Raw genomic sequence first — 143,486 nt, 5'->3', positions numbered from 1 at the left:
CTCTGAAGTGGTGGATGAGTGTAGCTATCATTGCAAGAGGTGAGGAGCACATCCAGACAAATGTAGAGGTTGCCAAAGAGGCTGTTGAGAGCTTGCACAAGCTGAGGCTGGGAGGGAGGTTTCTTCAGTCAGAGGGTATGATCTAGGAGTGACATTGCCACTAGGCTTTGCCATGAGAATCAGAAAAACTGTCTTCTTCATTGTCTGCTGTCCAAGTCAGTCTACTCCTGAATGCATAAAGATAGGCTAAGTGTTGGAATTTGCCCCCATCACGAGTTACTGGCTAACAGCCCCAGTTGGGAAGGAGCAGCTAGCGCCAAGCTTCTGGTGGTGGGTTGGGCTGTAAAAAACAAACTGTCTTCAGCACTCAGTCTGCTCCACGTGCTTGGCTTGTTTTCTCCAGGTGCTTTGCCCAATATGTCTGAAAAGCGTAGACGCACTGACAGAGTCTCGGGCCGGATGGTGCATTTGTTTTTGCGCATCTCCAGAAATGAGAAGCAAAGAGAAGAATGATGCTGAAATGCCTCTTCCAGCCCCTGACAAATAAGTTTACAACTCTTCTTCGCTTCGATCAGTGTGAAATTCTTGGGCAACAAGCTGGTTCCTGCCTCCACTGAAGCCTGGGAGCTCCTGGTCATTTGATCATTGCTGGGTTTGTCAGCAGCAAGATGTCCTAAGCCCCCAGGTGCTGAACTACCTGCAACTCCCCAAACAATTTTCCCTGGTCTGCCAGAAATTCTGCCATACTAAGAACATCATTCAAGCAAGTTAGATCAGACCCCACGCCTCCCTCAGCCACCCTCCCCTCTGTGTTAGCTTCCCAGTGACACTCCAGAGGTCTCTTGGAAAGGACCACCTGATGCTTTTGGACAAAGGAGGAAAAAAAAAAACCTCAGCAATGAGGGCAAAGCCACTCTTCCTCTCCTCCTGCCTTACTTCTTCCCCCTCCTTGCCCCCATCGTGCTGTCTCAGATTTTTTTGGCACACTAGCAATTTCTGTCAGCTTTGGGCAAAGGCAGGCAGCTCTTTCGCAGCCGGAGTGCTGGGGATGTCAGAGACCCTGCTTTCCCCCCTTTTTTCTCACCGGTGCTTGGAGCCAGCCTCTCAGATCGACTGGCGGATGACATGCCTGGCTGGGCTGAGGCACTCGGATCGACGCTTCCCCAGGGTGCTGCTCCTGATGGAGTTTGCAGCAGGAGCTAAAAGCTGCATACAGATAACTCTTCCTTCCCCCTGCTTCCTTCCTCCTTCCTTCCTTTCAGCAATTCAAAGAGAAGAGGGTGAAGAAAATGGCACTTGGATTAAATAAACGAACAACGAGCACACGGGGCTTTTAGCTGTAAGTGAGCCAAGTGTCCCGTAACATTAAATAAATGCAAGATTAACCTTCAAGGCTTCCACACTAAATTATTTATCTTGAGAGGCAAAGAGGTCAGGATTGAAACAAAGGGTAAATATTTGACGAATGCACAGTGTGTGCTGGCTGCACGGCTGTTTGCCGACTGTGCCGGCGCTGCCGGTGCTTCCCTCCGGTGCGGACAGCCACAGGCTGGCCGTGCTGTTCCCCCAGCCTGTCAGCACCCCAGGATTTGGCTTCAAGGGCAGCAGAGGGGATGAAGATAACCCTCATGCTATCAGCTGTGGCATCCAGCCCGGCAAAGGTTGTGAGGTTGGGGGAGAGCCCCAGCGAGCTGACAGCAGATGATAAGTTGTTGTGATTCCACCGAGCGTCCCATGTTCCACAATTAGCGGTTTCATCTGCCTTCTATACCAGAGTATTATTAACTGCATGATTTACATACAACCATTTCTGTAGCTACTGTAGGCAGGGAATTACCTGATAACAAAATACCCTGCTGTTCATGCTAAGTGACAAACTCAGAAATATTAGTCTGTTTAATCAAAGCACTAACAACAACGGACAGAAGAAAATATTTTGCCATTCCCTAGCTGATCTCCCCCATTAAGATCCTCAAGCATTCTTCTGTCAAATACATGCCAATTATTTTCCTTTCGTTAAAAAAATATAAAATGTAGCCACTACGTGGGAAGCACACAGCATCTGTTTAACAGGGAATAGCAACTTTACAGTGCATTTTAACGTGAGAAATGCAAAAGACAGCTACGGCCAGGATTGATGTAATTAGTCAGGATGTACAACACCTGAAATTACCATCTCTGTACTTTCCAGAAGTGCCAGGCTTCAGAAGGAGAAATAGGCAGGATCTCAGTGTTAACTCACCCTCTGCTAACACACTTTTTCCCTAGAACGAGCATCACCAACTCAGCAAACAATAACTTTGCTAGCAGCGCCCACTTCCTCACTTATGTGCCTGGCCCAGCATGGTATGGATACAAACCAGCGCAGGCTCAAAGGACCTTGCAAGCTCATGGCATGCTGTGGCAGCACCCAGTAGCTGCAGGAGGTTTGGTGTTAAATGCAAAAAATTGTGGGGGAAAAAAAACAAGTGCCAGGCTACCAAATCAAAACCTTTCAGGTATTTGCCAGTATGAAAAAAATATCACAGCACTGTATTCAGAGCATGTTCGGGAGAGAGGAAGGCTAGGGTGTCCTCTGCCCTGGGCTGGTACTCAGCAGGGCACACAAAACTCCTTGGGTATCTGTGTGGCCTATCCTGTTTGCATACAATGCATTAAACCCTGTGAGGTGTAAGGTCAGGAAGGGATTTTCTCTGACTGAAAGGAATCACTGGAGTTGGCTCTCGCACTCCTTCACAGTGAGGTATGTGCATTGGACTGTCAGCTCATCTGCTTATTTCCACGTTGCAAATCCCTGCTATTTCAGAGATCAAAGACCCTGGCACTGCACTTGATCTCTCAGTGTCTCTGAGGAGTACTTGAGCTGGTGTGGCTTAGCCTTTAGCATGGGGTGCAGGTGTGCCGCAGAGCCCTCGCCAGCAAACACCCTGCACGGTCCCTCCCATTCCTCTCCCCCTTGCACCCAAGCCTCCCCCACAACTCACAGCCTGAAGAGCCGCTTCCCAAAAAAACCTCAGTCACTCCCAGCACACCCATAAGCCACCAAGACACAGCCAGGAGCGGTGCAGATAGATCACCTCCAGGACAGAGCATCAGGGGAGCTGGAAATGAAACACCCAAAGAGATGGGCCCCCTGCCCCTCCTGCTGCTGCGCCTTCACTAATCAGCTGATGAAGGCTTTGCCTCTGCTGCCAAAGAGCCTGTGTTTTAGTGTAGGATAAGTGAGGTGAGTAAGCTGTGAAACCCAAGTGGCACTGAGATATGTTGCTTTCTACCAATTAGGAGCACAACTATAGGTAAAGAAGCCATAGCAACAAAAACTTGACCTGCTCCACCCCAGAGACATAGCTGGAGCCTATTCGAGCTTTAATGTAGTCTCTTAACGCCTACTGATGTTAATGGTTCCTGCATAATAAGGGGGATTACAGATCTATTACAGATCTGTCACCTCTTAAGGAATATGCCATTAATCATGATCGTTTATTTGCAAATTGGTTTATAATTTTGAAAATCTTTTGCAAATTACCTTAAATGGGGGGAGAGGGGGGCAAAAGACTTTTAAAGCAGACTTCCACTGTTATTTCCTTCCTCAGCTAATGCCCCATTTTGAGCCAAATCACTGCTTGTGTATGTCTGTGTACTTACATGGGTATGGGAATAAACTGGATGAGCACAACCAGACACGTGTGAGTGGCAGCAGTTAGCAGAGATCGCATAGGACACAGACGCACCAGACAGTCCATGTGGGCAAAAATGCCTGTTTGCAGACTGCTTTTTACCTGGGCAGCTTTTCCAGGTGAAGACCAATCAAGTCCTTGCGTGTGTGCCTGCCCACCAGGCACACTGCTACGTGTGGATGCCCATCAGCATACATCCCCATGTGCATTTCCCTGGCCTTTTACCAAGCCAGCTGGCACAAGGTGTGTGGAGGTTGAGCCCAAGATTCACACCCTCCTCACCACCTGCCCTTCCTGCAAGCTCTGCTCAGCCATGCAAAACCTTGGTGTTACACCCCCGCACCAGGGCCAGCAGCTAGTCAGCTCCAAGCAGCCAACAGCCAAGGCTGCCATAGCTGCTGGGAGAGCCCTGCGGGACAGAGCACTCCACAAGAACAGACACAGACCCTTCCCCCCATCCCACAGGTCAACTCATGGTTGGGGCAGCGCAGATAAAACCCTTACCCATCCACCCCCCATCTCACCCCCAGCTACCCCAAGGCTCTGCCCTTCTTTCTGGCTTTCCCTTAAACTCATCCTGAAATCCCCTTACCCACCAGAGACTCCCCTCCATTCTCCTTGTCTCCAGCCTTCTGCATCCATCCTGCTCCCCACCCCCACAGATTAAGTAGACTTTGCCTGGATTACAGCTGCCAATCAAGTTCAAGTGCATTTTTAATAGTTTAATTTGTGGCACAAGGTTTCAAATAAAATCATCAAGTGCAGTCGATTAAACTCATTAAGTCCTTACGGACTCGTCTGTGTACTGCACCGTTATCAGATTCGGAGACATGAGAATTAATTAGGCCGCTGTTATCCTTTGTCTGGATTAGTGTGCCAGGCCCAGCGGCCGGGTGCTTTCCTGTGAAAACACGAGGTCCATAATCTCTTTACGAGCACAACTGGGGAGACAGAGGCCTAAGAGATTTCTTCAACATCCCTCAAAGATCAAACAACAAGAAATGCACTATTCTTTGATTTATTTTTCCCTCCCATTTTCTTTCTCTCTCTCTCTTTTTTTTTTCCCTTTTTCCCTAAGTGCAGTTTATGACCAAAGGCATTTCAGCAGGCAGAGGACAAGAGAGTAGAAATGGGTTGCTGGTACCAGGGCTAGAAACACACTTTACATTAACCTTCCCTACCAGGACACACCAGGGCTCTCCTGAGAGGGTGTTCTGCTCCACCCTCCCATGCGTGCCAAACCACCCGTATTCATGTCCACTGGGGCTATTTCCTCACTGCTCACATTTGGGTAGAGAGACTAAGGGTACCCTCTCTAGCCCTCCAGATCCAGAGTAATGTGAAATCACAGCTGATGCACAACACAACTCACCAGGACACCCTAGATACCGTCAGATCTGCAGCACATGCAACCTTTTCTTTCAGTGTGCCAGTTACCTACCTCTAGGAACAGCGACTCTTCCATGGAGCAACCACAGCTGAGGGTCTGCTGCTTGGAGAGGCAGATGTGCAGGTGGGAAGGACAGTACAAGACATTGGACTGCCAGGACTCTATAGTCCTAAAGATGAGGATGTATAGACATAAGTACCCATGTGGATACTCCAATCTATACTGAAGGATATGATAAGCAGATCACAGAATCACAAAATCACAAGGTTGAAAAAGACCTTTAAGATCATTGAGTTCAACCATTCCCATCCTATGCTAACCCATATCCCTAAGTACCTCATCTACCCATCTTTTAAACACATCCAGGGATGGTGACTCAACCCCCTCCCTGGGCAGCCTCTTCCAGGCCCTGATAACACTTTCAGTGAAATTTTTTTTCATAACGCCTAACCTGAACCTGCTCTGGTGCAGTTTTTTGCCACTTCCCCTTGTCCCATCTCCTGTCACTTGACTGAAGAGACCATCGCCCACCTCTCTACACCCTCCTGTCAGGTAACTGTAGGTGGTGATAAGGTCTCCCCTCAGCCTCCTCTTCTCCAAGCTAAACAACCCCAGCTCCCTCAGCCGTTCCTCATATGATTTGCCCTCCAGTCCCTTACACCATCCTTGTTGCCCTTCTCTGGACACACTCAAGGACCTCAATGTCCTTCTTATAATGAGGAGCTCAGAACTTGGAGATAAACAGGAATATATGGAGGTGCCCTGCAGCTGACTGTACTCCTGCTTGCAGTATTCTGGCCCCTACACATGGAACAGGATCTCACTACACAAATACCAACACTAAACAAGCTTCCCTAAGAAACTTGCCACCCACACTGATCTACAGAGCAAAAATACATGTTACACATTCAACAGGGCTTTTAACAAGCACCAGCACACCAAGCACTCTTTAATAAGTACTCATAACACCAATATACAAAACCCTGTACCTGTACCATGCAATATGAAGTACAATACAACTGTCTATAGCTGAACAACTGGACCTCTGAAGCCCAAAGGAGACTTACGAATTCCCTTGTAAGCCCAGCAAAGTCCACCCACAGATATGGGTAAGTGATGTATATGCATATATAGATCCCAGAGGAGAATTTTTTTTTAAGTACCACAGGCAGGTAAGCACATCTGACTTTCTAATGCCATGAGGACCTTCATCGAGATCGGGGATCTGAAAATCTCTCCCCTCATATCAAGGCTGCCCCTCATTTATCAAAGGTAGGCAGGAGATGAGAGGTCCACGGCAAGCGAGGACAAGCAGGTGGCCATGTGCAACAGCCAAGGGCTACTGTCTCAGTCAGACCTTTGGTAGTGAAATTGGTTGGTCCTTGACAAAGCTGTTATTTCACAGAGCAATGTGGCTGCAGAAGGGCCTTAAAAAGGCATATTGCCAAAGAGAGCTTTATCCAAGAGGCTTTTCTGGTGGACACAAATCCTTTCCGATGGGCCAGCTGCCGGCAAACACACTGCAACAAATTTATGAGAACATAACCATGCTGTAAAGAGATGAACTTAAGGGACAAAGAAACGTAATCCATATTAAGGCTGGCAAGGGCTTTGCGCCTGCTAACAGTCCTGCTGAATTGCATTTGAGGGGAGCTGAACTACAGCAATTTCTAAACTAAATCACTTGGGCCTTCCAGTACTTTCACCAGTTTATTACAGAAATTTACTCACAAGGGTCAGTGACCCCTCCGTCAATGACTCCCCCAGGTGACTTCTTGAGCTGCGTTAAGCTACGAGCATTCGCTCTCATTCCCTCTGATCTTCCCTTTTTCTCGTCCTCCTCTTCCCCTTTCATTCGCCTCTTCACTGAATCCCTTCTTTTTCTCTCTCTGTTGTCAAATCACCGGAGTAGGGCTCGATGTGAAAAGACAGCGTTGGAAGAACAGTAAGGGATGTAGATGTGAAGGAGCAACAGAGAGGCAAAAGGGCCGAGAAGGGAAGCAGAGAAGCCAGGGGAACGTGATGGAGGTGAAAGGGAGGTGTGAAGAGCTGCAGAGATGGCAGTAAGGCAGCTGCACTTTTGGGAAAGATGAGTTTCATACCTGCTTCTCTGTAGAGATAATGTGCAGACAAGCTGCAGCCTCTGAGAAGCCTCTGCAGGCAGCCTCCAGAATCATTTTAGCTAATAAAGTGGGGAGGAAACCATGAAACCTGCAGAGTGTATGTGGATGAAGAGGCATCATGGTTTGGTACAGAGGAGGACTAAGGGACAGAGCGGTGTGGTATGGGCAAGAGGGGCAAAGCAGAAGGTCTGATGGCATTGCATGAGAAAAAGAATGAGGGTGTCTTGTTATTGGAAGGGAGTATGCCCCCTCCAAAGGTGGTCATCCAAGTGTGTCAGGTGAATTCTGCTGTCCTTTCCAAAAAGGGGATGTAGGAAATTACGCATTTCCTGAGCCCAAAACATCTGCACTTACACAACAGAAACCTTGTCCCACCATAGTCGAACTGATGCAACATCAGAGTCCTGCTCTGGTATTGAGCATGTCCTCCAGGCCTGGCATGAGCCTAACCCTCATCATTTCCCCATCAGAAGAGTAAGCAGAAGAAGTTTTTCAGGAAATAATCAGCCCACATACCCTGGAATACCAACTGCTGCAAGCTTAGTGATGCCCCTGTCCACAGCAGGCTTTCTGCCACGGCCCCAACCCTGCCAACTCCCTTCTGCTTCTGCCCAGACACCTCTCTGATGCAGCCTTCAGCATTTCATGTGGCCAACAGAGTTTTCCACAAATTATTAATCCCAAGTGACAACATACAGAGTGGGCAGGCATCCATTCTCCCTTCCCAGCTCCATAAGGTTCTTTCACCATCTCCTCACTTTTTTCTTTCTTCTCCCTGCACCATGCATAAGGAATTGATGAATGTCTCTTTAAGACCTTGTGTCTGCTGCCTTGCAGCACACCCTTGTAAATCAGATAAATATCTCAAGGATCCTTATCCTGGGAAAATTGAGATAATTGTGCTAAATTGAAGAGCCTTTTCCCCCCCACCACCTCTCTTCTTCCCTTTTCAGCTGGAGTCTCTCATAGTAACAGGTGTGCTGACTGCTAATTCCTGCACAGGAATTGCCCCTCTCTGAAGGGATAGCTCTCCATAGCTTATTCCAGGCTAGGTCCTGGAATGTAGTTTTAACCAAGATATGTCAGTCAGGAACCTTTTCATAGCCTTTGTCCAGCTCCCTCTTGGAAAAGTTGACCCTTGCTGGTGCACCTCTGACACTTACCTGCTCAGAGCAGTGTGAATGATGGGCTGTGTCCATAAGGGGTAACACAGGGCTGGATCCACCATTCTCCTTCCACCATGGACCACTGCCTGCCAGGCAAAAGGAAAACAGAAACAAAGAAATACAATGGAAGAATGAAGATGAATAGGATTCAGGTAAAAGATGATGAAAGATTAAGAATCAGAAGGAAAACTAACATGGTAGTCCAGCCAAGTCAAGAAGACTCCCACCAGCAAAGAGCAGCACCAGCTACATCGAGTTAATAACCCTCCCTTCCACTGCAGTGGCAAAAGCCACCAGGAGAACTGGGGACAGGGCGGCAGGTGAGGAGATCACGGGGCAAGCCGTGACCCTGCTGGTTTCCTCCCAAGCAAAGAAAACTTTACAAACCAGAAGCCTACAGGATTTTGCTTCTGGTGCTCTACAGCCGAACACACAAGCAAATTGGGACTGTCAGAGGGACGGAAGGTGAGTGATGGTGCAATCCAAAGGGGATGATTACTTCTCTAAGAGATTTCCAAGCAGCACCTGGGGTCACCAGGGGAGCCAGCAAAGAGGATTTTTAGGTAACTTTGTGTAAGGCAGAGAGCATAAACACAGAAGGTGCTCAGAGAGCAAGGATGACTCCACACTCAGAAAACTAGGGAGGCGGCAAGCAGCGGATGGGTGACAGGATGGTGCTGAGTATGGCCCTCATAACAACAGGCCTCCTCCAAGTGCAGATTAGACCTTCAAACCCAGCCAGCTGATCTAAAGCGTGCATTGGCTGGGAGAAAGCCGAGCAGACTGGCTCCAAGCCCCAAAAGATAATCACTGAGCTTGGGCGAACAGTCTCGAGGCTGCAGGTGGGTTGAGAGAGAGGAGGACAACAGCTGTTTCTACTTCACCCAGGTCTCCTGTGCCAGGCCACCCTTCCCTTGTCCCCAGCAGAGCCACAGCACTCTGCAGATTCATCAGAGCCCATTCTTCTGAAAATGTTCTCATACACACCAATAATAACCTGAGAGCCCAGACAGGGCTGAAATAAGATGAATGTGGTGGTTGAACAAAGCGGTTCAGGGCTGTGGCTCCAGCCTAAGCTTTGCCAGCACGTGTCTACCCATTCCAGGTTTGGGGAAGAAAGAAACAAATTTCAAGAAGGTGGGAAACAGCTTCTCTGACAGTTCACTGATAAAGAGTGGATGGAAAGAAGTTTCATGAATCAACTCCCTCTTTCCAGTTGCTGCCCCAATTTTCTCACCTTCCCCTGCCAAATCACCAGAAACAGCCTCTGCAGGGTACCATGTCCTATACCCATGACACAAGCACTACAAGGTGACTCCTCTGCTTGCTCCATGTCATCCACATAGACCCAACTTGAGCTTAAAAGTAGCCTCATCAATGCAGAAAAGAGGGGTTGGCTCTCCGTGGCTCCCCTCAACCCTTTCCATAGCTCTGCAAAGAGGCTGAAGACATCTTTCTGTGCTTATGGAACAGGATGACACCTGCCCAGCCTGTGAGCCACCGAGTCACTCCTGGCATCAGCAGACTCCACACAATGTCTCCACGCCTCTCAGGAAGAATAGGCTTGACGGTGTTTTGACTCCCTTCTCAGAGACTCCCACACAGCACTTTACAATCCAACTTTGCTCTCAAATACACATCCCGGGCTGCATCCCAGAGATGTGTGTCAGGCACGAAGCGCTGTCAGTCAGCCCCAGTCACAACACATCAGGGTTTAGGAGAAGTCTGACTGATCGGGGCGAGGGGGGAGGGAGTGCAGGAGAGAAGAAAAGGCTGAACAGCAAAGAAAGAACGAGAGGAGAAAGACAAATCAAGCGGGAAAATGGCAGGGACTATTCCACACAGCAAGGATGTTTTTCATCTATGATACCGCAGTGATGTCAGGCACTGAAACGGACAAAGGTGTTCAGATACAGAGTCACAGGGAGGAGAGTGGATGAAGCTCCTGGGAAGGCTCCTGGTCTGGAAACCAGTGTCTCTCATCCGTGTGGCGTTGGGCAGCAGGGACTGAAACTCGCTGCCACATCAGCAGCATGGCAATTCATGTCAAGTGGGCTGTAGGGACAGAGCCACCAGATAAGTGTACGCCTGGCTAAATGCCGCTTCAGGCTTGGCTCCAATATCTGCAGCCTCAGCCAAGAACGGCCAAAGGGCCACGGCAGTGGCACTGTCTCTCTCATCCCATGGAGGGGTTCACAGGGCACAGGGAAGGGTCACTGCAGGAATGACTTGGAGCAGTTCTCCTGCCACCATCCAGGTGTTCTCCTGTGTAGGAAGATACCTGCAATCTGAATTGTCAAGAAAGGCAAAGCTGGACAAAATAGGAACAACTGAGAAGGCAACAAAAGCTGTGCTCACTTGAAGACAAAGGTGAGGAAATCTAGGCAGGTGTTCAGAGGAGAGGTCTGCCTATGGGAGGAAGGGCACTGCAGTGGAGAAAGAGGAGGTCCCTTCCTATCCTGGGAGATGAAGGACAGGAAGAGAAGACCCCAAACACTGCATAAAATTTCAAGATTAGACAAGTGTGCTCATATTATGAGTTTCAGTCTCTTCCACCATGCGTGAATTGAATAAATATTCATTGGGTTGAACAGAAAGAAAGGATGGAGGTGAGGACAGATGACTCCATAGCTTAATTTATATAGGTATTCACTGGAACTGGCACAGGAACCCATATCTTCTCCACTCCCAGGTGAGCACTTGAGCAGCTAGGCTAGAAGTCCTGCTTCTTTTTATCTTTTTTATTCCCTCAATACACCTCAGGGTTTAAATAATATTTAATTATTCCTGATAAAGTGGAAAAGTTCAAATGTCAGTGGACTCTTCTGCCATCTTGAAACCAGAATCCCCTGGTAACCAGGAATGTCTTTCCAGGTGGATTTGAGTCTCTTGGAGAGGGAGAAAATATTAGAGGGAAGAGGACTCTAGCCACTATACTATTCTGTAAGGAGACAATGTTTTTTGGTCTATGCCAACCCTGATTTCTGAGCGATACCCAGAAAATGCCTCACAGATCCGGTTTAACTGGCGAGAGAGACATGCCCAGAGTAACCTGAGCATAAGAGGAGCACTGATCAGTTCAGCACTCTGAAAACTGAGCAGAAGCAGATCCTCAGGGAGGATAGGGAACACAGAAATATGGCAGCTGTATTGACAGACAGATGAACAGGGGCTCTGAGGTTCCAAACTAGACCCCTAAAATTGCTGTAAATTTGGGGTACACCATACCTCTGTCAAATGGGCTTGTTTCTCCATGAATCTATGAGAGGGAACAACAGACTTGTGCTCACCTACATCATGAAAAAGATTCAAGGGAAGGAACTGCGTGAGAAACCTGCTGCCGAGCCAAACCATTCCCACATGAAGCCCAGTGAGTTGTATCAATCTCTTGTCTCCAAGGAAGAACCACTGCCTAACCAGCTCAGACAGGAGATGTAGGGGTACAACCCATGAACAATTCCAAATTTTTCACTGCTGAGGGACAATCTCCTTGTGTGAGGACTGTCGGCAGGTCTGGCTTCCTGGGCTGTGTTTAGCCAGCTCACATAGGGTTGAATTGGATTTGTTCTTTTAGCTGCATGACAGACAAGGGAAATGAAGTGGGTGGTGTATACTCTGACTTCAAGAGGCATTTGCTAATCTCTGAGGAGGAATCTTATTAGACAAATGGAAGAGGTCATTAGGGGTAGGTACAGGAAGCTCTAGAAATTACACGTAGACTAGAAAATTGACTGGAAGAAATGGGACTCTGTGCAAAGTGGCTCATGGGGAAAGGTGACTCCATCCCTCCCACTTCCTTTTATTCACCATCTTCACAATCACTGGTGGTTTTCCTCTGGCAACCTGACCTCGGGCCCTTGGCTGAGTGCTACAGCCAGTCCCTTCTTGCATCTGCCACATGGCAGATGGAAGAGATAGCAGTAAAGCAAAGAACATGGAAGGAAATCCAGATGGGGAAGCAAAGAGAGCAGTGTGAGACCAAAATCCTTTAAACCTTGGGATCCTGTGCTCCATCACCTACCTTCACTGGGAAAGTGAGCTCCAGTCAGACCACTAGACCCCATAGCCAGGGTGAGGAGCTAGCAGTCTTGCCAGTCACTTTTTTATCAACAAAGGAAGAAATAATTATAGAAAGGAGGGTACAATGAGCCTTTCCTTTCACTGGCTCGTCTGCATCATAAGCGACTTTTAGAAAGCACTGCAAAACATCTCTGCAAACCCAAGAGGAGACCAAGGAGAGGGAAAGACTCTAGGCACCCCACCACTCCCCCCAGCCTGCCCTCAACCTGTAAAGACATCAGTCCGACAGCACATGCTTGCAAACCCCGGCCCAGCTCTGGCTGGGTTAATGTGACAATCCATTTCTGACAGCGTGTCAATACAAAGCAATTTAGGAGTGCATGAAAAATCGACCCGAGGTAACAGGCAATTTCTCCGCTCTGCTGGTTAGACGGAAGTAGGGACCAATGAGGCCAGTGTCTCTGAGCACGTTCACCTCGGCAGCGCCCGGCCTGCCAGCGCACGCTGTCGCGTTAGGAGCTCTCACCGGAGAGGACGATGGAGCAAGGTAGGAGCAAGGCACTGGCTATGGGGCACAGTCTCAGGATGGGGACAGAGGAGAGCTGAAGGTAGCGTCCCATTCTTTCTTCCTGTAAAGATTTTGTTAATTGGGAGGCATCTGAATATGTAAAAACTAACTGGCTGAAACAGAGTAGACAGACAAACATACACATGATTGTAAGGCAGCACCTTGACCTCGGGTCCATACGACCTGCCCTATGGGCAGGGCACTGCTGGCTGAGCCGCTCCAGGCTGGAGAGGTACAAGCAGCTGGTCCAGATCACCCATAAACCTGATGACAAAAACTCATCTCTTCCTAAGACAAATCCAGAGCATGCCTGTGTTGGACCTGAGGCACTACCCAACACATGCTGCTGCCCTTATACCATGGACACAAGGAGCACATTTCACACTGGTGTATCTCCCCAGAGGGACTAAGAGAGGCCACAGGAATTAAGAGGGAGAGGCAGAGGATGCTGAGGCTGAGAAAGTTGAAGGTGTTGGCATAGCTGAAGGCTGGTCTGCCCTCCTTCCCTCTCTGTCACCAGCGAATATTGCAGGGAGGGCAATTGCTTGCCTCTTGCCCCCATGGTGACCACCAGCAGCCATCTCAGAGCACTGCCTCTGCCATGCTGTGAAAGCACATTGGCTCAAACACCAAGGCTGGCATAGAAAAACGGAGGGTGAACACAGTCCAAGCAAATCTGTTTGCAAATGCAGAGAGCAGCAGCAGCGTTCTGGCAGTGCTCATCCTGCATGATGGGCTAAGGGACACTCCCACCGCACTAAAAGCATCACAGTCTGTCATTATTAAAAGCAGAAAACACAACGCACTGAGCCTTTGCTGCTGAGTCCAGGCATTTGCTCCCTCACAACCCTGGGATGTTTCAATCTGAAGAGTTGGTTCAGACCCCTCACTCACCCAGAGAGGCCAGAAAGTGCCCCCTCCATTGAGAGAGTCAGGAGAGATTACACTCACTACCTGTTTTTTAGCTCAGACAGCTCTGAACTGGGCTGAACTTCCCACCATTGCTGTGCACCATATACCACACACGGCAGCTCCTGAGGCTGCTAAGCAAGGAAGTGCAGAAGTCAAACAAAAAGGAAGAATGGATAGAAAGAGAAAATATGATGTTGCTGTGACTCCACCAGAACAACACACTGGGTTAAGCCTTCCCTTGGACACATTTTTATCCAGGACATCGTGGGATACAGCTAGGGAGGCAGCGTTTGGGGTTGGGTTCTTTTTGTGCGGTTGCATTAAGAGTAAGGTTCCCATTTTATTTTGATTTAATAAGCTGGTTAATGCGTGTTAACAAAATTAAAAGTCATTATTAAAGGCAGATGTACTGGTGTATGAATAGCTAAGCATCAGCTTTGCCTTTAGATCATCCTCAGCTTCAGCGTATGCTTCTAATAACCAGCTGTCACTTACCACCGATGTGGTAACTCTCTTATTAAATCCTAAATGGGCATATGGAGGTTACATTTAAAGCAGTACTCCCCCCACCCCCCCTGCTTCCATCCTTTCCCACACACAACTGAGCCAACTCACGAATTTTCTGCAACATTTTTTCCCTTCATTAATGGGATGCATGTTGAGATCAGAAAGGCCAAATGATGACCTGTCTTTTTGTTTTTACATCCCTTTGGAAAAATCCATATGACTCTCTGTGTGTCAAAAGAGTCATAATACATCCCAGATGCCTCAGTGCTAATTGCACTTTTTCTCCTAGAAGCTGCTAAGCTCCCCTGAGAAGCCCTTCAACCACAAGCCCTGTTTGTCCAGCACTGCCACGTTCCTGAACAGCTTTGCAGTAACAGGCTGGCGAGCTCAGCTCTTGAACGAGCCACCACCAGCAACCCAGCACGAACACCTCCTTAGTCACAAGCTGCATATGCAGAGGATGCCGGAAATGGGGGCACCATGGGGCTTGCGAGAAGCAAAATCTGTTTCTGTGATGGGAGCAGGGGTGAAGGGTTAAGTGAGAAAAATCAATCTCGTTTGCAAGGTTCCAGTAAGGGCTACAGTAAAAATTCTACCAAATGCAAATGGTGCTTAAAACCAGGAAAATGCTTCCACCTTTCATTGCTTTTCACATCTTTTGCTTTTTCACAGAGCAGAATGCAATTAGCAACTCCAGAGACAATCCCTGTACCTCCCAGCATTGTGGCTCATCCAGGAGCAGAGGGGACAGAGCAGACTTACTTTCCCTGCCAGGTCACCCTGGCCAGGACAGACTGAAGATGCATTGGCCAAAAAGGAACAGCAAGAAGGGCCAGTTCTGCTGTGTCCTACATGGGATCTGGCATTACGAGTCTTCTCACGCAGATTGCTTCCCGCTGGTCCCATCCTTTCTTGACACAGATCTTTATGTCCTTAATAGCATCTGAATAGTTAGTGTGGTTGGGTGGGGGAGACAGGAGGGCAGGAAAGGAGGAGGCAGGGAGGGGAGAAATGCTGGCAGACAGCTGGAGAGCCCTCATGCTGCAATGTATTAACATTGCGTTAGCGTGGGTGGTTCCCTGAAGACTTGGGGGCGATGATGCTATCGGGTCCATTCCTTGTTCCCTGTGGTGACTTAGAACGTGAAATATGGAGAACAGGAAACAGGGCCCCATGCTCCACAACCAGGTGCTCATGGTGCAGAGAACCCTCCTCACCTACCGCAGAATGGTGGGATTTCCATCGCTTTCCTGAAAGCTGCTGTGCAAGGTGCCTCAGATGCCTGGGATGCTCCTGCAACTCCAGGTCGGTGCTGTGCTCTTTCAAGAGACACACTGTGCCCCCCCTAAGAGATCAGCTGGAGTGGCGGGATGAGCAGGGAGTTACTACCTCTCACGTGCGCCATTTGAAGGTAACCCCTTCCCACCCATACCTCTACAAGATGCTCCCTGACAGCTGCCTCTGTGCTTTTGCTGCCTCTGTCCAGGTATCGGTGCCATGCACTGGGCAGAAGATAATGCCAGCAGCCACCCACCGTGCTGGAAAGCCCTTGATCCTTCTTCTGCAGGAAGGAGCTGGCTCTCTTCTTTGACTCCATTTTTTCCATCATTAGCAGACAGAGCCAGGATTTGTTCCATGCCAGGTAAAAGCTTCTGTGAACATGCTGCTATCAGGTCTGAAAGAAACAGAAACAGACCCTTTCTTGCACCCCATGGAGATAAACAGCTGGACTGCCTGCCCCGGGCTATGGTCACTGCTGCCCTGGGAGCGGAGGAGAGCATCAGGGGATGCTCACTCTCCTCCAGGCACTGCTATCAGCCACAAGCACAGTGTACTTGTGGTTTAAACTTTCCCATCCTTAAGTGTGAAGTTCCGGTACCCTGTGCTATCAATCATCCGCAGAAATATTAAGCTGCTGGAGAGTTGATGCTGTCACGTGCTATGTTCATTCATTTGAGGATCAAGTGTCTCAGCAAAAGCAGGAGCAGACTCCAAACACAGAGCCTCCTCCATCCCTGATCTCATTATGGCCCTGTCACATGCACAAACCCCTTTTCCCTCCAGGTCTCTCTTCCCACAGCACTGACCACAGCTCATAAATTAATAAGTGCATGTATTTTTAAAATCAGGTTTGTGGTGAGGGAGACGTTGAAGATGAAGTGGAGGGGAGCGGGGACAGAAAACAAAACCAACACATACAAGCAGTTCAAACACTGCAAAATGTTTAACAACGTGTAAGTCCTTCAAAGCCACAACCCCCTGGGTCCCTATCCTCTGGCCGGATTCACTAACAGGTTTACAGCCGATGCCAGTGTGAAAGGCGGTGGTGCATGAGGACCCAGAATCCTCTGTTCTGCCTCCAATTATGTGCCAAGTTAAAACCCAGGGAAAAAAATAAAACAAAACCAAACCCAGAACCTAATCCACAGTCATTCTTTAATCTTGAGCAGCTTATTAAAACCAAGAGGACAAGATAATCCACCCAGGCTGGCAAGTTGGAGGCTGCTCATTCCTTCTCAAGAAGAAATCAGCTCATGTTTTCTTCTGAGGGTCCCAAGAGGCTCAGAGACCAGAAGACACTGACAATATGCTACAGAAAGGGGGGGATATAAAAAGAAGGTAATTATGGAAAAGGTTCAGAGGAAAGCATTTTTTTGCACAGCTGCTGAGGGTAAGCAGGAGCTGTACACACAGCAGGAGCTGCTGGCTCCCTGCCTCTGGTCATCAGACAGTGTAGGAGAGGCAGGGCTGGGACCGTTGGTGGGATGAGCAGCTCCAGTGATTCAGCCTCAATAGCTTGAGGCTACAACGGCTGAGGAAGAGAAAAAGACTCTGGGTTGCAAGCTACACAGCAGAAGAGATCTGGGCTGGACCAGTCACACAGAGGGAAAGAGCTGGGCAAGGTGGACCGTTACGCAGGGGACTTGCTCAGCATTTATGTTCACATCTGTTGCACATTGAAAGTCATCCTTAGGCAAAGGATGGAGATGGATCAGAGGGACTGACATACCCAGTGGGACAGCATGACTGGGTTTGGTGTGGAACAGCACAATGGTACATGACATGACCCCAGGTGCTTGAGGAACCAGGAGGAACACTAAACCTGTTGGACCAAAGGTGGCAATGGCTCTGCATTCCTCTGTAAAGGTGGGAAAGAGGATGTGGTGAGGCAGCAATGCCTTCACTAATGCAATGGATGAAGAAATATGACAGGATTGAAGATCATTTGGGGCCACCACAACTTGGACAGAAGAAATAAAAGTACTGTTAGGAATAAAAACTCTGTTAAGAGTGCTGAAAGTCCTCCCTGGAGCTGGAAGTGGAAAATAAGTCAGAGTGATTTACTTAAAAACCCTGCCTTAAATTTCTTTTAAAGAACAGACAGATAAACAACCACAAAGTGCTGCCTATAGGTTCCTGGTTTCTAAAGGGCAAACAGCTTTGGATGTAAGAGATTCAAATGTCTTTGAACCAAAGGCAAAACTCTGTGGAAACTGCTCCCCAAACATGGAAAAATATTGAAGGAGGACCTCCTAACTTGCTGGAATGAGTAGAGTAATAGGGATGACAGGAATAAGAAAAAAAGCATAGAAAGGGAAATGATTAAGCAGCAAAGACAGCAGTTTTTTAGGGGCTGGATAATAGAAGGGGTATGAGAAATGCCAGAAGTTAGACTGAGTTAGACAAAGAGCAAAACATTCTCTGGCCACAGGAACACAAAGATAATAAAGACAGAAAAAGCAGTTCTGTGATGTAGGACAGGGGAGGAAAGTTCATAAAATATCCAGGTGAGGTCCCAAGATTAAATGAATTCTTCTCAGCAGCTCTGGACAGAAACAAGAATTATAAACATATGAACTTATCTGCATGACCAGTGTGGAAAACATACTTACCAGAGCTGAGATGGAAGTGAAAATCTTCTTGGGATCATATCATGGGGCCACGTAGCTTCTGGCCCAAATTCCTGGAGGAATTACCCCAAGACATAGCAGGACTGGGAGCAGGGGCTTTGATAAATCCACCAGTAAGAAGGTGGAGAACATAAAATACAACACCTGTAAGTAAGAAGGATGAAAAAGCCACCTGAGCAGCTCCCAACCCAGTGTGCAAGGGAAGCAGCAAAGACTGGGAGGGCTGTGAAATGTGGGAGATGCCAGACCATCCCATCTGGGATTTGTTTCATTTTGGTGTAAATTACTGGTCTTCTAGGTAAAGAAAAACATGCATTGTCATGAATCGTTGGATGCAATGCCATGAGGGGAACTCATTTGTTACAGTACAGAGGATGAGGCTTAGCCCAGCCAGTGCAGAGGCAGGCTGGGATTCTGCACTGGCTGAAGGAGGGGCAGCTGTGGGCTGGGAGGGAAAGGAGGTCACAGCTGCAGGCAGGTTGGCAGTGAAGTTCTTCACAGAGTGGTCTTGCAACTTGCCCTGGTCAACAATTTTCCTAATGAGCTTGTCTTAATGAAACAAGCCGATGAGGAACAGGAGAAAAGCCAGGGAAGATGATGAGGGTATCACACTGGAAGTGCAGTTGGAAGATGGCTTGATCCCTAAAAAAAAAGACAAACAACAAACCAAACCAAACCAACTGTGTGATTTTCAAGAATTTCTACTGCAAATGGGGAATTCTTAAGTTGAAAATGACTGAAGAGGAAAAGACCCTGCTTGTAGGAGGCAATTACAGCCAGAGTAGTGCTCTATAGCCACAAAGCAAGCAAATTTGATCCTCAGGTGTATGCAGGGAAGGGTTTCCAGCAGAGGAGAGCATCACCTGATTCACAAGATAAACTAGTAATCCACTCTCAAGAGCAGCAATAGCTGCAATGAAAGGCTGCCGGGGTAGACAGTGGATAGGAGATGGTCCAAGAAGAGGGGGCACATGATTTTTGGCTTGCTTGGCTGAAAAAGATGTGATTGCTCTCTCCATCCCAACTGTAGTTATTAAATAAGGGAAAAAGCAATGGAAGCAGAAGGATGACACGGGTACTGAAAATACATCAACTGGCTAGAAACACATCTAAGCTCAAAGCTGCCTTGCCAGAGCAGGGACCCAGCTAAGGCAGAATTGGAGGGGAAAAGACCAAAAAGGGGGGTAGGGAGAGAAAGATTTTTCAGATAGTGCCTGCTAAGAGTATGAAAGGGATTTTATGAGGTGGTTCCCAGCTGGGAATTTGGCCAAGGTACTGGGGTTAACACACCCACTGCTCTGAAAAGTACCAAGGGATTTTCAGCAGCCAGAAATTGCCAAGACCTGGGTTTTAAATCTCCACTGCCGAAATGCAACTATTTATTCAGAGCAGTTCCACTTGAGCAACTATGTGAAATGCTGCTCTGAGACTCTCAAAAGTCTCCCGGGGAGCAGGCAAAAAAATACATATATTCTGTCTGGAGCTGATTCTCTTTCCACACTTCTCTCCCTCTCATCCCTCTTCACCACTAACAGGATTTGCATTGGAGCAGTCCAACCCTCAGAGCCATGCAGCTCCCAGCCCTGCTCCCTGAGCTTGTCACACCACAGAGGCATCACCTTTGGACTTTCAAGCATGAGTAATGGGGTCCCAGGCAGCCAGGGGGGACTTTGGCCACACAACACACACCTCTGCCCCTCCCGGCAAGCAGGCAAAGAGTTCAGGCAGTGTGGGGTATTGTACAGTTTAGACATGTCCAAGAAATACCAGCTAGGAGCAGATGCTTTCAGAGCCACTTAAGACTCTCTTAATAACATAAGTTTACCTGGAATGAAAGAAAACTGAGCCATCTCCATCCTAAGCCAAATGAGAACACCAGGTGATTCCCAAGGAGCAAAGAGCTCATCTTGACATGCACCATGTCAGTAGGCACACAGTATGGGGACCAACCCCTGTTTGGAGATCCAGTTATCCCAATGCCTGGGTGCAGTTTTATGAACTGTGTTTTCTTATCCTGCAAAAAGACACTGCTCAGCTGGAGCTTTCCATTCGGGGAGGGGGTGAGGGTGGGTTTTTTGGTTATTTTTTTTATCCCTGCTCCTTTTTTTTACTCCATATTATTCATGCCATTTGCTCAGTGACACCAGTGAAAGCCTCCACACCGAAGCCTCAACCAAGGGGAGTTGCAAGTCCTGCCCTGCCAGCAGCAAGCAGCATCTACAGCATGGCATGCAAATGCCAAAGTACCGTGAAAGACCAAACCCGAGCAGACTTAATCCTCCTCCAGCTGCTCAGTTCCTCATCACTCATCTCTCACTGCTCAGTCTGGCAGCAGGGATGAACTGAGAGGGACACCTGGGTGCTGGGAGTGGGGCAGGAGGCAGAACTGTGCTCTGCAGTTGGCAGCGTAGCTCTTCCATCTGCAGGCATTCGTGTGCCACTGGACAGAGAGGTGGATAGGAGCAGCTGGAGCAGCTGATACACAGAGGTTTCTACCTGCACACTTCCACTTTGAGCCCTTAACTCAGCATGGGAGCAGGCAGGGCAGACCCCCATGCTGTTACTCCAAAGTCTGCCAGCAAGGTGAGGCACAGTTGGCACTTATCCTCCCTGCCCCTTGTCCAAAGAAGACACCTTTCCACCTTCCTCACCTTTGGCAGGGTCACAGGAGCCTGAACCCCAACAGGGAAGGGCAAAGAAATCCACACGGGATGCTGGTAGAACCACGCCCAGTGACACTGCATCCCAACCCTCCCCTCACACAAACCACAACTGCCTGTGTTGTGCTGCAATGCCACACGCTGCCTGCATCCCGAGCTGCCCCCAGCCTCCTGCAGACCCCGTGAGGGAGGGGACAGGAGAGGATCAGGCTGCCTGGTCCCTGCCCTCACTGGGCATCTGGTAGACCCCAGGGGCTCTCACCCTCCTTGCTGCCCACCACACACACGCCCCCTCCCCTGCCCTTCTCTGTTTGTTGCGTGAAGGGTGCATTTGACCTCAATCTGTCTGCTCAGATTAGAGTCCGGAGCTGTTCCCCTCTGCCGAGCACGGAGCCCCATCAGTGCTGCGAGGCCGCATCTGCCACGGCGGGTTATCTGAGAGGGGGCTCAGCAAGGGCTGCTGCTGTCGCAGGGCAGCAGGGGACGCAGAGGTGAGAAGGGGCCGCGTTGGCTGCACGGCGCTGGAGAGCCGTCACTCCTGGCTGCGAGGGGGACAGGCACCGTCCTGTGAAGCTTGTCCCAGAGGTGGAGGCCAAACAGAAAGGGTGAAGAGGTAAAGGAGGTGTGGGGTCTTCTCATTATGGCTGAGTGGAGATGGCTGCCTGGACTGAGCTCCCGCTGCAGGAAGGTGGGTCCTTTGGTTTTGCAGAAGGGTTTCTTCACACTACTCCAGAGACAGCTAGAAATAAAAACACATAGAAGGTAGGTATAAGGATATAAAGTATAAGCACATAAGTATATAAAATGCAGCACGGCCCATTCTTTGACCCAAGGCAAGTGATACAGCACAGTTCAAAATAGCTCCCAGTTCCCAAAATCAGAGTGTCCTCCCTCAAAGTGCTCTCTGGGAGCTGTATCTGGTCCATGACACCCCCCAAAACATGCCTGGCCAGAGGATGAGCTCCTCAGCCTTCACCACACCTCATTCCATGCCACCAGCACCTTCTGCTTAGTCTGGAGCCTGGCATCACAGCAGAGATGAACCCAGAGAAAGGACCAGAGCTGGGGGGGAAGGTGCCCATCAGACAGACACATTTGCGAAAGGAGCCGAATAGCTGGTGTGGGAAGGAGCAGAAGGATGACAACTCCTGTGACACCCCTCACATGCACAAAGCCCAGCAAACTGGTCAGGCGGGGAGGGCAGCAAGCCCTGGAGGCCTGCTGGTTGAGGATGACAGGCCAAGTCTGACAGCTCTGCGTGCTGTCACCATCTATTGCCTTGTGCTCCCTGAAGGACAATGGGGCGAATGCAATGCCCAGAGCCCGGATGAGCAGACTACCAGACACCCTGGCACAGTCAAGAACTGTCCCCAGCTGCATGCACCTCACCAAGTCAAGCCTGTCTCCTCTGCTTCTTCTAGAAACACCAGCAGAGATATTTCCTCTCAGTGAGAGGACAGGCTTGCTGGCAGCACCCAGCACACCACGGCCATCCCTGACTGCACCAAAACCTCAGCCCAGGAGACACCATCAGATCCAGCATCACAATGGATGATGCTCTGGGGACATGACAGGGTGATGTTCTGGGTGAAAATCACAGCCCAATAGTACCATGTGTTCTGCACCACAACAGCTTGTTAACACAGTGCCCAGTGCTGGGAATAAACAGCGATATTCAACCCTTGACTAAGCCCATAACTGATGCCTATGGGGTTTGTGGTGTGGGTGGGATTCCATTTACTCTGCAGATGGCCATCAGCTGAGAAACACAAATTTAGCTCTGAAATGCCTCAAAATCTCAGGTGCTCAGGTCAGACATTTCTAGTCCAGTCCTCCCTGAGAGGAAGGAGAAGTATCAGTGCTGTGCAGAAGCAGCACTGCTAAGTCCCAGCTGGTCTATCCATGGGCAGAAAGCCCAAGTCTTTGCCCCATCCAGCGCCAAGGATGTATTACAACTTGCAAGCTGTTGGTAAGACGCACATCTCTTGCAGGAGCTGCATTTCAGCACTTCTCCATCATTTTCTCTTGCTCCATGCCTCACCCAGTTCAGAGTCACTGCCCCTCAGACACGTGACCAAGAGTCTCTAGGTGGAAACCCAAGAGGCAGTCCCAGCCAGGCTGGAGACTCAGCAGGGCTAGAATTCACATTCCACTCACTTCCTGCTCACCTCCAAGGGGAGAAGCCACCACCTGCTCTGGAGTTACAGCTCTGCAGGCAGAAAACCCAGTGCAATCACAGAGTGACACGTGTCACCCTGAGACTGCACAGCTCCGCTCCTGTCCAGCCTGTCTGGTCTGTCCCCGTGGCCACTGAGGTTCAGCCAGCAGCTGCAGTGCATGGTGACACGATGGGGAAATGACAGAGGCCTGGCTGCAGCTCTGTGCTGGAGGACAGCCTTGCCATGACACCCCAGGGCACCAGCAGTGAGGAGAGTGGCATGTCCCTCCAGCCGCCCTGACGGCTGGCCTAGCTGTGCTCTCATTCCTCTGCTCCTCCAACACTTCCCAGCCCACAATCCCACAAACCAAAAGCCTCCCCTTATTTCAGTCCAGTGACACAGAAAAATAGCCGTCAGGATGGGGGGAAGGGGTCAGACGCCAGCGTGGAGAAATCCTCTGAGTCAGACACACACACAAACCCAAATCACTGCTTCTCATGGATGTCACAATAAGTAGCACAAACTGTAGCTGCAGGAAAACAAATCCAATAGGCACCAATTAAATGCATGACTTGACTGCCTGTGCCACGGCAGCCAGTGGTGGCTTGCTGGTGGCAGCAGAGTACCACCAGTCATTGCTGACACTGCCGAGGCGCTGCCTGTCTCAGGGGATGCCAAGGACGGTCAGTCTCTGCCTCACGTGCCTGCCTACCAGCTAGCTCATCACCAAGCACTCCATAAAGCCACTCATATCCTGCCTTAGATGAGGAGATTGTCATAAACCCAAATCTTCCTGGAGCGTTAACAGTGGGTGGACCCATGGGAAAAAAATCTGCCTGAAATCTGAGCTAGCATGGGTGGGGGCATGTTTGCTATTGCTAAGCAGGGTGCTACAGCCAGGGCCAGCAGGTGCTGCCCCATCTCTTGACATCATGGAGAACAGGATGCCAGAGATGTGTGCGGCAGCTGCTGTGTAGCAACATGAGACAGGCAAGAGAAAACCCACAGCCCATCCCTGAGCTCCAGGTTTGCCTTCCTCACCTATCTCCAGTGATACTGGACCTGTTTCAGACACCCTGAAAGGAGATGCTGAAGAGTTGCCCTAGCACCATGCTGCACCAGGACACCCAACCACAGCATCCCCAGCAGCAAACACTTTCTGAAAGCATCCCCCTTGGTGCTGGCAGCCAGGTATCACACCACAGCTACCCGGGGCATGTGCATCTCTCTACCGCAGGCACTCTTTCTGGGCCTGGGTATTGCCCATAGCCATGGTGTCTGCCCCCTGCGCTGCAGCTGGCACCCCTGGATGCACTCACCACATCGCAGCCACATCTGCCAGGAACACACATCCTCCTCTTTCAGCTGCAGCCGCTAGAGGGTAACCCAGCCCTCCGAGTCACCGCTGCGATGCGGCGGCAGCAGGTACCCGCCTGAACCCCAGCAACTCATTACCCGGTGCCTTTTAGCAGCCACTGCCTAAACCAGCGCCCCAGCTCCCCACGGCTATTCAGAGAGCCCTTCTGGCTACCACCGAGCTCCCAAAATCTTGAGAAGGCACCCCAATTCGATGCCGGGGGGGCAGTTGTGCTCCTGTTTCTTCCCAGCTGGATGATGCCACTCCTCCAAGCTGATTAAGAACAGTGCAAAATAATAACACTAATAATGAAATAACTTTTTTTTTTCTCTTTTTAAACCCACCATAACCCTGAAATCTTCATTAATTATGAATTTCGCATGGCAACCGTTACTAAGAGAGTCTCCTCTGAAACTGATGTTCAAAGAACTTTACATCAAATCTTCAAACAGCTGAGAAGGTTCAAGCTACAAAGTCGAAACATCTGTTGCTTTCCATGCATTTTTCAATGGGGAGATCAGAGAGGAGGAAAAAAGTGTACAAAATAATCCTGGTTCTGCTTTATTATTTAAATACAATGACGGTCTATGATATACACTCTGCACAGAGAGAGAGAAAGCAAAAATGAAGGCAGAGTGTTATACAGTTCTACCTACCAGAGCCAAAAATATAATGTGCTTCCATTTGCTTTAAATTTAGCCCTTCTGGGAAATGCTGTATTAACAGCCCTGGGGAGGTGAAGTCTAAAACAAGAAAAGAAGGGGGACTTTTCCAGCAGAAACAATGAGCTGACAGTCTCATCCCTCCTCCGACTGCCACAGAAAGCCTGGCTATGGTGGGAAAGTTTGGAGGCACAGCTGTGAGGTGCACCTCCCAGCTACATCTAACATCACAGCCACATCCCCTCATCACAGTCAGCGGGGAAGGAGCAGAAAAGGTGCCTCTGTGCCTGTGGGAAGGAACAAGCAGAGAGGGATGTCTCTTAAAAACTGCTTTCAAAACACACTTTTTGCACTCAGCTTTTTGCCCCTAAGGGCAGACAGAAGTCTGGAGACCAGTGCCTCTTCACACTCCACCAGTTCCACCAAGTGAGGTCTTTGCTAGATCTGGCTGTGACATTTTTCAAACTTTTCATTTGAAAAAAAAGAAGAAAAAAAAATAGCATCTTTTTACTCAAAACAGTATCTTTCAAGCAGTAAGTAATAACAAACATTCCCAACATTTTCCAAGGCTCCATTAAATACTTGGTGTTGTACAGGATCAATATTGCTTTTCAGTGTAACACTGGCATATATTTATGACAGGGTGATGTTTCAGCAGTGAAACATCTGACAATGCTTGGTGTAACCACCTTAACCCAACACACAGCACAGCAGCTTCCAGCCCAGGTACTCGCAGAGATGTGGCCCAGAGGTTTGCAAGGTCCCTGCACTTGTGGTGTTCCAACTGCTTTCCCTGGGGCCTCGAGCATTGCTGCACCATAATACCAGTACCTGTTGGGAACGTTGCCAGCAGACTGGCCCTTCTTTAAATGGGAAAACTGACTTGGGCTTTCAAAGCCCGTACTTTGGGGGACTGCTGCCCCTCTGTTGCCAGTGTATGTTGGAAGAAACCTGGCCTGCCACAGGTAGATTCATCTGATGCCAGAAACTAAGACCAATTAGCAAACTTCAGATGAAGAGCTGGATATCAAAGACATCTGTAACACGAGACTGGGAATGGCTTCTTGGGTCACTGTAGCAAGCCCCTGCTATCACAGGCACCACGATGTATTATCCCTTAATAAACATAAAGCTCAACGCTTTGGTTCAAATCCCCCAAAAAGGGGATGGAGTGGGTGTGAGGGAGACCAACAGGCTCACAAAAGCTCGGCAAACCTGAGACTCATTACTGAGCTCCCCTTCCTACCTCGAACCCATCCTCAAGCATCAAAACTTTCCTGAAGGCACAGCTTGTTGCTTCTGCTACCTGGGCAAAGGTGAGAGTTCCCCCCCACCCCCCACGCCTCACCCCTGCCAGGGGGAAGGTGTCAGACTCCTTCAAAGAGGCCTTTTCTGCCCGCAGACGGTGCTTTCAGCCCCAATTAATTTGGAGGCAGCTGAGAAATTCTGCTGCCGCTGGCTGAGCGCAGGCAGGGATGAATTACCAAATCTGCTCCTGAAGGGATGTGAAACGCCCTCATCGCGGTCACGCTGAACTCCTGGCCATCCTCTCGCTTTCAGCGTCATTTGTAATTTCAATTTGGGCCCCAACAGTTCAACCGCCCTTGGGGCTTGGTTGGGTCAGAAAGATCAGAACTGGAGGAGAACAAGGAATTAACTCGGGAGCTTCCCAGCTCCCATCCCACCCAGACCCTCCGGGGTCCCCAGGCAGCCCTGACCCTGCAGACACATCAGACATCACTGGCTCCTGCCCTGCAACCAGCTGGCAGCGGCCTGGAGCACAGGCTGGAGCCAGTGCAGCGTGTCGCTCCTCCTCAGGCAGTGCGTTTCAATTACCACAGCGCCGGCTTCCAAGTGGATTTATCAAACTGGGCCTATAAAGCAAATTGAATAATCTCGTGCTTCAGACCTATAAAATATAAGTATTATACTTGAAAGTACTTTAACAAAGTAATAAAGATGGAGAGTGAGGGAAAGGAGTGAGGAGAGCAACCAGCTCCTTGTCAATGTGCTGTGACCGAACCGAAGCAACACCCGGCTCTGAGGTATCTCTCTGTCGTGGGAGCCAGTGGGGTGCATCCGGCTGTGGGACTGCACGATCTGGATGGAAAGATGATAGACCTTAAGATATAAGGGTGTTTGGTCACTCATTTTGCCCAAGATTGCACCCCTCTATGCTGAACTTCCACATCACTCCAAAAATAGGACCTTGTGCAAGGGTTGGAGTAACTTTGACGAATGGGACCAGTAGAAAAGGGATTAAAATGCCACAAGGAAAATTTAGACGGGTCCAACATGAGGTCTTTCATGATACTAAGTAATTTCAGAATTAGGTACCAGGCTTTGATACATGCCAACAACCCTGGCCCTTCTGCTGCAACCTGTTCTGCAGAGTTGTAAAGCTCCTGGGTTTAACCCCGTCCTTGACTGTAACAGTAACCCTCACCTCAGGCAGACTCTTCCCATAAGCCCTGACATTAAAATTGGAGACAGGTTCTTCCCCACAATGGCATGTTATCCTTCACCCTGTCACCATAAGACCCCACAGTCAGAGGGACCTCCCAAATCCTGGACACTGTAACACCATCATACTGAGATTAGCTGGGGACATTTGTTCTCTCTAGCACAGAAAGACATTCTCACCACCCTGGTACCAGTTCATTCAGTATCCAATAGTAGGAACAGCACTCCAGGTTTTGCTTTCCTGAAGCCCAGTTCGCTCCCTTCTGTCTATGAGATCCTTGTGAATCATGCCAGCACTGAAAACAAACCACATATGAAAGAGACAATGCCAAGAGCAACCATCAGCTGTTATAGACCCAGACAGGCAAACTACAGAAAGGGGTTAACTCCTCAGCTCTGCCTCCATCCCACCTCTACAAGGTCTACCTTACGTGACCCAAGAGCATTAATCCAAGAAATGGAGCCACAAGTCTTCCTTCTCTGTCTCTTCCCAAACACAAACACACTGGAGCCCACATCTCCACAGCATGCTCATGTACACATAGAGAATCACAGAATCACAGGGGTTGGAAGGGACCTCCAGAGATCATTGAGTCCAACCCCCCCGCCAAAGCAGGGTCCCTAGGACAAGTTGCACAGGTCGCCATCCAGACGGGGCTTGAATATCTCCAGAGAAAGAGATTCCACACACCCCTGGGCAGCCTGTCCCAGGGCTCTGTCACCGTCACTGTGAAAAAGTTCTTCCACATATTGGTGTGGAACTTCCTGTGCTCCAGCTTAAAGCCATCACCCCTTGTCCTGTCCCCACAGACCACTGAGAAGAGGCTGGCCATTTCCCTCTGTGTCCCACACTTCAGATATTTATAAACATGAATCAGATCCCCTCTCAGTCTTCTTTTCTCAAGGCTGAGCAGCCCCAGCTCATTCAGCCTTTATTGAACCTGAACTGACCATAAGAGCAGAGTCAAGCCCAGGCACACACAGCCACTGGGCTCTAGCAACCCCTTTCCCCTGGCAAAACAACCACTGAGGACCACAGTTCCACCCAGGTGGGACACTGACCAACCTTCCACATCATAGCACCTGGTGCTTTCCCTACAAAACTAGCACGCAGAGCTGCAAGGCGCAATGGAGCAGAGTGGTAAAATCATCCAGCCAGCTCTTCAGAAAATTAAAAATAATTATCCAGCCATTGAGTTTACCCCTGTCATTTCCCATCACAGTGAAACTCCTTCTGGCCGCCCGCTCGAGCTCACGTAGTCGTCAGACCCTTGCTTGTTATTTACTCTCCTCTCTGCTTTTCTTCTGCCCCAGTGACCCCACTGTTCACACATCCCTGCTCTGCCTTTAACCCGGTTTCGGTTTAGGGTCTGATTAACTCTTGACGCTGAAGGTTTTCACCATCAAAAGGCTTTGTTGCCATGGTAACTCTTGGGGGGGTGGATTATTCAAACCAACATGCCTTGTGTGGGGTCAGCAGGATGGAGGAGCCTCCAGGGATGCCCCCTGAGTGCGGTGTCTCCTCTCTGCCACCAATCACTGCAGATGAACACCAAAATCCTGCTGCCCTCTTTAACTCTCCCCACATTAGCACCAGCTCACGCAATTCTTCCCCCCACCCCCAGCTTTTTTTTTTCTTGTGCCATGTGTCACTAATTTTACTCATTTTCTGAGTTTGTCTAGAATAGTAAAAGATTTGATTAGAGCATTCCCGGTTTTAATTGTAATTAGGACAGTCATTGTACGAGCTATAAAAGGAAATTGGGCTACCGCTGAGTGGAAGAGCCCCTGAGAGAATAGGAGCTGCTAAGGGAGAATTTCGTTCATAAAAAAGGAAGAAAAAAAAAACCCAAACCCAACAGTTTGGGGAAGAAATAAAACTCCAGCTCAGGATAGTGTGACAGCCAAAGTGGCCCTGGCATCTGGGCTCATAACAAAAGTGTGTTTCCTAGGGATTTTAGCATGGGTCGCAAGCAGTTTCTTCCCTGCTGCAACCTTCTGCATGACCTTGGGTAAAGCAGCTCTTCTCTCGTGCCTTGGTTTCCCCCAATGGGACTGATCTGGGTGGCCCATGAGCTGATGACTCATTTTACAACGTGTGTTGTGATACCTTGTAGTACGGAAGAGGTGAGAATTGAAATAACCTGCCCAGTCCCCACCACTTACCAGGAGCCACCTTGCTGGTGACACCATGGCTGCTGAGGGAGTGTCCCTGCAGCTGGGGGACAGCGAGATGCCCCTGGGCATCAACCAGGTCCCAGGAGACTGGATTACTGGGATTTGCTTTTTTCCCCACAGGGAGAGGAGAAGGCTGTCTCAGGCCTATCACAGTGGTATTAATACTGGGAAGGACACCTAGGAATAGGATGTGCAAAGTCACACTAGTCACCACCTTAAAAACTCCCGAGGAGTGGGGCTCCCCTGTCACACCGAGGTCTGCTGGCCTGGGGTGACCTTGTTGGCCCCCCGTGCCAGGCATGTGGAGGTGACCCACCAAGTCACCAGGGACCAGAGGGGCAGACAAGATGCCTACAGCAGTGGTTTTTGACCGACTTCACCGCATGGAAAAATTACTCTTGACAGTGACATCCGAGATTCCCAGCCCCAGACACCAGCCCAGCCACTGCACACCACCAGCAGCCCCTCCCAAAGGGGAAACCTCTGAAAAGGGGGCAGCCAGCAGTGCCCAGACCCATGTCACCCCCCCACCACCCCATGGCTCTGCAGGGGGGCAGCTCACGTCTCTGGAGATGTCAGTCTGATGCATAAAATTCAAGATAAATCAATTTCCCCCTTCCCCCTGCTCTAATTCCACCAGGGCCCACGGTCCTTTTCCTGAAGCAATAATTTGCCTCAGCTTAAAGAAAAAAAACACCCCCCCCACCACCACCAAGACAACAGCAAAGCTCTGACTGCTCACAGCACATTAATGTGTATCAGCCGTCGCCTGCCACCTCCTAATGATCCCACCTCCGATCCCAGCCCAAAACTGTGGGCTTTTTACCACCACATTTAAAACAAAGAACAAACATAAACCAGCCACCTCCCAGCGTGGCCGCGATTTTCATTAGTCCTGGTGGGAGAGGAAGGGGGTGTTACTGTGCTCGGCCCTCGCTGCCTTCACAATTTATGGATTTTTTTTTCTTTTTTTCCCCTCTTCCCAGCAGCTCAGAAGAAACTTAATCATCACCTCTGAGTGGGAAGAAACCCCCCGTTGTATCCTCCAGCCTGTGGGGCCACGTGATGCTGCCCTGGCCTTTCCCATGCGATGCCTGAACCCAGCACATGGCCTGATGCTCCCAGCCACGTTAATGCTCTCACTGGATTTTCATTAATGTTACATATATAGTTATGTTTTACGTCTGCATTATGTATATCTAAAGACCTTGTGTGTGTAAATGTATATATATATATATATGCTAATCTGCATCTGGCCAAGGAACATCGTGGACACATTGAAGATGGAGCCAAAAGTCTCTCTCCTGAGGTTATTTGCTGTTCAGAACATATATCCCAGAGATGTGGCAGGTCCCTTTCCTGCAGGGTTATGGAGCTTGAGGGGCAGCAACATACCCGGGACAAACCAATTAAGCTGCCTGCTCCCTTCATTTGCAGGTGCCTGGGGTGGGTCAGTAGCACGGGGGAAGGACCAGGGCTGCCCAGAGCAATGCTGTTTTAGGGGAGGGTGGAGCAGCCTGCTGCTCTCTGCACATCAGTGGACAGATCCAGTGGTTGTCACAGGTCACTACCACATTGTCACAGAACTGTGGGGGTTGGAAGGGACCTCCAGAGCTCATCGAGTCCATCCCCCCTGCCAAAGCAGGTTCCCTAGGACAAATTGCACATGTAGGCATCCAGATGGGTCTTGACTATCTCCAGAGAAGGAGACTCCACAACCCCCTGGGCAGCCTGTCCCAGGGCTCTGTCACCCTTACTTTGAAAGTAAGGGAATTACAGAGGGTCATCAGCTGGAAGAGGCATCATGCTCTCACCCCAGCTGCTCAGACCCTGCAGCAGGGGACAGGGGGCAAGGGAGATTTTTCTCCAAACCTTTTGGCTAAGCCAGAAGGAGTGGATGAGTCTAATGTCATCTTTAGTGACTCAGCTGCCGGAGGCTCAGCCTCCCAGGCTCCAAGCACATCAGTGGTGACACCAGAAGAAAACAAGGACCAGGAGAACATCAGTGGCAGGTAAATCAGATGTTAACCCCCCCCAAGTTGAACCCTCTTACCTTTCTGGAGCGAAGCTTAGCAAAAGCAGGAGGAGCTTTACTGGCAGCCGACACTCACACAATGGGCACGTGGCTGTCCATGAGCATGTGCCTGAAGACATGAACATGACACATCCCCATGCTGCTACCACGAGTCCCAGCACCTGCTCTGCACACACCGTACCCCGAGGTGACACATGGCACCAAGCACACAGTGCTTTGTGCAGGGGCAGCAGTACCACCTGTGCGCCCTCGCTGCACGTGTGAGAGAAAGAAAGGATTGTAAGGAACACCCAAAGGCAGGAATCATCTCCACAGGGATGGAGAGGGCAAGGAGGTGCACAAGGAGAGTGCAAGACCACAGTGATGCTTCAGGGATAGAGTCATTGTGCAAGAAGCCCTGGATGACACCTTCAGACCCCACATGGGTGCCCTGGGACGTGCCACTCACCTGGAGCCTGAGCTTGAGCGAGACAACAGCATGGGGGCCTCCGAGACCCCCAGGATCAGGCAGGATGGAGGGAGGCACACAGGGAGCAGGCTGCCTTCACCAACGAGCCCTGTCCGGCTCCGGGCACGCTGTGGCTGCCACAGAATTGCTGGATTACCGCCGTCTCAGGCAGCAGTGGTGTATGTTATTGCTGGAAGGTTCACATTTTATCATTTAATCAAATAAAGTGCATTTGTGGATTACACAATCATTCTCAAGCCTTGATAATCTTTTTCTGCTTAGCTCTGCACTAGGACTGGGGCGGCAAACAAAGACATTTGTAGCTGTCGTTGGAGGCCCTGGCTTCCTGCCAGCAGCTCTTTACTCCTTGGGAAAACTGGTGTAATTTGTATTGAAGAACATCCCAGCGATCGTGAAATACGAGATATTTATTTATTTATTTGGCCAACCGGGAGGGTTTTAAGCTTTTGTTCCCCGGGAAAACAATAGAGCAACTCTGAAGAAAGAGGAACAAAACGTTAAAATGCTGCCTGCAAGGGGCTCAGGGTAAAGAACGAAGTCCTGCAAGGGGGTTTTTGGGGACAACAGCGTGTCCCTGATGGGTGTCAATGTCACCCCTTCCCTTCTCTGCACCCTGCCGCAGCAAGCAGATGTCCTCCAGCAAGAAACTTCAACCCACAAGCAGGAGAATATCCATGGTTGTTGTGCCCATGGAAGGCGGGGAAGCCCGGCAGCATCGAGCCCCCGAGGAGGGAACTCGACTGGGGGACAGCAACGCTTCTTGCACTGGCAGGGAACAGCTGTCGACTGGGGTGTGGGGTCCCCTCCAACACATCTAACGAGGGCATGCCACCACAGAAACCCAAACAATCTCTTTGGGGAGAGCCCCTCACCCCCATGCCTTGAAAAGACCCCAAAAGCAACAAGGGCCCCACTACACCTTAGACCGCACAGTTTGGGACGTACAATTTCAATATCTCCATATCCAGTAGAGCCCTCACCTGCCTGAGGCTCAGCTGCTACTGGCTCCCTGCCAGAACAGGGTTTGCAGCCACCAAATCCAGGGAGCTGAGGGTCTTTTTCCCATCCACCTCAGTTAAATCCTTCCAGAAACCTGAACAAAATTCAGTTCCAGTGCTGATTTTTCTTAAGTATTTGAAATGTTGGTGAAAAGAAAACTTTGGGTAGAAAAACAAAGATCAAATCACTCTTTGTTTTAAGAGCACTGGGCTAAGGTATCAAAAGTTTAGTACTTGCTGCTGATGCTGCCCTGGCTGGAGAGTAGGAAAACTGTGGGAGATAGCAGAAAAAAGATCCAATTTATACATACTAAATGCAGAGACAGGATGCATTTACAACGCAGAGCGCCCAACCAGCCCTGTCAGGCTCAAACCTTCAGGAAATTGGTCCCAGGAAGGAAAAATGCTAAGGAAAGAATGTTATTTAAAGGAAGGGGGGAAAATAAAACAAGCAGCTTTGTTTATGTGATTTTGGTCTGCCAGAGCCCTGGCCCCACACCCCAGGCACAGCCCCTGATTTTTCCCCTACCTGGGACTATCCCCCAGCATCACTGGGAAGGCCAGCACCAGGAGCGAGGAGGGTGACACAGTGGCCAGCAGCTGGCCTGGGCTTCCTCTCCCCATGCTTTGCCTAAGGATCTTACACACCCTATGATGCACTTTGGAGGCTCCCAGAGTTATGGGGTGATGTGATGCCTTCACAAAGCTTGAAGACCAGGAGCTGGAAAAGACGATGTCCAACAGCTTGCAGGGTCTGCAGAGACATGACTGCAGCATCACCCCAACAACACATACCTCTCCCCTTCCATCCCCAAGCACTTGTGCTGTCACCCCTTTATGTCCTCAAGGGAGGAAAGGCCAGGATGGCCCAGAGGCACAATCAAAGCTGTCCCAGTGCTGGCTGGCACCTTTTGACCCAGGGAAGCAGCAGGGCAAGTACTTACCTCTTCTCACCTTTCCTCTGTTTGCAGCATAAGGGATCCAGCTTCTCTGCATCTGATGAACAGCTCTGAGCGTTTTGAAATTCCGTGAGTGAAATCCAACAGTTCAGAACAATATAAGCTGCCCAGGAAAGCAGCTGACAGAGAAGCCCCCTCCACCCTACACATACCCTCCATCCGAATCCCCTTGCAAGCACCCAGAGCCACTCTGAGGCTGTCAACAGCCACAGCCCCAGGTCCTCGCCCCCAGACTCGCACCCAGGAGCCTTAGTGAGGCTGTGCCACACCGATTCCAACTTGCATCATGCCACCCCAGCAGTACCACAGCTTCAGCCCCAGGAACAGCCCTTCCCCACAGCCACCCGCCTCTCCCGCCTGCATCGCCCCCAAAAAGAGGCGAGACGCTGGCTTTAGCAAAAATGTTTAATCTCTCCTTGATGCGTGTGTTTATTTACAAGTACTAAATCTGAAGAACATTAAAATAGGAAATAGCAGGATATTTACACGATCAAAGGGCGTTTGACCAGCTGCGCTGGCCTGTTGCTTCAAGTCTGAAACAATCACAGAAAGGTAACTGGGACTCAGGATTTGGATTCGGATTTTTTTCCCCATGTAAATTTTTTTTTTTTAAATTATTTTTCTAAACTCTTAAAATTCTCTGCCTTTTGCCAGGTCTGTGTCAGGTTCCCCCTGTCTTCTTAAAGGACAGCTCATTGTGCGCTTCGGTGGGGATTGGGGGAGCCTGGGGGGAGCCTGCTGCCCATCCCCCTGCTCCCTGCCTTGAGGCTGGGGCCAGCCCCAGGGGTGCCACAGGGCTCCTGCTGGAGGGAGACACCAGGGCCAGGCATGGGGGACACTCCCAGGCTGGACTGTACTGTTTTTTGACCCCCAAACTGAAGAGAAAAGGCAATGCAAGCTAATGTGGGGGGCTGGGAGGGACCTGCTTGCTGCAGCAGTCAGGGAGCAGCCCGTGGGGTCCAGCTGCCTCCAGCTGTGGGGGGCAGTGGGAGCTCCCCAAAACGTGGACTAAGAGCAGGAGTGCTTCTCTGTCTAACCCCATTTTGGTGTCACCACCAAAGAGTCCCGTGAATGCCTCCCAGCCTCTCCCCACCCTTCCCTGCTCCTAGGCAGGGTTAGAGGGGGACTACCAGCCTGGCTCTGCCCCGCGCCAGGCTGGGGTGGGGAGGAAGGACAGGATGGGCTGCCTGGCACAATTAAGGACGCTGGGCATTACACAAAAGGCAAAGGTAGCACCAAGAAGTGCTGGAGGCTGCGGGCAGCACCACAATGCCTGCCCCACTGACTGCCACCCTCCCCGTTAAGAGGCAGCAAGATTAAGGGTCCCAGAGGGGTGGGGAGGTGCTGGGGGCATCCTTTGGTGGAGCAAATCACAGACACCCCAAAGATCCCCAGGAGGAAGCCAAAGGGAACCCATGCCCAGGAGCACACCACCAGCTCTCAGCATCATCATGGGGCAGGAGTCAGGCCACAGCACAAGAGGGACCCAGCGAGGAGAGCCCAGAGAGCACAGCCACACCACGGCACTGCCAGCCTGCCTGGCACGAGTCCCCCAGCAATCTCTGCTGCCAAAAATCCAACCCAGGCCCACCATGGCCAAGAAACTCACCTGTCCCTCCAACCCAGCCACGGGAGCACCCACAGCAACAGACTAACAACTGTGCAGCAGCGCTTCCAGCTCTCCTTCACCAATGAGGGAACTTTCAGGGGGATGCTTTCAGAAGCACATCTCCATCCTCTCCGACCAGCAATGGCGAGGGTCCCTCCACGCCCTCTCAATTCCACAAAACTAAGTGCTTGGCCTCCTTGATAGCAACAGAAGCTCCCCAAAATGCTCTTACCACCACAACAGGTAGGACCCGTGCCACTCACGGACAGACACTTCAAAGCAATCGCTCCCCTTTCGCCAGATGCAATGACCACCAACGCACGGCCACCATGCTCCAGGTGACTTCCGGCACCTCCACCAACGCTGCGCAGCCGGCAGCGGCGTGAGGAAGCAGCTTTGGACCAACCTTGCACCAAAGGGAGCCACGGGCACCCTCCGCCCCAGCACAGCAGCAGCGAGTTCTGCAAAGGACCCCCCTGAGGGAAACCCAGGGGGGTTGTGTCCCCCGGAGTGCCCAGGGAGACGCTGGCAGCCGATGACAACATGACAACGGCCCCGGCCCAGGGCAGGAGGGCACACAGCTGTCCTTTAAGGCTCTCAGAGTACCACATTTGAGATGTGAACCTCTGAAGTCTTTCTTTTTGCTTCGTTTTTTTTTTCCTCTTTTGGACGAGAAAGCGACAAATTAATTTCAAATTTAAAAAAGAAAAAGAAAAGAAAACCAAAGGAAGATAACAGGTCTGACCAAACTGCTAATGTTCAACACTTGCAGGGATTTTTTTTTTGTTTGTTTTACGATTTTTCTTTTTTTTCTTGTTTCTTAAAAAGATCAACTCAGACTAAAATCTAGCACAGTCATGCAACAGCCCACAGCTCTCAGAAATCCAGCGACAGCTCGGGGTTTGTAGGTTTGGGAAACAATTATTACTCCTTCTTCAAACACAGTTTTGCTGTTGTGGTTGGTTTGTTGGGTTTTTTTTGTTGTTGTTGTCATTTTTTTATTTTAATAAGCATTTTCTCCTTTCCCTCCTTATTAAAACAAAACAAAACCAAACAAAATTACAACATAATGAGAGATGTGCAGGCTTCAAACGATTGTTCTGCATGGTGAGAAAGGCTTGGAAATTTCTTCCAGACCATTTGGTAAGACTTTTTTTGTTTGTTTGTGTAGTTGTTTGTTTTGTTTTAACTGGCTGTGTAAATTCATTTTGTATTTATATCGGTTCGATTCTCCTTCAGTTAACTATACAGCACCCCACTGGGGCACGAGAATTAGATTGTAACCACATATATATATACACACTTTTATTATTTCTTTTTTTTTTTTTTAATTAAAAACTTCATTATTTCTCCCTCTCCCCACCTTAACTTGCAATTTAAGGGAACGGACAGAAACCAGAAATGGGCTTCTTCCCACTTGGATTTAGCCAGCCACCCGCTCCTGGGAGTTCAGCCCCGTCTGCCATGGCCTGGGCAGCAATGGGAGCTCTCAGAACAGAAAAGGGAAGGGTTTTGCTCAATTTTTGGTCACCTGCTGCCATTCGGGGTACCACTCAGCACCTTTTCATCTCTGGAAAGCACAAACCCAGAAGGATCTGACATTTCGCAGGGGGCAGCCAAAGGGAGAGACCCTGGGTTTCAGCAAAGCCCCTGGCAGGGAGGAGGTGGCAGAGGGGAGAGGGGGTGACAGCAAGGAGAGAAAGGGGGAGAAAGAAGAAAAGACAGAGAAAGCAAGGTCAACCTCAGGCAGAAAGTCCTGCACATGTTTGGGCTTCCCGGGGTGGGGGAGCAGGCGACAGTGATGCAGCCGAGCATCCTGGTCCCTCTGTGGGCTGGATGCCAAGCCCCAGGGTTTGCTGGGGGAGGTCCCAGACAGGAGGTGCTGAGGAGCTGCCTTCCCCATCCCCGGCGATTTGGTCCCTTCCCCTGCATCAGCACGAAAAAGTTGGGGGGTGGGGGAATAAAGAGGCTTCGTTAAGGCTGCCCCAGCATGAGAGGATCTGTAACAAACCCAGGCTGGCTCTCCACAAACCCTCACCACAACCCCAAGCCCCTGCATCGCCCCGAGCTCCCAGCACAGGCAGCGGTGCCCAGACCTCCCTGTGGCCACCAGACTGGGAAACCGAGATGGAGCTCACAAAACACCCACCATCCCTCAGCGATCCCCCAAGAAAAGGAAAACCCAACCTTGGGATCACCCTTCCTCCCTGATCGTGACCTCCAGAACCACCACTCCAGCAGCATTTCAATAAAAGCACCTATCCAGCTAACAAAACTCCCACCTTTTTTTTTTTCCGATTTTTTTTCTTTTTTTTCCGCACTAAACAACATTCAAATAAAACATGGCACAGGACGTATTGTAAGAAATACCAAAGCTCAGGGATTTCTCCCTTTCCAGCCCACCCCTACTGTCCCCCCCAACCCCAAATCTCCCCAGCATCAGTCCTTTAGCTTATTTTTTGAATCCGTTTTTTGTTAGTTTGTTGCAAAACCAAAAAAATTTAGGATCTGGTTTGGTGGTTTTGTTTTTCCCCTCCCATTTTTTGTTAGAATTTTTTCTTTCTTTAAATTAAAAACGTTGTTTGTCTCGTGTAAATTGTGCAAATATAGCAGTTAACACTAGTGGCAGAAGGCCAGAGAGAGAGACAAGGGGGAAGAGACAGAAAAAGAGAGGAGGAGGAGAAGAGGGGGTGGCCAGCTGGGGGGGAAGGAGGGGAGAGCAAGTCAAGTACAGTAAAAACAGGAGCCCACCCACCCCCCTCCACCAAAGTAACAACAACATCCAAATGCCGTCCAAGAAAGCCCCACGGTCCCGACCCTCCTTCCTCGTGGGCTCAGGGGCTGTGCCCAGGCAGGGGATGCCCAGCGGGTCCATGGGGCAGGCGATCCCCCTTCTCCTCCGCCCGGCATCGCCTCTCTGTAAGGTCGCTGCTGCGTCCCGGATGGATCAGGGCGGGGGGAGGGGGTTGTGTGTGTGTGTGTGTCGGGGGGTTTATTGACGTTGCTGCTGTCACTGGGATTTGTTTCGGGTTTTTGTTGGTTGTTCTGTGTCGCTCAAAGCGCGAGGTTTCCGTGTTCGTTTGTGGGAAGCGTGCGGAGGGCACAGCGGTTCCCGCGGGTCCGGCCGGCCCCAGCCCCAAAGTCTTCTTCTGCCCGTGGCTGCCGCTGGCCGGCCCTCCCTCCCTCCTGCCGCCTCCACTCGCTGCCCGGGGTGCTGGCACCGCGCCGCTGCCTTCTCAGCTGCTTAAGGCCATTGTGTCAATCGCCTGCTCCAGCTTACTCCTCAGTCGCTGCCGCCGGGCCTGCTCGTCCTTCTCCAATGCGGCTAAAATCTGGGGGAAAGAGAGAAGAGAGGGTGAGGAGATGTCCCCCTGCCCAAAACAGCTCCTCGCTGCCTACACAGAAGCACTGGTTCATTGATGGCACAAGGGCATGGGGACATGGCCCCACAGGAAGTGGCACAGGTTCATTGCCATCCCTAACAGGGCCAGGAAAGGTCAATGGAGGCGCGAGGGGGAGGACACTGCCCTAAGCACTGCCATCCCGCAGGCAAATTCTCTAGGGACCCCCCAAGGGGCTGCAGGAACACCAAGAACCTGCCTGATACTAGCAAGAAGTCAACCTCCACGTGGGGAAACAAAGAAAACACGTATCCATCATCAAATGGAGGACAAACCCCAAAACCAAGGCACCGCCACCTTCACACCATGTCCATGACTCTAACAGTGCTCCAATATCCTAGGGAGGCAGGGGCTGCATTTCAGAGACCATCCTCAAGCCATCAACTGGTTCCACCAACACAGCAAGACCAAACCCACTAGGCTTCGGCTGCCACCATTGGCAAAACCCTCCTCACCTCTCCCCAAGGTGGACAACTGGGGTGGATGAAAGGTAACACCAGATGGATGCAGTAGCAACCACTGGCACACTGGGAGCCCTCAGTCCTGTGCAAGGGGTGCACCCACAGACACCCAAGGCTGCCTTTCCTCCCTTGAAATCCCCTTTTTCCAAACAAGCTCTTGGCTGTGATGACAGGTCGCAGGGTGGAAGGAAGGTGCCCTGCCCTGGGCTAGGGAAGAACTGGCAGTGTTGGGAGAAAGACAACAGTCAGAGTGGGGAGAAGAGAGTAATGAAGCATATCCGAAGGGGCAGTTGCCCTCCCAGCAGCCAGGAGCCTCGTCTCACTAACATCGTGCCAGCAGAGCAGAAAAGCTGATTTAAAAAACCAACCCTGACAGAAATCTCGTCTCCTCGGGTGAGCTAGTTGAGAGAGCAAATTTTTTTGCAATTAAATATCAAGGCATCCGTCAAAGGGGACTTGATTAACCATTTCATTGGCCGCATAATTGGAAACAAACTGTTGTATAATTAATAGACTTACTAGGAGGCAGGCAAAGTCCATCAGGAGCCCTACAGGTAACTTCTTAATGGGGAATCAGCTCCCTTTGATTAAGAGCTGCTGCAGCGCCAGCGGGCTGCGGAGCGGCGCACAGGGCATGCTGTGCCGCATCCACCACGCCACCGCGCAGCAGCCTCCGGCCACCGCCAGCTCTGGTTCCGTGCCAGGCTTTTTGGGACAGGACCAGCCTGGTCTCTGTCTACTGGGGCAGTAAGAGATGCCAGATGGAGAATCACTTCCCAAAGGGAAAGGGGAAAGCTGCATCTCAATACCACTGTCAGCTCCTAAGGAGGGGAAAATTCACCAGCCAGAGGCTGCGTCCATCCGATTTATCCACCCCCTCCAGCAGCAATAACCCCGGGCTGCAGCTGGACTCACAAGAGCTGATAGATTCTGCCACAAAACCTGCTGCCAGGGACACTCCCCTGCCATCCATCTCCGCTGCCACCGTCGCCTGTCATGCTACACATGGGATAAAATGACTCTAACAACACTCACGCAGAAATCAAAACCCCACATGCCTGAAAGGTGGCGGAGCTGGAACCGACCGAGATTGGTCTGGGAAGAGGAACCTATTTCCCACTGCCTCCCCTTCTCCCAATAAAGCCAGCTATGCATTCTGAGATGCTGAGGTGTCGAAAGACTCACAACCTGCTCCTGCATTTATTTGCTCCTCTTTTATCCCAGCCTTAGGGAAACAAAGCAGCCAAAGGAAACCTGTGCCGAGCATCAAGACACCCAGGTTTGTCACCTGCTGTAAGGAGCCAGGACCACTGATTACCAAGATGCAAGTACCCAAATGAAAATTAATTATGATTTTCATTCACAGCCAATGACAGCATATTATTGCACTGAACAACAGGAAAAATTATTCTCTCCCATTTTGCATCAAAGAGGGTGCAATCGGGCTGCATATAATTGTGCTTAATGAATGAAAACAAACAAAGGGAACAGCTGCGATTTATTAATCCCATTACAAATAATAAAAGAAGTTCCTGAGAGCTGTGAACACACTTGTGATGCTCGGAGAGCGGGCAACAGCAAGACACTCAACAGATGTCAGGCTACTGTTAGTGGGCAAGAAGAGGACCTGTGCCCCCAAAAAGCAGCTCATTAATGACACGTGGTCCCCTCTTTGCTCTCACCCAGGGCTTGGAGGATTTGTTTCGGGCTTTGGGGACTTTTAGACTGGAGGAAGCAAGCACCTGATGATAGCTGAGGAATGATGGCTGCCCAGCAGATCTAGATCCTCCAGACTGCTCTTCTTTCACCCTCACAGTAGCACAGAGCTGTTGTGCAAACCATAAAACCCCAACCCCCTTCATGGCAAACTCATCACACAAGGCTATGGGGCCCTCCTGGATGTGCCATCACAGGTCATTTGGGGAGCTGCACAGAGGTCCCACCAGCATGGCCACCAGCTGCACAGCGATCACCACACAGTGCCTTCCCAAGCATTTGGGTTTCTTCCCATCCCTGTAGGCAAGCCAAGCCCCCCTCCTCATTCCTGCAAATCACCTAGCTCCACATGGATTTTAGCCACCACAGCCCCAGCGCTGACCACCTGGTCTGCTACAGGTCAGGTACAACCTGCCTGCCAGCTCCCTCAAAGAGGTGCTGGGAGATGCCTCTCAGGACTGTGAGGTACGATGGGGACCCTGTTTCCTCTCCCTGCAGGGTGAGAGACCTAGAGCTCTCCGAGCAAGGAGATGCTCCAGCACTCCGTCACCTAAATAAGCCACCGTTCAAACACAGTTGCCTGTCCCTTTTATTGGGACAATAAACCCTGTACTATAATGTTATATGTAGAGATCCATATTTTACTGTAGTTACATATTTTATTGCTTTAATAAAAGACGTGGGGTATGGGTTTGAAGGGTGCTTTACGAAGTCAATTTGTATCAATTTCAACAGAGGGTTTTTAACCATTCTTGGTGCTGTGCACAAAAAGCAAGCACTGAAGAGGCCACCACATCCTCTGGCATCCCCAGGGAGCAGAGCCAGGCACCGCCTGTATAATCACACAGCACTGGACAGGAGAGGCGGGGAGGGGAAGCTCACTAAGATAACACCTTGAACCCTGCAGCTCTGCAGAGCTTACATGCCAAACGAGGAGAAAAATTTTCTGCAGTGAGTAATAATTCCCACATTACTCACTGCAGAAAATACAGGAGACGAAGCACGGCCTACAGCAGCACCTGGCTCCACACCTCCCAATCCACTCCCTGCCTGCCAGCCCGAGCACAGACACAGATTACGTTGCCCTCCCAACATTTCACGGGGTGTTTTTCTACCGGAAGAAGCATGAGGACAGCAGAAATGAGGGGAAGGGGACACGGCTCACAGGAAGCTTGACTCCCCTTCGCTGCGCCTTACCTCATCCTTGTACTTGGTGATGTAGGAGTAGATCTCGTGCAACGCGCTCATACTGTTGAACTGACTGAGGTGTAGCCGTGATTGCTCCGCCAGGTACGCGCTCATGTCCTGGTCACTGATCGCTGGCATTTTAGCAATATCTGCATAATATCTGCAGGAGAGAAACAGAAGAGTGGGGCTGAAAGTGGGGCAAGACAGAAGGGGACGAGCCCCCGTGACGGCACCTGGAGAGGCAAGGTGAGGAGCAGCTTGCCTCCGAGCAGTGACATTCCATGATCACCCATTATAAGGCTGCTGCTCATCGAGTCATCTCTGAGCAGAGCAGGCAGCATCCTTAGCAACACGCTGCCAATAGAGCAGTCCTCAGCCCAGCCCAGCCGACCAAGCTGGGGAGCCAGAAGCCGCTGCTCTGAGGGATTTTCCACCTAAACCACATCTTTTTCACTCCTTCCCATCCCGCTGCCATGTTTTGCCATGAAATTGCATCCAGCAGAATCTTCCTTGCCTGCAGCAATCCCTAAGGCTTTGCTGCCGTTCTCCTAAGGTTGCCATGCTGCTGAAAGCCAAGCATGCCCTACTGCACTCACTTGGACACCTGGTGCATGAACACAAGTCAAGTTCACATCCAGCCTGTGCCGCGATACATGCTCAGATGGTTACCTCCTCCTCAGCGACAGGCATTTAACACAGCCAACAACTGCTGCTGGCCATGCTCAGAAGTTGCCACTCACCAAAAAGCTATAAGGAGCTTTTGTTTTCATTGAAAACCAGGTTGCTGGAGACACGTCTGTGAAATCAAAGGATCCTGGACAGCAGCAGAGGTAGGGTGATGTCTCAGACCATATGTCTGGGCCAAATGACTTAGTGCTCTCCTGCCTCCTTGTGCCTCTTGGATGGTTGCTACCGGCAAGATACTGCCTTACACTTCCTAGGACATCTTAAGATTTACAGTCCCATCCCATTGCTGCCTTGCTGATCTGCTCAGCAATTCAGGGAAACACAGATACAGCCTATGTGGTCCAGTATCGTTGTGGGAAAACAAATATCTCACAGGATAATCATCAAAACCCAGGGAGATCAACAGGAGTGTTACACCAAGCAGACACACCAGCAGACTTGCTGCTGAGGCCCTTTTGGAAACCAAGTGTCCACAGGCCCCTTATTAAAAAAAACTCCAACACACCACCCTAACCAGAGTAAAGGAGACCTGGCTGTTCCCACCACCTGGAAATACAGTGTCAGTGTCTCCCATGTTTACTTTACTCCTCATGATTCCTCAAACTACTCAGTGGAGTTTCTGGTACAGTGATTAGCATCATTAACATCATCAGCCAAACAGTGAGGTGGAACATTGCTGAAGCACTTGGATAGGAGCAGATGGCAGTAAGACCACTTGAGGAGATGAATATCAGGATCCATTTCATGCCACGGCACTGAACTCAGCTAGTGTTAAAATACTTGGGCAGTTTTTACAAGGAGGCTCATTCACACCCAGGAAGTGATGCCAGTGATTTCCTGGATGCTGCCAAGAGAGCAGTGGTCTGAGGTGAGGACCTCTGACTAAACCAGTCATTGAAAGATCTGTCACACTGCTAGAGAGATCCTCCCAGGGTGATGTCTCCTAAAGCTGACATTACTTCTACCTGTGCTGAGGAATATTGGGGACCAACCTTCTCAGTTCCAGCCAGCCTTGATTAGCAAAGAAAACCCACAGACATCCTCCTCCTGGCCACCCTTTAACCCCCTAGGTGAAGGTCTCTGTGGGGAGGGAGTTGTAGGAGATGAACACACAAGAGAGACCGGCTGCAAAAGAAAGTGTGTCTGCCACAAAATGTAACATGCAGCAGTTTCACATTCCAGGTTTCACATCATGACACAAAGTACAGCAGGAAACCATCATTTCTCAACATCAGAGTGCATGGCTCGTGTGGAGCAAGATCCCAGTCACACCGCTTCCAGAGGACACCTACCTGAGCCATGACCCTGGCAGCAGCCTCCCTGGGTTTCCCCAGGCTCCCTGCCTCCCAAGCCCTTTACTATGCTATTCCTGCCTCAAACTAGCAGGATGCCCTTTTATCAGCTGGTGCCTAAACCATGGCAGCAGATAGACCTGCTGTGGGGACTAGCAGCTCCACTCAGCCACCCCCACGCCACTCCCATCCTACCTCTGCAAAGCTTTGCAACAGTAACTGCACCAGAAGCCAGAAATGCTGATTACACCATAAATCCCCACCGCAGAGGAACAGTGGGACACGTAGTCACCCCCTGCATGGGGCAGCTCTGCCCCCTGCTCAGCTGCCTCTGGGACCGTACTGGCAGTAAGCGATGGCAGGAACATCTGTCACAGTGAGATCTCTCCCCAGGGACACAGCGTGTCTAGACCAATGTTTCACTCTGGAATGGCTTTTTTTACCCTTTTTTCTCTGGGCACATGCAGAGCTGAATATTTTTGTCACAGAGGTGACAAGGTCTGAGAAATTCACCTTATGAAGTTTGGGATTTTCCTATGGGACCCCACTCCAAAGCCCCCTCCAGCCCCCTGCACAGAACTTCCTCCTATTACAATGCAGCTCACCTCTTATCTCAGCCATCGTATTTCAGGGGCACCTTTTCTTCTGATCCAAGCCCTGTCTTCCTCGAGGGAAGGAGCTTGTCTTTGTACCTGCCTGCAAATCACCACGCATGCCAACGGCGCGACAAAAATAACCGCACAAGCAAGTATCCAAAGGATGATTTAAGCTACAAAGTCCCACACCTGCAAACTACAGAATAAGACACTTACTGTTGCCTGGACAGCTTTCATTTGGTTCATTCTGTATCTGGTCTAGATGTTGAAAAAGGGAAGGCTCAAAAAATAAACAATAATAATAAAAAGAGCAAGGTCTATAGCACATCTTCTCAGACCAAGAGGAAAGTTGCATCAGCAGCCTGAAATCTGCTGTTTTTTAATGCCTGATGGAGTCCCACTTTACAACACAGCAACGTTTTAACAGTAAGTCTATTTGGAGGGCTTTGGAGGACATTTCCTAGGTTTCTTTCCCAAAAGGATAAAGCTAAACACAGCATTATGCCTGAGCGCATCAATTTGCAATCAGTAGCATTCAAATCCTGAACCTTTAACACCGCATTAATTCAGCGGGACAGAAGGATGTCTCTCATCAGCTAACAATGAACGTGGAGGGTGTTGGAAGGAGTCAGGGGACCTGCTCCTCTCCCCACCCCTCAGCTCAGCGACAGCAGCCCAAGCTCTGCCTCGGAGCATGTGCTCTCATCAGGATCCCAGGCGAGATGTACAGCTGGATGAGAGATGGGGAATGGTAATTTTCAACCGTTTCCGCAAAACCTGCATATATTGTCATGGTACAAAAAAAGGCACTTCTTTAGTCCAGGGCTGACTTCTCACTGCTCTTCGAAAGTAAGCCAGGGAGGTGTTAGCAATTCCCTAGCACAGACCAAGTTTTTTATGACAGAAAACATCAGACAACCTAAAAATGGAGGTTGCTTTTAGCGCTTCTTAAGCAACTCTATCAAACAGTCACTGCAAACTCCTTCCAGCAGACAAGCATGAGAAAACATCATCTCCCATATGAGAGGATCACCTTCCACAAATATTAACACCATCTTTCTTCAGACAGCTGCCAAGAAGTCCTCCCAGTGACATGAGTCCCCACATCCACACACATCCAGGTGAAACAAACAGCTATTGCCAAGTCTACTCACCTTTCTACCCAGCTCTTGTAGTTGGGGATGTCCTTGGCGTACAGTAGTTTGTTGGAGGGAGAGTCTTTTCCTAGCTTGTGCTCAGAAGTTGAGCAGGAGTCCATGAATGTCTGAGCCACCACGGATAGGCAGGCATCAGTAATACTGTTCTTGTGAATGTCGAACACGAACTGGGGGTTCTTAATCACATTCACCCAAAAACGCAGAGGTAGACTGAGGGATGAAGGAAACAGGAGTCAGCACTGAACCAAGCCCTGCAGGGCAGCTGGCACACAAACCACCTCGGTCTGGGGACAAGGAGCTCCCCGTGACCCAGAATTGGGCAGGTTGCTTTTCCTAGCACCCCAGGGAAGCAAACATGGGGTAAACTGGCCGTTCCCCCCTGCCCACTCACACAGGGCCACAGCTCTCCATGGAGAAATTCCTCAGCAGTGTCAACATCTCCAAAGGCAAACCAAGGCAGCGCAGACCTGCGGCTCCTCCAAGGCTCTGCTCTTACCACAGTGCCCTTGCTGAACCCCAGACAAACCAGGCAGAGTTCCCTTCCCTCCCAATAATCCCTTTGCAGGCACCGTGTGGCATTTCACACATCTCCCGCCTTGGAGGAGGGAGTTAACTGGACTCCTCAAGGGACTCATTAGCACATTTAACACCAGAGGAGAATTTAGGCAGCCTCAGATGCTTGGAAATAAAGCTCTCAGCTGCAGAGGCAGCGGGTCTCCTGGCCAGCCACTGAATGGATGTTTGCTGCATACTGACACGCATGCCACCCTCCATAGCTCTATTCCCAATCCTGCTGCCCCTTCTCCTCTCCCAGGGGTATCTCAGGGCCTTTTCCCATCAAAAAGCCTCTCCGTCCGTCATCCCTCAGCACCGACACCCAGCAAATGCTTTTATCTTAGACAAAACACACTTTGTTCCCCAGGACTTTCCTAATGAGGGTACCGGGTGCATGTACATATTTCATTTGTGAAGGGAATGGCCTCGAGAAATTAGCTCCACACATCGAATTAGCGCCCAGAGATAAGCATGGGCATTAGTATGCAGGAGCCTGTGTGCCCAGCCCCTGCGGAGCGGGGCTTTTTTTTCCCTCCCTTGCCTTTCGCTCCTTCTTTTAATATAGAAAGCCGAGTTATAAATCAGTTCCAAGCACTTCCACGCTCTCACATCTCCATTTAAAAATGTTTCTTTTCCTGCCCTGCTAATTGCCAACAGTTACTGAACTATACAAAAGCAATTTGGCTGCCATTTAACAAATGCCAGACACGGGAACGTACGTACCCGTCTCCAGTAATGGCAAGATCAGAGAGATGAAATCAGTGAGGCAGCAGGAAATAAAAACGCTGAAGGGGGGTTGTGGAGCAGGAGCAACGCCTGCTCCAGCCCTGGCCCCAGCACAGCACTGACGGAGGTCTCAGCAGCCGCTCCGCCCCGCTTTTCAGGGAGCAATTAGCAGAGCCCACGGGCTGACTCTGCGGGAGAGGTTGGGGAGGATGCATACACGGCTTCACCCTGACTTTGTTAGGGCAAGCTCAGCTGAGTGACAGGGAGGAGCATGGAAACACCTTTAGGACAGTGGAGATGAGAACAGGGGCTGGCATCTCTGGAGGAGCCTGGAGGCTGGAGAAGTCCGAGCTGTCTTTGCCAGAGGTGAGATGGGAATAGAGCTGGGTCAGTCCCCGGGTGTCAGACCCCAGGCTGACTCCAGCCATAGGGGAGCATGGTTTGGGGATGGGAGGGCTAAGGGAGCATCGCATTCCTGGGATTTTTTCTGTTGCAGGAAGGCATGCAAGGGATCTACCCACCCCAGAAATGCAGATACAGGGACCTGGATCACTTCCAGGGATGTATTTCCACTCCTTGTGGGAGAGGTAGGAGTATCATTAGCTGTGCTACCATTAACGCCCCCCCATCCCTCTGCCCCTCTGCATTACCAGTTACTCTTCCAGGTGTGCCTGACATCATAATCATTGATCTGATGCTTATCAGCTTGTTCATCCAGGAAATCAAACATGTATTTGATTGCGAGGGGCAGCGCGCTCCCACGATGCGCTGTGCTGAAGATGGTCTCAAACAGGTCATCCACAAACTTCTGCAGGGTGCCCTGAAGAGCAGAAAGAGAGAAGGGATGCTCAGCAACAGCCAGGATCAGCAGAGAGATGAGCTTGTGACTAAAGGTCACCACAGTACAGTCTGTATAACTGCTGGTTCTCAGTGGGTTATACTGGGAAACAAACACTGCAGTGATGAGGGATCTCGTTTGCTGCATGACCTGGCATGCCGAAAACATGCTGATAAAAACAGCACAAAGAGCAGAAATCAAGCAGATGCACATCATATCATGGTCTTTATTTGGGTCCCATTAAGATACCCAAGACTTGATGACAAACACTGCTGAAGGAGCACTCGTCCCACAAGGCAGGGAGCCAAATCACAAGGGAGATGGCTTTGCCCAGCCTCTGCAATCCTGAGCCAGTATCTTCAGCATAACCCTCTGCTCCTCTCTAGGGACATCTCCCAGCACCCACTCTGCACTAGAGAAGGTTTTGTGTGTGCTGAGGGAAGGGGACCTGCTGCAATGCCAAATGCCCTGGGTAATTACCCTTCCCACATCACTGATTTTGCAGCTTTATCACAAACACCAAAGGGGATGAGTTGCCTCACACAGGACACCTCTGCTTCCAAGTCCAGAAGCTGCTCAAGGCTACAGGAAACAGTAAAAATCACTACCCTTCCCCACTCAGATTTAAAAAGCCAGGCAGCAGTTCTGCATCTCTGTGCCATACCTTGGTGGCTAACAGGCGGGTCAGGTAGATTTCGGAGACCATCTTGCTGCCCCGGTCACCCTCCCGCTGGTCCATGTGGTCGTGGTTTTTCACTAGGTGCCAGAGCTTGGTGCCACTCTCCAGGTCGGGCGTGATCATGGGGGTCCGTGAGCGCAGGCTGTCGGGGCTGCTGGCTGTCCGCAGCATGCTCTCTGCAAGCATGGAGCAGAGGGGGATGCTCTCACCCTGACCACCTCCACCTTTGTCACCAGCCCCTCCATCCCAGTCCCCTCTGCTGTAGCTTCAGGGCATGTCAGGGCCATGAAATGGGAGCTCTGGGATCCAGCCTCCAGAGTTACTGTGGATTGGGAGCTCCATTGGGACCATTCTCACCCCCTGCCAGACTACATGGAAGCCTGGCTGAGGTAGCAGTGCCAGGACCATCGTGTGAGAGTTTCTCAGAGGTTTGTCCTCCTCCCAGCACACAGATGCCAGGATCACAGATGCCTCCTGTGATGGTCTGAGCTGACCACATTATTCCCTTCCAAAGCAAGGCTGAGGCGTGCTTGCCGAAAGGGTCGCTGGAGCCTGAACTCTGCTCATTTAAGTGCAAAGAGGCTCTGTGCCTATTTTAATTGGATTTCAGGGGAATTAAAGGGAGGGGATCCCTCAGCAGCAGCCATCTGACATGCGTCTCTCTCTCTCTCCCGAGTCTGACATGTTGCAAAGAGAGATGGCTCTGAAGGCATCTGCTCTCTCTTTGAGACCAGAATAAACAGCACAGTGCAGGAGAGCGAGGGGCTTGGAGGACCGTGTTCACCTGAGCCACAGTTACAATCACATGCCCTGCGCCCCATTTGCAAGACCCACTCAGTGCTGCCCCCGCCCCGCCATCAGCACAGCGTGCTCCCCTGTGTGCTCACCGTATCTGCTGAGGGACTTGGTGAAGGTGGAGGAGTTGGAGATGTTGTAGGCAGAGTTCTGCTTGGGCACCAGGGCTACTGAGGAGCCATCCGTCACCTGCGGGCAGAGATGGCAAGAGCAGGCTGTGACACCAGAGTGGCACAGGAGGAACAGCACCACAGCAGGGAGAAACCAGCCCAGGAGGGACAAAGCTACACTGCATCCCACCCCAGAGCCATCCATCTCCAGAAAAGAACACCTATGGATCTACCCCTGCGACAGCTCAGGGGTCAGAACACACCAGAAACCTTGGTGTCAAAATGGCAAAGTAAGGACAGAGCAGGAAACAGCTTCTGAAAGTCCTGAAGATGCCCCATTTAGTGCTTCCTTAAGCAGAAGGACCATAAACACAAGGCACAAGCAGGGAAGTGGCTACAGGCCTCTTGGCCATGTCCCTGCACAAGCAGCACTGTCTGGAGAGCTGAGCCCAGACCCTGACCAAACTGACAGGGAGAAGGGATGCTTAGGCTCCCAGAAGCTGGTGACTGCTCAGTGCTCTCCTGTGAAGACAGCCTTACCTGGTAGTGGGCCAGGGTATTTAGCCTCTTCCAGTCATTGTCGATCTTTGTGGTGACATCTTCATCCTGCAGTATGATGCGGGCCATCCTGCCCTGCCGCCACTCTGTCCCCATGAGGGAAAAGGGTTCATGGTTAGTGGGGGACTTGGAGCACAAAGCCAAGGCAAGGGCAGGAGCACAGCCTGAGCATCAACAAGAGCCCTCTCACCGCCCCAGACCCAGTGATTATCAATATGGTGTCAGCTAAAAGCTGTTTCTAAGTATTCATGGGAAGTCAGCATCAATTTGACCTTGGCAACTGTTTCCTTTGCTCTTCTCCATCCTCCTGCCCCTCCTTTAAGAACGGGATCCTTAACACTGTTCTCAACTATTTCTGGCCTCCTTGTCCCTCAGCCACCTCATGCCTGCAACCCAGAGCACAAACAGAGCCAAGGAGGTTCTTCTACCCACCCTCCCTACTGGCAGGGGTCACACTCCCATGCCAGGGGTCCACACGCAGTCTGTCCCACCAGCACAAACACTTTGGTCCCATCAGGTCCCTTCTCCTGTAGGAGATGAAGATTTTCCTGCCTCAAACAGTTTTTTTGACACTTCTGGTCTTGGCCACATCCCTGCCCCCACAGGGAAGTGATTGATCTCTCTCTTACCCAGGTCCATGTCTCCAGCCTTGGGTCGCTGGGAATAGGGCACCCCCTTGTAGACAGCATCCAGCAGCTTCTCTTTCACCTGCGTGATGGTGTCGCAGTTGAGCACCTTGACAGGGATCTCTGGGGCGTTCTCATTCTCGGGGTTCACACAGTTGAGGGTCTGTGCAGCACAGGGGGCAGAAAGACTCAAGTGAGTGGTTATGACCCACTGGCTGCAAGGGCAGGTCCAAGGTCACCAGGCTACAGCTGTCTACAGGTCATGTCTTCTCACCTCCCAGGCCGCTGCAGAGATGCAGCCATGTGGGGATATCCCTGCTCCTCTTTTCTCCCCACTTCCCTCCCTCAACCCCCAAATCTCCAACTATTCCCAGAAAGGCAACACGGTGTCAGTGAAGGAATCCAGGACCAAGAGGCCAAGCCCAACTCACAAAAACCTGTCCAGCCTGAGTGATGCCTGTGCACACTCTTCTCCCCTTCTCAACCCCACCCCAGTGGAGATGTAGGTGGTGAAGAGCCTGGCTTATCATTCATCTGAACAAAGGAGATGGCTCATATGAGGAAGAGAAGTATCTCTCCACCTCCAGCCTTTAACTTTGATCTCCATCCAACGGGACTCCCTGGGTGCTCCTGGTAGCACATTCCCAACAGCAACTCTGTTGCAATGTCTGTCAGGGCATGGAGTTTGTGGAGAAAGGCAGAGAGGGGTATCCAGTTCATGGCTGGCTTTCTCAGCTCCACAGCAAGGGCAAAACTTGCCATACAAAGACCCTGAATTTGACCCTAGCTGAGATGGGTACCACACAGACAGGGTAAGAGGTGAACCAGGGGCACTGGAGAGGAACAGAAACCACTCTCTGCAGTGACTTGGGTGCCTCCAAGATCTTGGTAAATAGCTGGATCTGGCAGTCCTAGCAAGCACCAGTACTGGTGAGGCTCCTGCTTGCACTAACCAGCATTTTGTAGTCAATCTGCTGCCGGATAAGCTTGTCTTCACTGAGGGAGTAGCGAGCCTCTCCTGTGATGGCATCGATGGGTCCCTTCTCCATCTGCTGCTTGATGGCACAGTAGAGCATGAAGAGCGGTTCCCCAGCACACTCCTGCAGGAAAGGGGATGGAGGAGAGAGGGAGAGAGAGAGAGAGAGAGAGGGGTGAGAAGGTGCCCAGCACCACCTTTCAAGAACCAGCACCATGTCAGGAGCCTGCCGTGTCCCTGCAGCATTGAGCCCTTGCATAAGACAGCAAGGAAGGGAACACATGGCAAAATACATCCCTTGTCTCCAACCAAGCCTGATGGAGGTTGTTCCCTTGTTTATCAACCTCTAGGCTCTGCTTCCCCGTGTTTCTGGACACTCCCCGGTGAATTCTGCCAGCCAGATCCACTGATAAGGAACAGCAAGTCAGCACCTCACTGACAACCTTACCCCGAGTTGCCAGCTGATGGAGGGGACCAGGCAATGAGGTTTCCTACAGCTAAACCATTTGCCACCTATGTGACCCCAGTGCCAAACCCCTATAATCAGCATCTATCTCTCATGCGGGAAGAAGGGAGAGGGATATTGGACCAGACACTTCCCCCAAAGATGCTGGAAGTGGACATGTCTGTATCTCCCAGGGCCCAAACCTCTCACCTGAACTGTATCCCAGTGAGCCCTTCAAGGTACAAGCATTAGCCCTAAGGGATAAAGGACTAAGATGGGAGCAGAGAGGACAGGGGGAAGTCCCAGAAGATTTTACCCCACCAGCCCTCACCCGTCTCTCTCGGCCACCTCACAAATAAATTGTACTTTGGTGCAAAGTGTGGCTGCTCTCCCTGTCACCATATGCTGTTAGCATCTCGTTAGCATCTGCGGTAATTAAAGAGACAGCTGCTAACGAGCAGGAACAGGCATACATCATCCCCAGACCTTCCGACAACACGCCTGTCTTTGAAATTATGTTTCATTTGCAAACTTGGCTTCATTAAGTCAGCTTGGAAAAGTGAGAGACCCAAGGTGGGTGCTGTGCTATGCTGTGCATTACAGGCTGCTCAGCATGGAAGGAACACTGGGCTGGCCACAGCGGAGAGCTCCCCCCAGCCGCTCCCACAGCGCCCTGAGGCCACTCCTCAGGCCACAGAAGAAAGGACTTTGAGTTGCTTCTTTCAGTTGCTTGCAAAAATCTCCTTGAAAAAGCTTCTGAGCCTGCAGAAGTGGTGGGGATGGAGGATAGCTTGGACAAGGACTCCTGCTCACAGATTTCCCCTCTCTGGTGAGGCATGATTGCTTCCTCCCATTCTGCAGCTCTGGAGATCCCCTCTGAGAAAGGTGGGTCCCAGTCCTTCCCACCTCAGTGGCCAGCTTGCACTTTCCAGACATCATGATATCACCATCTCTGCTGCTCGGACACCAGTGAGATGACAGGGAACACGTCTTATTGGATGTGTGGATGAGACCTCATCCTACAGCCTCCCTGGAGGGATGGAGGCACCAGTGGTCCTGGTGAGGGGTACATCACTCCTCCAGCATCACACAGGCTTTCAGAGGTTCCTACGTGTCCTTCCAAACTGTCATGCACCCAAATCTCAAGTGAAACAGCCCTGTTTCCTGCATATCCTTCACATTCTGGCTTGAACTCCCCCGACAACGTGCCATCACAAATGTGAGTAGCTACCCTTAAAATCCAAAGCCTTGCTCCCAACCTCACTGTGCCCACTGGCTCTTGAAGACCTGGGCCAAGATGTTGTTGTGGGTCCCAACTCACCGAGCCAGGGCAGATGAGGATGGTTTAGGCATCCCCTGATAGACACCACCAAAACAGACAGTGATGGCAGAGACCAGCACCAGGCAGTTTCCCCGAGGTGACCTCCGCTGGGTGCAATATAGAAGGGGACCGATGAGACATGGTCAGGCAGCTGGGCAAGTTTATGGAGGACTGTCTGCCCCAAAACCAGAGATGTGCCCATTCTCTGCTAGCCCTGATAGTTTGCTCACTGCTGGGGGCCTGGATGAGGAGGGGCTGGGGGGTTTCACTGCATGCACCGTGGGCGCACCGTGGGCAGCTGAAAACATCCCCACGCGTCGCACATCCCCGCATGCCTGTGCTGGTACATGGGGAGCAGGCTGAGGTGAGGCAGCTACTGCTCAAACTGTCTTATTGACTAGCTCTAGCTCATCAGGCACCTAATATCATGCATTTTTCAGCACTTGTCTCGATTTATCCCCCTCCCTTTCCCCAGGGTGTCTCATTAAGAGCCTGATAAATGCTGCCACGGGGCCCATGAAAGCACCAGCCATCGCCAGCTCCCAACGCTGCTGGCCCTGGGCCGTGGGGGCTGTTCTTCCCCTGTCCCCATCCCTCACCCCATCCCATCACGGCTGCATGATGTGAGTGCCCAGCCCTGCTCGGGGCCGGTTTGCCGAGAGCGGATCTGGCAGCTGGGCACTCATCCGCCTGCCTCATTTACATGCACAATTACTGCAGTTTGGTGCAAGGCATATGTTTCCCTGCTGGCAAACTGTCTGCTGTGATACCTCTCCATCTACTCCACGGGTTTCTCCTGCTTTTGATGCCACCTGTGATCCTCACTGCTGGGAGACAGGCGGAAATGGCCCTGCAGGGCTCTTATGGATGGGCAGACCCAGGAGAAGCCATAAGCACGTTTTTCAAGCCTCTTCCAGTCTAACTCCAGTGGCTCAAGTGTGGGAGTTTCAGCCACTTCCCCAGGAAGATGATGCCCACTGTAACGAATCTCACAGGCAGCAGGTTTACCCAGGCCCTCTGTGTATGTTCTTCCTATAATGGTGCATCTAGATCAGCCTTCTCTCTCCTGCTGCTACCACACAGAGACTGGAGGCATTTTATCCCACCAAAGCCACCGCACAGCCAAGAACTTTATAAAAAAGCACTGCCCTTGTCCCATCTCCATGTCTCCCTCTCCTTCTCCTCCCTACCCCCAGACCTGCCCCATGCTGGTGATGTGCTTGGCAGCCTCTCCAAAGGAGGGCAGGGATGTACAAGGGCAGATGCAGGACAGCGATGGCACATGAACAGCTCCAAAGCAGCTTCTGAATGAGGCGAATGTGCCCCTGTGATCTGACCATGGTGCTCAGCCCAGACAGGGACAGGCCAAGGGTCCACAGATGAACACAACATCCTCAAATGCCCCTTTGAGGATTGAAGGCTCAGTGCTGCACTTTGCTCAGCCAAAGCACAACCTTGTCCACTTCAAGGAACCCTGAGGGAGCCTACCCACAAGGAGAGCTACTCCTGCCTTTCCCACCGACCCCACAGAGCCCGAACAGTTGTCTGCTGGTGTCCTACCTGATCCCACTGGGCACAGCTGCTGCAGGGGCAGAGGACAGCCCTGCCAAGCAAAGCTCCCAGCGTAAAGGGATGTTGAAAGGTTTGGTATCTCCCCCAAAAAAGCACAGCTTTCTGCCTCTCCCACCCCTGGAAACCAACCTCCGCCGCACGCTACAGCTAGATTTTTGCAGATACAGGCCATCCCTCGACGGAGGCAAAAAGCCAAGTGCATGTAAGTGATATTATAAATCACCTCTCGTTGACGATCACTTGAGTTCTGCACAGACTCCTGCTCGTTCTCATCTCTTGGCTGGAAATGGTTCAAACCCTCTTTATCTTAATGAGGGATGAAATCCCACAAAAACGGCTGTGTGCCACCCAGCTTCGCTGCACTGACACCAGGCAGGATCCCAAGAAACAGCTCTGCTGACTGACAAATCGGCAGCGAGACTGCAGACGCTACTCAGCCCATCGGTGTCATCCCAAAGGAGCAGCAGGACCAAGCTGGCTGTCCACAGGCTAGAGTTACAGCTGTATAGCCAGTGGTCCATGGGCTGCTGTGGCTCTAGCAGAGGTGGAGGCACCAATGCTGCTGAGATAAATGTTCCCGATGCAAGCTGGGTGAACTAGCAGTAAAATCAGCCCTTATGCTTTGGCATCCTCTTCTGCTACCCCGATGAAATTAGGAAAAAGAGGTGAATTCAAGCTAATGGGCTTGCCAGCACAGGAATAGGCATGAAGAGGTCCAACATCATCTGCAACCTCAAGCACATGCTGCAGAGAGAGCTGCATCTTTGGCTGTCAACAGGCCCCACCAGGGCACCTCTGGGTGGGGAAGCAGCAGCAGAACTGGAGATGCCTGGGGGAAATGATTACCCTACCAAGGAGCCTCAGTGTCAAGAGAGAGATGAAGAAAAAGTGATGGTGTTAAATGAAGGGTGTAGCACATCAACTGCAGCTCAAACAGGCGGAAATATCCCCTGAGCAGAGTCAAGCCTACAGAAGGACCAGCTCCCAGGATTTGTTCCTCCTGGGTTACACAAGCAGAGGCAAGGAGGGAGGGAAAAGGAACCACTCTGAAGGGATTCAAGACTCAGCTGCATTGCTTCAGATTCACCCTTTCTGCAGGCACCATTTTTATGAAGATCTCAAGCCCACTACGCATTAAGCAATCCCAGTCTGAATTTCATTTCTCAATCTCAGTTATTTCCCCAAAAGGAGACCCAGAATCACTAATCACATCTCAAAAACCCAGAATGGAAACAGCAGCTGAGAAGCAATCTCCGCTCTGGGATGGAGTGGCAGCACTCAGGAACTCATCAGCCCAGGCTCTGGATACCATGCTGCCCATCCCAGCAAGGCAGAAACCACCTCCCTGCCCATGCACGGTTGCCATCCCTTCCCAAACTCACCTTCAGAAACTTGTATAGCAGAAATGTGAACCAATTCGTCAGCATCTTCTCTGCCACCGACTCTGTTCTGTATGGAAGACAGAGAGCAAAGCCATCAGGAGAGGGTATTAAAGGTCTCTGGTCTCACCCATTGCCACCTCAGGCTGTGGATAAATTGTTTTTGGCTTTAAAAGGTCACATCTGGGAAGGCAGGAACAAAGGGGCACAAGCAGTCAGCAAAAGCTCTACTAAAAAGCTTGCCCATCTGCAGGGCTGAACCACAACACCCCCCCAAGAGGGAGAAGCAAATTGGTCTCCAGCGTATTTGGAGAACCAGAAAGAGCTGAGCACAACCTTGTCCCATGGGTAGTCTCACCCAGGGGATGACTAGCTTTCTGCTTCTCCCTGGTACCTTCTAAAGTTTGTTTCTTCCATTGTCTCTTGTTGGAAGCTGGCAACGCCCTCCACAGGAGGATTGTAAGAGACGCCAGGTAAAATGTCACCAAACCTAGTTCAAGATCCCCTGTTAAAGCACAACCTGAAGGGAGGAGCAGAGGTGGCAAGGCAAGGTCGGATCCTGACCTATGCTCCCATGCCAGGAACACCTCCCCCCAATTCACCAAGTTCCTGATCTAGCTGGAAGCCTCTCTCCCTACTGGGGAGCTGCTGCAGATTTGTGCTCCTGCCAGGCATTCAGTACTGCTACTGCCCTGACACCCACCACTACTGGGTGACATAGGACTCCCCTGCAATCCCCAAAGTAGCCCCTTGATGTCTATAGCCTCAAAGCCCACAGCCCACAGCAGAGCAAGAGGGCAATCACCACCAATACCAAAGGGACAGAGAGTCTTCCCCAGCAGCCTGCACAAGGTCTGCTCAGAACTGATGGAGAAGAGAACACCTGGTTCTTGGCACTTGGTGGCAACGTTGACAATGTCAGGAGGCCACGCTCTGCACTTTTGTTTCTCTCCATGCCCCTGCCCTTGGGCCTGGATCTGGTTGACTCTTGGGCAGGGAAGCACAGCCCTGCAACACAGAGATGGCACTGGTCCACTGGTACATAGCCTTGGTTAAAGCCACCGCTGGATTTAGGTCTGGAGACTCTGATCCCAAGATGTTCGTGATCAAACTTATCCCCAGTACTAATTCAGCCTAAAACAAGGGGATTAAAGGGGGAAGGAGTAAGGGCAGCAGCTGAAATCTTAAGCTGTTTTCCAGTACCTTTGGAGCACTGTGCAAAGACACTGTGCCAGGCTTGGGATTTAACCCTTCCCTGCCGGCACAGTGGAAATCCTAGGTCTGTGTCTCCTCAGAGCGGGGTGGTAATGTAGGAGCTTGCAGTGAGCAATGCTGCAACTACCTGCTTCAAAAGGAGTTTAAAAACGGGGCCACGCCTCTCAGTGTTTAGAGATCTGCTTGAAGAAAGCACCTAGAACTGCCTTGAGAAAACCTACATAATGCCACTAAAGCATTCAAAGCCAGATGCCATAGTGCTCCAGAGCAGCACAGCAGGGAAGACCCAGGGCAGTCACCTGTGTCTGTCTGGGACCACCACCACATGCACAAGAAGAGCAGGATCCTGCAGGATGGGTCCAAACAGGACATGGGGACCTTGTGGTGGTGGTACTGCAGTCTGGACGTGCCACACCAGCAAAGGAGGGGAACAGCCTGGCACAGAGAGAGCTGAGGGTGACATGGGACCCAGGTGAACTGTGCAGACCTACAAGGACAGCTTAACACGCCTGTCTCTGCACCACAGCCTGGTCTTGCTGCTGTACGATTAAAATTCACTTTAACACATCCATTATTTTTAAAGTGGCTTTCCCTCCCACTAAAGTAAGAACTCCAGCCAGCACCTCAACCCTCTCCAGTTCGGCTTCTTCATCTCATCCACCCATTAATCATCAGATCGGGCACTTGCAAACGCAGATGCTCCCGAAAGCACAGGCAGGACTGATAACGGCAGGAGCGCAGCAGCACTCCGGCAGCACCGGGGGCAATGGATACAAACAGGCTGACTCCAGAAACAAAACCCTGAAGGAACCCAAACCTCAGAGGCACCAGAAGGAACCCAAAGCTGTGCAGTGCCGAGTGGCAGCGTTACGCCTGGCAGATGGGCCAGGAGCAGTTCCCCATGGCCAGATGGCTGGGGTAGGAAATCCACTTTCCCGAGTGTATTCAAGCTGACTTGGGGTCATAGTCCCACCCCAGCCTTTCTCTAGTGCTAATGGGGCTTAGCCCCTTTTGCCCTTCTGGAACAGCACAGCTCCCCTTAAACCATTAGGGGACTAACACCTGAGCCCCCAGAAGAGGGACGCCTTCCTGCACCGGCCAGGAAAGATGAATCCATCAAGGGGAAGGAAAAAGGGACATGGAGAGAAAGCCAAGGAAGGGGTGAAGCTACCCAGCAGACATCCTCCCCATCCCCAGACCAGGTCCTTCACAGACAAGCTTGTAACACTCATCTGAAGTGCCACCACCCAGGCTTCAGCGGATGTTTGTCTTTATCCATGATACAGCCAGATGCCACAGCAATGGGGGATTATCCAATAAGAAAATAAATAACAGCTCTCCCCAGTTAGATCAATGCTAATCCAGTTGCCCTGGGCGGTTAAGCACACTCCCGTGCCCAACAGCAGGGCTAATCAAAATGAGGGAAAAGCACAGCCCTCAGCACCGCTCGCTCTGTGCCGCAGCAGCAGGAGGAACAAAGTCTCTTTAAATATTACTCAGGGAGGCAGGAGCAAGGTATCGGCCAGGGGACCTTGTCCCTGTCCTAAGCCTCCCAACATCTCCACCTGCAATGGACCCCCGAGCTCTGCGGTTGTGGGCTGACAGTCCTTGGACCGCTGGCTCTCACTGCTCCAGTGTGGGATGGAGCCCGACCCCGTGCCACTCCCACGGCTCAGCCACTGCGGCTGCTGGCCTCCCCGCACTGCCTTTTATTTATATTTTATTGATTTGCTTCATTCCGGAGCTTTGCTCTGATGGTAGCAGCTTCGTGATGTTTTGAGACACCCAGGAGCTGCAAAGGCAGTTTAAATATTTCAGTGAAGCCTGGTGTCATGGAGGGACAGGATGAAGGGAAGAGCCCAAGGATGCACTTGGGGAACAGGGATGGGGACAGGGGTTCGTTTCGTTTCTCTAAGACCCACCCCTCTCCTGGCCAGACACAGGTGTGTTGTGCAACCCCTCTCCAGCGCACTGCTAACGAGGTGCTGTGAGAAATTAAGGGCACCCTTGTAATATGATAAATGAAGCAGAGTATGAAAGCAATGTGCCTAGAGATTGACTGAGGGAACCAGCTCGTATCGTTCTCCAGGCATCTCCCCAGGGCCAGGCACACAAAACTCAACAGATTTTGTCTAGTCTGGCCATGCCATGAGCACTGGTTGATGTTTGAAAGGTTTTCTTAAGCCTTTCTGGTGCCACACCAGCCCCGTAGCTCTCAGTCGTCCCTGCATCTCTGCTGGAGGCTGGTAGCACCGGTCTGGTGGAGGCAGAGATGGGGGGGCACAGCACAGCGTGTGAAAGGAGAAGACGGCACAGAGGGCCTCAAGCTGGGCTGGTGGAGCTTATTAATTGTTTTTGTTCAGCACTTGGTGTATCTTTCAATATTCATCAGCCCGTGATGAAGGAGAGCTCAGAGCTATCGTTAAATATTGATGGGCCAGGCAGACTCACGGCAGGGCTTGGCAGGCTGCCTCCTGCTCGCGCTCCCACCCGGCCCCAGCGAGACTCCCAACCTGCGAAGATCCACTTGGCTTTCCCAGGAAACCCCCCTGGCTCAGCAAGGTCAGCAAGTCCCAAGGAGGCAGCGGGGAAAGGACTCCTGCCTGGTGCCAGCCTACAGAGGCACAACTCAGCAAGGCAGCTGCCAGACAAGGCAAGAGCTGCCCCACATGCCAAGGGGTGTGGGGGGCTGCCTGGTCACCTGGAGAAGAGAAGGCAAGTGGGAGCATTGCTGCAGCAATACACATCACCACTTGACACCAGCATGCATCATCCCTGCACCAGCCTGTGCAGCCTGGAGCTGCTAAAGCATTCGCGCTCCTTCCTTCCAAAACATCAACCTGCACAGGCCACACCAGAGCGAGAACATCCCATGGGTGACTCCTAAGTTGGCTGTGTCTCGGTGGTCCCACATCCCTCCCAAGCTTGCAGGCGGACAGGCAAGGAAATGCTTGACCACTGACACAGCCGCAGCCAACGCTAAAGCCACCACTGACAGCATCCCTAAAGGACACCAGCTTGTGTCCACATGCTCAGAAAAGCCTGGGTGTTGTCCCAAAGCTCCAGCCTCTCAGTTGGTCACTTACCTCCGCAAGAGCAGCTTGGGGTGGTTCTTACTCTCCAGGTTCTTCTCAATGAGGTCGGAGAGGAGCTGCTTCAGCACACCAGTGGCATACTCCATCTCGCCCTGCAGCGCTGTCATGATAAGGGAGGCCACGTTGCCACGGTCCCGCATGGAGAAGCTCCGCTGAGCCTCCAGAGTGCGGATGAAGGTCAGCAGGAAGTGCTTTTTGTTCAGGAGCTGCCCAAAGAGAGTCAAGGACTTCTCCACATTTGCCTGGACCTGCAAGGATAGAGCAAAGATGGGAGATCGGCATGGCATGTGGGAGCAATGAGAAGGTGGCTGGGCAGCACAAGACCCCAGATTCACCCTCATTCCCCAAGAGAAAAGGATTAAATAAGGTCAAAAAGCAGCTGGATTTTCTCTCTTCTCCATACTGCCAAGCTTCCCCTGTGGTGATCAGCCTCAGTTCCCTCCAGACATATTATCTAGTCTGTAGTATCTCAGCATCAGGTTAACACAGTCTCAGGGCATCAATGTATACATATGTACACACACACTTCCATACAAAGACTCTCTCCCACGCGTGTGGAGGCACACATCCGCACTTCCCGCCCCTAAACAAACACTCCATCTCTCCCAAACACACACACAAATTACAATTTTCAATCTCAGCTAACAAGCAGCCAAATTCCCACCCAAGGAACTGCAACACGCACTCTGGGTATTGCACAGAAAGCAAATAAAGCCACAACCCTGAGCTCCGCCAGCAGCAAAATCTGCCTGGTTTTGGGAGGCTGGATTCAGACAGCAAAGCAAACAGCAGAAACCTGGCTCTGCCCCGCTCCAGACACAGCCTGAAATACCCCCTTTCCTCTCAAGATGTTTGAAGGTGTATTTCTGGCCATACTTGGCCATGTATGAGCCAGCAGGGATCAGGCTGGGATGCTTTCATTCCTGCGCTGCCATTGTCAGCCCAGCTCTGGTCAGCCCTGACCACACTTCTTATCAGAAATGAACATTTTCACAACACAGAAAAGATGACTTGCTCTGAATAAAAGTCTTGCTGTGGAAAAATGTCGATTTTAATTCCCCCCGCCCTTGTCTTCCTGATTGGGAGAATAAGTGAAAATTTCATTTCATGTCGATATTTGGAGACAAAACAACACTTTTCATTTCAAAACACCAACTCAAAATGAAGAACAGGGTTTTGACACATCAAATCATTTCATTTCAATCAAAACTTTGGATCAGTGCTCTTCAACGCCAATTCCTCACGGTTGTAACTTCCTTCTCCAAAATACTCTTTCCCACTGGATGAAAACCCAGTTTCCCACTAGCCCTTGTCACTTCTGTGATATGAGACCCCAGGTACCACTGCCACCCTCAGCACCAAGGTGAGCACGGACACCTGCCCCAGAGCAAGCCAGAAGTGCAATGGGGGAGTGACAAACCCTCTCCACCCCCATCTTCAGGTGGGCACCACCGGACTCCATTTCCCTTAACACATGTCAAACAATAACATCCTGCTAGAAGCAGAAATGCTTTAAATTGTTTTCCTAGAGTCCTCCCTTCCAGACTACACAAGGACCTCCATACAATGATGATAGTAAGTCAGGCAGATGCCTGAGGTTCAGCCGCACTGGCTGCTCCTTATGGGAACACAGAGATGCCAGTTGATTCCTCAGCATGGGAAGACCTGAGAGCCAGATGGAGCACAGCAGCTGCACTGGAGACCTACCAGACCCACCAGTAAAACTGGGGCAGAGGGAGACATGTTGCATCCCCACCCTTGCCTGTTGCTGGTGCTTTTGCAGTCAAGACCAGGCAAAAGAGATCACAGGACGAGAGGCTTTCTCCTTCAGCAGGATCTTGGTAAAATGGGAAATGAGTCCTGCCCAACAGCGACCACACCACTGAGGAGGACATGCAACCCCAAACACAAGCAGCATGGCAGCACCTGAGCCCCCCCCACATGCCTTCTCCTCTCTGTGTTTAACTTGCTGATCATTAGCAGAAATAATGAACGATACTGAATCAAATATTTAATCAGGCTTGAATTCATACAAAGCGACAAACACCCCCCCTAACACCCAAGGAGAAAGGGAGCTGGTACCAACAGCGTGTGCGTAAGCAAGTGCCGTTTCCTTCCCGTCACTTGCAATAGCTAATGTTACACTCTGAGTAAAGAGACAAATAAAAGCAAACCTGATTAAATTATATGAAGCTTACACAACTGTAGTTGCTTTATTTAATCTCTTCAGGGAAATTTTTTTTTCCCTCCTTTGCAGCTTTAACCCCTTGCTTCCCAGGCCAGGCTGAGCTGGCGCAGTCTCTCGAGTGGAATGTTTGAATTAAGAGCTGGAAGTGGACAAAATCCCACCCAGCCTGCTGCGGCCAATGCAAAATTCCTCCTCTGATACCCTTTTTGATACCCTTTCCACTCCTCTCTCTCCAGGGAAAATCCTTAAAAGCAAGAGCAGAGGTTGGAGGAGAGCAAGGCTCCATGCAGACAGGAAGGGCTGTGCCCCAGGGAGGGCTTATGCTCATGCTCACGCTCATGCCTGCTGCGACTCCGGGCTCTGAGCATCCGGAAACCCGAGCTGCAAGGGGAAATCCATGGAAACCAGGTCCCCACTGCCCTCCTGAGTTGGGATTAGGGACCAGGGAAAGGGAGCAGGCAGAGATCCAGGGCCCCGTGCCGTAGCCATGCCAGTGTACACCACCAGCACGTGCATTTGCAGTTGGTAAGAGCTTGTTGTGTTGTAATTAGTGATTGTGCATCTTGCACCAGGGCCGATTACTTCTCCTAAATACATTGTGAAGCCCACGTCGACATTAATTACTGTGCTGGGTCAGCAGTGAGGGGAAGCTCAGGTCACCCCCCCTCCTCTCTTCTAATCAAGAGCGGCCTCAGCAGCCCAGCAAACGAGAAGCCAATTGCCATGCAATTGCACACACTAAATTAAACAGGGGTGGAGAGGCTGGGTGGGGAAGAGGGAGCTGGTTTGGAGAGCAGGGGAAGGATGCTAAGGATGGGTTCTGCATGGGGAAAGGGAGCCAAGCAAGCAGGCCATGTCAGGCAAGCCTGCTAGGAATGAGAGGCCAGTCAGGCATCAAACTGACCCAATTGAATAAAGCAAACACTGTAGAAAGTGACAGCAGCAATGATATTAATGTAACTATTGATAGCAATGCCAGAGAGCACAGCAACCAGCCGGTGGTCGGTCCGCACTCGTGCCTGCTGCCACGTGGCGAGCTGCTCTCTGCCGCAACAGGCCGGGCCAGCTTCCCACCAAAGCATCTCTGCAGCAAGGGCACAGCCCCGGTGTCAGGCACTACAGACACAGACAGACAGATGGTACCACACCTCCATCTCCTTCAGCACAGGGTGGTCTTCTATCCCAGGGAAGAGAACCCGCATGGCGTAGGTGCGGTAATCCAGAAAGGGGATGCCAGCCCCATCCAGGTCGTTGGTCAGCTCATTAATGTCAGTCTGCAGCTCAGCAAAGGCTGGGATGGGAAAAGCAGAATTAAGCAACACATCCCAGAGTACCAGCACACAGTACCAGCACCCAGCCTCCCCAGCACCCCTGGGTGGGAACCCCCAGACATGAATCAGCTCCAAGGCCCTTCCCCTGGAAGGCTGTGATTGCTGTTCCCATCTCACAGATGGAGAAACTAAGCTGCCTAGAATGGGGATGACTTCCCCAAAATAAATCAAGTGGCAGATTTGGGAAAAGAACCAACAGGTCCTGGTGGGAGCTCAATACTCCCCTGCTTAGCACTCACAGCCTCCCAGGGATGCTGGGGGCAGAGGAGAAGAGCAAAGCTTGAACAAAACCAAAGCTTCTGGGCAAAAATGTTATCCTAAACCACAAGAATGTCCTCGTTTCTTTTTGACCTAAATACTACTCGAGAGAAGAGAGCTTGAGCACACCCACCCCAGCACCCCCGATCCGAGCAGAGGCAGCCGTGACTCCCAGGGGAATGCAGTGGGGAGGGGTGTCCTGAACCTTTAATTGCACCTACAGGGAAAAGCTGATGGGAGTGGGGGGGGAAAGGAGTCCTGGAGATGCACCAGGGAAAGGGGTTGGGGAGGGGGGAGGGGGGAGAGAAAACCCTCAGAAAAATCAAATTAACGGCACTTTAAAGGGAGCTGAAAGCCAGGCAGAGGACTGCAGGCTCGTCAGCCTGATGAAAAAAAACAAACCGTCAGCTTGAAAGGCGTGCTATCTTATCTGTAACTAGTGGGACTAGAAAAGAGAAAAGGCAGGGAAGAGATTGTGCCTTTTAATTAAAAGCAGATCCTTTTATCTGCCAGCTGTGGAAGACAAGACACCATCCCCTCCACCAGCTCCCTCCCCTCTCCCTGTCACCAGTGCCATCCGCAGGCATGTGTAGGGATGGGGATTTGGGGAAGCAAAGGGTTTTTCTTTCTTTCTTTCTTTCCCCTTTTTATTATCTTGTTTTCGGTGCTTGCTCCATCCACAGCACCCGGGCTGGCTGTGGCTGTGGTTGGCGGGGTCGGGGCCTTGGGAGCCAGCTCAGGAGGATAATGGGCAATTAGGTTTTATCAGCAGGATCATACAAGGAATTCTGTCCAATTTCACAGCATCCGTCTGTCACATAATGAGAGACCGACTGCCCGCTCACAGGCAGCCCTCACTACCCTCCTTGCTCTCTTTTATCCCATTTGGAGAAATGGGGGGGAATTTCTTAACTGGAAAAAAATCCCCAAATCCCACCCAAAATGAGTTCACTTCCTCTGACAAAGCAGCTTTGCCCATTCCCATTCCTGCTTTGGAAGGGAGAAGGGAAAGGGTGGGAGCACACAGACATGTGGGATGGCACAAGACCTTCCAAGCCCCCCACATGAATGGCACAGGGTTCTCACCCTCTTTGCACTCCAGGGCCACCCGGGACTCCAGGTTGTCCATCTGCAGCTGGAGGCGTTTCAAGGTCCGGTCAGCATCTCGGGACTTGCGCTTGTAGGCAATGAGGACGATGATGATGATGAGGAGGAGCAGACCCCCCCCACCGCCAATCCCAATGATGGCAGGCAGGGTGAGCAGGCTGTCTGAGTAGATCTGCAGCGTCCCCGGAGAGAACTCAAACCCTCCAGCCTTGATCTGCACCGTGGTGAAGGAAAAAAGCAGACCTGGTGTCAGGGAGAAGGTGCCCAGGCCAGCCCTCCCCATCATCCCGCTGTGCTGGAACTGGGGGATGACCCCCAGACTGGGGAAAGGAGAATGCAGCAAAACATAGGGATGGCAGGATCTGGTCCAGAGCAGCACAGTGCACTTTAATGGGATGCAGGACACATGCTGCCAGAGCAGGCAGAGAGTTTGATATCTCATTCAGACAACATTACAGGAACAGATGGGATGTGAAGCGAGTTCCCCCACGGGTGGGGAGCCTGGGGGGGGACCATGCCAGGTCCCTTTCAACCTGGCATGGTCCTGGAGCGCAAACACTGCTGTGTTACAACCCCACAAACAAAGAGCCTTCCTTGTGGCACGAGCCAGCACTGGGGGAGAAGGGAGGGAAGCCCCCACCTTGGCACTGGCTGTGCCCTGGCACCCAGTGGGGAAGGGAGATTGTCACCAGGGTACACACAGCAACTCCCAGCTGAGCGTGCTGGGGAGAGGACAAAGCATTTGGTCCTACAAAGAGGACCCAGGGAGCAGGAAGGCAGCTCCCAAGGATGGTCCTGCATGTTCACAGAGTATGTGGTCCTCATCCAAAGACAAGCACACAGCAGAGCTGGTGCTGGGATAAAGACTGACCCTCTGCGACACACGGGACACAAGGAGCAAAGACACCAGTGTCAGCATTTACCGTGACTTTGTGCTGGCCGGTGAGGTTGGGGGACTCGCAGAGGAGCTGGGTCTCGGAGATGGTCAGGGTGCAGGGGGTGTCTCCGATCAGCACCGTGTAGTTCAGGCGGGAGTTACCGGCAGCCGGCGGGAGCAAGTTCCTGCCCTTTGAAGGAACAAGGAACAAGACTGTCAGTTCTTGTGCAGTGGGAAACGTGTGAAAAAGAGCAACATAAGGCAAGTTTGTGCTCTTACAGGGCAGGACACTGCCCCAGGAGAGACAAAAGACACTCCCACATCCCCATCCTTCTGCCCCCAGGTCACACTGCCTTACCTTGAGGATGAGGGGAGAGCTGGGCTTCAGTTCCAGCATCCCCGTGGGGCTGAGTGGTTCAAAGACGGGGTCTGGGTAGTAAACGAAGTTGGTGGTGTTGATGATCAGCAGGGCCTGAACATTATCCATGACAAAACCGATCTCATCTGGGCGGTCACCGACCTCAGGAGGACTCCGCACGGGGTTGTCAATGGAGGGTGCATAGCACACCATGGTGGTGTCATTGTAAACAGTACAGTTCTGCAGGAGGCACACAGATCAAGGTCAGAACCACTTTCCAATAGGGACGTCAGCATTAGTCCCCACAAGGACCTCCTGCTAGCAGGGTTTAGAGTTGGGATCTCCTTTCCTGTGCTGTTAAATCAACAGGTACCACATCCCACCCCAGGACAGAGAGAGATACTCATCTGCAATGCAATGGACATGTGAGGGGTGCCAGGTGGGAGCTGGCTGGGGTCAAGCTCTGTCACTATCCTGCAGACATCCAACTCTCCATCAGTTTTTCACACTCAGATCTCAACGCTCCCCTGGCAGCACCAGGCGGGAGCCTCTGCAGGGAGATCAGTGCCTCTCTGGGTGTCAGACCCTGGTCCTCAGCCCTTCTATACCATCACACCTGATACACAAGGGATGCTATTTCTACTCTGGGTTGCAGAGGGACAGCATCCCTCCTCCATATGCTCTGCCCCCAGCCCCAGCCAGCACCACTTACATTCTCCCTTTCAGAGCTGCAGTACTTGGCCCGTATCCTGGGCTCTTTGATGGTGGCCAGGTTGGTGCCGGTCACTGTCAGCAGCGTCCCACCACTAGAGACATGGAGACAAATGGTTAGAAAAGGCAGCTTGGCACTGGGTTCCCACTTTGGGGAAGACAGCACCCACCTGCTCCAGCCTGGGTGAACCTCAATGCCCCAGGGACCTCTAATCCCACCCAGACATTACTACAGCTGGCAAGATCTGGCATACACCACTGCCAAAACATCTCACCTAGATATAAAAGCTGCTGAGTAACGCTAACATCCCACCCCGTGTCCAGGTTTGGGGTCTGAAGGCAGCTCACAAGCTAAAGGAGACCAGGCATCCACAATAGCAAAGCATCCTGAGGAGGAGGAGTTCATCTCTGCCACCCCCTTCACCACCGCACAAGGCAGTGGGTGGTGTGGCAGGGCAGGCTGAGCCCTGCCAGGTTTTCTCTGTGGCTTAGTGTTAAAAGCCCTGAGGTCCTGGAGAGCTTGGCCATGCCCCTGGGGATCTCACTCCTCATCAACACCCTGGGGAAGGTTTCCCTTGGCACTCGCTCTTAATGGATTCCTTCGCCTCCTCTCCAGCCAATTCAAACCTTTTAGAAAAATATGTAAACATTTCGAAAAATCCCCCGATGGGAAATATTTTAATTTTATTTGCCGCCGCCAAATGTCAAGCTGAAATTAAGCAGATCCAAAGCACTGTCTGCTCTTGCCCCCTGCCAGGCTGAGCACTGCAGGCCAGGCGTTAGCAGGGCCCTGGTGCCAAGCCATTGCTCACACTCCTCTTGCCACATCTCTGGAGCATGGCCCAGCAGCTCTTGCAGCAGCACTGGGATGTACCCATCCCAAGGGGGGAATCAGTGTGGGAAACATCCCCCCCACACACAACCCACAAGCTCCCTGCAGGCACCCCACAATTCACCTGTTGATGCTCCACTCAGGATCGATCTTCTGGATGGTGGGGTCTTCCGTGTAGTTATACTTCACCTCCGGATTGCTCAGCTCTGCCCGGTTGATGTTGATGAGGATGGGAGAGCCGCCGGGGGTGTGCCCAGGGGGGGTCCTGCACCGGATCTCACGGGCACTTCTCCTGGGGCAGAAATGCACAACCCGTCAGTGCCCAGGCAGCAGGAGGGAGGCGAGGGTGGCCGATGCTGCCCTTGAGCCCCCTACCCCAGCTCCTCACCCCTTCTGAAACTGCCAGAGCAGGGAGTGAAGAGAGAAAAGGAAGGGAAAAAAATAAAAAAGAAAAGAAAAAGAAACCCAAGAAATGAAACAAAAGGGAGTCGGGAAAGGCTGAGCAGCTCCTGAGCGTTCCCATTGCGCGGCTGCTGCAAACAGCAGCGATTAGGGCTGATAACCAGTAATTACCGCAGGAAAATATTTAAAGAGCCGCTCCATTATCATCCCTAATCTAAAAATTATCCACTTCATGCCTCAGGGCTTTGTGCTTTTAGAGAAAAATCCCTGTTCTTTGGGCTCTTCCTGCAGCCTCTGACATACAGAGGTTCTGGCGGGTAGATGCCTCTGGCTGCCCACAGGGTTTGGCTCCTGGGGTCCCTCCTGGCTCCCCAGCATGGGCTCCCGGCCACTGCTCTGTACGGGGGTCCTGCTGACTCCAGATTGCCCATCCTCTCCCACCCTCTGTGCCCCTTACCATGAAAAAGTGCAGGGTCGTCCCCCGATGGTCACAGAGACATTGCTGCCAGCATTGAGGTGGCTGCCTTCGATGGCGATCCAGGTGCCACCAGAGAGCGGACCCCGGGCTGGGACCACACGGGAGAAAGTGGGTGTCTGTCAAAGGAAAAGACCATACCTGGTGTCAGATGGGCTGGGGACTGAAACCCATGTCCCCAGGTAGCCCCATGCCCGTGACAGGGCCGCAGAGGAGGGACAGAGCAGGGCACAATGCTATGGGCTGGCAGTGCCAGCAGGACATTGGGGAGGTGGAGCAGTGGCAGCCGCGGAGAAATTCAGCCAGCACGACGCAACCTGCCCACTGCATTCCCTCGTGCCTCCTGAGGAAATGATGGCTGCTTTTCCAACTTGCCCAGTAAAGCACCCAGAACTGCTTGGCATTGCCTTCCTCCCACGGTGCCAGACCCATTCCCCAGCACGGGGCTTACCACAAAGGTGAAGCTCTTGGGGGATGTGGCCCGGTAGTTGGGCGAGCAGTCTCGGATGCACACTTCTACCCGTGCCTCATGGACCTTGCTTGGGCTGGCATCTCCGATTTCACACACGATCCTAAGAGATACAGAGAAGGAGCCCTCAGTGTCCAGGCACCAAGGTGCTCCCTGCGCCATGGTGGAGGTGAATTGGCTTCAGGAAGTGACAGATTTGACACCAAGCAAAGGTCCCAGGTGCCAGCAGCTTCCTAAGACTCCATTGTGGTACCTGTTGGCACTGCCAGCCCTGGGGAAAGCTTCCTCAAAGCCTTTGGGGTCCTCCCAGAGCAACCACAACCAGCAGGTACTTCCCTCCCAGATCAACCCAGGCGGCTCCACATCTTCTGCAGCCACAAGCAGCACTGAACACCCGCAGCCCTGTCCCTGAGGTACCAAGGTGATCTGGAGCACACACTCCCCTGGCCAGGCACTTACTGCTCAGCGCTGATGTACTCGCTCTCGATGGGGATGCACGTCACTTTGCCGACTCGAACGCCCCAGCGAACATCATCAAACTTCAGGCCCAGGTTCTCACCGGTGATGGTCAGACGGGTCCCTCCTTGTCTGGGGCCAGTCTCAGGGAACAGCTAGGAGAGAGCACAGCCCATCAACCAAGGGAGCAGAGCCATGGGGACACCTTGCTCGGGCAAGCTGCAGCCTGGGCAGCTGTGGGATATGTGTTGCTCCCTCAAAAGCAGCGAGGAGCAGATGGGTGATGATAAATGCCAGCATGTCTAAGGAGCACACAGACTGGGAAAGAGCTCTTGAATGATAGTCACATCCACAGATCCCCTCAGGAACAAGCCAGGAGATGTCAGATGTGTCCAAGCAGAGGGTTGGGGTTTGGACACCCCACTGCAGACAAAGCATCCTCACAAGTGACAATGGATGAAAAGGAGATGGGGCCGTGTCAGCTCCAGTGGAGCCAGTGAAAAAGCATATGGATCTGCCTGGCTTTTGGCCAAGTCCCACATACCCAGGGATAAGGTCCCCATGTCCAAGATGTCTTCAAAGGAGAAAGTATCTCCACACATGGCAGGCAGGAAAGAGAAGGGTTTCTCTCCATCCACCAGTAAACCCTGTGCCAAGGCTGACTGGGAAGGAAAGAGACCTCCCCCTGGTGCTGCACCTCATCTACCAGGATGATGCCCAATAAAGCTGGCAGGTATGGGCTGGCAGGCAAAGGGATGAACAGAGAGGCACAGGCCCACTCCTGCCTTCACAGACAGGCCATCATAGGCAGCTTTACAGCAGCACTCACTGGTGGGCGCTGGGCCCTGACTGGGATGAATGGTGGGGCTGTGTGTCCTGGCTGGGATCAGAGATGGGGTGGGTCACTGGTGGCACCATGATGAAGCAGGGGAAAAGGCAGCCATCAAAGAAGAGTCATGCAGGTTGGGTCAGTGAGGGTGAAAAGTGTGTCTAGACCCAGGAAAAGGGACCATTCTGTTGCAGATGACACACTCTGCTCGTGCTCCCATGGCGCTGACAGATACTCTCCAGCACTGGGAGGGATCTCTGCCAGCACTAAGCCTGGAAAGGCTCACACTATGGCCATGCTCCTGTCGCAACCAAGCACGTGAAAGCTCTTTGCATTCCTGGCAAATCTGGGAGGCTGCAACCCTGGGGCCTGAGCCAGCTGAAGCCTCCTCCTGCTTGTCCTTCTCCTTCTCACACAAAGCTAGTCCTGGATGCCACCCCTGAAGCAGGGGAAGGCTGACAAGCAGGCGGTGGGAAACACTGACCACATCCCCAGCCCTGGACCACACGGAGCTGGGGACCGTATCTGCAGGGCCATCACCTCTCTGGGGCGAACTACCACCCTCAAGCTTTGCACTGGGCTGGTCACCTTCAGCGTGCTCCATCACTGAGGGCAATCAGGCAGCCTGCGGGATGAGACTGTGGGCAGCAACAGAGCTGGGACCAGCACCCAGGACCCGAGCAGAGACAGACACAGCTCAGAATTCACACAGCAAACCTCTCCCAGGCTGCAAGGACTCACTGTTTCACCTAAACCCAGCTCAGCCCCTGCCCACATCCAGGATTGGAGCTCATTACAGCAGCTGCAGTCAGCATCAAGTTGGGTCTTCCCCCTAAATCAAGCTCCACCAAGGAGGCTGGCAAGAAGCAGCAGTTTATTTGGTGTTGCTAAATGAGTGTTAAAAGCTGCTCGGGTGCGTTAGGTTCCTCCTCCTCTGTGGCAAAGCTGACAAGGGCCACGCGTTTGGGGAGAAACGAGCCCCGGAATGAAATGCCATTGTTGGCTGCCCAGCACGGGAGGTCACGGCTAAACAAGGCACACGGGAGCAGGGAGCTGGCGAGAAGACTGTGGGCTGCCCTGAGCCTCCCCTTTTGCCCCTCCACCTCCGAACCCCCGGCCCCAACAAACACTGCCGCTCTACTGCTAATTGGTTTCACAGGGTCCTTTTACATCAACAAGCAAGCAGCTCCAGTGGGCACAAGCAGAGGGCTCGCTCCCAGCTCCGGTGGCCACAGCAGGGCCAGAATGTGCCAAGGCCAAGGGATTTACCCTTCCCAGGGAAGGAATGTTGCTCTGTGGGTCAAAGCCAGCACCAGGTAGGATCCTGCAGAGGTTTGGAGGGAGCTTGTCCTTACCACTGGAGCAGTAGTGAGTGATTCTTCACCCATGGTCATCTCCCAGACCAGCCCTACCACCCATGAAGATGCCTGCACCTGGTTGGCTGGTTTGAAAGGGGGCTCTTGGTCCTCCCAGAATCACTGTACGAGACTCCTCTTTTCCCTCACCACCCCAGGGTGCTCTCAGGACCATTCTGATGCCTGGCCACAGTGCGGGCTGCAGGACAGAGGTTGTGGGAAGCAGCAAGCAACAGGCAGGCTGCCGGATAAGCATCACACCCCCAGCTACACCTGACCACCAGCTCCCAGGACACAAATGCGGAGCAGCACGAAGGTCAAGCCCACCTGCTAACAGCTCCACTGTTACTGCACCTGCAATTACGGCAAAATCTTACAATGTCTCGGGGTGGGAGAGCTGCTTCCGAGTCTGGACACCATGAATTGCTGGGATGCTGCTGTGAGCAGGGTGCATGTGGGTGCCTGCAGCCCTGGCTGCACGAGCACATGGCAGTGCCCAACATACAGCAAGGCTACCCTGGGCCACCCCCGGCATGACACAGCCACCATGACCTCTGCTCTCACTATCCCCAGGAGTCCAGCTTCCCAAAGTTCAGTTCAAACATCATGGGAAGCCACAGGGGGATGGGGAAGTCCTGCAGCAGCACACATCCTCACAGGGATGCAGGCTCTGGAGCTCAACCCTGCTTCCCCAGGGAATGGATCCCTTCTCCTAACAGCACGCCATCAGGCAACTCTGCAGGCAGGGACACGGCCAAGGAAAGGGACACCCCCCCTGTCCCCGCACAGCTGCCACCCTGCACGCCACAGCAGCGGTACCCTGCGAGAGACAGGCAGCGCTGGGGAAGGCACGACTCTCATTTCCAGCTTCCATCAGATAAGACACTGAAACCCAAACAGATCAGGTCCAGTGCTAAGACTCTGGTAATTAACACCGCCGAGGCTCAGCCAGCCGCGGGTAAACAGAAGGTATCCAGCAGAAATACCCACCAGTCCCTCCTCACGCACTTGGAGCCCGGCCCGACAGGCATGTGAACATTAATATGAACAATCTTATTAAACGAAGGTCATAAAAGCTGCCAGGGAAGGGGGATGATGAACTACCAGAACTACCAGCACACATGGCAACAAGAGGAGGAGCAACCCAGAGCCACAGCCTTCCCAGGATCCTCCGGCTGTGCACAGGGGGAGCGCTGGGAGTCTCGGGAGTCAGGCCAGAAAGCCCAGTGCACGGGGGTGGTGGGGAGAGGGTTTTAGCCTTGGAAATGGAAGTGGCGACAAGAGGTGCTCAGTCCTTAACACCGAGTAGGTGTGGCTACTGAGGGGCCACCCACAGCCCCATATCTCCCATCCTAACCCCCCAGCACGGGGCACCACCCCCGTCCCCACGTACCTTGGTGATCTTGGGGTCAGTGCAGCGGCTGTTGCCACTGCTGGCATGCATCCAGCTGCTCTCGTAGGCCAGGCAGTGCTGCCGCAGCGAGCAGCGCCTCTCCGACACGCACCAGCCGCACTCGAAGCGCGGGTCGGCCTTGAGGCACAGCCCGCAGCTCTCCCGCAGAGCTGAGCACTTGTACAGGTGGGCTGCAATGCAGGAGAAGCACAGAGGTCAGCGTGGCCCCCAAAGTCTGTGGACACAGGGCTTTGGGAAGAAGGGTACCCGCTCTTGCCCCCGCCACTGCATGCATGCCACTAGTTCCTGGGGGGACAAACCCCCACAGGCAGGAGGCACCAGCACCCTGGACTCAACGCTGAGGCAGAGCTTTGGGTTCTCTCCCAAGGCTTTTAGGCAAAAAGTTTCTTGTTTAGCAACCCAGCTGATTGATGCAGCCAGACCACCACTCCCTCCCCCAAGGGACTGGTGCAAGCTGTGTTTGGGCCAGTGGAGAGGGGTGTGCTAGAGGTCATGGGGTACACCAGGCTGATTCCTCACCCCGTCCCACTCCTCACTCACCCTGGATGTTCTGGGGGTTGTCAATGACGAAGTTGCCATTCCAGACCACAGACAAATTGACTGGCAGGTCACTGATGTCATTCCCTTCGTAGAAATACTGCAAGAGGGGACAGAAGAAGGCAGAGACCATTAAGTGGTGAGGCCAAACACACCAGTGAGGGGCACAGAGCAGCATACAACCTCGTTACATGGATGTCTCCAATCAACCCAGAGGAAAGGGATGGGGGCTTGCTTCAGAGTCCCCAGCCAGGGACAAACAGGTCTAACAGCACCAGACACAGTACATGCCAACCTGGGGGCTAGACTGGCAAAAGAGATAAATAAGCAGAAAAGAGAGTTTCTAAGTAGACCCAAACCCATTAATCCAAAGGTCTGAAGCAGCTGGGAAAAGAAGAAACAGATGGTGTCTCTGTGGCACACACGTACCGTTCCCTGTCAGGCACCCGAGCACTTCCCCATGTCCTCCCCACTCCAGGCACACTGTCAGATGTTTGGAATCGTATCTGGGATCATGCTTGTCACAAGCAAAGCTTGAGGAGGACAAGCTGAGCACATAGTAGGAGCAGACTCGGCAGAGCAACCCCTGACACCCAGCAGGAGGATGCCCCCCATGGTCACCTCCAGGTCCACACCCATAACTCAGTGACACAAAGCTGTGACCATAAAAGAGCCAGGTGCCAGCCTGGTGCCACCAATTACCCCTCTTCTCCCCATGCTGCCTCTGCACTGTGCTCCCAGCCACCCCACTCCCAGCCCCACGCTGTGTTTGGGCATGAGCTGTACCCTGCTTCAGGATGAGTATCACCACCCCAATCCCCCAAGCAGGGATGTGGCACCAGGGCATCCCACCCCCAGCTCCAGAGAACACACTGCATGTCCAAACCCAGGCTCCAGCACCCGCTGCTGTCTGGCAGTACCCACCTCAGTTCATCCTTCCAGCCCAGCCTGCACCTCCTCCAGACCCAAGCCACTCTCCCCTGCCTTGAAACCCAAGGCCTGGCAGCCCCATCAATATTCCCCACGCAACCCCTGCATGCAGGCGGAGAGGTTTAATCGATACAGAGGCAGGAAGGCAGTCAGAACAGTCCCTGACAGCTAATGACCTCCTTCGGCAAGAGATTCCCCGCTCCTCGCCTGAGAAAATGACAGGCGTGTCAGGAAAGATTAAATGAATGATTCATGGGTTGCTGGAGTTTGTTAGGGAGCAGCGGACATGCCAGCAGTGGCTCACCCGGCTACGGGCTGGCCACAGCCCTGCCACCACGTCTAGCCAGCCCAAGCATCACCTTTCACAGTGCTGGTGCCATACCTGGAGGAACTGGCCTCGCCATCACCTCCAGCACTACCCCAGCTGATGCCCCACAGAGTGTATTTTGCTCCTGCCTGTGCCAGGAACCACTCTGGTGGGTCTGTTTTGGTCGACCCACTCCGCAGGAGGCAGGGAGGTGGCCCATGAGAGAAGCCAGCATTCCCAGGTGGCTGCAGGAAGCAAGAGATGCTTGGGTCCTCCTCATCTCACCATCAAAGCTGGTCCCTCCCACGCTGAATATGCCCTAACCAGACTGCATCACCACCCCACACCAAAATGGGGCACACGCCCAATGTGCTCCATGGCTACAGCAGCACATCCCCCCTCAACCCCACAAGGTGCCAAGGAGAGGTTAAGAGCCTGGTCTTGGCTTACACCTCCACAGCTTTTGGCTAGTGGTCCTACACCCAAGGGCCACCCCACCAAAACACAGCATCAGCTATATGCAGCTGTTGTGAGGCACAAGACATTCACCTGCAAACTCAACCCTTTCTTGACGACTTAACACCTCTATCACCCTCTCCACTCCTGGAAGAGCCCCACTGCCTCTCACACAGCCTCTCAGGCACGGCACCTCTCATAGCATTTGACCTTCAGCGACAACTCCACCGTGCACCCATGTACAACCAGGGCCTCTGACCAACACCCCCATCACCAGGTCTGGGAAGACGGAGCCAGAACCAGGCTGGGAGTCCAGATCCGTTCACCTTCCCCTGTTCAACAGGACCACGAGGAGGAGCTGGCCAGACCCATGCAGTGAGCAGAGACCATCCCCTGGCAGCAGGAGGAGCACGTGCTGGAGAGGGCGGCGGTGGCGCTGGAGCAGAATTTAGCTGTGATGAGCCACGTGGCAGCGTAAGTGAAATTGGCATTTTCAATTTGTACTCTGACATGTCTCATTTGGGGCCCTGGCATCTCGGGAAGGCATCCAGCCTGCAGCTGTCCAAAACACTTATTTGCATCTCTCTGCCCCGGCTGCTTTTGGAAATTAGTTCTTCTGGGAGGTGGGTCGAAGGAAGAAGAAGAGGGGGAGAGGGAGTGAGAGTATTAACTCTTCATGCACCAGCCCCGAGAAAACACGTGCACAAGAAACTGCAAAAGGACAGGACTCTCCCTTCAAGCAACTGTGCCAAGGAGGCTGAATTTGGCACAGCACAGAGGTGGAGCGGGCAGTGAGGCAGCCAAGACTGTGTGGAGGGAAGCAGCAGGCAGGAGCAGGAGTCATGGCCCCCAGCCTGGGATCATCGAGGGAACACGGGTATCAATGCAAAATGTGTCCTCAGGATCTGCATTCCTGCCAGCACCATCTCACCTGACCTGCAGAGACGGGCAGCAGGCCAGCCCCTCGGATGGTCACTGGTCCCTGGAGGATGTTGGAGCAGCAGCTTGGCTGCGTATGGGGAGGGCAGGAGCTGTGGCTGCAGGGGCTCAAGGCTCGGCCTCCTGGGATGCTGAGGTACACTGGATCCCTCTCTAATTTCCAGTGCACCTCTTTATTCTGAAGGATGTTTTCAAAAAGCCTCCCTGCAGCTGCTTTTGCCATAGCCCAGGTAAGAAGGTGCCCTCTCCACTCGTGGGCACAGCCACAATCGGGAGGCAGCAGCAGCCTGACTGCAGCACCTGAGCCAAGCAACAGCCACCTTCCATCCCCGAAAGCCCCACAACCAGTGCGGAAAAGCCCAGGGAGGTGCTTAGAAGTCTCTCCATCCACAGGATCCAGACAAGAGCCCACAGACAGCCAGCAGGTCTCATCACATTGGCTCCTCCCTGCTTCCAGCTAACACGGTGCTAAACATCCATTAAACACTTAACTGTTATTAACTTCCCAGTTAATCAATCGCTGTGGCTGGCAGCAATCCGGGATGAGCCATGGGAGGAGAGAGGAGGCCAAGGCGGGTGTGAGTGGGGGGATGCACCTACCCAGGCAGCCTTGCTAGGAGCAAGCAGCTTTGCTCCACAAAGGTGCACAAGACCCCTAGCTGTGCCGAAGGACGATGTGGCACAGCAGCCACTATAAGGACAAGTTATGGAAGAGGGACATTTGCTCTGGGAGCAAAAAATGACAGGCACAGCCCCAAGAGCAAAACAACGGCATCCAGAGGAGAAAGAGTGCTCACACTGCATAGCCCACAGAAGGGGATGGGAGAAAAAAATGTCATGGAGTGAGTCAGCAATAGGGATGTGAGCTTCTTGGCTTCTTACCTAACCCAGCTAGCCTTTCTGTCTCCCTCTAGAAGAGTCTACAAGGTGAGCATGGAAGGGCTGACTGAGGATGTGCCAGCCCCAACAACCTGGATACAGGTAATAGCAGCAAGGACTCCTTCTGCAGAGACGCGGTTCAGACAAGGGAACTCCTCGCCAAGCCTTTCTCAAGGCTCTTCACCCAAAACTTATCTCAGGCATCTTCCCGAGTAACAGCTGACAGCCTCCTGTGCCTCTCACAGCTCCGATTCTCACACCTGCCCCATCCCGAGAGGCGGATGCCCACCGTCCCAGCACACTGCAAGGGCTGCGGGTGCCGCCTCCCCCGGAGGTTTTGCATTTGATACTGGCAAGTGGCTGTGCAACTGCCCACTGGCAGCGATGAGCACCAGAAGCCACCCCGGTGCCCCTGGGCTGAGGGGGTCAGCACTCCAAGAAGGTGCCTCCAGGAAGCTGCAACTCACAGGGGGCAGAGCTGCACCCAGCAAGGAGACACCCCAAATCTGGGAGCGGATCACACTGCCATGCACTTGGTAATGCCCCCGCAAGCACCATGCCAACTGGCCAAGGCATTAGCCCTTCCCAGCCCAGATGCAGCAGGGCAGCCCACACCCATCACATGGGGCATCCATCCCACTCCAGTCACATCCTGCACAACCCAGCTCGTGAAGAGGGGGGAGGGACCCTGCTCCCCAAGGAAGGGGGCGGAGGGGCTGCTCCTCCAGCGAGCAAACCCACACATCCAAATTTCCCTTGCAACTCCCCTCCCTCTCACATGCACCATCCCCCTGGGCTGCATTTCTGGAGGAGAGCTTGGGCTGCAGCTGTGTCCTATTTTTCTGTAGTTGATGACCTCAACTCCTTCCCCGCACTACGGGGACGGCAGTAATGTACATCGCGTCTCGCCAGGGCTCAACTGCAATTCATCATTATTTTATCTGCTGGAATTTAATTGGATCCTATCAAACTCTCCTGATACTCCCTTTTCACTTTAAACACTGCTGCAGGAAAGATAAATGTAGGCACCGCTAGGACAGAGCGCACGGCTTTGTTGGCGAACAGCGCTGGGGTTGTGGGCTCCAATCCTGTTTCCCTCTCCATGGCTGGTTAATTAGAGATACATATACTGGAGGTGTGCAGTGCTCAGAACAGGGCATGTGTGTATGATTTATGTTCCTCTATAAATACACCCCAGGCCTAGTAAAATACCGTCATCCGCACAACAGCACAACTTGACGGTAACGCTTGGCCTCTGATTCTGGATCTCCTTTTGCTCTTTTCACATAAATCTCCTCCTTTCCTCCCCCATCACACACAAGCTTCTTCGCCTGGATTCCTCCTGCCCAAAATTTGGCAGGGTGTGAGTGAGAACCCGAGATCCTGGGAACATGTCAGAGCAACACCCAGGCTCCATCACAATAAAAAAAGTACCCAGAAAACATAATTCCACCAGGTCTTGCCTGCCTTCCCAGCATCCACAACAGGGGCTGGGCAATCCAGCCTCAGCATCCACACTGGCTCCCACTCGTGTGCCCACCCTGCCAGCCTGGCTCCTTCTGCACCCACATGGCTTTGCCAAGAATACGCCATTCCTGGGTGAACATCCCAGGCCAGAGGGGAGCGACCTCTGGAGCTGCAGCCAAGACGGGTGGGCAGGGTGGGCTACCCATGCCAGGGGGAATCAGTGAGGAAGGAGCCAAAAGGGAGCCAAGCGAGGTGACCCAGCTGCTCCTCACCAAGCAGGGCTCTGGTTGAAAGGGAAGGGGAATAATTGATGCGTGAGGCTTAATTTAAAGTGCTGAGACGACAAACTCAAATGCTTGTGGAAAGGAGATCAGGGGTTCTTCCTATTTTTACATTTAAAGAGAAAGATCAGCTCTGGGGCTATTTCAGCCTTAAGAGGAACACTGTGGAGAGAAAAAACCAAACCCCTGGCAGTGAGAAACATCTGTAGCCATTTTGCCAAGGCCAGATCTAAATCAGATGGTGGCCAGTGTCACAAGCAGTAGTGTGGATCTGGGACTGTGGTACCTTCCAACAGCAAATATGTTTATCTTTTGCAGCAATCAGAACCGAGCCCCGTTGAGGGAAAGAATGAGCAAAGGCTGGATGCTTGGAAAATGAAACTCGGGTGTTACCTGCACACAGGTGACTTCATCTTCTGCTGCAAGAAGCAAGCATGGAAATGTCTGCCTCCAGATGATTTAAAGTTACCAATTAACAACTAGGGTAACAAGGATGGTGAAGGGTCTGTAGGAAAAGTGTTATGAGGAGAGGCTGAAGTCCCTGTGTTTATGCAGCCTGGAGGACAGAAGGCTGAGGGGAGACCTCATCATGGTCTGTGGCTTCCTGACAAGGGGGAGCAAAGGGGCAGGTGTCAATCTCCTCTCTTTGAGGACCAGGGATAGAACCCGAGAGAGAACGGTGTGAAGCTGTGACAGGGGAGGTTTAGGTTGGATGTAAGGAAGAGGTTCTGTAATGAGAGGGTGGTAGGGCACTGGCACAGGCTCCCCAAGGAAGGGATCACGGCACTGAGCTTGGCTGAGTTCAAGAAGCACCTGGACGATGCTCTCAGTCCCATGCTCTGACTTGGCTGGCCCTGTGTGGAGCCAGGAGTTGGACTCGATGATCCTTATGGGTCCCTTCCAGCTCAAGAGATTCTATGAACAAAAAAATAACTTACTGGCAAAGAATGTATTTTCTTAATCAGGCTTTTCATTACTTTGCAAAGCATTTGGAAAGCCTTTCAGGTTGCTTTCCTTTTGAACAGCAGAAAGAGATGGAAGCAAGGAGGCAGAAAAGGGTTTCTCCTGCTTCTTGTCTGCCCTGGCACACATCGGGAACACTATGCCTGGTCTTGCTCGAGTTTGCTGAAGATCTGTTGGGTGTCTCAAATTATGTTTATAGTCAAACTTTAATGAATGGACTGATGAATATTTAACCAAGATGTCCTTTCTTTAAAGTGCTAACAAGTCACTGGAGTTTGACAATCAGTAAAACTAAACAAAAGACAGAGTTTTCACTGGGCTTGACTTATTATCCCTTCCATTCACCAGAGATTCAGGAAAGCATCCCTAATTCCACAGAATAATTAACATCTTGTTTAGATCCCACTGAACTCCTGGATATGAAGTTTAAATGCCTCCCCAAGGAGAGGACATCCATTCCTCACTTACTGGCTAGGAGGATGTCATCCTTCCCCTATTTCCCCACTCACAGGTGTCCTCCACACCAGGCAAGACCACAAACACTAACCCAAAGGATGAATTGCAATGAAAGAACCTGGTGGGTCACGGGTGGGTGACTGTACAGTAGACTGAAGTGCTATCAACCAGCCAGATGGACTGCAAAAAAAGACAAGGGAGGAGACAAGCATCACAGAAGTGTGAATCTGAATCCCCCACACCATAAAGCAGCCTGGCTAAATGCCCTCAAATGTTAAAAGCAGGCGAGCAGACCCTGAAAGCAAGACAGCTTCTTTCAAGCCAAAACTCTCTTCCTCCATCTGTGAAGCCACGCTGTGCCTGAAAGCCACGTCTCCTGCCTGAGACCATGGCCCCATGGAGCTGCTGCTGCCTGCTCCCATGCAGCCTGCAACACTGCCCACACGCATCCTTGAGAATTCCTAGAGCATCCTTGGGAATTTTCAGGTCAAACATCCATCGCTATCAGTCCAGGAGTTGTCTGTCATCTCAAGCCTGCACAGGGACCACAGGGCAGACTGAACACCTCATGCTGTCCTATCCTTTGGAGAAGGGCTGCAGAGGCCATGCAGCTCATGACACCAGTAGTGAAGCCACAGCACCCTTGAGAACCACAGGCAGTGGGTCTTGATTCTGCCTTGCAAATTGAAACTTACTGGGGAGAAATTAGTCCAAATGATTCAGAGTCCCTCTCTGAGCCCCACTTCTGCTAGGTAAAGGTCTGCTCTGGCGCAGGCACCTCTGCCCCAGCATCCTGCAGGAGCCATCAGGCCACTGCTGCTGGCACCATGCAGCTATGGCACTTCTCTACAGGGAGCATCTTGCAGCATACACCATCCCAGACCGAACTAAGCCAAACTGCATGCTAAAGAATCGGGCAAGAGGGAGCTGCAAGAGGGAGCTGCCCACTCTGCCAGCTGCAGGCAGGGGAGATCTAGCAGGAGGCTGGGCTGGCTAAGGGGCTCTGGTCAGGCACGGACTCCCAAGATGTCCCCACAAAGCTGAGGACTACCAAATCTCTGCAAGGGATGAAGGTCTGTGAGTCAACAGCCACTTCTCTCATGGACTTCCCATGCGCTGGGCACATGTGGTTTTGGGTCCTGCAGCTCTGCACCCAGCTGGGCTCTCTCTCTCTCTGGGTCAAAGAGGACATGTTTCTTTCAGAGTTTGCAACAGGGTAATGGTTCCTCCAGCACATTTCTGGCCACAGACACCTCAGCTGTGAGGTCAGTCACAGACACCTGGCCAAACAGCCCTTGGATGACCAAGCAGGTACCTGGCATAACCAGCCTTCTGCCAGGACAAGAGCGGCTCAGCTGACCTCTAAGAAACTTTGCGCATGGGTGCAACACAAACAGAGCAGCCAAGCTTAGCTACCAGCAGCAATGAGAGCCCCGTGAAGGGACCCCCACAACCATGTTGTCTCCTTGCACACACCCCCACCATGTTCCGCTCTAAGCGCTAAGCTGTGCAGCTGACCAGCAAGGCTGCGTCCTGGAGCAGATCTGCATGGTGAGGCCCTGGTGAAGGTCACTATCCACACCAAGGACCATCAGCCAAGCCAGCTCAGCTGGGTCACGCTCCACCTGGCTTCTCCTCTTCCCTGAACGCAGCAGCAAGACAACAAACCTTTGCTTAAGCTGCCTGGCTAATGGCTTCTCGCAGCAGAGCCCTGCACACACCGCTCTGGTCACGCTGGTCCCTGCGCTCTGTGCAGCTGCCCGCAGCTGCCCCCAGGCCACAGGCAGACCCACTGACAGCACCTCCAGCTCCGGACCAGGACCGCTTCTGTTCCTCCCAAACTAAGTATTGCCAAGAAAGAGCCCCAGCAGAGCAGCATCCCTGGCACTGATGCCCAGGGCAGGAAGTAGCAGCTTGAAGTGCTCCCCCTGCCCAAGGGCTCGGCAGTTCCTGGAGCACAGGAGGAGGGAAGGGAGCAAGCCAGGGCTCATCTTCAATGGTTTCTAAATGTCACTCGTGCCACCAAAGGACAAGGGAGTGGGGATCAGCGCTGGTGTTAGGCTGCAAATGAGCTTTCACAGTGTGAGTGATGGAAAACAAATTTTAAAAGGATTAAATGGGAGGGAGAAGGGAGGGGCCAGCTCCATGCAGATGAGAGCAGGTCGGTGCAGAGACCAGCGGGGCAGCTGAGGAGCCGAGCAGTGCTGGCTCCCGGGGGGGACGGGACTATTAACACCCTGACTGGGTTTGCTCAAGGGCTTGGTGCTCGCTGCATGGGGTTGCAGCACAGCAAGAGACACACACAGAGCTCACCAAGGGGCCGCAAAACATCCTCCTGCTTGAGGACAAGGCAACCAGAGAGGGCAGAGCTGCCTGCGGGAGAGCGCCTAAGTAACAGCACAGAGCTGCAGGGAGGAAGAAGAGAGAGGCAGGGAGCAGAGTGATGCACCAGCACAGCTGGATGGAGGGCAGGCAGGCAGGCATAAAGGTAGCTGCCAGTCAGAGCCAGGGACAGGCAAGGAGGGAAAGTGCTCAAGGGGCTGGCAGGCATGGCTGCGCACAGGGGAGCGCGTGCAGTGGGACATGAGAAAGGTGTTAGCTCAATCCCGCTTGTAAAGTGGGATGCCTTGGTGTCAGGGGGGCGCAAGGCCAGACAGAGGGGAGGAGGAGGAATGCTCCTGCATGTCCTGGCCAGCTGGCTCTGACCCAGGCAACTTTCTTAGTCTTTCCAATGCCAGTTTCCTTGGAAGTGTTCCTAAAGCCTGGCAAGCTCCCCTGGGGCGGCTCTGGCGTTGATCCTATCCCGTAACAACCCTGAGCAGCAGCCTCCCCATGCACTTGGGGGAGCAGGGGGGAGCCCACCACATACCCCATGAGCACCAGAAACCTCTGTTGCCTGCTCACAGGAGAGCAAACCCAGCCGTGTAACAAGCTGGGAGAGTCCCATGGCAGGACATGGCCGAGCAGCCGCAAAGGAAGCCCATGCTGAGGCGAGCCAAGCACTCACCGAGGTGTTCTGGCACTGGATGCTGGTACTGTTGAAGCGCAGGGCGGTGACACGTGTGGTGCTGCCGGGGATGTGGAAGATGCACTCGTAGTTACGCTGGCCGGACTGCGGCTGCGGCAGGTTCTTGGCCGTCAGGGTGATGGGTTTCACCACGCCCACGGGGATGTAGATCTGGGTGGAAGGCAGGATCTGGGGGCAGTCCTGTGAGGGGAATAAAGTGCAGGCGATCAGAGGGGAACACCACGCAGCCTCTCCCAGCACCACTGTAACCTCCCCACCTTGGCTGGCAGGCTGGGCAACGCACTGAAAAATACCATCCTAAGCATACACTTGAGTAAACCATTATACTCAGGCAAGCCCAAAACAGCATCTCATGGCTGCTCTGCCCAACGCCCTGAAGACAGAAAAGGAGAGCACAGAGGAATCTGGTTGCAGAGCAGCGGGGAGAGGATTCAGCTCTAGAACCTGCAACCTGGCACTGCAACAGTAGCACACATTTGGTTGAAACAGCCGGAAACGAGATGGGCTTTAATGCCACCACTGAAGTCAGTATGTTCCAGAGTTAATGCCCACTGGGCTGTGCATTGTTGGGTTACTCTCGCAGCCCTCCTGTATCCCTTACAGCCCTCATCCCCCTCCCTTCACAAGTGGACAGAAAACCCCCTTCCCCACTGTGACACAGCAATGTGCCTCTGCAACGTTGCAGAATTCTGCTGCTGCTTCTAGCTGCAGCCAGTTCAAAGCAGCATCACCCCAGCCAGCCCAGCTGCAGGCTGCCCAGAAGACAGCACCTCGCTCAGGGGATGCTGGTGAGTCCAAGCTGGGGAGGAAGGCAAGGGGCTCTGCACCACCCTGCCAGCCCCTCACACCCCCCAGGAAGGAGGCGTCGAGGAGGCAAAGTACTCAATAGCCGCAGGCTCCCAGCTGCTCCAGGGGAGCCGGTGAGCCGTGTGTGCAAAGCACAGGGGAGCACAAGGGAACAAAAAATAAATGAGCTCAGGCAGCAAAACAGCTCCGCAGCCCCGGTGGGTGCCACTTCGGCAGCAACAGCCTGATGCAATCCCACGCCGGCTTTGCTGAGCCAGATAGAGGTCCTGCACCTATGGCAGCGACTCCTGCAAGTGTCACAGCTTGAAATAACGTCTAGGGGGAATAACGTGTGCTGAAACAAGCCGCTCCGAAAACAGAAACAGAGGGAGCAGCGCGGGGGGTGGACGCAGCTGCCCCACTGGTCTCACAAGGCTGCCGAGAGCCACATCACAGCTGCGGGGACAGGGCTCACCCCAAGGCCACAGGCAGCCACAGTGGCCAGTGCTTCCCATCTACCCCCTCCAGTGAGGTAGGACAGACCCTGCACAGCTCTGGGCTTTAGCTCAGCTGGTAGGATTAATTTAACTTTCAAACCACACAGAGACATGAAAACCGAAATTGTTCCATCTGGCAAATACTGACAGAAACCCCCAACTCATTTTCATCTTCAAGTTCCCTGTTCTTCCCAAGTCTGTATTCCCCATAACTGCAGTTTTTAAGGGAAGAAATTATTTATCCCCACAGCATGCTAAACAAAATGAAAGCAGAGAGGAAAAGCAGTGCCAGACTCAACTGGAGATGGTGATGGGGGTGGGAGAGTCTGGGACCCTTCGGTGCTGCTCTGCCACCTCCCCGCTCCATATCACAGCTGTCCCTCTGCAAAGGGGAGGCTTCACTTCCCCTCCATTTCAGAACCAGCCTGAGGCTCACAGTAGGGAGACCCCACACGCCCACTGCTGTTTATAATGCGTGGCCCCCACCGCTGCAAGGTGGCTGCTCCCCACTGGCTCCCAGCCCAGAAGTGCTGATGGAGGGAGAAGCTCTGTCCTGCTTGATCCCTCTCCACATTGCAGGGGGACCCTGTGGGTGGCACACACCTTCACCAGGGGCACACAGTCGGTGGGGATCAGCTTCCAGCTCTTGTCCATCACCTCCACCCTCTCGTTCTTCTGTACTTATTGCTGCTGGCCCAGCTGGCATGGTGGGTAAGTCCACGGTGCCCAGCTGGGCTCACCACAGATGCTCAGGAGTGGTGGCTGGGGAGCACCGCAGGCACACACATCCCTCTCCCCACACAGGCAGGCAGGCTTGTTCTGCTGACTCGCAGTTTCAGCCGAGTTCCCCCCCAGTGACGTCACGCGCTCCGCATGAGCCGCCAGAAGTGTCTCATCCAGCAAAAATGTCAGCCTGAGCCCAAACAGGAAGCACCTGGTGCTGGTGGGTGCTCAGGGTGCCCGGAGGGGTGGGGGCACCGGGACAGCTCATTTCCCCTACAAGCAATTCCAGCGGCTGACACTGCTCGGCCCAGCATTGTCCGGCACTCGGAACCCTCGGCAGTGCTCTGCGCAGCCCGCGGAGCTCCCCATCCTGCTGAAAACGCCCTCGCCCAGCAGAGCGTCCCAGGAGCTGCGAGGGGATGGGACGAGCAGAAAAGCAAGACCCCAACACACGCATTCCCAGACATTGCACAACTTGGATTTTCTCCGTTAGAACCGCTTTGCCAGCTGGATGAGAACATGACATGGGTGTCCGGGTTTGCTTGGAGAGGAAAGAGCTTTAGAGGTGCACTGCAAACACTGTGGTTTGGGTTCCTCTGGCAGCTCCCAGCTCCAGCTGAAAGGCTGTGCCATCAGCAGAAATGGGGATGAAGGAGGTCTGGGGCTGGGCGTGACATTGGGTGGGGGGTGTTCCCTCACAAAGTCCTCAGCCAATGCCACTGGTGGGGAAATGAACGAAGAAGAAACACGAGCTGAACCTGCTTAGACTGAACTAACTAACTTGGTCCCCACAGGCCAGGAGCCCTTTGCACCCCATAGCAGCTCTGTATCAGCAGGGACATGTGGCAGGAGAGCAGCTCTTTGGGATGCAAAAACCCAGCAGCCATCACTGATCACCCTGCAGCCACCTCTGAGCCCTGTGAGTGGGGGCAAGCAAACAGCAGCCTGGGCTGCTCCATCACCCCTTCTTCACCCGTGAACCCTGGAGCAAGCCACAGAGGAATGCAATCTCCGGAGCCCAGGGTTCACAGCCACCACAGCTGGCAGGCAGGGACATCCTTCCTGCTGCCACCATGAGTGGTGGCTCCTACCCACACCCCGTTCCTGCCCCATCACCCTTCAGAAATCCATGCAAACACCCCCGTCATGCCCAAAACATTTTCTCACACACCAGTCACTTTCCTACCCAGGAAACCACAGCAAAGCACCCATGGGAACCAGCACAGACGGAGTTAAGCACTGCTGTTAATCCCTGGCCTGCCGCTCCTGACCGATGCCCACCGCGCTCCAACAAACACAGACCAAATCCTACTTAAAATAACCCTCCTGGTCAGACATCCTCTCACAGAGGGGATGGGGCTGGACACCCACTGTCGACTTGCCCAGTGGTGTTATTGGCTGGCACCCAGTCCCCCTCGCCCACGGCACTGCCCCTCTGGGAACCAGGACCGGACGGGGTCGGGGACAGGATGTCTCACCCCAGCCCAGAAACGCAGCCCACAGCAGCGGGTACATCCCAGGGTGTCTGGCCATCCCTGCTGGGAACTGCTGAGGCCACACCAACGTGCAAACAGGGCGAGCCGGGTGCTCCAGACCTCAAGCCAGGCACTGCTCCAGGTCCCAGTGTGGTCAAAAGGTCTGCAGGGGGACAGCAGCCCATGCTCAGGAGTGACACAAGTTCCCGAGCAGCTGGTCCATGGGAGCAGTGTCTGTGTCCCAAGGACAACACCCCCGGGGGTACAGCCAGCTGCTTTTGGGTTTGTCTGGCAGGGAAGAGCCCAGCAACCTCCCCATGCCCTTGGCGAGGGGAACGGGCAGACAAGAGCTGCCAGGCTCCAGTGGTCTGGACACCACGTGTCATGTTTGCAGATGGATCCGTCTGACTCCGTGCATGCTCCCAGCCCTGTGCAGAAGCAAGAGGACATGGGGAGGACAACAGGCCTGATCTAAAAGGATGCCCAGGAGCCTGCAGGTCATCACTGAGGATGGGGGCAGACCTCAGAAAACAAAAATTACAGGGGATGGAGATTCACTGCTCCTCCCAACCAGGCAGATACAGAGCAGACTTCCTCTCAGTGCCAACCAGGATGGCAAAGACCTTGAGGGACAACTTGGCTTCTTGCTTTCATACATGGTCTGTAGAGACAAGCCTTTCTCGTTCACCTTGCAACCTGAGGATCAGTCCTGGCCCAGAAGGCTGACCGGACCTGAGCTCTGCTGTAGCTCAGAGACCAAACTTTATCAGAGATGATTGGGGCAAACGCTTTCTCTGGGCCAACATTCATTTGTGCCGTCCCTGTGAGAACAGCATGTGGATTTGCTCCTAGCAACACCATGAGGCACAGGACCCTTCCTGCTGGGCCCTGCACAGGCACCTTGAAATCCAGCACAGTTCAAGCAGAGCACCTTCCAGGACAGGGGAGAATCTCTCCTCCCCAACGCTCTTCCTTTTGGACCCGAACCAGCATTTGCTGTAGAGCCAGCAGTTGCTGGGGATGCCGGGACCTCCTGTGAGCACCCTGCCAGCCTGGCAGGTTTCCCTGGTGGGTGGCACAGATGCTCCACAGGATGAACCCCCGCAAAAGAACATGTTCCTGAGCAAAGCATTTGAGACGAAGGCGGCGTGAGGTGTGGTGAAATGGTTTGTTTTACCGATTTCAACCTTCCCCTCTCCACAAACGAGTTGTTCTGCAATGACAGTTCAAGCTTGCTCCCTTCAAAAACATCAAAGGGAACTGCTTTAGCATCTCTGCCTTTGTTTTTCCCTTCATTCAGCCTAAAGTGTTCTGGCTGCACCCGGCTTCCCAAGCAGCCTCTCCACAGCCGACACAACCTCTCCCCCATTGGCATGCAGTCCCAGCAGCACTTCCCACTCCTCCCGCACTGCTTCCCAGGCAGCCCTGCCACCCAGGGCAAGGCGGTGGGAAAGGTTTCCAAAGTGGTTTTCCCTCTTTGAAACCCTTCCCCATAGTGCAGGGGGCCACAACAGGACTTAGACAGGAGAGGTGGGAGCCAGCTCACGTCACCTTACCTCAGAGAGCTTGACACGTCCCTCCAGGAAGGAGCAGTCGGCAGCATTGTGGGTGCAGATGTGGCGGTATTTGCACCAGTGGCAGGGGAAGGAGCCGTTCACACAGGACAGGCAACTGCAGAGAGAGACAAAGCAGCATTAGGGCGGCGGTGAGGCAGGGCCCACTTCTCAGGATGCTTCAGGAGGACAGCACCCACAGGTGATCCCAAATCTCTGGGTGGGAAGGATCCCCATTCAGGGGGTGAACTCTCTGCAAGCAGCAGGCTGGGAAGAGAGATGGGAGATGCCTGCACAGCCCAGACTCCCAACCCCACACCCCCCACCCCGGCTTTGCCCAGGGCAGGGTGAAGGGAAACAGCCCATCCAGCACTGCAGGCTCTGTGCCCCAGCTGGAGCCGCCACGCTCCCTCCTCTGCTTGGCGAGCTGACCCTGCCCGCCCTGCTCCTGGGCGGGGGCCGAGCTCCAGACTTTGGGAGCTTTATTTGGGTTCGCTGAAAGGCGATTTTAGCAAGAGGCGGCAGAACAAGGGCTCTGCACCACAGGGGAACAGGGGAGAAAGGGACAGATTAATGCACGCTCATTGAGAGGAAAATTATAACTGGCGAAAGGTTGGGTCAGATTAACATTTCGGTACTGTAGCGCCTTTCAGCCGCTCACAATAGGTTGTGTGTGACCCCCTCCCTCGGCCCCCCTCATCCTCGGCCCTCCGCAGCCGCGCGTGCGTGTGTGTGCGCGCGCTTCCACCCCCTCTCTCCAGCTCACAACATTTCCGTCTCTCTCCCCAGCCTTCTCTCCAGGCTCTTTGTGCAGCGGGATGAGGCATTCCCGCCTCTCCTGGGGGATGTGCACCAGCACCCACAGATGCAGGGAGCCCTGTACTCTGCTCTGCCCCCCTCTTCTCCACGAAACAAGCCCCAAGGGCCCAGTGTCCCCTCCCTGTGCAACCACCCACACAGGCAGCACCCCAACAGCCTGTCTCCTTGCTGGCCTCCCACAAAAACATGCCCTCCCAGCACCACAAGGCACCCCTGTTTGCAAGCTGAGGAGCAGCTTTTGGCACCCCTCACCCTCCGGGTATGAAGGGGACCAAGCCCTCCCATCACGCTGTCCCAGGCCAGCAGCAAGGTCCCATGCTAATGCAGTGAGCCTTCCCGGGGCAGGTCTGCACCAGGCATGTCCCATGCAGCCCAAGCTGCCCTCCTGAGGAGGAGACAGGTCCACTGCTGAAACATAAGCTTGAAGGCAAGAAAAAAAAGGGGAAAAAAAACCCAAAGGAAAAAAATGCAGCAGTGCTGATTTTCTCTCTAGAAGGCTCATAACCTGCTCTCACCGATCAGAGCACAAACAGGATCAGGCCCAAAGCAATTATATTTAAACAAAGGCAGGCTCTTCCCCTGAACACAGCTCTGTCAGGAGGCAGGCAGCCCGGCCCAGCCTGATCCCACTCCTAAATTCCAGATACCTCTCTGCCTCTACCCTCCGGGAAATGACAGGGAAAACAGCATCACAGCGTGAGGAAATCTTCCTGGGGAAGGAGTTCCTGGGGTAGCAGAGCCCGGCATGCCGAATCCCTCGCCCTCCGGCAGGCTCCGGAGGTGTGAGGACGGCGCAGTGCAGGGTGCAAACGCACACCTAGAGCTTCACAGGGCCGCTGCTCCCTGCCTGCCCTGGGGTTTCACACGCCATTACAGACAGGCAAGAGCTTCCCAAATCCATGCGCACACACTAAGGAAATATTTAATTAAGCTGCTTGCAAAGGGGGCTGGAAGTCATTTCCATGTTTCGCTCACATTTTCACTTCCAAATGAACAGCCCTTTTAGCTTTACCCACAAATATGCTAATAGAGATGCTCCTTATGCAAATATATGCGATTTTATTTCAGCTGCAGAGATTCAACTTAAAAGCAGAGCCATAGCCTCCTATCTCTGGTTGCTTTGATGGAGGGAGGTGCAGAGGGTGGGGGGAGTGGGGGAGACAAACAAAGCCAAAGGACCATTCCTGCCCTCCCGATAAAGGCTCAAGCAGCGACCGATGGACAGGCAGAACCACAACGTGGAGGCAGCATGGCTGGGAAAGCATGGGTTAATCTTCATGGAAACAGAGCAACCATAGAGATAGAGAGGTCATTTAAGAGAGGAGCACGGCCCAAGCAGTCACAAGCCACCATCTGGGGCATAACCACCCAATAACCACCCACCCCCCCCTGAAATCAGCCCTCTGCAAAGGCGGCACATCAGATATGCTTTTCCAGACCACTAAGTCTTTCAGCCAGCAGAAAAGACTCCCCAGTCCCCTCGTCACCACCTCACAAGGCACCTCAAAACAGTTGGGTGAAGCATCCAGCACAGCCCTGCCCTGTGCACTCTGGCAGTTCTTCAGGTCAAAGCCAAATCTTGGCAATTTCAGGACCCTCCTCACCCAAGGGCCTCCTCTGCCTTTTAACTTCTGCAGATCCCAGACGGTCTTTTGGTCTCCACTTGCCAAAAGATATGTATAGACCTAAAGCATCTCAGATTATCCTCCACGTACACCCCAAGGTGCAGGGATCTCCCCCTCCTACTTCAGCCCTCCCAGCTGCTTCTAACTCAACCAAGCTGTTTCTAAAGTCCCATCCCCAGAGATGGTTTTCACACTCTCCCTTCTGCTGAGGTTCTCCATCTGCTGTAAGGACATCAAATGCCACTGCAAGAGCACTCACCATCACATGTCTCACTCCACAGCATCTCTGCTGCATTTAAAGCCTGCCTGGTCAGCACACCCTGCGCTGGCCAAAGACTCTGTAAGGTGGCCTGGGTACCAGTATCACAGTGAAACCCCATGTCCAACTCAGTCCTGCTGGCCTTGGAGTTTGGGTGTCACTGCCCCAGCTGCCTGCGAGGTTGCCCAAAACCAGGCGCAGGAACTGAGGTGGGATGCTCCTGCTGCAGGTCAGGCTGGGCAGCGTGGCTGGGGCCGTATCCCCAACGTGTCCGTGTGTCACTGCTGTCTGTTCCCAGCTCAGGAGCAGGTTGCTCGGCAGCATGATGCCATCTGTGCTGTCTCTCTCCTTCCCACGGTCAGGCACTCTTCCCTCATCACTTCTTGCCTAAGAGGCTTTCATCACTCCTGATAATTAGAGGGAGGTTCTCCTTCATGTGTTGAAGTGCCCCCCTCCCAAGTGTGTCGGGAGAGCAAGAAGCCCAGCCAAGCAGAAAACTGAGTCTGGGGGTGCAGCACAGACACAGACTCACAGCTTGCCCCCATCTGCCTCCTCCTCAGCCCTGCCAGGGGCCAGGTGGAGATGAAGGCTAGGCTGGGCAGGGCAAAGGGGGGCAGACCCACCAGCAGTGCCCACCCTGCCCCTTTCCACCTAATGCTCTCATGCAGGAGGAATAGAACCATCCCCAGAGACGCATTTCAGGATCACTGTTGCAAAGTGTCCCATCCCAAAACAAGTCTGGGCTCACTGCTGTCCTGCCATGTCCCCCAGAAAGAGCAGGCAGCCCTGGAGGCAGCAGTGCAGCTCTGCCCACCTCTGAGTGACTGCACAGCTGGGTCAACACCTCCTGGCCCTGCTTCCCTCCACTTCACAACTGATCCCAAACTTGCTAATGCCATGCCAGGGGAACACCTGACATGGCCGCAGAGAAGTGTGGAGAGGGCAGCAGGGCAGCAAAGGAGCATCTGAGAGCTGGATGCATCTCCAGGGTGGGTTCAAGGGCCACAAGCATCGCTACAGGATTAGCCCAGACCCAGCAGAGGCTTCAGGGACCAGCTCCTGGTCAGGCACACAGGGAACTTCGCAGAAGGTACCTCCAGCCACCGTGGCAAGGTCACAGGTGTCTCCACGCCTGATCCGAAGTGATGTGGCAGCTGATGAGAAGCATGGGAAGCCAGTGGCACCAGATCCAGGGTCCTCACTCACTGTCCTTCCCCTGCTCCCAGTCCCAGGGCTGCCATGTGCCCGAAGGAGCCTGGAGCAGTTCAGCTCATGGAGCGGGGAAGGCAGAAAAGCAAACCAGTGTCCACAGGGCTGTGGTAAGGGTGACCAGCAAACATGAGCGGGACAGGGGGTGCGAGCGTTGCACACGTGTGCACACACACACTCTGGGGTTATTCCCATGGAACAGCGCCTTCCTGGAGGAAGGACATGGAGGAGGGATGGGGGCAAGTTCAAGAGCACCAAGAGCAGAGCAGGGGAGGTCCACTGAGAAGGGAAATTATAAACACAGCGCTGATGGAAACAGCATCTGCACGTGCACAGCACAGCCCGCCCGCGAGCCCCCGACGGCTCCCCAGACCTCCTCTTGGCAAGGAGGATGCATCCTTAGCGAATACGCAGCTCCAGCACAGCCTGCATCTGGAGCAGCAGCTGTTGGGGTGAGGGGCTGAACTGCAGTGCTTCAGGCTTCATATCCACCTCTCTGCCCCAGGGAGGGGAGGAAATGCTGAGCAGCAGCAGGAACAGGCGGTCAGTGCCCCCCCGCAAGCCCTTACGCAGACTTACAGACAGCCCTGCCCTTCCCGGCCACTGCCCAGACCCAGAGCCAGGCAAGCCGTGGGGTGGGACATCAATCCACCTCCCTCCATCCCTGCCCATCCCAAACCACCACGCATCTGCCCTTCCTTCCATGCCAGCCCAATGCCTCTCCATCCCTGTGGGTTGTGTCAGGGACCTTACTCTCAGGGTAGGGGTTGGGCACACACACTTGCTGCAGGGTGGCCCAGGGCATGCTTCCATCACACTGGCTGGAGGATGGAGAATCAGGCCCTATTTTTTAAGACTGCCAGAAACACATAATTCACTTGAAACACCTTCAGCTACCTCCCCTGACTGAAACACAACACCAGGCTGCACCAGCCCCCCTCCTTCCCAAAAAGTGTGACGTAAACCAGGTTATCCAGAGTGGGCTCTGAGGCCATCCTATGGGATTTTCCACCTGCCCCAGCCCAGGGGTACACAGGGATCTGTTCCTGCCTCGCAGCACAGCCGTGCTAACTCAAATACACTCAACTCAACTGCTTGCAGCCATCTGTCCATGCCTTTGAAGGGAAAGCATCTGTAAGCATCTGGAAACAAGCAGCGCTGGGCCAGCAGAGAAGGATCCATGCTGTGTATGGGCACCACAGAGACACAGGCAGCCCACAAGACAGCCAGGCACAAAGGCTGCAGTGAGGAGCTTGGTGGTACAAGGGCTGGCAGCATCTCACATCCTCCCACAGGTGCCACCAGGTGCCTTGTCCAGCAGAGAAGCCCAGCCCTGCTCCTAGCCCCTGGGGCCATGCGTTAAAATCCCATTTACTTAATGAAGGTTTACAGGGAAATCCTGACCTGGGGGACAGGGTGACAGCACTCACATCTCTCTGGCCAGGAGAAGCCAGAGCCGCTTGGCATGTTTGCCCCTCGCTCCAGCCTCAGAGAAATTCAGGACCCCGCTGCTGATGGGACCTCAGTGTCACAACCATCACTGCAGCAAGGCACAGCCATGAGGCCAGAACCACCACGACCACCACCCAGGCAGGAGACACAGCACAGCATGCACCAGCACAGGGCTCCTGGCTGCTCAGCTTCCCCTTCTCAGCCTAAGAACTTTAATCTGTGATCTTCCTCCTTCCCTTGTGCCGCTGCCTGGATTTAGTTTCCACACTGATTCTGCCAGAAGGAATCTGGTGATGTTCTGGGCACATCGATGTTCAAAAAAACCCAACCTCAGCAGCACCATAAAACCTACCCACTGCATCAAAGCACGTGCCAAATGCTCTCATCTTCTTCCCCGTTCTCTTCCCCTTTGCAGCCCCCACCCCGCAGCAGTGCTCTCCAAAAAGCCAAACTACAGCTGGAGTTATGAACCAGAGTTTCCACAGGAGAAACCCAGAGAGCAAACATGGAAGTAGTGGGAAGAAATGCATCCTGATATTCCCCAGAACTGCTCGCTGGCTTTCCAGGACAATTCCCCACTCACACACCTCGCCAGCAAGCGTAGGCTCTGCCAGAGGCAGGCAGGGAGCGTGATGTTAGCTCTTTATCTTGAAAGGGGACTCATTTCCCCACAAATGCTTTGAAGAGGGAGTTTAATGCTGACAAAGATGACCTCAGCATCTGCCTGCGCACGCGCTGGACACGGGCTGATTCATTAGATGATCAAAGGCACCGAGCGGGTCTTTAAATGGCTGCGCCTCATCAGTGCCCCAGAGGAAACCCCCACGGGAACCCAGCCGGGTGCCTGCCGTGGGGTCGTCCATCCCGTTCTCCACCACAGAAACCACAGCCTGTCCCCAGGAGCTGCACCTGCATGGGCTGGCAGCAACACCTCCACGGGCTGTCACCGACCCTCAGTCACCTACAGTCCCCTCTGCAAGGGGCTCCTTGTTCCACATCAACCTCCAGGTTTTCACGCAGCTCAGCCAGAGACACTAATGCACAAACCTTCCCAACTAAGATGCCCCAAAGACAGTTGCCACTGCCTGGAAATGCCTGCTGAGCCCCACAGGAGCCCCGAGGCTGACAGGGTGTGGCACACCAAGCTGGGGGCCCCAGAAGCTTGCCAGATGAGCCTGCTGAGCAAGGAATGGGGCCCCAGAGAGGTGAGAGTCCCAGACTGGGGATCCCAGGGACCCCACACAAAGAAGTACCCCAGAAATCAGTGATGCTGGTCTGCGAGGAAGACAGTTCCACTGCACCATGTGATATTATAAAGCTCAGCAATTACAGACAGGATGGCAACAGGGCTCTAACTGGACGGCATCCTCTTGGCCTTGGCTGTCACAAACCACATATACAGGCAGCACAACCTCCTCTGTACCTCTCCTTCCCTGTAAGAGAAGGGATTAGATAGAACCTTTCTTCTGCAACCCCTCACTGGAGCAGGCTGGCTCCAACAGACCTTGACAGCACATGGGAAGAAGAGTTTTGCAGGGTGGTGAGAAACAAGAGAGCTGGGATGCTCGCACAGGGGCAGGAACAGCCTCACAGCCTGCAAAAGGGCTTTAATGGTGCGATTTGCTGATGCCTTTCCGGGCATCTGCTGAATGTAAGAAGGGTCAGACTCTACCCTGTGTACACAGAGGAGCCGTGTTGGCTTCCTTGGAGCTACCCCAGCTCACACAAGCAAAGAGCTGCCTTAAAATCCTTCAACCATCTCTGTAGCCATCTGAAAAATCTCACCTAAACATTCTGTCCTCAGCTGAGAAACAATTCGACCCACGGGCCTCTGGCTCCCAACCTAAGCAAAGCCGCCCAAATAGAGAAAGAAAACATAATGCAGGGTGATCAGAGATCTCCACAGGAAAAACATTAGCCTCGTGGAAAAGCAGATTGTTCCTAATACAGAATTTATCAGGCTGACGTATAGATTTTCCTGCACAAAATATGAAACCTGGATCTGAAAGGCTATTAACTCCAAAGAGATCCATTAAAAACGCTCGTCTGCAAATGGTATTTAAAAGTATTGCATCATCCTAGGCACTGTCATGCTCTTTGGCTATGACTCGACTGCAGGTCACACAGTTAAAACTGCCTCCAAACCCTAAAGTTCTTGACGTAAAGAAAATAATCATAATGTTCACCAGCCTAGAACATGGACTTTTCTATCAGCTCCAACCGGAGCCCATAAATATTAATGCATCCATAATTAGCCTTTTTAAATAATGCATCCAAAATTAAACATCAACGCAGTAATAAATCAGTCAGGGCTCTTTGTTGTAGGTTTGTTTGGGGGTGGGGGGGTTGGTGGGGTTTTTTCCCTCCTGTGTCAGGCGCATAAAATAAAATGTCAATTCCCACCACCTCTTCCCGCTGGACCAAAACGCTGGAGCCCCAGTCGGATGGGATCCGACACTATTCGGACTTAAAAGTCTTCCTTTCTCTCATTTAGAAAAATAAAAGTCACATCTGCTTTTTGATTTGCAAAATAATGACATGCAGCCAAGCCCGAGCCAAAGCTGAGCTCATATTATTGAAACCACACGACGTGAAGGGAGACAAAGCTCATCTTGGGAGTCAAGGTGAGGGAGAAAGTCAAGTTTGCAAACTCTCTCCTCCCTTGCTGGCACAGCCTCCCAGGAGCAGAGACACGGATGCTCGAGGTTTGCAGTGCTCTCGGCCCCAGGCATCCCCCTGGGAGCTCACTGCAGGTACCCACCCGGGCACTCCCATCTCACCGTGCTCTTCCCTGAGCAACAAGGAAAACCCAGCTCATTTCCCCACCGTGCTCTGGAGGAGCCATCTGCAGCAGAGCCAGCCAAAGCCAGGCTAGACGCCCTGTGAAAAGCCATCCAAAAGATATCACTCTGCGTCTGCTTATCTATAATTACTGATCGGCCAGCGCACCACCATCCACGGGAGGGGAATGAAATCATTCGCATTCTTGAGCTCCAAATTCTTAGCCCAAACACGCCCCAGCATCTCCTGAAGGTTCCCCCACAGCAGTCACCTCCCCGCCGCTCCCGCTCACCATCTGCAGCTCCTCATCAGGAGCTCGCTGTTAGAGGCTTTAGACACCCTGCTTAGCCAGCACATCAATAATCCACATCCCCTCTATTTCATCACACGCGTATCTCAAGCTGCCTAAAAACCTCTATGTGGAGTAAATTTCACAGCAGCCTGACAAGAAAGTAAATTCACAATTACTTCCAGTTAGGAAATTCTTGGGTAAACGCCCCAGGACATGCAGCGTGTTCCATCCCATGTTGCTGTAACTTTCCAGCTCGCTCTCCAGCAAGCCTGGGAAGCAGGTACCATAGAAGGAAAAACACAGGTTTCTCCTTTCGCATCGCCAAGTCCCTCCTATTAACTGTTTCCAGGATAACAAGCAGCTTGGCATTTTCAGTCACATGGATTACTACAGTCTGCAATGCAGTAAACTCGTTGCTTCTCCCAAAGTTTCACCAACCCCAAAGCTCTGTTTTTAAGTGAGTTCCTGCCCTGATGCTACATGTCCCCACGTGCCCATCCAGCTGTGGGTGCTCTGATCTCCGTACCAGTTTACGAGGGCAAAAGGAGGAGGTTTTACACTGCAAACACCACTGTACTCAACTGACCCTTCCTCTTGCAACGCCAGCACCCACAAAGCTGAGATCTCTCTCCCAATCTCACCCTGCCCCAACAATCTGTTCCCAGAGCACGCTTGCAAAGCCCAGGCCACTTACGACTGATGGACGCTGCAGTTGTAGAAAACAAAATCCACAGAGGCAAACTTCTTCCCTGTCTCCTTAGATTTCAGGTAGAGCTTCACCACTCGCTTGTCCCCTGGGAGAGACACAGGCAGAAAAAGGCATCAGAAAGGGGAAAGAGGACAGTGCATGGCCCAGCATTCAGCCCAAGGCCTCTGATAGGCTGGAGGGAGCTTGGCATTACCATCCATCCCAGTTAACTAACAAAATCCTCCAAATCTGGCAAGGAAAAGTGTTCACCCACACCCACTAAAGTGGCCAAGAGAGCCCCAGTATAGGTCGAAGCCCCTACAGCTAACTGCAACCTGCTGGCAGAGAGGCAGGTGCCTTGGGTTGTACTGGGGGTACTGGAGAGGAACTGAACAGTTTTGGAGTGAGGAGAATGTCTGAACGCCCACAGTCACTGACAGCACATGCGCACAGGAATTGTCCATAGGTGAGAAGGCGGCCAGGGTGCCCAGGGCTGGTGCACAGACCGCTGCAGTGTCAGCAGGCAGCTGTGCCTGTGACGTGAAAGAGAGCAAGGACCAGTCAGTCCCTCATGAGCAGCAACGCCCTTCTCCTCCTACACCCCACAACCCCAGGTCCTGCTTGGGGGTCAGGGATCCCTGTCACAGGAACACTGTCCTCCTCCACATCTGGCTGTGGGGCAACAAGGGGAACAAGGTATGTCTCAGGCTTTCTTCCCACCCTGGGGTACAAGCTCACCGCGGCCCCTGGTGATGGGGATGACATCCTTGGCAGAGGGAGAGCTGCAGTAGATCTTCCCATCTTCAATGCGGCTCTCGGACTCAGTAAAGTCTTCAAAGGAGCAATTGACTCCTGCTGAGAGGTCTGGGACATTCCAGGCCTGCAGGACCAGCTGGGGAGGAGAGGCAAGAGATCAACACGGAAAACTATCAAAATAAGACTGCTCTGTGCCTGCTCAACAGAAAAGACCAGGGGTGTAACCCCTCCTCCACCACCCACACGTGGTGGGGAGACCTGCTCCGGGTGAGACCCATGCCCGGGCCTCCCCACTCAAGCATGGTGAGAGGCTGTAAAGGGTTAAAAGCAGGAATGACTCACAGCCTCCCCGTCCTCTGCCCTTGGTGCACCACAAGCCATTACGCCTCACCTCTGCGGAGACCAAGCACAGAGTGGGGCTAAAGAGTGTTTTGCGGAAAGGCATCGGCTCGGGCAGGGCCGGCGAGGGGAGGAATCCACCTCTTCCCTCGCAAAGTCGTTCCCGGGGTCAGCAGTTCTCACTTTACAAAACGCTCTCCTTATTTCTAATTTGAATTTTTCACAGCTTCCAGCCATTAGTTCTTGTTATGCCTTTCCTTGATAGATTAAAAAGCCCTTTAGTCCCTGATATTTGCTCCTTGTAAAGGCACTTATACTCTGTAATCAAGTCACCTCTTAATCTTCTTTTTGATAAGCTAAGCAGATTGAGCTCGGGAAGTCTCTCACTGCAAGGCATTTTCTCCAGCCTTCAACTCATTTACATGATGTTTACGGGAGGTTTTCAGCCTCCCCCTTTAAAAGCTGGACTCCAGCCCGAGCGCAGCGTTCCCGCACCCACCACACCACATCTCTATGCAGCATCCTGCCCAGTCAGGAAGATCAACTGCCCGCAGAGGTGAAAATGTCAACCAGCTCCTGGCTTCACCCAAGGAGAATTGAGAGCCCCATGGGGGGGGCTCCAACCTGGCACCGCTTTCCAGGATGCCCGGCAAATGCCTATCTTTTCCCTCCACATCCGACTCTGGACTTGGCAATATCAAACCCCACTTTCTTTGCTAGACCAAGCCCAAATGCTCTTCAGGGGGATCTTACCCCTTATCACTCCAGCAGTCTCAGCATCCCAGCCACCTCACATTAATATCCACATTGCCAGTGATCGTTAGCCCCTGCAGAAGCACTTTTCAAACCATTTCCATCCGGTGACAATTCCCCTCTGATGAGGACTTTTTGAGATCTGTCACAGAGCCAGCTCTTAATCCACTTAACACGTGCTTTATCAATATTGTATAATGCTAATTTTTAATCAGAACGTTGTGTTGTACCAAATCAAATGCCTTGTAGGGGCCTAAAGACATCACATCCCTGCAGTCCCTCTTCTAATTCAAGTCATAATTTCATCAAAGAACAAAATGTGGTTTGTTTGACATAAAACTACGTTGACTGGCATTAATTATATTCTCATCCTTAATTCTTTATCAGCCGCATCCTGCGCCAGTCTTTTCCCTTTAGCTTTTCTAAACCTAATGTGAAACTAAGCAGTCTCTGACTATTTGGTCCTTTCCACATTTGGGCAGAAGAACGAGCACCTCTTCTGTTTCCTGGGCTTTTCTCGACATTGACTTATTTATTACAGTCATAGTATTACAAATACCCACAGAAGTCCTCAGTCAACTCTTTCAGGACTCCTGAGTGCCAGATATCCAGACCCGGCAGTTTTCAAAACTTCATTATTGCTGTTTCGTGTTCTCTCCACGACGCTAATGGCCTGGAAAGTACTCTGGGAAGTCCATCATCCTTTCTGTCTGCACAGGGAGAGCAGCGAGTTGTGCATCGAAGTCTCATCCCAAAATATCTATGGCAGGCCAGGGTCAGAGACAGGCTATTGAGCTAGATGGATCGCTGGCCTATGAACGGCATGTCTGACGTCGCTGTTTGTACTACAGAGAAATATTTATTGCTTGGTTATGTCTTTTCTGAATAATCATCAACCAGTTTATTATCTCCATCAATAGGCCAGCCCTCATCAATGCCCTGCACTTTGCTATGTTTATTCATCTCTGACCTCTCCTTCCCTTTCTCCCTATTCGTCATAAATTCATTACTTATTTTTAATTGCCGCCTTCCCGGCCATTGCCTCCAGAGGGTCAGGAGGTGGCTGGGGGACAGCAGAGGTGGCTTACCGGGACCTCGGACATGGTGACCGAGATGTTCTTTGGCTGGACGGTGAGCTGGACGCACTGCCGCAGGTCCGAGGCAAAGCGCTGGGGCTCGTCCGCCCGCTCGCACCGGTCCTTCCGCGAGCATCTGGAGGGAGACAAAACCACTGTGGTGAGGAGGAGGAGGAGGATGCCCCATGGTCCTGCACGGCTCCAGGCTGACACCACGTCAAATAGATCCCCTGGCACGGAGGTGATGCCTAGAAAGGGACCTGGGTGCCGGAGGGCCATACAGGAGGCTCTGCTTTCCCTTGCTGACAGAACTGGGGACTTCTGGGGGGGTCTATATTCAGTTTTTTGTGTTGGCCCAAGGATGCCAAACTCAGGAGCCCATGGGCAGGATAAGCAGGTCCTGCCGGCAGCTTTGCTATGCACGGGTGTTCATGAGCACAGCCTGGGCACTGCAGGAGGGGATGGCAGACCCCCTGGACCGCTCCACCCTCCCCACATCCCAAAGCCGAAGTCCAGGAGGGATGTCCCTGTGACAACCAGTGGTGGGGACAGATAGTTTGCCAAGCGTGGCTTGCTGGCGTGGCCCAGGGATGATCCTGAGGTACTTACATGTTGTGGAGGACACACCAGCCGCAGTGGGGGTCCCGGGAGCCCAGGCACAGCTCGCAGCTCTCGTACTGCTCGCAGCTCTCCACCGGCACCCGCGTCACCTGAGGGGACAGGCAGGGATGAAGGGGGACGGGATGCATGTTTCCCTGCACACACCCAGATCCCACAGAGACAGACCCAGCACAGACTCATCCAAGCCATCAGAGAGGAGACAGCAGCAGGGAGCAGGCTGAGCCGCCCACCATCGACCACTCCTCTCCTACACCCCAACAGCGCATTTGCTGGGATACCCCAAGGAGGCTTTTACCCCAACCGAGCTCCTTCCACTGTTGCATCTTTGCAGCACTGTGGGAGCAGGCTCTGCCAGCTCAGCCCCATACCAGCTCCCTGTGCTGGCCAAGCACCCTGCGGCTGCCGCAGCCCTGCTCCGAAAGGGTTACCAGTCCTTTATTAATTGCTCCTCCAGTTTTGATTAAAATCCCCTCGTTTGCTGAGCCCTTCGAGCTCTGTTACAACTGTTCATTTAATTACTTTCCACCAGCACTCTGATAACACGAAGCCATAGTAGGGAAGAGAGCAGGTTTTATTAAGGAGAGGGAAGAAGGGGGGCACAGGGAGCAGTGCAGGAAGCAGGGAGCTGCCTGCTCGCCTGCTGCAAGTACCCAGCAGCACTGGGCACCTGCCTGTACCTGCTGTGCCTGTGCCTCAGTTTCCCCACGGCTCCCACAGGGCAGCAATCAGTTGTTAATTAAAATCTGCACAATCTTCTACTGATGTATATAGACGAGGTGCCCTCTCTCCTTCCAGCCTGGCAGGTGATCAGCTCAGCAAGATGCCTACAGTGCCAGGATAAGGCTGACAAACCAGCACCCCTGGGTTTGCATACCAGTGAGGGTACTTGCAGCATTCCCATTTGTTTGTCTCAAACATCACTTCGGGCAGGTGGTGGCAAAGGGGTCAGCAGCTGGTCCCCCCCAAGCAGACTCCACACAGATGTATGCCAGCTCTCAGCAACCGCAGAGACCCTTGGGGGACATCCCCAGCCCAGCCCAGCATAACCCCCACCCCACACCTCCAACACCTCCCTCGAAGAGGGGAGGCTTAGCTGAACCAGGTCTGGGACAGAAACATGCAGGACTCCAAACCCCCTTTCTGCCTCGCCTGGGAAGCTGGGGCTTTCCTGCAGGAGAGCAGAAACCAGAGACGGGCACTGGGAGGAGGAGGGAAAGGGCTCTGCTGTCCCCATGGGGCTGTCCAGACAAACCCACCACCCCACTCCAGAATCCTTCCCACTCCCAAGCCCCCAGCCTGGGAGCCAGGAGACCGATTACACAGCCGTGGTCCCACCCATGCACACAGAGCAACAGGGATACTGCAAGACACAAGCACATCACATCCCAGCACAGCCACCCCACACCAAGCACAGCAAATGTCCTCACTGACACTGGATCCAAGAAGTGCCACTGCCACGGCATGAACCTGCTTCACCTGCCCCAACACAGCCTGTGGATGGACGAGCTCACACCAGCAGGCTCTCCAGCAGGTCAGACCATGCAAACACTCACAAAGCCAAAGAAAACTTCTCATCGGGAGCCCCAACCACGCTGCCAGGGCAGCAGTGCCAGATCCTGTCTGTACCTCCAGCTGGGTCAGCAGGTGCAGAGGCAGGGATCAAGGTGTGCACAATGTCCCCTCTACCCCGAGGTGCAAAAGCAGCCATCCCAGTGGAGAAAAAGCCATTTGGAGCAAGGAGGTTCTGCCAAGCTGGAAAAATCCCGCTCAGGAAGGGATGGCCGGAGCCAGGAGGAGGTTTATAGCCAGGCCCTTGCAGCAGGAAGGGTCAGGAGCCCTCAGTCCCCAGGGATCACAGGGATTTCAGGCAGCTGCTGCTAACAATTAATGCCTGAGGCACTGCCCCTGCTGAGGAGAGGAACAGCAGGGCCACAGAGTCAGTGCCTCGGGGCAGAGGAGCAGGGAGGAGCTGTTGCTGGCCCCCTGGGACAGACATTGCTGGGCTGCCCTGCCCAAAAGGTTTCCCAGCGCATGGGACCATGGTTGAGGCTGCCAAGGCAGGGGAGCAGAGGGGCTGAGGTCCCCTCCTCTTACCTGCTTTTCGGTCATGGCGTAGATGTGCTGGCGGTCAGGGCTCAGCACCAGGTCTCGCAGGATGGAGCTGCCCTCATGGGCCACGACGTTTTCGTATTGCAGCGCCTGGTGCTTCCTCTCAGCTGGCAAGTCCACCAGGATCTGCAGAGAGAGCAAGGTGGGGTGAGTACAGGGCCACACACACAACTCAGCCCCCACCCAGGTCGTGGGAAGGGGACCTTGCCCCGTCAGGGATCCCACCTTTCCTGTGCCAAACCAGTGTGGCCCCGCCACAGCAGTGCAGTGAAGCATCAGCCACTCTGCAAACACCCCAGCCCTTTACAGAAGGCCAATTCCCTTTCCTGCATCTGTCCAGGTTTGTGCCGATGGTGTTCACCTCTCCAGGGTTTTCATGCTGCACCCTGCTATGTGCTGCACTGAGCCCCACAGCCCCTCCAACCCGCAGCAGGGCACAGACAAGCCCCCAGCCTGTGGAGAAGCAGCAAACCCCATCTTGCCACAGCAGCACCAAAAGCAGCTCGTGCAGGGGAGGCACCAAGCCCCAGCCGGGCAGGACGCCGCGGCGCACGCAGGCTGAGCTCCTGTCTTCCCATCCATCAGAGGAAACACTTGGGCTCATGACCAGGGAAGTCAAGAGGGTCTCAAGGAAGCTGAGGGTCAACAGAGGTTTAGAAAGTGCCTTTGTTCTCTGAGCAGGAACGTGGCAAAGGCTTTAATCCCCTTACGGCTCACAATTACGGAAAAGCTCTTCCTAAGTACACGGTTTCTGGCTGTACGGTGACAGCCACATCACGAGGCACCTCAGGGCTGGAGGCACCCACTGAGCAGGAGCTAAACTCTGCGGCACTGCTTGGCATAACCCCGTTGTCTCATGGAGGTGACAGGGATGCTTTCTGCTAACCCATCCCCCATGAACCCCTGGATTTGAGCTGCCCGGTGCCAGAGAAGTGGCTCGGTGAGTCCGGTCTGTTCCCACGGGATGGGACATGGGACCAAGCTCCAGCCTCATCAGCCCCATGCCAGCAGCACGCTCTGCAAAACCCCAGCAGCAGGTGGAGAAGCAGCACTGCCCAGCACGACGGAGCGAACGCTGCCCAGGATCAGCCCCACACTGCAGCCAGCACACATGGGGACCCAGTCCAGCACCCACAGCCACAGCACTCAGGATGCCCCGGGCCAAGGGAGACTGGGAAGCACCCCCTAAAATGCATCCCACAGCTCTGCCCTGATCATCGCGCCCACTCCCACTGCCCAGCACAGCCATGCCCAAGCCCTTGTGCCCCCTCCCCACAGCAGCAGCCCCAGCTCCCCAGCCACCACGTCCCCCTCCTGCAATAAATCGCCGCCAACATTTGCATAGTTCCCAATCAGGAGGATACGGGGCCGGGAAAGCAGGATCCCGGTGTGCAGCTGATTAGCATGGAAATGTATGCGGCTCACAAACAAACCGGGGCCCGTTTAATTAGAGCGGCGCCTTTGATTCACCGCCAGCCTCCTGCATGCACCAGCCCCGGATTATTTTTAGGCAGTTTTACAAAACAAATGTATTTAATTAAGAAAGAGACCCCTGAGCAACCAGAGGGCGGTTGCAGAGTCCTGCATGACAGTGAGCAAACGGGCCGCCCTCTCCCCCCAGGGGACGTGGGGACCGGGTTTGCAGGGTGTCCTGGCTAAAACCACCCTGCAGACATTCGCTCACTCCCCCCGCCCACAGCGGGATGGGGGAGAGAGTTGGAAAGGAAAAGGTAAAACTCGTGGGTTGAGATAAAGACAGTTTAATAGGACAGAGAAAGAAGAGGATGATGATGATGATAATGCTAGTAATAATAATAATAGAATATACAAACAAATGATGCACAGCACAATTGCTCACCATCCAAAACTGACACTCAGCTAGTTCCTGAGCGAGCTACGGCCCTGCCCAGCCAATTCACCCCACTTATATCCTGAGCATGATGTCAGATGGTGGAATATCCCCTTGGCCAGCTGGGTCAGCTGTCCTGGCTGTGTCCCCTGCCAGATTTCTGGGCGCCCCCCACTTTCTCATCAGCAGGGCAGTAGGAGAAGCTGAAAAGTCCTTGACTGCTTGGCAACAACTAAAATATTAGTGTGTTATCAACATGATTCTCATACTAAATCCACAGCACAGTGCTACACCAGCTGCTAGTAGGAAAATTAACTCTGTCCCAGCCGAAAGCAGGATGCAGAGCCAGATGTCACTCCCAGGAGACCGCAGCACTTCCAAAGCCCTTGTATGTCCTGCAGCAAGACTGAAGAGTCTTCACCATAACCCAAACGGGTCCTGGCACCTATCCGCCTTTTTTTAGCATTCTCTGTTGGAGCCACATACAGACTCTGCTCCCCATCCCTCCCATCTGGGTACCACTGTGCACTGAGGAACCCAGAGATGCAGAAAACCCGCCCTAAATCCTCTGCCTGCCCTTTCTGGTGGGGAGGGTCTTTTTGCCCAGGTCCAAGACCACTCCAAACATCAGAGGAGGTCAAGCTCCAGACACCCGTGGTACAGGGACAACATGGCATTCCCTGCCCTGCAGCACCCAGCATCACCCCCAGATCCCAGCCCTGCCTCCCCACATCCCCTCCAAGGTCGCCCCTCTCCTGCCTCTCAGCTTCTCCCCTACAAAGTCCTGTCCAGCATTCCAGAGGGGGGTAAGAGGGAGCATCCCCCTGCCCCAGCAAGACACCATCTCCCCCGCCCTCGCTACAGCAACGTGACAAACGCAGATTTCCAACCCTTTTATGGGCCGCAGTTGCGGCACAGAAGAATCAATATAGTTTTACCCTGGTTCTAAAATAGATCTATGGCTGGATGTCGCGCTGGCAGTAATTTTTAACTAGCGGGGTAATTTCCCCATTACATTATTGCACTGCGCAGTGCTGGGAAGGAGAAAGAGATGTATTAAAAAAAAAAAACAACAGACATGAAGCACTTCCAGTTAATTTGAGGCTCCAGGAAGAACCTAAAAATACTCTCGGTAGTCAAACGGAGCTGGAGCCCAGCCTGCCACACGTCAGGGTGCCCTGGTGGGGGGCACAGAGCTGCCCCAGGTATGCACATGCAAGAATCTTTCTCAATGGCACCTCTCCTTTGGCTAAGGATGCTCTATAGTCAGGTTTGGGATTCAGGAACATGAAATTTGGAAGACCTGGCAGAGATTTTGTTAGCTCATGGTAGGCAAACCCTTCCTGCCACTCCTCCCCAGCACAAGATCAATAGCAGGTAGAAACCAACATCACCCCACACCAGGAGGGATTGCCCACAGCTCCTGCTGTCATCTGGGCAGAGGTGGGAACCCACCATCAAGGCCCTTCCAGTGGGATTAGCCCAGCAGGAACCCACCCATGCCAGCTGGTGGGAAGGGGACAGACCATTCGGACCACAACGCAATGGAGCAACGCATGGGATGCACAAGGTGCTTCCCATCTCTTACAGACACTGCAGATACCACTTCCCACCCCCTCCCCACACCCGCAGGGTAGCTGGGGGGCAGAGGAAGGGGGAGAGGATGTGGTTTAATCAGAGCAGCCCCCCTCGGAAACACGCTCCTTCCTGCCCACCCTGCACGCCTTCCCACCCGGGGGAAAAGACATTTACCAAAAATAAATAAATAAATAACCCTATTAACCTTTCTCCTCATCCTGACGCTGATATAATTACCCAATACTAATAATTACTCGCACTAATTTCTCGCTCAGGATTCCTGCCCTCCCTCTCGCCTGCCTGGGGCTGGCTCCAGGCAGCAGCTCAGCAGCACTGCCTCCTGCGAGGGGCTGGCAGCAGCCCTAGGGCAGCTGGACCCCAAGACCCATGGAGGTGGAGGAACAGGAACCAGGGTCGGCTTGTTGGGCTGCTGCCTCGTTAAGTAAACGGAGGAGACCAGAGGCAAGAAATTACAAGCTCCCTGCTGGAGTGAATCATCTCACAGCAAGCCTGGAGGATGCTCTGCCAGAAACCCACATGCACGCCCTTCCCACCCAACCGAGGAGCCCGCCTCCCTGGGGTGAGCACCCAGCACAACTTCACTCCAAAGAGAGAAGGGTTTCAGACCCCATCCTCAGGAGCCGAGCACGCTGGCAGAGACAGCACAAGGCCAGGAGATACAAAGGCATCTCAGCTTACCAAGGGGCTGCTCGCCTCCCAGGCCAGCCATGGAGAAGCCTGGCAGAGGGATGATGTGGGAAAGGACAGCATGCAACGCTTCAGACCCCAGGCACCCTGGTGTAATGAGCGACTGTGCACAGCACACCCTAGGTGGGAAGAGGCAAAGTCCTCCTCCAGGAGCTCCAGAGAGGGTTCCTGGGGATGGAGAAGGGAGCTGCCATCCCACACAGATTTTGGAGGAGAGCACATTGCCTTGCTAAGAAACAGGCAGTGGTGCAAGGTCACAGCCAGACAACAGCACTAGCTGCTCGTGCTGGGGCCTCAAGGCCGATGTTCCCCACAAAGCTCAGCTCTCCTTTACAAACCACGATGCTGGAGCACCCAGAAGTTTCTGTAGAGCCCAGCCAGCACTAGTGAAAAGCCTTGAGGAACAGCACAAGACAAGGCTGGGACCTGAAACCCACATGAAAGGCACGGAGAAGCAAAAGCACCAGGAAGGCAGAGACAACACATAAGAGGAGAGACGGCTCCTTCCATTGCAGCACTTACTCCCCTGGTAAGATGCCCTCCAGGCTTGTCCAAGCAAGGAGGCACCTCTCCACCACCACAACCGCTGTCTGACTGCCGCTCACCAAACTGCCCAGGGGAAAACATCTCAATGCCCTCACCACCACCACCAGCAAGGGACACAAGGCAAAGAGGAGCATCCCCCCAGGGCCGCCTTTTGGAAAGACAGGAGCGAAGGGCAGCAGCCGTGACCTGGCAGCAGCCCAGCGCTGGCAGCGGGTCTGGAGGACGGCGGCAGAGGACAGGGCTTTACAGCTCATCCCAGGCCAGGGACGCCAGGCGGCGAGGCAGGAAGCACAGCCGGACAGAGAAGGCAGCTGCAGACATGCCAAGGCTGCTTTTGGACTTAACAAGAGCCATCAGGGGTCTGGCCAGGTTCCAGGGGTGCTGGGGTGGGCCCCCAGCTCCCCACAGGGCCAAAAACAAGCTCTAGAGGATCACCTCGAGATAAGGCCTCATCACAGGGGACACCACAGCCCCCCCCTACCCCCAACCCCACTTCCAGGAAGAGAGGGCTCTCCAGCATTTCACAGCCAGTCCTCCACAGGGCTTTCCCACCCCAGCCCTCCATCTCCCCCCTCCAGGCTCTCAAGCCGCCATCGTGGGTCCCAAGCGGTCCCCTGCAGACCCCTCCTCCGGGCAGGAGAAGTGCTCAGCCACGCTTTGTACTCTTATCTGTGCAGGCCTGTGATTAATTCACAGCGGCTGGCAGCAGCTACAAGAGGAGGGCGCTTTTGCCTGCCTGCCACACTTCAAAGGCAGAGACTTATCTGCCTGAAACACACTCGGCAGCCTTTTCACGGGGACCCTTTCCAGTTCCACGGGGCTCGTGCGACGCTGACGGGCAGCGCCAAAGAAGGGCTTATTTACGGGAGTGCATTTCAAAGCCTCCCTCCTCTTCCCTCCCAACACTCACTTGGGGAAGCGCAGAGTCCCCCAGCCCCAAAGATGCCCATCATAGACAGAGACCAAGCAGGGCAGGTGAGAAGGGGCTACAAGGACAGGATGCTGGATTGAGGACCCTGTCCCACCTTTGTCCCCACACCAGTCCCCCTCCTGCCCCATCCTCTTGCAGCTCCACGGCATATCCCCAAGTTGAGAGGAAGGAAAAGCTTTGATACATGCAGAGGGCAAAGCCCAGCCCCAGGACCAAATGCTTTCCCCCCACCCCCATGCCACTGGTGCTCACAGCTCAGGCACCACCAAAGACCTGAGCTCTCGCAGCCAAATCCATGGGTGCATGTTCCCCCTCTGTGGGAGTAGGACTGTGCTAACACCCCCAGCATTCTGCTTTGGTTTCAGCACCATCCACCCACAGGCCACAGGACAGAGCAAATAAAACCGAAAGGAACCGGGGTCTGGCAGAGCTGACCCCCAAACCATGGGGCTACCCTCAACACAGGACCCACACAGCCCAGCCACCCTGGGACAGAAGTGACAACTGCCGGGTCGAGTTACACAATGCCACACCAACAAGTCTACAGCCAGAAAGGTAGCTGCCTCCTGTGCCCAGGCAGGGAGGCTGGAAGGGAAGAGGGACCCCCCCAGCATGCCAGGCTGCACAGCCCCTCCTAGCACATGGCCTGGGCTCACCCCAAGGCAGCAGGTGACATGAGGATGGGGACATCGTCAGCCTCTCCAAATGCCTTCCCCCCCCATCAACCAACCCCCAGAGACCAGCGGGGCCAGCAGCTGCCACCCACACACCCCTCTCCAGATTCCAAAGGAGGGCAAGGGGTTTAAAATGCAGGTCCTGTATCAGCTGCTCTGGGGGATGCACTCCTCTCCCCCAGCCCTCACCAGGGAGGTGCAGGGGCTGCCCAGTGAGACGTGGCTCCAGGAGCAGCTGCACAGCTCTGGCATCAGCTGCTTCTGGGGAGGGGAGGCACAGCTGATGGGGACAGGGGGCTGAGTGCTGCCAGAGAGAGAAGAACCGGCATACAAGAGCGGGGAGAAGAGGGGGTACAGCAGGTAGTGGCTCCTGCTTCCTCCCACTGTATTGCAGGTTACCAAACTTCCGCATCCAGGGGGACAAGGACACACCTTTGGCTTTGTCCAGGCCTTGCCATGCTCTACCAGGGCTCACAGAGCAGCACAGCCAGCCAGAAGGAAGTGGGGCAGTCTGCGGCAGGGACACAGGAAGGGGGTTTGGGGATGCATCTTCTAGAAGCTCATACCCAGGGCTAGGGACAGGACGGCCCCGCAGAACTATCCCAGCTATGCAGGGCAGGCTGGCAGCCAGCGCCCCAGCTACCTCCGCTCCCCCCACCGCCAGCCACCCCCCTGCCTCCCCGCCAGCTGCCAGCGCAGGAATGCACCAGCCGGGTGCAGATCAGACACACGCCTCCTCCCAGACGGACAGGCAGCTGCCTGCTGCCGGCTGCTCATACCCGGCATGCTGGGGCCCCCGCAAAGGTGGGTACCGACCCCCCCGGGCCCCTCTGTGGGGAGGAGGTTTCGCCAGCCACTCGCACAGGGTGGGCTGGGATGCTCATGGCTCATCATGAAGCCACTGAGGGAAGGGGGCAAGGTGAGCTGCCGAACTCGGTGAAATGCAGCAAAACCCATTGACTCTGTAAAGATGAACACAAGCAAAGCTTCCATCCCCGGCCTGACATCGCCCCGAGCCAGAGAATATTGGGACTTTATTATATCAGTATAATAAAGCAAAAAACAAGGAGATACTTAATCTTAAACCAATGCTCCTAACAGCCACAAATGCCAGTGACTCATGGACATTGACAGACATGACACCGGTTCATCTAGCCTATTTTGAAGAATACATTATTGCCGTGTGTCATCCCTGGGTACTATCCTGAGCTCGGCCACGTGAGCTGAGGACAGACACGCTCACTGCATCTCTCCAGGAGGTGGGGTGGGAACTGGGTGAAAGCACTGGGGTTTACTGGAGCGAGGGGAAAGCAGGGGGACAGCCCTGCCCAACAGGACACCAAAACACAGCACCACCTTCCCTAAAATGAAAACTGCCTTTTTCTTTTGCTCAAATTCATTTCCATCTTTTTCCCTTGGCTCAGCCACCCACACAAGTGGTGCTCCCTGTGCCAAAGGGGCTCAGCAGAGCCAACCAGACCAGCACCAGCCCACATGACATGGCACAGCACGGCACAGCACAGCACAGAGCTGGCAGATTCCTTGCCCACCAAGTGCAAACCTTACCAAAACCTCCCCTGGCCAGGTCTGCCTGCATCGCTCCATCACAGGGAAGTACAGCCCAACACACCATTCTGGCAATTCTGACAGAACTAAAACACCATCAGAAAAATCATTCCGACCTTCCTGTACCAACCTGAACTGCGTCAAAGAGGGACCGAGTGCCAGGGTACTGCACAGGAGCAGCGACTTTGCCGGAGTCAAACCTGGGTGCAGGAGAGACTGATGACAGCAACAAAGCGGGGGAAAGAATTACAAGCACCCCACTGTTGGGAGCCACGCAGCCCAGGATGGGTTAAGGTCCCTGCTCTGCTTCCCTCCCCGGCAAAACCCCAGGACTCATCCTCATCCCCGCCAGCCCCACGGTGCTCTGACGGTCTCGAGCCATTGATTTCCCAGCTTTGTCCTTCAAAACTCTCCTGGCTCAGCGCCCGGTTCGCATCGTCTAGTCACTCAGGAGCAAAATATCTCTATTATTATTGCAATTATTTCCCAATCAGCATTGCTCAGGGCTGAGGCGGTCAGAGGGGGGGCCCCAGACAAGTGAATCAATGGGCAGCCTCTGCCCGGGGGCTGCCAGGGACCAGGCAGGAGGTGCTGGCAGCTGCTGAGCAGCGCAGGCAAGGGCAGGTGGAGGACAGGGAACCCCAGGGACACCTCTGTGTGATGCTGTGGCCCAGCATGGTGGCAGTCCCCAGTCTCTGCTGACCCCCAGCCAAGCCTCGGTGATGCAAAATAACTCACAGGCGAAGCGTACACACAGCCACCAACCCCACGCGCTCTGGCCATGATGCAAGGGCTTTACATCCCAGGCACTGCACAGCTACAGAGAACTGATGGGAGCTCCAGGGTGTCCCCAGGGGCAGCAGAGGAGCTGTCAGAGCATCAGTTCCCCAGGGAGGGAACGACAGAGCATCCCAAAACTGCCTCTACGACTGCACAGTGCCTGCACCCAGCTGTGCCTTCTCCAGTGTAAAGGCACTGAGACTCACTGCAGACATGTCCCTCTCAAGAGAAGGGAATGCCAGTGGGTTAAGAGGGTCCTGCTTTTCTCAAGCCATGGGAAGAGGGGAGGGAGCGGTGCAGGTAGGAGAGCCTAAAGGAACATTAGCCCTGCGAAATGGAAGGCAAAGGCACAAATAACACACAGCAAAATGGGATGGGGACAGTCTCACTGCATCCCACTGAGCCTCTCTACATAGGAAAAAGCTCTGGGAGACAGCAGGGAAGTGCAGAGCACACCATGGAAATACAGGATTATTATTTTCCCCATTTATTAGTTACTGTAGGTATCCCAAGCATCCCAGCAGGTCCTGGGCACAATGAAGTCACAGCAGGATGTCGTACTCCCAGCTCCCATAGGGCCTGAATCACACGTGCTCAGGCTGGGGTGAGTTAATACCCAAACGTCCCAGAGAAGGCCCTGGGAAGAAAGTTCTCACCTGAAGGACTTGGTACTCAGTTTTCCAAACAAAAGCCATACTTTGCTGCCAAGGCACCAGGCTCCACCAAGGAGATGACGTTCTTCTGTCCCATGGGGACCAGCTCAGACCCTTGACTAGCAGCCCCCTGCAATGCACAGCCCAGCGCCCTGGCTGGCAAGCAGAACAGACCCACAGCTTAGACGCTGCTGTTACTCCTACAAATCTAAACCACTTACTTTCCTCCTAACAACGGTGCTTAGCCCAACAGGGCCACAAGACCCCCTCCCTTCCGAAGCCTTGCCACGTGTCTGACCACACAACCAGACCAAGATAACCCCAAAAGTGCTGAAGGCCTGTCCCACAACCCTCACCCTTCTGCTGCTTGGGACATGACTACAGCCAGGGGTTCAAACCCCCACTGCCTGCCAGCAGCAAGGGACACTCCTTCCAGAACTCCATCGGGGATCCCAGAAGGCAGGGAGGAGGCAGCAAGGCTTCGCCAGGGATGTGTCAGGGCAGGAGGACAGGCTGCTGGGGCTGCAGTACAGCTGGTGATCAGCTGGATCCTTCCTGCCCCCTCAGCTCCAGGAAAATAGCTGTTTCCTTCCTGGTCCCTAAAACAACACAGCAGCAAGAGAGGAGCTGCCTGAGGACACGGCAGAAGCTGTCAGACTTATGGAGCAGCCAGCAGCAAGGAAAGCCCATGCAGTGGAGGCTGCAGAAGGACAGACCCCATGGGAGGGAACTGCTCCAGCGTACCCCCTGCAGTCAGGTGCCCTCCCACCCCAGTGCTCACACCAGCACCCCCAAAAACAAATTTGGCACCAGCCAAGCCCCCATTCTGGCGGGGCTGCCTGAGCAGAGCACCACGGCTTGCGCCTGGATTTATCCACCCCTCAGACTCCAAAGCCTTCTGCAACCCCCTCTCCCAAGCAGCTCCAGCCACATCAAGCGTGGCATCCACAACCTCCACAATGCTGCCTGCTGCAGCAATACACTGCAGAGCCGGAGCCACTGCCCCTCCGCTTCCACCCAGGGAGGAGGACAACACCAGCTGTGCAGGGGGGATCTGGCTTCACCCATTTAACACCAGCTTTGATCCCTTCTGACCGATTTAGGCCTCTTGTTAAGGCAGATCTGGGCTGTTCTGGCATTTTATCTCCATGGACAAATCATACCAGGCTGCCCAGGAGAAGCTGATAAGCAATAAACGATCACAGTCTAAATTTCTCAGGGTACAGTGACAACATTAAATACTAACTCCCAGAACAAGCAGCAGGACTGGACATGCTGAATCTCTTACAAATCCAATGACAAATGCTTGCATCACGTGATGTACTTCATGGGAATGTAGCCCACAGCATCGAGAGGAGGCAGAAAGTTACAGCCACATTGTTTTCCCTCATTCACCCCTTTTGTCCCCCCCCCCCTCTTTTAGATCAACATCGCCACTACTGACACACCACATCCAAAACTCCAGACTCTGCCTTTCCTCACAAAACAGTCCCTACTCCAAACATAAGCACCTCCAAGATTAGAGAAGAAATCTTCTGCCGCTCCACGCTCGGTGCTCCCTGTGATAACAGCCAGCTAAGCCTGGCTTCGGGCTTGCAAATATTTTACTTCAAACATACTCAGACCCTGCTGCTCGCTCCACCTTCAGCTCTTGGCACGTTTGTTAAAATTCCCTGCTCTCACCTTTGTTTGCATTTTAAGTCTTCATTCCCACACCCTCTGCCCTTCCTAGAGCATCTCCAATCCCAAGAGCCGCATCCCTGGCTACACTATGTCCTTCTCAGTGGCTCTGTAAGGCTAGGGGAAAGCTGTGGGGCCACCAGGACATAGCTCCCCACCACACAGAAGCTGGAGTGATGAAATACACTTCTCTGCAGCAGGCTCTCCGTTCAAAACCAGGGTGAAAATTAGGCTCTTCAGTCTGCGGATAGGAGCAATTTCAAAGGAGAGATTGAAAAGATTTAAATATAGAGATTGCTTTCCCTAAGGATGCTGCTCGAGATATTTAAGAGCTCAGGTTTTACACGGTATGGATTTCCTTTGGCTCCAATACAGGAGTTCCCGCCCCACTTCTCCAGACAGCCATCCCTTCTTGAGGCTGCTGGGGAACACGAGGTCGTGAGCTAACACAGAGCACGACAGCAACCACAGGACTCACCTGAGAGGCAAACCCGGGTGCAGGGGGGCTGGAGCCTATCCAGAGCTTTCCATGTGTGACAGCATGCAGACACAGCTCGGTGTAACCTTGGCTCTTGCAGGTCCGTGTGATGGGAAGCAAAGAGCCCAGGTTCCTAACCAATGACCCCAGGCACACAGGGGTGCTCCCAGACAGCCCAGCTCTTGCTAAGACCAGAGCAGATCACATACCACATTTAGAACCAAATTCTTGGAGATCTTTGAGGAGCACCTACCACCCTCCCCACCACTGCCAGGGGACCTCAAGCAGAGCTGTCACTCACTGTGAATTGCCAGCACCGTGGCCAAGAAGCTGCTCCGAGCCAGGGATGAGGGTTGGTACCCAGCAGCCCAGTGAGAGACCAGCAAATGCCAAGTGCAGTTGGACCTCACATGCACGATGCCAGAGGGATCAAAGATGGGGACAGGCAGACAGCCCCCAGATAAAACAGCTTTATCCCAAGATCCAACCCTGGCAGGCACCCATTGCACGCCTGAGTATCTGTAGAGGGAGGCCAAGGGGTGGGAAATGATGTTAATTAAAGTTTTAATTACTGTAACCAAACGAGTAGTATAATTACTTTATTCTCACAGAGACTTCAAACTGATTAAGGACCACGTGCGCAATCTTCGGGTTGATGTGGTTTTTAATTAAACGTGCCGTCAAAGATGGTGAGAGGGGTGGCAGGACAATGGCTCAGCCCTGCCTGCTCCTGCCTGGACAGCCCAGAGACCTCATGCAATGAGGGATCCCAGGTAGAAAACACCACACGGGTCAACAGCAGCAGGCATCCCAAAAGGGCAAGGATAGCTGCTTTGGGAAGACCCAAGTCAGGGGGATGGCACACAAGTGTCTCGAAGGAGAAGCTCCTTTCCTACACCTCAGCTTCACGTACTCCCAAAACATCTACCTTCACAAACATCTCCAAAACAACCCCGCACGGGCCCCAAAAATGTTAATGAACTGATGCTGCCAACTGGAGGGAATGATTAAAAAACAATTTTGCAAAGGTATCCTTTTCAAATACTAATAATACTAAAAGACAAAGCCGTAGAAATTAAATTCCCAGTTCCCCTACCTCAAATAAATAGTATCAGAATTTGAAATGAGACATAATTACCCCAGCAAGGTTAAAGCCGCTAATGCACACAGAATACAGAATCACCATCCATCATAATCATATCTCGTATCGCAGCCATTATTTATAATTAGGAGGCACGGTTTAAAAAACATATAAAGACGCCCATGCAATGCAGTAATTCTTCTGTTATTGCTCCAGGAGGGCCAATCCTGCTCTGACTTGTGGAGTCCGGGACCAGGCAAAAGTAATTCCCCAAAAGTCATTCCCAAAAAGCTCAACGCTGGGCTGGGAAGCCCCCCCCAGCCCACCTACCAGCCCTGCCTAAACGCCAGGCCAGCAGCCGCAGGACGCAGCCAGGCTGCACTGCATCTCTCCCCATCATTTCAAACCCAAGAAGGCTCACAAAGCATCCACACAGTCCTTTTGCCCTTAACTATACTGAATTCCTATTTTTTCCCCCCCAAACGCCAGAGAAGGAAGTGCAGAGCTGAGCAGACACCAGAGCCACAACCCGGCTGAGCGAGGCGACGGCCAGCCTGCTGGGCTTTGCCTGGGCTTTCTCGCCTGCTGAGTGGTTTGATACCTATTTTTAAAACCACAGAACAAGTTATAGCAAAAGCTGGGGAAACCAAAAGCTAACCCCAAAGCTGCCCTCCTTTGAAGCACAGGCTTTGCAGGCTGCCCCCGTGTCCCAGTGAAATATTAACAAGCTCCCAGCAAAGCAGGAGGAAATTACCCTAAATATATGCCGGGGAAGTCTGCAGACGGTGGTGCCTACGCAGCAGAGCCCGGCTCTCAAGGGACCTACCTCTGAATCCCTGCTCCCCCCAGGAATGGGAGCAGCAAGCCTGTGGCCCCATGGGGACATGTGGTAGTCCCTCCACATGCACAGGCACTGAAACCGGAGCAAAGCGCTTGCACGGAACAGCACAAACCCCTGGACACGGCTTTGCACCCTTCCATGGTGAATTTTGAAAGCAAGTGGCTGGAGAGAATGTTCTGGGGGTGCTGAAAGGAGATGGCTACGGCTACAGACCCCAGCCAGATCACTGGCTGCAAGCGGTGTAAGAGGAAGAGCCAAGGTCGGCTTGCCCAGCCAGCCCCATGACTCTTACTCACAAGCAGGGCTGCACTTACTTAGAAGTTTCACTATGCTGTAAAACAAGAAAAAAAATAACAAGGGGAAGGAAAAAAAACCCCTAACCCCACCAAGAAAAAGCCAGCTCTCAGATGCACATACAAACACACGCTTCTCCAGAACCCAAGAAACATGTTTCTAGCACTGCCACAAGCCCAGGAAACCCCGGATGGAGTTTCCAGCCAGGGTGCCCTTACCGACAGTCAGGCTCCTGCGGTGTGAGAGGACAATGGGTGCTAGGAGCAGCTGGCAGGGGGGGCACATCCAGAAAGGGGCTCTGTGCCAAGCAGCACTATGCTGCTGCCACCACAGAAGAAGGGGGGATGAGCCTTTTTGGGGTCCAGACACCATCACCACCCAGCTGTCTGCACTCTGGGGCAGGCTGTCTTCTCGCACATTGGATACCAGCCTACGTGGGACATCACAGATTGCTCTGACCTCCATGGCTGCGCGCAGGGGATGCACACCAACTCATGGACTTGTCCTGAGCGTTTTCCAGCTCCTCCTCTACTTCAGACTGCCCGACATGCCGAGGACCAGGACAGTCCTGCAGGATCAGGTTGGTCTGGGGAAGACCCCCTGGGATGCCAGAGAGGGGCTGCTCCCCATGGCACTATGGAAGAGAAGCACCGCAAAGCCAAGGGGACTGGGCCATCCTCATACAGTCAGTGCTTCCCCAGTCCCAACATGGCCATCAGCACCTTGCCGGGCTCTGGCTACCGTCCTTCTGCCATCTCATCCCCGATGGCTCACGCCAGAAGGGCTTTTAACACCAGTGGTGGCAAATTTACCACAACCAAAAGGAGTGGAGAGAGGAGGAGGTGCTTTGGAGGATCGGGTAGAGGATCACTATTTGCCCTTCCAAGTGCTGAAAACTAAACCCCCCTTCCCCCTTTTTATCCCATTGAAAACTTGACAGAACCTCCTAGCACTTTGCAGTTGAAATTGGCAGGTCTTAAATTAATTGACTGCAATTTTACACAACAACATGTTTAGCTGCAAGCTGGCCCGCGGCCCGCTTGGCTCGCCACCGCTCCCCAGACACTTTTCAAGCAACCTCCAAAACTTCATAACACATCTAAGGCAAGGCAAGCAGGCTGCCAACGTGACCCACTCCCTGCCAAAAACCAGCCCTGCCTCCCCGCGCCCCCGCCCCGACCCTGCTCCATCTCCTCCGGTGTTTTCTGCCACTCTCGTTAATGGCTCGTTAAATTATTCTCATGGTCTCGGAGGATTTTTGCTCCTCCAAACGGCAAGGAGCACGGGGCAGGCTGGGTTACGGGCCCGCTGCTTTGCCATGGAAACGGCAGCAATGGGACCGATGCACACAACAGGGGCGAGAAAAGTCAGGGTTTTTTTATTCCAATCCACCCTGACACATTCCTGCTCTCCTTCCACTTAATACCCTGAAGGACGAAGCACGGAGAGAAAGACAACAGCACGGTGGCAAGTCCATCTGGGGCTGGGTGCTGGTGGTAGTGCAAAACCACACAACCCCAGTGCCAAGGAACCTGCAACTCACCTCCAAACTACCCCAAAACCCCACCGTGCTCCTCTTAGGAAAGGCTCTGAGCTGGCATCTCTGCTCACACTGAGTCTGCCTGCAACCCAGCCCCCAAAAACGCGGGGCTGGTCGCAGCTCAAGGTCTCCAAGCCTCCCTGCGAGCTCCCGCGAGATGCTGCTGCAGCATGGGCCAAGCGCGAGCCCCAGCGATGAGTCAGCCCCGGCTCCCAGCCCTAATCTAATCCCGTCCCCGGTGCCGGGCGGCTTTCCAGGGCATGTCCGCAACATGAAAGGCGCGCTCTCGCCACGCTGCCGGGTCGAGAGCTGGAGGAGGAGTGGGGAGGATTGCTCCGGCTCTGCCTAGGACTTGGGTCAAGCAGCTGATGCTCTGCAAAAGCCAAACTGGGGGTGGGTTGTTTGTGTGATTTCATTGCTTGAACAAACAGAAACATCCTGTATGTGATTAAGAGCCTTTATGAAAAACACACCAGCGCTGAGCCCCGCAGCAGGGGCCGAAGGTACGGCTGCGGCTGGAAGGCAGCGCACAGCAGGGCTCGGCGGCTCTGGGTGAGCGGCGGAGGTCGAAGGCAGATTCACACAGTCACAGCACCCCAAAGATGTTTCAGGCCATGTCCAGAGACAGACAACCCCCTAGGAAACCTTCTTCCCCCATAAAACGCCCTTTTCTTCATGCCAACCTCCCCAAACCCTCGCTCGTTCTAGGGAGCAAGAGGCACAGCAGGGTTACCAGCAGCCCGCGAGCTGCAGACGATGACTGCGCAGGGAGAGGCAGCCAAGGCACTAACATCACTCCGAAGCATTAATTCTTCCCTTTATCACCTTCTGCCCCGGGATATCCACACACCGCACACGCATGCCTACAGCTTGCTCCTCCTTTTGGCTGCGGGCGCTGCCGTCCACAGCTGGCACGGAGCAAAGACGGGCAGCACAGGCAGGCAGGAGCGGGCAGGAAAAGTGAGCTGACCACAGTCCCCCCTCCAAAAACAAAAAAGGAAGGGCTGTAGCTCCTGCTGAAAAACGAGGACTTGCCCGGACTTGTGCGGCCATCACCTCCGCAGCCCCTGCTCTCCACTCCAGCAGAGCTGCCTCTGGGGAACCAGGCCAAGAAAACACATGCTTTTGTTTAAAGAGCACAGGCTGGAGGCAGGGTGGGGGTGGGGGGGAAGGGGGAAAGGCACTTACACCCTCCACACTTCCCCCCCGTCCCCCCCAGAAAAAAGAAAATTGAACTTTTGAAGTTGTTTCTCTTTGGCAAGGTTCAAAATAGGGCAAGGTTTTTGTTTTTGCTGGGAGGCTTTTTAAAAAAAAAAAAAGCTAAAGTATTTCATCCAAACCATCCTTGAAACATTCTTCATACTTATTACCATAAACTTTTCCTCCAATTAATTGCTGCTACACAACTATCATTTTCCTGATGAAAAACATCACCAGAAACTTGCAAGCCATTAATAAAATGCTCGCTCCCTCTCTTTCTCCCTGCTCATGAGCATAAACAGAATTAGGGAGGTTAAGGGGGTCAGAAACAACAACTCTGACTCAACTGCCTTTGCCAGCGAGAGCTGCCACCCATGGCAGAGACATCAAGAGCAAGACACAGAGCTCACCACGTGCTTGCAAAAATGCCCCCACCTTCGGCACCGAATCAGTAACTTGTGCTGGGCCAAACCTTGGCTGAAAAATGATGTTCTCAGGAATTTGGGCTGGGCTTATCACCAAGGCTTTCACAGCACGACAGCGAAGATGCTCACGCAAGCACTGCAGCACGCAGAAGGGGGGGAAACAAAGCAGAGCAGAGGTGAGCAGAGAGGCTCCCATCACAGGAGAGAGGCACTGAAAGCCACCTGGGCAGACGTGGTGTCGGGGAGGACCGGAACTGTTCGTGTGCTCTTTCATTGCTTCCGTTTCCAAATGAAGCCCAGGTCTTGTTCCAGTAGCCCCGATGAGCAGGTGTTGGGCAGAAAGGCCCCCACAGCTGCGGTCTGAAAGGACGAGGCTGCGGATGGGGAAGCGAAGCATGATGCTGGACTCCATGAAGGAGCACAGCAGCAACCCAGAAGCCGCCTCCCCATGGCTCCCCACCTCTCCTTAAGTTGCTGGGATGCAGGTGCTCTCCCCACCTCTAGGATCAGCACTTAAAGAGGGCACAGGAGATGCGCTCAAGGCACCCAAGCAGCACACTGCACAGGGACCATGGGCGGTGGGTGCCATCCCAGCTGTGCCAGCCCCACACAGCCTCCACTGGGACGCCACCACACAACCCTGTCATCACAATTTAAGGAGTCCTCCTGCAGATGGGCGGTGGTAGCACATCATCACATGGTGTGCCCTTAGTCACTGAGATAAACCATCCTTTGAAGCTCAAGCAAGCACATTTCTCCCCACTATTCCCTCCCTCCTCCATCCCCACACCAAAGGTAGTAATTTTTGCCCACTTAAAACAAGAAGCCACTGGAAAAAGAAGCCAAAGCTCACACAACTGAGAGCCTGACCATCTTGCTTTGCTGCGGCTTCAAAGCCGACTCATCCCACTGGGAGGAGAGCCCAGGCATCCCATTCACTCCCAGGTTATTTGCTCACGCTCTCCTGACAGCAGATGCAGGGGTGAGGGAGGAAGGAGAGGCAGGAATGAAACCCCCGGCTGACATGGGGAGTGTTTATCTCACCTGCTAGAAGAGAAACACATCTTTAATTTTAAACCTTGAGCGTAAAAACAGATCCCTCAAGGCTCATAAACATACCAGAAAGAGAGGGAGAGTAACACAGAGAAACCCTGGGGAAATAAACAGAGAATTCAATTTGGGAAGTTCCCATCCCTCGCGCGAGGTGAGAATCAGCCGCATGGGCCACGCAGATGAGATGCAGGCTTGGAGTCTGCAGGTCTTTTTAAAGGACTCTGATCATTTCTCACAAACACCATCACATACATCGCCCCCCAGGAAGTTAACTGCAGCAGCAGTGAGCCTAACCCCATCCAGCATCTGCATCCAGGGGGCAGAAGCTGCTCCCCTCCCTCTGCCACAGAAGCTCCTGATACAGGGCACACTGTGGGAGCCCACTGCTTGCATCCCCAGCCTTCCAGCCATGCCCACAACCCCTGGTCTCGCACCCCAACCTCCTTGCCAAGGATGCTGAGCCTTTCTGTATGGTTGCATATGCACCAGCCTCGTTAAGACACTTGCTTTCCATGGCTAATTACAGTTGCAGTCACCCTGATCATGTCACAGGCCTATTTTTGGAAGCTTTTAAAGAAAAATACATATATATATATACACACATAGACACACATGCACATCAAAACTGCTTCATATTTTTCCTCCATAAATTTTTTCAGTTGCATTTTGCTCAACAGCTGTCAGTGAATTTTTCACCACTGCCAACAGAAAGCAAAAAGCCAGGAGGTGCACAGAACAGCCAAGCGCTGACCCAGCCTTTGAGACCAGCAGACCTGCTGCCTTCACAGCTTCCAGGACCGCAAACTACTCTACAGACCTCAAGCTTGCCTGTGAGCACCCCAGCTGAGCCCAAAATCCAACCTCAGAAAGATTTTGCTGCATCTTTTAGTGAAAAATTAGCTTTAAGTCCTGCTTTGGAAGAGCATCACCAATGATACGAGTTTGGTGTAGCTCAGGTTCTGGCAGGGGTGGCTGCTGGGAGGATGCAAAAGGACCACCTGGTTCCATTTCCCACCCTGAAGGAGACAGCATCTGCGTGTCTCCAGCCCCCTCCTCCCTGCGCTTCACTGGAGAACAGCCACAGCAGAATCACCCACACGTACATTTAACACTGTCCCTTCACCTGCCACTGTCCCAGCTCCCACCCACACAGCTCCAGAGGGTCTGTCGCATCCCACAAGGACACCAGATTGTTCCCAAAAAGGCAAGGAAGCCCCTTACCTCAGCAGCTGCCCAGCTGAGTGAGCAGCACTGTCAGTGTTAAGCCTCCAGCTAGAGAAGCACCAGGTTTATTCTGTGGATGCCGGCACATAATTAAGATCTACAGGTCTCTGTCAATCACTGAGGGGAAAGGAACAGCAGCAAATGTGTCTCCTGAAGCCTGTATGTTACCCGAAGCCTGCATGTTACTGGTGTCAGGGTGCCCGAGGGATGCCAGTGGGGTGGCACATACCCAACCCAGCCCTGGAGCTAGACACCCCCAAAGACAAGCCTGTGCTTTCCAGTGCCGCATCACTTCTAACTCTTGAGGGAACAGCCTCAGTTAACAGCCTGATGGGTGCTGGGACCAAGGGTGGTCCTGGAGGCACTGGCTACTGGGAGGAGCCAAGGAGACTGGGTGCTACAGCTGATGAGGCTTTGCTCTGGCACCCCAAAGCAGGGACTGGGGGAAGAGGAGAGAGCATTTGCATGGCTCTCCTCACCCCACAAGAAACCATCCAGGACGCAGATGCAGCACAAGAAAATGGGACCTCCCCCCCTGTCGCATTCTGCCCCCAAGGACCAGCAGAGGGACAAGGAACAGCTGGAGATCAGCAGAAGGATGCACAATAGCACTTTGCCTCGACCCATCCATTGCCAAGCCCTCCTCTGCTGCCCAGCCCTAGGGGATAAATTCCCTGGTCCTGCCCTCAGGAAGAGGTGTGTCATCCCCCCCAGCAGGGACATCCCATCCTAAGGGAGCTTAGAGGGTGAAGAGACCTAGGGCTCCAGACAGAGAGGTTACCAGGGGATGAAAGGACCAGGGAAGGAAGAACCTGCAGAGACCAAGCCCATTCCCCACCAAAAGACTCTCATTAACCCTTCCCCTTCCAAAAATCACCACAGTGCTTGGACACTGGCTCTAGCCCACATCACAGCAGCATCAGGGAGTGAGATGGGAAAGCTGCACCCCAAGAGCACATCCAGCCTGGTGAGCAACAGCACAAACCTTTCTGCTTCCCTTGGGTCAACAAGCTTTCCCCAGCTTATCCCCAAAGAGGGACCGGATTGCCCGATGGGATGGAGCTGCATCCCCGCTACCCCAGAGCCGCACACAGCCATGCGAGCACACAAATTGCTTCATTAAATTTCATCGCATTAAGCCAGTTTCATGAATTTAACATTGTCCCCGGACTATTGTTTGCCTGAAAATTAAATTACAACAACATTTGTTGTTTCAACGAGTCTGTCAGTCGGGGATGGGGCTGGAAGAGGGGATGCGGGCGCAGGCGGGTGATGCCACTTTGGCAGCAGGACTCCTCAGGGCAAGTGGCTCCGGTGAAGGTGGGAAACACAGCCACAGCTTCCTTCACAGGGGAGGGAGAAGGCAAGAATTAAGTTAACATGCTGTTTCAACCAAAGCCAACTATACCAGATGCAGAGAGGTGAGCCAAGCTGCCTGGGAAAGGAAAGCATCACTGTTTTGGAGCGGATAAAGGCTCCAACCAGTCCCCGCAGCCACTGCTGGCAGGGCAGAGTATCATCCCAGACCGCTCCGGGCAGCGCAGACCCTGGCTATGTCCACACGATGAGCTCAGTGCGGCAGTCCAGGGCTTTTTGATCTTTCCAGATTACAAAGCTTTGCCACGTACAGGAACACTGAAAAATTTTCTCATTTATTCTTCCTTTTCCCTTGAGCAGCTCCTCTCTGCAGTATCAGAAACAAAGGTGACAACCTTTCGCTTTGTAAAGAAAACCGTCAAGTGAAGCTGACTATAAATAGCACCCAAAACTGACCCGCATCCCCAGCCGAGGGGAATGAAATGAAGACAAGTGAACGAACAGCTTCAAGGTCAGAGAGACTTTTTTTCCTTTCCCCTCTTTGTTCAAGGTCTGGTAATTTTTATCCACGCAGGAGAGCAATCCAAAATACATCATTAGGGTTGTAGCTAATAAAAACCACGCAGGCTTTTTTCAGCCCGGCATCGTTTCCTTCGCCTGTACGGGGATTACAGCGGGAGGGAGACGCTTTCCCTAGCACCGGCTCTACCGGCACGACCCCTCCTTGCATCCCCTGCATCCCCACACCGAGCACCCCAGATACGCCAGATCTGTGCAGGCACAAAGTGACTGATGCTTCTCTCAAGAGCATGAAGCGTGGCAAAATTAAAGCACTAGGAGATTATCCTGCCTTTCTCTGCCAGACCATAGGGATGCTCTCCACCACCTCAGCCTGTCCTCAGTCTGCTGAGAGCTGGCTTGTCACACAGCACTGGCGCTCTTCCTTCTCTCCAGCTGCTAAATGGCATTAAAAGAACTAAGCATCCATTAAATAAAACTTTCCCACTATTGCTTCCCATGTAGACAATTGCTCTCGCTGCTACAAGGAGGTTTCATGCTGGTGGCTGGTCCACCGGTGCACAAAGAGCAGGGAGGTACCAGGATCAGCTCTGGTACAGCACAGGCCACCCAGGGAAAGCTCCCAGAGGCCCCAAAAACCAGCAAACCCCAAAAGATGGCACTCCCCCTGCTCATCTCATTCCCCATTGTGTTGCATTGCAGCCCTACTCTCCCCATCCGGTCTCAGCCCAATTGCAATGCTAAGGAAAAGGGGGGAAGGGGAGGCTATGGGGAAATTTCCCAGCTGGGAAGCAGCTGGGGAGGGTTCAGGGGGGTTTATTCAGTGCAAAGCCCACCAACACTACTACACCCATCAGTCAGAGGTGACATATGGGAAGCTCAAGGACTCACCAAAGGGCAGGAGAGCAAAAACGTGGGGCTCGTGCAGTAGCCAGAGCTATTTCGAGCACTGGCAGGGGTAGGGCAGATGAAAGAGAAAGGGAAAATGGAGGTAAAAAATTAAGAACGGGAAATGTTTCCATTCTGGGTGGAAAGAGAACAGAAAGCAGATGTGGTACCTGCAGTCCCTCCCATGGACTCAGGGCCCTGACACCCCTCCTTCCCCTGCCCATGATGCTCTGCCCATCAGCCTGCTCCCAGTCACCTCCAGCCAGGCAGCTGTGCCCAGTCGATGGATTAGAGCAAGAACCCACCAAAGGCATCACAATATGCCACCATGTAAAACCCTAAGTATTATCCTCATCGAGAGGATTAGCACCCACATCTCCCAAGGCTGGGAGACCTCTTTCCTTAGCCAGGTGCCACATCTAAATCCCAGTGCCACAGCTCCGACTCCACCATCTTTTGATGAGCGGAGCTCTTGGGTACTGGCACACCCACGAGGCACGCCAGGATCACCAGCACAGCCCTGAGCCCTGGGCCAGTCTGCCTTGAATCACACTGGCCATGTAGGACCTGGGAGAGATGTTGGCTCAGCACTCTGGTCCTGCCAGACACTAATCACAGCACATGCCACATGCTTCTCAGGTACCTGACGGGACAGAGTTTAACTCCTGCCCCCCACCCAACTGCCCAACAAGCAGGAGGAATGGGACAGTCCTAGGGGTCTGCACCCTTATGACCACCCAGCACCCACTCCAGCACCTCCCGATTTCACCCCACGATGCCGATCCTGAAGGGAACCTTGCTGCTGCCTTCCCTGTCTGCACCAGCCTGCAGACAGAACCCGTTTCCCCGGCTCCATTTCAGAAAGCCCGTAATTAACGAGGGCAGGGAATAACGGAGGCTAAACAGCAGCTCTTCCAAGCAGCCTGGGGCCAAGCATCATCCCCACCTGGATCTGCAGCAGAGACAAACGACCCTCACACCTATCAAAGCCTGGGAGATGGATGACAGGCTCCAGCAGCCACCGAAGGGCAGCTGGAGTCCACATCCTGCATCCCCAAGCGTCACACCACACCTCCACCTCGCTCTTGATTTATGACGGATTTTCCTCCCAGTCTAGAGGTGAGAAGCAGAGAAGTCACACCACGGGGACCAGGGACAGCTGAATTTTCCCCGCTGCCACATCTCTTGACATCCAGGGACCCAGACAACATTGAAACCAGCTTGGCCCCTCCTGATCACTCACCCACCATCTCCCCTCCTCCAGCAGGCCTCAGCTCAAGGCAAATTCCTCAGGCACCATTAATCCGGGTTAATGGAGCTGCACAAAGGCCAGGCTGGACACCAGGACTGCCCCTTCCCACCCAGGCATACTCACAGCCCCTGCCTCCCAAACTGCTGGCTTCCAGATGAGCCATGGGGGTCCCTTGTCCTCCCTCTTCTCCGCTGCCTTTGCTGGGAGGCTGGGGCTATTCTCCCACCCAAAAGAGCAAAATTAGTCAGTGTTGAAGCCTGTGAATAGGCACAATGGCTGCAACAGGAGGGAGTCAACAGAGATGGAGACTCCTACCTCATTTCCATCTCAATGGGGTGGCTTTTCACCCTGCCCTGTCCCTGTGGGCCACCACAGAGGTCCCCAGCAAGAGATGAGGTCCAAAGCAAGAGTCGTGTGCTCCTGCTCTTCCCAGCGGAACGTGGGTCACAGCCTCTCGTTTGGGGGCAGAGAGGTGCAGAAGAAAATGCTCAGTAACTTCATGCTTCACCAACCAAATCAGCCACAATGGACAGGCAGGAAACCCCAACGCTGGCTGCTGGCACTGCACACCCAAGCCTGCGTTTCTGCACTGCCCACCCTGCTCCAGCCCCCAGGGCACCAGGTCTGGGCAAAATGCAGACAGGACTAGAAACACCAGAGACAGCCCCAGCACTTCAGCATTACCTTTCTGCCTCACAGCCTCCTCTCCCAGCACTGCACTGAGCCATGGCCACCACTGCTGTACTCAGCCCCACAACAAGGGCAGAACCAGCAGTGTGCAGGCACACGGCCACGGGCTCCTTCCGGCATTTTTAACTCCCTATTTCCACATTATTTCCAGCCTCTGCCCGGGCACAGGACAGTCTGCAGGGACAAGCTGCAAAGATGCCGCTGCTGCGTTTGGCTGGCACAGACTTGCCAGCTCCTGAGCACACCCCACCGAGCAGCACCACGCTGGCTCAGGAGCTGCCAGGAAGCATTTCACCCTCAACCCCCAGGTTTGCACCCACAGCCCTGATGAAGACATGGGTTCTTCAGGATCCGCCTCCATCCCTGTCCTCCTCCAGCTCCTGACACATGCGACTTCCCAGAAGTCACCTTGCCCCGACACCCGCAAAGCCTGGTGACAACACTGCCGTGCCCGGCTGCCCTATCCACCGGAGGCTTCGTGGCAGCCAGAGTGGGCTGATGGATTGGGGTTAGGCGGCACGCAGCCTGCGGGCGCCCGGCACCGGAGCCAGGGAGAGGGGAGACGTGCACTGTCAGCGCTTTCGGCAGGGAAGGTTGGAGCAGGGCTGGCTGCTGCTGCCTGCTGGGCTGGCCGGGCGCCAGGCTCCCAGCCCCTGCTCACCTGCCGGCTTTGTGCAGAGAGCAGAGCAGATGGGGGGAAGAAAGGAAAAGAGAGTTATGGCTTGTGAGTCAAAAAGCCTGGGGACATGGGGGCTGGAGGAAGTGGGGTTTGGGAAGGGGGAGCTCCCCAACACCTCCCTCCCCCTCCCTAAGGCTGTGTGAGCACACCAGAGCATCCCTCAGAGCCAGGGCCACGTAAACACTCAGCACCAGACAGGAGCCTGAACCCCAGCAGCGTCCCCCTCTGGGAGTCACTCGAGGACGTTGCTGGCAGCTGTCTGCATCCTCAGCCCTGCCGCCCCGGCCTGTCCCCAAGGCCAACGGTTCACGATGAATTTCTAATTGTTTCCTCCAACAATGAGACATCCTGTTCGGAGCCGGGCGGCTCAACAAAGCCCGACGCTGGTGAGCAGGGCCCCTTCCTGCTGAGCAGGAACGGGGCGATGCCAAGCGCTCCCCACCATGACCAGCGGGACGGGGAAGGCTCCACCGCCTTCTCCCATACACCCCATCCACTTAACATGCCAGCTCTCCAGCCTCCACCTTGATTAAAACAGCTTAACGACTCCGGCAAGAGCTCTCGAGGGGGCGGGGAGCCGCCAAGAGGTATTTGATGGATTCACTTTGGCAACCGTCAGCTACCTTGTCATGCCAATAAAATTATTGCCATTGATTGGGGAGAGGCGCAGACGCATGCTCCGAGGAGCAGATCTCCCTCCCAGAGCTGGGCATGGGCATCCACAGGGGCTATGCACACATGGGGAGGGGGTGAGGGGTCCCCATGGGATGGGATAGAGTGGGAGAGGGCAGAGGGAAGAGGCAGGAGGAACAAAAGGCCCTTGTACTGGGCAGCCAGCTGGGGAGAGGCAGCAACACGGGCAGGAGAGGATTTACAGGGGCTGTGATGGGGTCGATGCTCAGGAAGTCCTCAGGGGTCAATGGGTGCCACGGCCAGGGCCAGCTTCACACCCCAAATCTGCCACCCCCAAAAAGCCTGCCGAGGCGCAGGCAGTAAGTAGGGTAGCTGGCAGCAGGGTCACGAGGGGGGCCGAGCCCTCCTGGGTGCTCCGGAGAGCCGGATTTCACGCGCCAAGACACAAAGGGCCCCTTTTCAGCCAGAGCCGCTTACCCTGAGCGCTAAGCAGAGGGTGACGCGAAAGGACCCGTGGGGACGGGGACCAGCAGAGCAGGCAGGGAGCCCGACGGCTTCTCCTTCCAGCTCACGTGGACTGTGACCAGGTCACGCCTCATACCCCAGAGGCCAACACACAGGGGCCTGCATGATGGGAAGAGAGCCAGCCAGCAGCAGGGAAATTCCTGAAAAGCCCCCAGCCAGCAGCTCCCCCTCCCCATAGCACATATTTTAGGCTCATATTGCGCAGACACACACACCAAGGGCTGTGAACACACTGAAGCATCCTTTAAAGCCTTAAAGACAACCCTACACAAAGGGGGTGCCTCCACGAGCTGCCAAGTCTCACCTCCCAAAGCACCTCAATGGGACACAATGCTGCAGAGGAGCCCCTCGACCCTCCCCAGGGCAGGGAAAGGAGCACTATATCCCATTGTGTGGGGATGGGGATGACCCACTTAGCATGAAGAGTTTATTTATTATCATTATTATTGAAGTGGAGAAGCCAAAGGAGCCAGACGTGGGGGCAGTTCAGCTGTGCTTTCCGTGGGAGAGAATAAACAAGCTGCAGCAAGCACAAGCCCTCAGGGGGGAGCAGATTCCTGATGGAGACACGTCCTGATGCATTCACACACGAGGGCAGCCAGTTTCAGGACAGGGCAGGGAGCTGCAGGGATTACGGTGGCAAGTGGGCACCCAGATAATCCTCAAAAAAATACAGAGCTCAACTGGCTGCAAAGGACATGTGGCCTGATGTGGTCCTGGCCGGGATGCCACACCACCCCAGGGATCTCCAGTGCTGGCTATCTCCTGTGGGGACATGGCAGGAGGGACAGCGGGGATGATGAGGGGGCCAATGAGGACCAGGAGCTGATCCGCACAGCACCTCCCAACCCCACCAGCTCACAGCATCCTTGCTCCGCAGCAGCTGGGGGCCCACAGCACAGGGAGCCACCAGCTGCTCTGAGGGAAGAGCTCATCTCAGCCCCCAAAAATAACCAGGCGGCACCCAAAACTGGGTCAACCCACAAGGGCCACACCGGAGCTCTGTGGAGCCCGAAGGCAGCGCCTTGTTTGCATAACGAGGAGCAGATGGCAAGCTAACAAGGGCAGCCTGGTCTGTGTTGCACCTCCCAGAATGCTCCACTGCCCCAGCTTTGAGCTGTCAGCCCAGCACAGTACAGTTACTGGGGGCTGGGGGGGTGGTATTGCACCATCAGCACATGCCCTCCAGCACTGTCCTCCTTCCATCCCTATGTACAACTCAAGCACATCCAAAATCGAATCCTTGGCACACACAGGTTAAGAGGCAACTGCATGTGCAGCGTGAAACATGGCTCTCCAGCCTGTGCTGAGCACTCCCATTACACCCACAGCTTTCTGCCCACCCAAGAAACAGAAAGACAGACCTGAGAACATGACAGTGTCCCAACGAAATGACTGCCAGGCAAGGACAGGTGGTTTCCAGGAAAAACCCAAGCACTGGGAGGCAAGTCTCGCTTCCCTTGCACAGACATCCCCTGGCCATCCCCGCTGCACTCCGTGTCCCCATGTCACTTCCCCAGCATCACCAGCCTCAGACCACAGGGTGCAAGGCTGGGTCCCCAACGCATGGACTGGGGAGGGCAAAGGAAGTGGCTCACTGCCAGCCCAGCAGTGTGAGAAGTCATCCGCACATTGCTCACACAGGCAGCCGCAGGAATTCCCCAAGCACCCTGATCCCATGACTGCTGGCACAGAGGGCAGCGAGCACGCGGGGCTGAAGGCTTTCCAAGCCTGGCCCCTCTGTACAGCTCAGTGCCAGCCAAAGATAACTGCCTGCCCCGTGACCCATGCCGGGAGTGGGCTGCTGCAGGCACCTCTGCTGCACCCCACTCAGCACTCCAGGGGTGCTGTACCTCCATCCCCTCTTACGCACCCCCCAGCCCCACCCCGCAACTTTCCAAATATACCTTTGTTCTGACACATTGCTTGCAACACCATGTGCCCTGCCCCCTCCCAAATTTGGGTCTCCCCGCAGCTGTGGCAGCAGCAGGTGCTGCCCAGCACCCCAACCTCACAGCAGCAACTGCTGGCGGCAGGGCCGGGGAGAGGCTGTGGGGCAGCCAGAGGCTCGCGTGGCTTTTTTGGGGGGGACAAAGGGAGGCTCTGTCTGCATGCAGCAGCCTGGACAAATGCTGGGCATAAAAGCTGCCATCCAAGGAAAATCCAGACACAGCAATGACTCTGCCCTGACCTTACCCCAGCCCAGATGGCGAAATCGGTGACCCCCTCAGCAGACCCGCATCCATTACAGGGCTCCTGGGGATGGGGAGGGGAGCACCCAGCTGTCGGTGCAGCCCTCCCTCCCTGAAGGAGATGCTGGCAAGGGCCAAGGGACGCCAGCAAGGACAGGGGGGCTGCCAGAAGGGCAGGGCAATCAAGCCAAACGCAGGCGCTTGTTGAGGGGATGGGGAAATGCCAACGGCGCAAAAGCAGAGGAGCTGCGACCCAAGGTAAGGGATGCACCACTCCCACACCCTCTGCCACCTTGGCCACACACCTCCATGCTCCTGCCAACCACCCAGCTCTGGGGCAGGCTGGCAGCCCCCTTGTACCCCCCTGGCCTTGCCGGCAGCCAGGCGGCAGGATCAGGTAGCTGCTGAAGCAGCACTTTGCTGGCTGGGGCCAGGCAGCCCCCGCTGCAGCAAGGCTGGACTGCCCCCCAGCAAGGTCACAGCAGGGGACGGCTCCAGCCCACACACCCCAGCGCTTTTGGAGATGCAGCAGTGCAGGGCTTGGAGCCTGCGAAGCACTCCCACACTGCCAGAGAGCTCTGTGACCCCAGGGGCTTTGAGGGGGGTGCTACAGGCAGGGCAAGCCTACAAAACCTGCCCACAGATCCGGTGCTGGGACAAGGATTGAGACCCATCTCTTCATTCCCCATGGAGGTCCTGCTCCATGTCTTCATGGCCCAGGTCCGGAGAGCCAGACCAGCTCTTTGGGGCACAGAGTTTAGAAACCAGCAAAAAGAAATCTGGAGAAAGCCCCGCAGGAGAGGAGGATGCTCCAGCCACATCTGGACTCTAAGTCCTGGCCTCAGCTTTGACCTTGTGGCACACAGCCCACACCCCCGGCAGGCACCCACCCTAGAACACTGCTTGCAAGTGGCTCTGAAGGTGCAAAGATCTGAGAAGAACTGAAAAAAGGAGGGAGAGGAAAAAACAAATCTGCCATGTAAATAGCAACTGCCAGCCACTCTAGATAAATAGGGAACTGGAGGTGTAGCACTGTCCCCACGGCTTTATGAACCCTCCTCCCTTCCCCATCCCCATTTAAAACCTTCCATCTGGAGCCCAGCAGCAGGAGAAGCCACTGGCAACACAACACCAGTCCCTCCGGATTCCTTATCGATCCAAAGGGAGGACGAGCTGCTTCCGTCAGCTCCCACTGCCCTGCTCAGGCCTGGTGCCACCACGTTCCCCCCTGCACCCCACCCCCAAGGACTGCACAAAGCCAAGCAGAGTGTGTGGGGCTGGAAAGGACACCAGCATCCTCCCTCCCACCCCAACGCATGCTGGCCATGTCCTCCCTGGCCCTAAGCACAGTAACAGGCAGGGCTGCAGGCAGGTGGGGTCGCAGGTAAAAAGGCAGTCAGGATGAGTGGGACATAGAGGGACCACCCGCCCCACAAGGGTGCTCTGCCCCCAGGCTCCTGCCAGGGAAGCCACCTTGCCTCCTCCAAGGAACTCTGACCAGCACAACCTGAAAAAACGCAGGGTGCTGTGCCCAGGACAGGGTGCTGGAGCACCTCACAAGTCCGAAAGCAATGGGTCAGACCCCCCAGGGGAAAGCCCTGGTCCTTCTGCCCCTGGCAAGGACCATACCAGAACCTCGGCGCTGCCTTTCCCTCGCTGAGGATGCAGTTAATGCAAGCTGTGTTTATACAGGGGATGTACAGCTGTAATTATAGGCACGATGTTATGATAACAGGAAATCCGTGCCCTGTGGAGATGCAGGCAGAGAAAGGCACACACGGAGCTATTTGCTAATTGCCACCAACAAGCAGCCTTTTGTGCCACGGCGGGGTACAGGAAGAGAAATCTCCCCCACACCAGGCTGAAGCCACCAGCACCCACCTCCGCCCACCCTGTCCAGCTCAGTGGCAAATCCAGACAGATCCAGACAGACAGAGCCTGCCCCGTGGCAGCTACAGGGCAAACCCACCCTGCGAGTCAGGCTTTGATCCACCAGCAGCCAGGACTCAACTTCCCTATGTTACAACCCTTCCAAAAGACAGAGAGTTCATAAATTCAGGTGGCAGAGGGAAGTGAGGAGAAATTGCCCTCCACTGGCCCTTTGGCATGTTACCTCCAACACATCAAGTCATGCTCTGATGGCAGCACAGCCCTACCTCTAACCCCAGAAGGTCAGAAAAGCAAGCAGACATCACTCCCATCAGCATCATCAAGGGCTTTCCTACCTTTTTGATCTTCCCACTCCGCGTGCCCGCAAAGACGACGGTTTGTCCCCTGTAGTCGTAGGCAGCCACCGAGGTCATCCCATCCTCCTTATCCACGAAAAGTGGGGTCCCCTCAATGGTGACGGTCCCACCCAGCGGCTGGTTAAAATCCTGTCCACAGAAATTGTCATCGATCTGCAGCGGCTGTGGGAAGAACAGAGGAGAGATGAGCTTTCTAACAATGTCTTGACACGCCAGACCTCCTACAGGTCCACCAGCCGCCTCATACCTTCAGCCCCTCCCATCCCAGCCACCCCACCTTACTAGCCAAGGGAAGGGATGAGCTGATGCTTCCCTAAAATTACCTATGTGCTGATGTAAGGCACTTGATACACCCAATGCATGCAGCCCCTCTCTGCATCTGAACAAGCTTTGCAGACCAAGGCCACCAAGGCTCTCTGTCCTCTGCATCTTAGAGTGCAGCACTAAACCCAGTGGGAGCCAGCACAGCATCCCTGCATCCCCCCTCCATCCTCACTGCTGCCATCTCAGACATGTGGGATGCCAGCACGGGCTCCCCAGCGCACAACCCCCTCCTCCTCCTCACCTCACTAGCTTCAAAAAGGAAACTGCTTGGCAGTGAGGCAGGAGGGGCTGAATCCCACACCCCAGCCTTCCCTCAGAGACAAAATACTTTGCAGCCAAAGTCGTGCCAAGACAAACAGGTCAGGGCTCCTGAAAGAGCCTCACTTCACATAGCAGAGCCTCTAGCAAACACACTACCCACCTGCCAACCCTGTTCCTCCTCCTGCAGGAACATCTTCGGGAAATCCCCGCATTCTTTTTGCCCCAGACAAGGCGCCTGGCTCAGCCAGCTGCCTCCTCGGCTCAGCACTCACCCACCGGGGCTGGAAAAGCCTTTTACAAGCTCTGCCCAGGGAGAGGCAGAGGAAAGGCCAAAGGCATGCCCCTCTGAAAGCCAGGATATGGCTGGGGGAGCAGGACCAGGACCAGCTCTGCAGCACTGCCCCTCTCCACTGAGCATCTGAGCAGTGTCACCCTGCCTAGCAGGTCAAGGTGACATCCCCTGACCATGCAGAGCCAGCCGGGGGGCACATGGACCTTGCGGAGGTCCCACACTAGGCAACGGCTGCACACAGTCACGTGGCATCAGCAAAACCCACCCCCAGCAGCCCCCAGCCTGTCCCCAGGCAGCAAGGGGCTCTGGCCAAATCCCCATGGGTGGCAGCGAGCCTCGGTGCAGGAGGTCTGGGCAGCAGGGCAGGCACAGCAGACAGGGACACAGCCTGCTCCGGCCACGGGATTCTTCCGCTTCATGAGGTTCCTTATGTAACTTCGAATTTAAGGGGGAAGAGAGGTTTTTTTGGCAAGCAGCAGCCTCAAAATAGATGCCAGTCCCCAAGGGGGTTTAAATCCATACAGCATGTGTATGGAGCATATGGGAAAACGCTGAGCTCTGGAGCTCCACGCACACAAGGGCAGTAAATAGCTCCACGATTCCCACCCACTGCTGCCAGGGAAGCCAGGGTCAGCCCGGACAGACTCCTGCCAGTGACCCGAGACACCCCTAGGGAGGAGGGAAAATAAGATGCTTTTCCCTGCCTGGGCATGATGCACTCACAGCCACAATGGCTTCAGCATCCCACAGCCCTGAGGCCAGCAGTCCTGCTCCCAGTTCCAGGAGGACCAGGAACAACAGCAGGCTCCAAACGTTCAGTGTCCCTGGACATCTGGGATGCTGCTCTGCTTCCTCAGTTACTCTTAACTTGGTTTCGGTGGTGCCCGAGGTCACAGCATGCAGCTTAAAGATCGACTTCCCTGCCTGACCCCTGCACATCCTTCCCTAAAGTGGAAGAACTCCCATGGCCAGATGTCACAGGGGATCCCCAGAACAGGAACATGGGGCACCACGTGCCTCAGAAGCCACAGGGGAAGGGGAATTAGGACCTCCCCACACACCCTCTTAATCCCAGCGTTGTGAGCACCTTCTCCTATCCACTGTGCCATGCGTCCTCCTCTGCATCGTCAGGCTGGATAATTTTAGAACAGTGGACATGGGGAAATTGCCTTCCCAACAGCAAGGCGAGATGTAAGCAATGCTCCAGCTGACACCCACACCCCCAAATCTGGATACCTGGGATCCTTCAGGCACTTCACTGGGAAAAGACCTTTTGGTCACAACAGCCCCCCTGCCCTGTAAAGCATCCCCACAGCAAAGCATCCCAGCACCACCAAGGTATTTAAATCCTGGCAGCCCTGAGGGTGAAGTTTAGTCTCTCTCCAGGCTCAATGTGCTGCTTCCTCAACCCCTTGGCTGCTGAATATGCAAGAGGAAAGATGTTTACGGTGTTTACCCCTCTCTGCTTTGTCTCAACAAACTCTCTGGGAAACGACAAATACAGCTGCGCTCCGGGACCTCAAGGAGCACCCGCCACTGCGATGCCGACACCACCTCGATAAATAATTACGCCGACAATTAGCTCATTAACAGCAAACTGCCTCGTTAGGGAAGCGCAGGCAGGAAGCACAACGAGGTCGGGCCAAGGGCAGTGGTACAGGGGTTATGGCACCAACCCGCATCCCTGGGGGATGCGGGGAGAGGCGCGGCGGAGGGATGGAGGGACGGAAAGACAGAGGGACCCGCAGGGACGGACACGCACCACGGCACGCGAGGGCCGGTGACCTTGCGGCGTTTCAGCTTGCAGATGCTGGGATCTGCAGGAGGCACCAAGCTCTGCCTGCTCTCCCATTTGCATGGACCACGGCCTCAGCCCACTGCAAGGGGGAGCCTGTGTGGTTTTTAGGGGGGGCAGTTGGGGATATTTATTTATTATTCTTTTTCCTTTGTGTTTATTTCATTGCTTTCTTTTGGCATCCCTCACAGCTGCCCCTGGCCCCCAGACACCCCAGCTCTGCAGTGCTGCAGCCTGCTTCTCTTCCCCAGCACTACCCCTCCTCCCCAAAACAGCATCAAGAAACTTTTTTCCCCAGGGGAAGCAGGCTGTGGGAAGGGGGGAAGCCAGCCTGCAGCACCGAGCAAGCAGGAGTGGGCCATCTCCTTGATGCGCCTTGTCTCATTGCCTCCCTTCAAGCCCACTTAGGGAAGCAATGAGGGAGTAGCAGAGGCAAGGCTCATGCCGCTCAGTGTTATTAATTAGCCAGTAATTCGCCAGTTAACACCATTACAGGCGCACCCCATCCCCCATGGATGTGATGGAGGATGCTGGGGACTGGAAAAGCCAGGGAGGAGGTTGCAGGAGGCAGGTACAAGTGCTAGGCTGGGATGCCAGGCTTTTTGCACGTTAATCCCTACCCAGGAACAATCCCAGCCTGGTACAGTTTATTAACATCTGCACTTCTCTGCCTGCCTCCGGGAAGGATTTGGCTTATCCCGGACCAGTATGGGCCAGTTTGTCACCATCCATTGCCCTGTGCCAGCAGGCTGGGCAGTGAGCCCCACCAAGGGCTCAAAGCTCATTTTCTCCCTTGGGCAGACCTGCTGCCCACATCTTGCCAGCTCTGCAGACTGGCTCTGCCTACACTGTCAGCCTGGGGGCTGAGGGCTCCAGGAACCCCGACTCACTCCCTGCTGCAACATCTCCACTACAGCTCCAGCTTGCTGCCCTAGCAGCAAACATCATCATTGGTGATATCAGCCCCACGTTCCCCATGAATGGGGGGACAGGCATGTGCTCAGGAGAGGCACTGGCCACGGCACACAGACCTCAGTCCCTGCATTGCACAGGGACAGCAAAGAGATGGGCTACACAAAAGGAAACCCCTCTTCAGTGAAATACCACGGAGCAGCAGAATCTCTGGACAGGCTCCGGAGCGACGCAGTGATGCTGGCACAGGGGAACGGGCCTGACAGTCCCACGCGGTGCCGTTGCTGTGCACGTGAGCCCACGCACAGCTCTGAGCACGCCTGCACCAGCCATGTCACTCCCCTTCCCGCTGCCAGATCACTGGATCCCAGAAGGGGAGAGAAACAGGAGACAAGAATTCACTGCGCTCACCAGCGCCAGAGAGGAACCACTAACATCTCCTGAGCTTGCTGCCAAGCCTGGTGGCCTCTCCTCCTGGCTCCAGCACCAACTCCAGAGAATTGGAGCTGCCCTGCAGCACTGGGGGATGAGCATCCCTCTGCCCCGTGCTGCTCAAGGAGTGGGAGGAGGGCACCAACAAAACCCCCCTCTTGCGTGGACCAGCCCCAGACCTGCCTCAAAGGAGGGGAGCAAGAGAGACGCTGGGGTATTTTCCGTGCCAATGGGGTGTAATTACAAAGCAACCACTGATGTGAGCAACTCCATTCTGCCTCCTTAAAAACACAAAGCCAATGTGCCCTTTGTTTCCTGGCCAGCCCTCACCACCAAGGGATCTGTTACTGCCACAACCCACCCCAGAGGTGGCTGCATTTTATTAGGGGTGCAGACATTCTTGCCAAAAAGGGGTTATGTGGGGTTTGGTTTGGCTTGCACTCAGCACAGCGAGGAGCCGAGGGCTTCACTCACAATCCAGTCATGCCTTTCCCAGCTCTTCTTGGCAGCTGGAGCAGGACAGGGACAGAATCCACCACCTGGCTCCCCTGAGGGAGAGCAGCACCCTCCAAGCCAACTCATTCAAAAGCAGAAGCCATCCCCCATCGCAACACACATCATTGCACCTGCTTGCTCGGGCTGGCACCCAGGGAGCAATCCCAGGACACTCCTAGCATGAAAACACCCCCAAAATGTAGAAGGGCAGAGCTCACACACACACCCCAAACCTGGGGGGAGGACGGGAGGGGACGGGGGGCACGATGCTGCCATGGGGCGCTGGGGTAGGCAAGCCGGGAGTGCAGGAGGCAGCAGCGAGCATCTCTGCTGCCAGAGCCAGCAGCTGCACGACCCAACAGGCAGCAGTGTAACGATTTCATCATTTTCCAGCAAAATTGAATTAGTTCAAAGCCAAAATCTGATTTGCGAGCCCAGCGCTCTTGACAGCAAACCCTTTACTTTGTCAGGCAGCTGTTAGCTGTCTCCTCCGGAGCGGTGGGGAGAGTGGTGGGAGGGAAGGCAGGGTTGCTCTGTGGAGACCCCTGCCCACCTGCCTGCACTGCCAGGCACCCAAAACCCTGCTTAGGCAGGGTTGGGGGGTTAGTGATGAGTGCCGAGCACCGGCAAGTGGGGCTGAGGGTAGGTGGGCAATAGAAGGGGTGTCAAGACTCCACCAGATCCTCCCAAATGCACAAACTGGCACCCCAAAACCCCTCTCTGACAGGTATCTGACCAGCCCAGCTTAGTGAAGCCCAGCATTAGATACATCTGTCACCCAGAGCCATCAACAGACTCCCCACAACCACTCAGGGTCTGCAACATCACCGGAAAAAATTCCAACAACGGTAATGGATGGAAAGCAACCACAGAGAGCCAAGGGTGAAGGACCCCATTCCCCACCCCCTTGCTGAGCCACAAGCAGAGGCCAGATGCACCCACAAGAGCACCAGGCAGGACACACCTTGGGGGACAGAGGGGAGTGTTCCCTCAGTGGGGAATCGCTGCTCTGGGATGGCAGCGCTTGCCTCTGGAACATCCAGGTGACAGTTTGTACCGGCCATGCTCAAAACCCATCTCGTTCATGGTGCCTTTTGTCCCCTGTGCTCCTTTCCAGCACCCCATAGCGAGGACATGGTCTCTCTACACTGAGTATGATCCACTTCTAACGGGACCAACATCCCTGCCACTCTCAGTCAAGTCTGCACTCCCTGTCCCCCACACCCTACTGTCCCCAACACCTTCTTCTCAGCCACTACCAGCCCAGCCCCAGGTGACATGACACAAATTAACATGAGCCATCTGCGAGGGACTCCCCAGCAGAGCCACAGCACACGCCCTGAGGACTGAGCATCCCACCCTCCCAGCCCAGCTCACAAACACTCCCAAAATCCACAGGGTAGGGGAACCAGAAGCAGGAACCTGCATCAGCATGAGGCCCCTTGCTAAGGGCTCTCCCCGGGCACTGCAGCCCAAATCCAGACGGCCGCCCCACAGCGAAGCCGCAGTCTCCACAAGGAATGCCACCAAGCAAGCCAAGCACCCAGTCCTAACGGCACCAGTCCTCCCATCAGGCCAGGTCACAGGCAAGGATCTGGCCAGAGAGCTCTGCCAGGAGCCAGGAACACCCTGGCTTGGGTAGAGACAAGCAGAAACTTACTGAGTTGATGCAGCCCAGTTCCTTATTCAAGAGCCAGGGCAGTGAGAGTTTCCCTTCCCCTCTGTAGCACGACTGGATACGCTCCTTGATCTTGTCCTTGATCTTCTTCAACGTGAAGAGGCAGAGCACAGACTCCTTGGGAGGCTTAACCCTGTTTTTCTGGCCCTGGGAGAAGATGGTGAAGAGGATATCCTCCTGCTCTGAGATGCCGAGGTACTTGGCCAAGGCCTTGCCAGGCTTGGTCAGGTAGGCATCCTGGATCAGGCGGTACTCGATGCCGTCCTGCACACAGCCGATGGGGAACTCCACGTAGGAGTAGAACTTGGGGTCATCCACGCAGAGGCGGACGATCTTGGAGGTGAAAAACTGCTCCCCAGTGGAGTCGGGTGAGGTGAGCTGGGTGTCCAGCTGCAGGGTCAGGTAGTAAACAAACTGCTCACTGCTGAAGCTGTAAATGTAGTAGATGTCAAAGGTGGGAAACTTGGAGAGCGTATCCGAGGGGATCTTGAGCTGTGAGGAGACAAACTCGTCCTGGTAGACAAAGCCAAACATCTCCGCATTCTCCTCGTTGGCCATCAGCTTGCGGCTGGAGAGCGTGGGGAAGTACTCTGACTTCCCATCGATGGGCGTCCCAATGAAGAGCTTGTTCTGTCCGTTCAGCACCTCGATGATGACCCCAGACATGGTGCCCGACTCATTGACGCTAGAGAGGTAGTGCTCCTTGCGGTGGTGGGGCTCACCCAACTTGAAGAGGTCGTCCAACCGCAGAAACTGGCAAATACCCTGGGAGGCACTGCCACAGGCGATCAGCCGGTTCCCCGAGTAGTCCACCAGCAGCAGTTTGTTCACGTTGTTGGTGGTGACCAGCCCGTGCGGGCAGGACTGAACGCTGGGCGGAGGGTAACACTTCTCATTGTCCTCCACAGGCCCCGTCACGTGGGTCCGCAGGAGCGTGAGGTTATTGGAGAGCTTGTAGATCCGATTGACAGCCCCCACGTAGACCTCCCCAGTTTTGTTGTGGACCACCAAATGTGTCAAGCTCCAGTCTGTAACTGGGAAAGTCCTAAAGGGAGACTTGGGGTTGCCTTCCGCCAGCGGTAGCCAGGTGCTCCCCAACAGCAGCAAGGTCCAAACATTGACGGACAAGTGGTGCTTGAGCCAGAGGAGCCACATTGCAGCAGCCTCGCATTTGGCCAAGGCCATGCCCAAACCCAGCCACAAAATAAATAGAAACAAACCCAAACTAAAGGGATGAGGGAGGGAGGGAAGGAGGAGGAGCTAACGGGACACAGTCTCCTCTACTTCTGCTGCACTCAGCATTCAGGGCATCGTGGGCACGGCCAGTCCGGTCAGCCCTAGAAGGAGAAAGACAAGAGAAGTGGGGTTAGGAGGCTTTCCTGCACAGTGTCAAGCCTGTTCCACCCACCCAGCAGAGACTTTGCTGCTTTGTGCTCTTCTAGCAGGCAGCCAAACAAAACACCCCCACCAGCTCCCGCCCCAAAGGAAGATGTGCCCCAGCACAGGGACAATGGGAGCCTGCAAGATGCTTAGGACAACCCCACCTTCTCACACGCTGCTGCACACATGTCCCAACCAAGGCGCTGCCGTTTGTCCAGAGATCCAAGCCTCAACCATCACCTGGCAGTCCCCTCCGAGGGGCATCCCCCTGCCCTCCCCTCCACCCAAGTCCGCTCCAGAAGGGCAGTAGCTTCCTGAGGACGCCTGCAGCTACTGACTGGACCAGACCAGCACACCTCTGGCAGCCAGCAACCTTGCCACATGCTCCATCACACCTACCCCATACAAACGCCTCAGCAAAGCACAGCTGTCACCAGCCTGCTCTTAAGACCACCAGCAGCCCCAAAGCCTTAGCTGGGAACGGCTGCTAAGAAGCTGTGAGAGGAGCCCACTGGATCTGCTGCCCCTGTCCCTCTCCACAGTAGCACTGGGAGCAGATGCAAAAGCCCACTTCACAGGAAGCGCAGTCCAAGACCCTGCACAGAGGAGGGAGGACCTTTTAAAGGAGCTGGGAGAGTGGAAAGCCCTGGCATGCTGCCTACTGTCCCTGCCACCCGCCTGCCTGACAAAGCCCAGCAGAGCCGTGGGCAGGAGCAGTCAGGGAGAGCGAGCGGGCACGGCAAGGAGAAGCACGTCCTTCTGGCATTTATATGCATTAAGAAACGCAGGGCTAGTCATCAGGCAGTTGGCTTGAGAGGCTCCGGAGGGACGAGGGGGGCACACGCAGGGAGGATGGAGAACTCTGCACGCTGCTGTGCTACAGCTGGGGCTCACCGATACGGAGCGGCAAAGCAGCCAGCCAAAAGCCCGCAGCAGCGTGACCTTTGCATCCCCTGCAGTGGGGGGACAGCCACAGGCAGCCAGTGCAGACAGCTCTGCCCTCCGTGTCTGCTCAGCAGCCACTCACTTGCACCTTCCTCCCTGTCTTCTCCATTCCCCCTTTCCCCAGCATCAGCACCCTTGGGCGTAAGGCCCTGCCAGCACATGGCCCGACCCATGGTGAGCTCAGATCTCGGGTCCCCACCCCAGATAAACTGCTGGGAATCCGAGTGGAGGAGAGCCTCCTCCGCTTATCGCCCATCTCTGACTCAGCCCAGCATAACCTGCGGGAGGATCCCTCTAGGGAACGCCCGGGTAGGAAACACAGCCGGCGGGGACGTGCGGCTCTGCCAGCATCCCAGAGCGGGCAGGGGAGCATCAGAGGGGACCCGCCAGCCAGACCCTACACAAGCCTTCAGGGGTTGCATTGTCACGCGGCCAGTGACCAGGACATACAGGTACCTCAACATCTCAGACAGCATCCTTCAATTCTGCTGCCCCCTTCCCACGCTACAGAGCCAAGGAGAGGATCAAAGGAAGAGACTTTTCTGCCCTTCTACTTCCAAACAGACAAAAAAGCCCCTTTCCCTTCCCAGGGCAAGCCCAG

The 143,486-nt window shown here is 53.7% G+C and overlaps 1 protein-coding gene across 1 annotated transcript; it reads right to left on the bottom strand.

Annotated features, from left to right (window-relative positions):
* Positions 1-39,059: 39,059 nt before the first annotated feature.
* PLXNA1 (plexin A1) lies at positions 39,060-141,745 on the bottom strand (the record flags this gene model as incomplete). The annotated part of the gene is made up of 31 exons (XM_084269795.1): positions 39,060-39,155; positions 42,599-42,749; positions 46,319-46,531; positions 48,253-48,422; positions 49,105-49,295; positions 50,007-50,103; positions 50,565-50,668; positions 51,212-51,371; positions 52,162-52,308; positions 56,905-56,971; positions 61,203-61,459; positions 64,548-64,690; positions 66,075-66,309; positions 67,019-67,162; positions 67,331-67,570; positions 68,043-68,136; positions 68,998-69,165; positions 69,733-69,869; positions 70,202-70,322; positions 70,679-70,830; positions 74,253-74,443; positions 74,814-74,910; positions 84,496-84,696; positions 89,554-89,668; positions 98,682-98,781; positions 99,414-99,567; positions 101,612-101,735; positions 102,209-102,309; positions 104,315-104,455; positions 134,351-134,533; positions 140,543-141,745. The coding sequence occupies 31 exons, from the start codon at positions 141,743-141,745 to the stop codon at positions 39,060-39,062; spliced, it is 5,697 nt and encodes a 1,898-aa protein (XP_084125921.1).
* Positions 141,746-143,486: the final 1,741 nt, after the last annotated feature.

Source organism: Gallinula chloropus, assembly GCF_964237585.1.
Source record: "Gallinula chloropus genome assembly, chromosome: 12".
NCBI lineage: Eukaryota > Metazoa > Chordata > Aves > Gruiformes > Rallidae > Gallinula > Gallinula chloropus.
The sequence above is the reverse complement of the archived record's forward strand: the minus strand, read 5'-3'. Positions and strand labels throughout refer to the sequence as shown.